The sequence below is a fragment of the Zeugodacus cucurbitae genome, chromosome 2, assembly GCF_028554725.1.
Source record: "Zeugodacus cucurbitae isolate PBARC_wt_2022May chromosome 2, idZeuCucr1.2, whole genome shotgun sequence".
Taxonomy (NCBI): Eukaryota; Metazoa; Arthropoda; class Insecta; order Diptera; family Tephritidae; genus Zeugodacus; species Zeugodacus cucurbitae.
The window spans coordinates 61,290,996-61,432,518 of NC_071667.1; the positions used below are offsets into that span (position 1 = coordinate 61,290,996).

General features: G+C 35.5%; 18 protein-coding genes across 22 annotated transcripts; 13 read left to right on the plus strand and 5 right to left on the minus strand.

Annotated features, from left to right (window-relative positions):
* The first annotated feature begins 8,238 nt into the window (after positions 1–8,238).
* Positions 8,239–17,861, plus strand: LOC105220536 (aminopeptidase N-like). Of its 2 annotated transcripts, none has more exons than XM_054225495.1 (6): positions 8,239–8,863; positions 8,938–9,093; positions 9,151–9,622; positions 9,691–9,929; positions 10,302–11,538; positions 17,619–17,861. In XM_054225495.1, the coding sequence occupies exons 1-6, from the start codon at positions 8,301–8,303 to the stop codon at positions 17,844–17,846; spliced, it is 2,895 nt and encodes a 964-aa protein (XP_054081470.1). In that variant the 5' UTR covers positions 8,239–8,300; the 3' UTR covers positions 17,847–17,861. The 2 variants fall into 2 exon arrangements, with proteins under 2 accessions (XP_054081470.1, XP_054081469.1); XM_054225494.1 differs by lacking the exon at positions 17,619–17,861 and adding an exon at positions 11,596–11,940 and having other exon boundaries at positions 8,244–8,863.
* Positions 14,163–15,566, plus strand: LOC128919773 (puromycin-sensitive aminopeptidase-like protein). The gene is made up of 3 exons (XM_054225498.1): positions 14,163–14,301; positions 14,361–14,478; positions 14,547–15,566. The coding sequence occupies exons 1-3, from the start codon at positions 14,276–14,278 to the stop codon at positions 14,787–14,789; spliced, it is 387 nt and encodes a 128-aa protein (XP_054081473.1). The 5' UTR covers positions 14,163–14,275; the 3' UTR covers positions 14,790–15,566.
* A 1,873-nt stretch (positions 17,862–19,734) lies between the features above and the next one.
* LOC105216781 (aminopeptidase N-like) lies at positions 19,735–24,304 on the plus strand. The gene is made up of 6 exons (XM_054225496.1): positions 19,735–20,333; positions 20,408–20,563; positions 20,629–21,100; positions 21,169–21,407; positions 22,643–23,879; positions 23,937–24,304. The coding sequence occupies exons 1-6, from the start codon at positions 19,774–19,776 to the stop codon at positions 24,162–24,164; spliced, it is 2,892 nt and encodes a 963-aa protein (XP_054081471.1). The 5' UTR covers positions 19,735–19,773; the 3' UTR covers positions 24,165–24,304.
* A 1,328-nt stretch (positions 24,305–25,632) lies between these two features.
* On the plus strand, positions 25,633–29,481 carry LOC105216757 (aminopeptidase N). The gene is made up of 6 exons (XM_029043181.2): positions 25,633–26,252; positions 26,327–26,482; positions 26,540–27,011; positions 27,080–27,318; positions 27,787–29,023; positions 29,111–29,481. Exons 1-6 carry the CDS (start codon positions 25,693–25,695, stop codon positions 29,336–29,338), a joined length of 2,892 nt encoding a protein of 963 aa, XP_028899014.2. The 5' UTR covers positions 25,633–25,692; the 3' UTR covers positions 29,339–29,481.
* A 9,374-nt stretch (positions 29,482–38,855) lies between these two features.
* On the plus strand, positions 38,856–61,515 carry LOC105216760 (uncharacterized). The gene is made up of 21 exons (XM_054231729.1): positions 38,856–39,015; positions 41,421–41,930; positions 41,991–42,149; positions 42,226–42,700; positions 42,773–43,014; positions 43,094–44,221; positions 44,285–44,575; positions 47,164–47,850; positions 47,920–48,078; positions 48,787–49,080; positions 49,143–49,329; positions 49,457–49,704; positions 51,576–52,697; positions 52,758–53,046; positions 56,199–56,698; positions 56,765–56,923; positions 56,999–57,289; positions 57,347–57,533; positions 57,614–57,861; positions 59,764–60,885; positions 60,957–61,515. The coding sequence occupies exons 2-21, from the start codon at positions 41,422–41,424 to the stop codon at positions 61,246–61,248; spliced, it is 8,589 nt and encodes a 2,862-aa protein (XP_054087704.1). The 5' UTR covers positions 38,856–39,015; position 41,421; the 3' UTR covers positions 61,249–61,515.
* Positions 61,516–63,242: 1,727 nt separating this feature from the next.
* LOC105216762 (uncharacterized protein DDB_G0271670) lies at positions 63,243–71,866 on the minus strand. The gene is made up of 6 exons (XM_054225497.1): positions 71,709–71,866; positions 71,410–71,530; positions 65,692–65,774; positions 64,113–64,261; positions 63,524–63,826; positions 63,243–63,453 (listed from the first exon to the last, which is right to left on the minus strand). Exons 2-6 carry the CDS (start codon positions 71,477–71,479, stop codon positions 63,333–63,335), a joined length of 726 nt encoding a protein of 241 aa, XP_054081472.1. The 5' UTR covers positions 71,480–71,530; positions 71,709–71,866; the 3' UTR covers positions 63,243–63,332.
* Positions 71,867–74,431: 2,565 nt separating this feature from the next.
* On the minus strand, positions 74,432–76,693 carry LOC105216763 (bursicon). Its single transcript, XM_054234820.1, has 3 exons — positions 76,396–76,693; positions 76,206–76,330; positions 74,432–74,860 (listed from the first exon to the last, which is right to left on the minus strand). The coding sequence occupies exons 1-3, from the start codon at positions 76,553–76,555 to the stop codon at positions 74,594–74,596; spliced, it is 552 nt and encodes a 183-aa protein (XP_054090795.1). The 5' UTR covers positions 76,556–76,693; the 3' UTR covers positions 74,432–74,593.
* Positions 76,694–79,921: 3,228 nt separating this feature from the next.
* On the plus strand, positions 79,922–89,907 carry LOC105216764 (zinc transporter ZIP13 homolog). The gene is made up of 7 exons (XM_054232257.1): positions 79,922–80,222; positions 80,303–80,540; positions 87,642–88,153; positions 88,218–88,325; positions 88,392–88,799; positions 88,870–89,025; positions 89,084–89,907. The coding sequence occupies exons 3-7, from the start codon at positions 87,931–87,933 to the stop codon at positions 89,260–89,262; spliced, it is 1,074 nt and encodes a 357-aa protein (XP_054088232.1). The 5' UTR covers positions 79,922–80,222; positions 80,303–80,540; positions 87,642–87,930; the 3' UTR covers positions 89,263–89,907.
* An 861-nt stretch (positions 89,908–90,768) lies between these two features.
* On the plus strand, positions 90,769–92,032 carry LOC105216775 (uncharacterized). 2 transcript variants are annotated; one of them, XM_011191422.3, is made up of 3 exons: positions 90,769–91,192; positions 91,278–91,515; positions 91,579–92,032. In XM_011191422.3, exons 1-3 carry the CDS (start codon positions 91,044–91,046, stop codon positions 91,879–91,881), a joined length of 690 nt encoding a protein of 229 aa, XP_011189724.2. In that variant the 5' UTR covers positions 90,769–91,043; the 3' UTR covers positions 91,882–92,032. The 2 variants fall into 2 exon arrangements, with proteins under 2 accessions (XP_011189724.2, XP_054088973.1); XM_054232998.1 differs by having other exon boundaries at positions 91,049–91,515.
* On the minus strand, positions 92,025–94,227 carry LOC105216773 (uncharacterized). The gene is made up of 5 exons (XM_011191420.3): positions 93,780–94,227; positions 93,210–93,719; positions 92,684–93,151; positions 92,434–92,622; positions 92,025–92,366 (listed from the first exon to the last, which is right to left on the minus strand). The coding sequence occupies exons 1-5, from the start codon at positions 94,059–94,061 to the stop codon at positions 92,055–92,057; spliced, it is 1,761 nt and encodes a 586-aa protein (XP_011189722.2). The 5' UTR covers positions 94,062–94,227; the 3' UTR covers positions 92,025–92,054.
* Positions 94,228–94,554: 327 nt separating this feature from the next.
* Positions 94,555–95,804, plus strand: LOC105216772 (uncharacterized). The gene is made up of 3 exons (XM_011191419.3): positions 94,555–94,976; positions 95,028–95,159; positions 95,220–95,804. Exons 1-3 carry the CDS (start codon positions 94,683–94,685, stop codon positions 95,415–95,417), a joined length of 624 nt encoding a protein of 207 aa, XP_011189721.1. The 5' UTR covers positions 94,555–94,682; the 3' UTR covers positions 95,418–95,804.
* Positions 95,805–95,920: 116 nt separating this feature from the next.
* On the plus strand, positions 95,921–97,201 carry LOC105216771 (uncharacterized). Its single transcript, XM_011191418.3, has 5 exons — positions 95,921–96,002; positions 96,064–96,239; positions 96,310–96,357; positions 96,424–96,564; positions 96,624–97,201. Exons 1-5 carry the CDS (start codon positions 95,990–95,992, stop codon positions 96,927–96,929), a joined length of 684 nt encoding a protein of 227 aa, XP_011189720.2. The 5' UTR covers positions 95,921–95,989; the 3' UTR covers positions 96,930–97,201.
* A 172-nt stretch (positions 97,202–97,373) lies between these two features.
* On the plus strand, positions 97,374–98,648 carry LOC105216770 (mitochondrial dicarboxylate carrier). The gene is made up of 4 exons (XM_011191417.3): positions 97,374–97,570; positions 97,627–97,864; positions 97,926–98,058; positions 98,137–98,648. The coding sequence occupies exons 1-4, from the start codon at positions 97,405–97,407 to the stop codon at positions 98,446–98,448; spliced, it is 849 nt and encodes a 282-aa protein (XP_011189719.2). The 5' UTR covers positions 97,374–97,404; the 3' UTR covers positions 98,449–98,648.
* Positions 98,649–98,781: 133 nt separating this feature from the next.
* LOC105216769 (uncharacterized) lies at positions 98,782–99,844 on the plus strand. Its single transcript, XM_054232400.1, has 4 exons — positions 98,782–98,909; positions 98,972–99,345; positions 99,432–99,643; positions 99,703–99,844. The coding sequence occupies exons 2-4, from the start codon at positions 99,003–99,005 to the stop codon at positions 99,730–99,732; spliced, it is 585 nt and encodes a 194-aa protein (XP_054088375.1). The 5' UTR covers positions 98,782–98,909; positions 98,972–99,002; the 3' UTR covers positions 99,733–99,844.
* On the minus strand, positions 99,729–101,671 carry LOC105216768 (uncharacterized). Of its 2 annotated transcripts, none has more exons than XM_029043186.2 (7): positions 101,344–101,671; positions 101,059–101,289; positions 100,834–100,965; positions 100,614–100,769; positions 100,235–100,546; positions 100,035–100,178; positions 99,729–99,979 (listed from the first exon to the last, which is right to left on the minus strand). In XM_029043186.2, the coding sequence occupies exons 1-7, from the start codon at positions 101,614–101,616 to the stop codon at positions 99,842–99,844; spliced, it is 1,386 nt and encodes a 461-aa protein (XP_028899019.2). In that variant the 5' UTR covers positions 101,617–101,671; the 3' UTR covers positions 99,729–99,841. The 2 variants fall into 2 exon arrangements, with proteins under 2 accessions (XP_028899019.2, XP_011189716.3); XM_011191414.3 differs by having other exon boundaries at positions 100,834–100,971; positions 101,344–101,667.
* Positions 101,672–102,032: 361 nt separating this feature from the next.
* LOC105216767 (ATPase H(+)-transporting accessory protein 2) lies at positions 102,033–103,679 on the plus strand. Its single transcript, XM_011191411.3, has 4 exons — positions 102,033–102,193; positions 102,387–102,736; positions 102,801–103,052; positions 103,117–103,679. The coding sequence occupies exons 1-4, from the start codon at positions 102,151–102,153 to the stop codon at positions 103,300–103,302; spliced, it is 831 nt and encodes a 276-aa protein (XP_011189713.2). The 5' UTR covers positions 102,033–102,150; the 3' UTR covers positions 103,303–103,679.
* A 697-nt stretch (positions 103,680–104,376) lies between these two features.
* On the plus strand, positions 104,377–108,061 carry Exosc10_0 (exosome component 10). Its single transcript, XM_011191410.3, has 8 exons — positions 104,377–104,619; positions 104,682–104,863; positions 104,945–105,325; positions 105,395–106,385; positions 106,470–106,703; positions 106,777–106,962; positions 107,041–107,607; positions 107,673–108,061. The coding sequence occupies exons 1-8, from the start codon at positions 104,497–104,499 to the stop codon at positions 107,745–107,747; spliced, it is 2,739 nt and encodes a 912-aa protein (XP_011189712.2). The 5' UTR covers positions 104,377–104,496; the 3' UTR covers positions 107,748–108,061.
* Positions 108,062–108,094: 33 nt separating this feature from the next.
* On the minus strand, positions 108,095–111,655 carry LOC105216765 (glycosaminoglycan xylosylkinase homolog). 2 transcript variants are annotated; one of them, XM_011191408.3, is made up of 6 exons: positions 111,372–111,655; positions 109,759–111,302; positions 109,311–109,650; positions 108,661–109,238; positions 108,372–108,572; positions 108,095–108,307 (listed from the first exon to the last, which is right to left on the minus strand). In XM_011191408.3, the coding sequence occupies exons 3-6, from the start codon at positions 109,596–109,598 to the stop codon at positions 108,100–108,102; spliced, it is 1,275 nt and encodes a 424-aa protein (XP_011189710.2). In that variant the 5' UTR covers positions 109,599–109,650; positions 109,759–111,302; positions 111,372–111,655; the 3' UTR covers positions 108,095–108,099. The 2 variants fall into 2 exon arrangements, with proteins under 2 accessions (XP_011189710.2, XP_054086790.1); XM_054230815.1 differs by having other exon boundaries at positions 111,357–111,655.
* Positions 111,656–141,523: the final 29,868 nt, after the last annotated feature.

Below are 141,523 nucleotides of genomic sequence, written 5' to 3' on the forward strand. Positions count from 1 at the left end.
GATTCTCTTTTCAAACTATACCTTTTTCAAAGAAACAGTAATTTTTGTAATAATGTTGCTAAAAATTTCAGAATTCTTCGTACGAATCTGAGCTCGATGGGCTTAGTAGACAAAACAAAATTATATGGTACTGTATTTTAAGAGATATTAAGGAACACAAAATGACTGGTAACTTGTTCAATGTTAACGACTTTAACAGAGTTAAAAGTGTTGAGAATGCCATTCTTTATTCAATCTCACGACGAATGAACCTTTGTTGAATACAATTCATGTCTCTAAAAATTGATTTTTGGCAATATCTTCAGTTTCCATGAAGAACTATGACTCACTTCCATTTATATTATTTACCGTTTCTGGTCAAATGCGATCTGGTGTTTACTTTGGCTAAATGTAATTGTGATCCTTCAATTCAAATTTGTGAACCGTGATAATCACCTTATTCATTTCCGACTAACTAACTAACTATGGACTATTACAACCGCTTGGCTTCAACTGAACGCATTTGAGTTTGGGAAAGAAAGTCGATCGGATTAATATTTTTTTAAGTACCGCCTAATATAATCTTTCGCTGAATTTATACCAGTTGCTTGTTTGATTTGTCCCACTCCAAAGATTGGCAAAACGGAAATTCCATATTTTCATTAACCCTCTCACGCCCGAATTAGAATGGGTGGAGTTAATTTTTTTTTTTTAGGCCAGATATATATTTATTAGTCTTAACTCAAATATGAAGTGATACAAATTTCAAGGGCTTTTGTATCCTGGTTCATTAGTTACAGGATGTTGCCTATATTATAAATAAAATAAACACTTTTCTCATGACTGAGATATTTTAAATAACTCTTTTACCTTTATTTATTTATATCGTTCACTTGGTTTTAAAATAAAACAATAATATAATAAGTCTACGTAATGGAAAAAACCGCTGGTCAAAAATATTTAAATAACGAGAAGTACAAGCCGGTAAGTAGGCATGAAAGGGTTAACAATGTTAACAAATATGAAAATATTAAATTACCTTCTAGTATCACCAGAAATCAGTGAAACAGGTTTCAAGTTCAAGGAACCATGATAAATAATAACGGTTACATAGCCACAAAGCAATACATGGATATTGGCCACTCTTAAAACTAAGTGGATGTGTTTAACAAAAACAGAAAATCAATATTTGATTCGAAAGAAAACTGCTTAGTAATGGCCACTATATATAGTCTCTCGCCCAATCAGAGGTCCCTGCGATACATTATCAACATATCAGAAAATTAAAATACTCGACATCTATAGCATATATTATCAAATTATGGTCATAAAGTGTACACATGCTCCAATTTACCGACATATTTTTCTACTGACACGAGAAGAAGTACCAACTCATCAGCAATATTTTAAAAGTTTACCACAACATATTCGTACCGAGCATTTCGTTAATTGAGCTGTGACCGTAAAGATCGCGAAATATATCGCAGCAAATTGCAAGTGGGTATTGTAGTCCTTGTGGCCGCATTGACCATTATCGAGCATTGTGAGGCGGGCACACACAATCTGCCGCCACTTGATAGTGTAAAACCTTCAGGACATTTTTTGGATGGTCGAATCTCTAGTAATAGCGCACCGAGAGCTGTGCTCGATTATCGGCTACCGAACGCCACCGAACCCGTGCACTACGATGTCGAATTGACGACAAGTGTACATAATGGCACGAAGAGTTTCCAAGGCATAGTTAATATCGTAATCAGTGTGGTAGAAGATACAAAGGCGATCGTTTTGCATAAACGACAAATAGGCATTCTCAAAGCGACGATTCCGATGATGCCAGTGCGGTTGTCCAAACTTTAACTGTTGCTTTTGAAGATGAATGTGAATTCTTGACTATGACGCCAGCCAGTCAAAATGTCGTATTCAACAAAGGCAGCAATTGGAATTTGACCATTAGCTATGCGGGTGAATTGCGTACGGACAATGCTGGATTCTATCTATCGACCTATACTGATCTCTTGGGAAAGGAGCGGTAAGTGAAATTTGGTTGCGTTGATTTACAATGAACTATGTCCTTTAATGCCTTGCGACGTCTAATATGCGCAGTTATTTGGCAACCACACAATTCGAGTCGACCGATGCACGTCACGCCTTCCCTTGCTACAATGAGCCAGCCAAGCGTGCCACTTTTAGCATCGTCCTTAATCACGATCCTTCTTTGAACGCCATATCCAACATGCCATTGGACGAAACCCTCAGCAAGTAAGTCGTTTTTTGGTCTCAAATTTTTCAGAAATATTAATACTTGTATTTAACAAGGCCTGGCTATTCCGTTTTCGAAAAAACTGTGATTATGCCGTCTTATTTGGTTGCGTTTATTGTGTCCGATTTTGAGTATACCGAAGGTGTCTTGAATGGACGTCCACAACGCATCTACACACGTCCCGGCACTGTGCAGGATCAAGAGTTCTCTTTAGTTTCCGGTTTACTGTTGTTACACCGACTTGAAGAATACTACAATGTGCGATTCACTCTACCGAAAATCTACCAGGTTGGTGTGCCCGATTTCGCAGCCGGTGCAATGGAAAACTGGGGTTTGGCTACATATCGTGAAGTCTATATGTTATACAATGCTAATTCTACGACGTATACACAGACGGGTATCGCTACGAACGTTGCACACGAATACACGAATTTAGTTTTAAATTCTGCAAGCGTGTTTCTTATTATTCGTGGTTTCTTATTTAGGCTTATCCCGAATGGGACGTATATCAAATGTTCCTTACTGACGACTATCAACGTGCACTCACTTTTGATGGCACTGGTCGAATGAATCCAATGACTCATTATGTACAAACTCCTGCGGAAATCTCACTCAAATTTGTTTTTTTTTTTATTTCTAAAATAAGGAAATAAATCTATGAAATCTAAGCCAATCTCAAAAAGAAGAACTAACAGATAGACAAAAAATTTTTTTATATAATGCATTTTATTTTTATCATCCAAAAACTGCTAATTGAGTCATCTCGGGATCGATATATTCATCCAATCATAAAAAATATTAATTTAAATAAAGCTTTACTTTTTACACTGTACAAAGCTTTAACAATATCTTATTTGTGATATAAACCCTTTTGGTGGACAAAACTACCTACACGTGTTGTTTATCTTACATTTCTAGGAAACATTGCGTATACGCAACGTTGGGAGTAACAATATTCAGTTGTTATTGTTACTCAGCATGCCATTCGTGTTAGAAATGTATTGTGAATAATGGGTTCTCGCTATTCAAGGAGTAGTTCTGTTTTGTTTTTATTGTTCAGTTGGTTCTAGAACGTTGAGCTAATAGCATAGATAACCACGATAAATACGAAAACTCTTCAGAAAAAAGAGAGAGGGTCATTTGATTTCAGCTTTGACCAAAAACATGAAGTACTATTAGTTCGATGGAATGACAATTCTGTGGTGAATGTGGCTACTAACAACGCAAAAATCGAACCATTGGTTACAGCAAAACGTTACGATAGAAAACTAAAAAAAAAATGGTGAATGTGCCTCAGCCCCAGGTTATAGCAGATTATAAAAAAAATATGAGAGGCGTCGATCTGCATAATAATGGAATTGCTAATTATAGGATTCGAGTAAGAGGGAAAAAGTGGTGGTGGCCACTATTCATCAAATTCATAGATAGTGTTTTAGTAAAATCGTGGAAGATTTACAATCTGTCAAATGAGCGATCTATGACTCAATTAGAATTTCAATCTTACGTTGCTGTTAGTTTGATGAAAACCGAAGAAGCCCAACTTACAGATAATTCTCACTTTTTGGGTAATTCAAATAGAAATTTAGGAAGACCATCCAAAAACGCATTACCTTCCAATATTCGCTTCGATAATATTAGTCATGTCACAGAGGAGCACGAAAATAAACGTCGAAGAAGATGTAGACAGTGTAGAAGTTCAACAATTTGTATGTGTACAAAATGTCAAATACATCTTCATGCTGATTGTTTTAAAATATTTCACTCACGCTAATCGCTATAATATTATCGTAAGTGAAATATTTTAAATGTATTTTTATGACTTGCTTGTATAATATAAGTTCAGTAATCCCAACGTCGCGTAGGCGCAACATTTCACGGAATGAAAAATAATTAATCAATATTTTTTTTTTAATGATTTTCTCTTATTTTTACCCTTGGGAGTTAATGGGTTAACTGAAAAGTAAGTATGAAATGTAAAATAGTTTGAAACAGCTTTCCTCCATACACAAAATCTTAGCATATAGCAAATAGAACGCACAACTGGTATAAATATATAGACTGGTATAATTGATAGCAGTAGGTTTTAAGACACTGCTTGGCAAAGAATTTGGACGGTCGTATTGTAGCTTTCACATCAAAAACTTTAATAAGAAAAAGTAAAGTAAAAGTTATTTATCACGTTGAATTTAAAAATTGAGAATTTCACGCCAAGTTTATGATTTTATGAGTTTATGAGTTAAATCTTTTAACCATTGAAAATTGGAATTAATTAATCTGAGCTACATAAGCAAAGTCCCAAAATTAATTTTAGGAAATAGCCTTAGTTTATGATAAAATCGGTTTAAGATTCCCTGAAGCTTTTTAAACGTTTCAATTTCTTTTGAACAGTCAATTTAGTGCCGCTGAAGAGGGACAACTTTTCGAAGCTCTCGCCATCGCAGCCGGTGCAAATAATGTACCACTTCCTGCCACTATGCAGAATATGTTCTCAAGTTGGTCTCGTCAATCCGGCTATCCTTTGTTGACCGTCAAACGTAATTACAACAGCAACTCCTTCACCGTTCAGCAGGAAGCTTTCTTCGACAATCCGAATAGCACATCCAGTAATACTTGGTACATTCCCTTGAATTATGCGCACAAAGCAAGTCCGGATCATCGCAACACCACCGCTTCACATTATTTATTGAATGTCAAAGAGATCGAAATCAAGGATAGCGCCTTGGCAGCCGACGACTGGTTGTTAATCAACAAACAATCCACCGGTTTTTATCGTGTTCATTATGATGAACAAAACTGGAAACTACTTACTGAAGCGCTAAGAACACAAACATACAAATTCCATCCACGTAATCGGGCACAATTGATTTTTGACGCCTACAAGTTCAGTTCGACTGGCCGTCTTAGCCAGAATATCTTCTTGGATCTACTGCAATACCTGCCGAATGAAGATCAATATGCGCCATGGACATCAGCCTACTCCGTGTTCCTTAATTTCGATAAATATCTGAATGGCGATAAAGATTATAAAAATTTCCAATTATTTATTGGTGAATTGGTCTCCAATATCTATAATAAATTGGGTGTCAATGACATTAGGGGCGAACAACATCTAAACAAATTGACGCGTAATATCGCCATTAATCTGGCATGTATGGCTGGCATTGAAAGCTGTCTTCAAGAGACCAACAACAAATTGAAAGCACTCATCGAGAATGGTGTACCAATTGAACCAAATCCACAACGTCAAATCTATTGTAATGGTCTAATGCAATCTCTCGATGCAGAATTCAATTTTGTCCATAACAAAATAATGACATCCGATCTTACGTCGCTCGTTTATATATGCATTGAGTTGCTCACAAACCGAGTCTCAATTTAAAAAACTCGTATACAGTTCCATTGATGAGTCCGCCGATTGTCTTGATCAGGATCGCACCTCTCTGCTTAGTACAGCATATTTGGGTAGCGGCGTTGGTCTTAATGTATGCATTGATTTTCTTACCGACAAATGGGAGCAATACAGCAATTTAACACCCGGTTTCGGTGGTGAGAATCCACTTAATGAAGCGATGGTGGGAATGGCCGCTTATGTGGTCAATAAGGAACAGGAAGCCAAAGTGAGTAATATACATTTTTTATAATTTTCAATAAATAAACCGTTTATCTGATTTTAGTATTTGGCGCTGATGGAACAGGTTAAGAGCAGCGATAAGGTACAAGCCGATTTGGAAACAGTTGCCAAGACGCGCATTCAGCAGTATTTTGACTGATTGAACAGCAATCGTGAACCGATCATGTCGTGGGTCAATGCACATGCTGTCAAAGCTGGTAGCGCGACTCTCAGCGCTTCATTGGCTACGCTATTCACAGCATTAACGGTTGTGTGGGCGCGTTATTTTTAAAACGTTAGTTTAATAAGTGCAAATAGGTACATTTGTACAGGAGTGGCAACACTTGAAGCAGAATTTGAATGATTTCAACTAGTTCGTCATTAAGATATTAAATAAATCTTATATTATCTACATATGTATATATACATACATATATGTGTAAAAGAAAGTCGTGTAAGTTGCACTAGTTAACAGGCTGAACCGATTTGGCCTATATTTGATTTAGAAGTAGCTTAGGACCGGGGGCAGGATATGGTATACTTTTTATTCCATTCCGGTGACGAGAACGGGAATAAACTGTGGTATAAAAAACGCAGCTGACATAAAAATGAAAATCAAACTGATGGCAAAACGAAAAATGTATCAGTCAAAACATTTCAATTTCATTTGATAAGAATGGAAAAACGAAACGCAACTGACAAAACTAATAATTAATATTGAATATTTGAATTTTTGAAATATACCTTTACCTGTCCTTTTGAAAAGATTTCTAAAAGATCTACACAATATCTGGAGACAAAAACTGCCTATAATCCTATAGCCTATAATCTATCAATTTACATGTAAATATTGGCTCCGAACAATAGATATTAGACGTACAGACGCTTAGACAAACATGCGGATTTCAACACCACTCGTCATCCTAATCATTTATATATACAGTAGAATCCCGATTATCCGGACTCATTCGTCTCGGCTCTAATTGTCAATTTAAAAATGACAATAAATTATTAAAATTAACTCTATCTAATTCCTCGATTAAACCGCATGACGATTTTAAAGAAATACCAGAAGCAATGAAAATTCTTAACATTGGTGAAGGGTACGATGAAGAAAATATTAGCTTGAAAATACTACGAAAAGATCAGAAGGTTTCAAGACCGTAGCACACTCTTGTAGGATCCGAGAGTTGGTCTAGTGGTTGATGCCCAGCGTATACTGCGTTTGTGGATGGAACACATCTCAAGCATGCTGAATGGCAGTGAAAGCACAACACAAGGAGATAGCGAGCCCGATACCCGATGACGATGGAACAGATGTTCCATTGCCCGACCATGAAGAAGTCCGAATAGCAATTAACCGCTTGAGGTCCAACAGACCGGCGATGGTCTTGTTGAGCATATTGTGTGACAGACTAAAGCCCATCGTCAACAAACTCATTAGACCTTATCAGTGCGGCTTTAAATGTGGAAAACCAACAACTGACCAGATATTCACCATGCGCCAAAACTTAGAAAAGACCGACATAGAAAACTTTTACGTCGATTTTAAAGCCGCTTTTGACAGCAAAAGGAGTTACCTCTATGCCGCTATGTCTGATATTGGTATACACGCAAAACTACTACGACTATGTAAATTGACGTTGAGCACAACCAAAAGCTCCGTTAGAATCGAGAAGGACCTCTCCGGATCCTTTTCGCGAGAAAGGTTTTGCGGACGAATTATTGTGTTTGAACATTGGCGACGGAGAATATCGCAGACGATAGAATCATGAGCTGTATGAGTTATACGACGACTTTGACATTGTTCGGCGAATAAAAAGCGACTATGCTGGCTAGGACATATTGTCCGAATGGACGAAAACACACCAGCTTAGAAAGTGTTTAATGCAGTAGTCGCTGGTGGCAATCGAGGAAGGGAAAGACCTTCAGGGAAAGCCAAACAGCCAAAAGAAAAGATATTTGTCACCCTTACAACTAAGTGGTGGTGTTTAACGAAATCGAAATCAATATTTATTTCATTCATATCAATAAAAAGTGCGTCATATACATAGATATAAATAGCAAGCAAAACGTACTAAAATATACTAAAACTTTACGCCTCTAAAGCGGCCAATCGAAAGGTAAAAAAGTACCGCCATATGCGCCTGTAGTGGTATATGGCTTTAAACTATTGTTTCCACATTATAGATTAATTTAAATGATATTAACATGTTACATGTACTGTCTCGCCCAATCAGAAGTCAATGCGATACATTATCAACTTTTCAGAATATTCAAAAAACAGATACCACAATATGCACTCACCTCAAACTCGACACCAATAGCATGTGTCATCAAACCGATGGCCATAAATTGAAGTAGCAACTCATTAGCAATCTTTTAAAAGTCCACAACACATATCCGTATCGAGCATTTCGTTAATTTAGCTGCGCCCATAAAGATCGCGAAATGTATCGCAGCAAACCGAAAGTGTATATTGTAGTCCTTGTGGCCACATTAGCCATAATCGGACACTGTGAGGCTGGCACACACAGTCTGCCGCCACTGGATAGTGTGAAGCCTTCAACGCATATTTTGGATGGCAGATCAGTCTATCTTAATAGTGTACCGAGGGCGGTGCTCGATTATCGACTACCGAATGCCACCGAACCCGTGCACTACGATGTCGAATTGACGACAAATGTACATAATGGCACGAAGAGTTTCCAAGGCACAGTTAACATCGTAATCAAAGTGGTGGAAGACACAAAGGCTATCGTTTTGCATAAACGACAAATAGACATTCTCAAAGCGACGATTCTAAATACCGATGTTGCCAGTGCTGTTGCGCAACCTTTAAATGTTGCTTTTGAAGATGCACGTGAATTCCTGACTCTGACGCCAGCCAATCAAAATGTCGTATTCAACAAAGGCAGCAATTGGAATTTAACCATTAGCTACGCGGGTGAATTGCGTACGGATAATGGTGGATTCTACCTATCGACCTATACTGATATCTTGGGCAAGGAACGGTAAGTGAAATGTTGTTTCGTTTCTTTAGTCTGAACTATATAATTTAATGCCTTGCGACGTCTAATATGCTCAGTTATTTGGCAACCACACAATTCGAGTCGACCGATGCACGTCACGCGTTCCCTTGCTACGATGAGCCAGCCAAACGTGCCACTTTCAGCATCGTCCTTAATCACGATCCTTCTTTGAACGCCATATCCAACATGCCATTGGACGAAACCCTCAGCAAGTAAGTCGTTTTTTGGTCTAAAATTTGTCAGATATATTAATACTTGTATTTAACAAGGCCTGGCTATTCCGTTTTCGAAAAAACTGTGATTATGCCGACATATTTGGTTGCGTTTATTGTTTCCGATCTTGAGTATACCGAAGGTGTCTTGAATGGGCGTCCTCAACGCATCTACACACGTCCCGGCACTGAACAAGATCAAGAGTTTGCTTTAGTTTCCGGTTTACTGTTGTTACATCGTCTTGAAGAATACTATAGAGTGAGATTCACACTACCGAAAATCTACCAAGTTGGTGTGCCCGATTTCGCAGCCGGTGCAATGGAAAACTGGGGTTTGGCTACATATCGTGAAGCCTATATGCTATACAATGCCAACTCTACAACGAATACACAGACAGGTATCGCAACGACTATTGCACACGAATACTGTCATCAATGGTTTGGCAATTTGGTAGCCGTCAAATGGTGGACATACCTTTGGCTAAAGGAAGGTTTTGCCACATTGTTCTCCTGGCAGGCTACAGATGAGGTAAGCTCGTATAATTTAGTTTTAAATTCGGCAAACGTGTTTCTTATTATTCTTGTTTTCTTATTTAGGCTTATCCCGAATGGGACGTATATCAAAAGTTCCTTACTGACGAGTACCATCGTGCACTCACTGCTGATGGTACCGGTCGATCGGATCCCATGACACATTATGTGCAAATACCAGCAGAAATTTCAAACCGTTACGATTCCATTTCATATTCGAAAGCTGGTTCCGTATTGTACATGTGGCAGAGCGCTTTAACTGACAAGGTCTTCCGCGACGGCTTGAATATCTATTTAACTGAAAAGTAAGTAAGAAGTGTAAAATAGTTTGAAACAGCTTTCTTGTGAACACAAAATATAGCAAATAGAGCATACAACTGGTATAAGTACATAGACTGGTATAATGGATAGTAGTAAGACTTTCATAAGCTATCTGCATCTTTGCAAAGAATTTAAAACTTTAACCGTGTTGTTGATTTCTCATCTAAAATTTTTAACAATGCAAGTAACCTCAGAAGATATTGATTTGTTTACGCCAAAAATGCTTAAATCTTAATATGTATTATTTAACTATTTTATTGTGCTGCGAGTTAAATTTTGGAAATGGATAGAGTTTATGCTAAATTCAATTTGAGATTTCCTGAATATTCAAAATCCCTTCAATTTCTTTTGAACAGTCAATTTAGTGCCGCTGAAGAGGGACAACTTTTCGAAGCTCTCTCCATCGCAGCCGGTGCAAATAATGTACCACTTCCTGCCACTATGCAGAATATGTTCTCAAGTTGGTCTCGTCAATCCGGCTATCCTTTGTTGACCGTCAAACGTAATTACAACAGCAACTCCTTCACCGTTCAGCAAGAAGCCTTCTTCGACAATGCGGGCAGCACATCGAGCAATACTTGGTACATTCCCTTGAATTATGCGCACAAAGCAAGTCCGGATCATCGCAACACCACCGCTTCACATTATTTATTGAATGTCAAAGAGATCGAAATCAAGGATAGCGCCTTGGCAGCCGACGACTGGTTGTTAATCAACAAACAATCCACCGGTTTTTATCGTGTCAATTATGATGAACAAAACTGGAAACTACTTACTGAAGCGCTAAGGACACAAACATACAAATTCCATCCACGTAATCGCGCACAGCTGATTTTTGACGCCTACAAGTTCAGCTCCACAGGACGCCTTAGCCAGGATATCTTATTAAATCTACTGCGATACCTACCGAATGAAGATCAATATGCGCCATGGTCATCGGCCTACGCTGTGTTCGAGGAGTTCGATACATATCTGAACGGCGATAAGGATTATAAAAATTTCCAACTATTTGTTGGAGAATTGGTCTCTAATATCTATAATAAATTGGGTGTCAATGACATTAGGGGCGAACAACATCTAAACAAATTGACGCGTAATATCGCCATTAATCTAGCCTGTATGGCTGGCATTGGGAGTTGTCTTCAAGAGACCAACAACAAATTGAAAGCACACATCGAGAATGGCGTACCAATCGAACCTAATCTACAAAATGACATATATTGCAACGGTCTAATGCAATCTGGAGATGCAGAATTCGATTTTGTCTATAATAAATTAAAGACATCCGATGATCAGATCGTACGTCTTACATTAGTGGCATTGTTGGGTTGCTCGCGAACCGAGTCTCAATTGAAAAAATACGTATACAGCTCTATTGATGAGTCCGCCGATTGGCGTCTACAGGAGCCCATCAGTCTACTCAATGCGGTATATTCGCGCAGCGGCGTTGGTTTTAATGTATGCATTGATTTCCTCAGCGAAAAATGGGAGGAATATAGTAATTTGACACCCGGTTTCGGTGGTGAGAATCCACTTAATGAAGCAATGGTGGGAATGGCCGCTTATGTGGTCAATAAGGAACAGGAAGCCAAAGTGAGTAATATACATTTTTTATAATTTTCAATAAATAAATCGTTTATCTGCTTTTAGTATTTGGCGCTGGTGGATCAGGTCAAGGGCAGCGATAAGGTACAAGCAAATTTGGAAACAGTCGCCAAGGCGCGCATTCAGCAGAATTTTGACTGGTTGAACAGCAATCGTGAGCCGATCATGTCGTGGGTCAATGCACATGCTGTCAAAGCTGGTAGCGCGTCTCTCAGCGCTTCATTGGCTACGCTATTCACAGCGTTAACGGTTGTGTGGGCGCGTTATTTTTAAAACATTAGTTTAATAGCTACAAATAGTTATATTATGCTTTCAATTAGTTCGTAAATATAATATTAAAAATGAAAATAAATGTTAGTACAAAAAGCTCTTTTTTGAGCTATAAGCATATATGTGTAGTTTTAATCACTACTACTACAGAAAGCAGTTCCTTATTGGTTGAAATCCCACAGTCACTTAATAGAGAAGGTACATTCTTCTATAATGGTGTACAGCTGCTGGCGTACGCCGATTATCAATGTCATTGAGTTTAACAGCCGCACAGTTAGTTCTTTCTCCAGACTAGATTAGAAAGCGAAGCGATTTGGTCTGGTAGTGAAAAATGACAAGATGAAATATATCCTGCCATCATTCGAGTATTGGCTCTCACGCCACTGTCATAACTTTCAAGTTGTAGATCATTTCGAACCCACTCTAACACCAATAACAATGTCAGCCTTGAAATCCAACCAATCTCTTGCCACTCACCGTTGAACTTAGTAGGTAGGTAGGTTGAAAAGCAAAGTCCTCTCTCGACAACACTGACATAGTTCAGCGAACAAAAAGTCTGCGGACTACGAGGTGCCGGATTAAGCCAGCGGGGGGCCTGTTAACGTTCGAGAGAGACATGTTAATGCGCAAGGCTTTCTTCTATGTTTGCGAAACACTATTCTAATGAATAATTTTTATAAAAGTGCCAGAAGCTCTTGTTTTTTTCCAATATCAATAACAGTAGCCACATCTGTTTTCAGCACTTCAGCGAACTGGACTAGTTCGTCGCCTAGGCTGTTTTCCAAATCATATTCGTAAGCACTGTCCATACTTGAGGCGTTTTCAAAAATCTGTTCTATTTGAAGGAATTTCAACTGTCGAAATACACCAAAACCACCAGTTATTCCATGATATGCTTCCATACGTGTAGTAGAAGCAGACAGTACGTTATCAATAATGACAATAAACACCTGAACTTCAAAACGTTGCCCAGGTGTTTGATTCCCAACAAAATCGTACAATGTAGTATAGCCGGTGAATAGGTCGTATGTTGTAATCCGCTTACTTGGTCTTGAAGTTTGTTGCTGATAATCTTCTTAACCGGTCAAATCTTTGGCTTTCGTCTCAATATCTGCAAATGTGGATCGGATTGCTTGGAATCAATCATGTGATGATTCATATTATTAAGAGATACAAATACTACTCAGTTTCATTGGATTCTACTCCAGATATATCGCATGTACACGTATTTCGAACGTAATGGGCTGCCTTATTTGTCATTCGGCTTGTGAGTTAATGGGTTAAGTTTTTATGATAAATTGATATTTTTACGGTCGGACAGAATGGACGAAAACACTCCAATTTTGAGAGTGTTCAATGCAGTACTCGCTGTTGGCAACCGAGAAAGGGAAAGACCTACAGTCTATTGGAAGGACCAGGTGAATAAGGACCCAGCATTAAATTCGCTTGTAGTATCACCAGAAATCAGTGAAACAAGATTAAAAGTTCAAGTTCAATGAATCATGGTAAATAATAACGGTTTCATAGCCACAAAGTAGTACGTAGACATTTGTCAACCTTACAGTAAGTGGAGATGTTAAACGAAATCGAAATCAATATTAATTTTATTCATATCAAAGAAAGATATAAATAACAAACAAACGTACTAAAATATACTAAACCATGACGCCTCTCAAGCGGCCACTCGAAAGGTAAAAAAGTACCGGCATATACGCCTGTAGTGATATATGGCTTTAAACTATTGTTTCTACATTATAGATTAATTTAAATGATATTAACATGTTACATGTACTGTCTCGCCCAATCAGAAGTCTATACGATACATTATCAACATATCAGAATATTCAAAAAACAGATACTACAATACGCACTCACCTCAAACTCGACACCAATGCCATGTGTCATCAAACCGATGGCCATAAATTGAAGTAGCAACTCATTAGCAATCTTTTAAAAGTCCACAACACATATCCGTATCGAGTATTTCGTTAATTGAGCTGCGCCCGTAAAGATCGCGAAATGTATCGCAGCAAACCGCATGTGTATATTGTAGTCCTTGTGGCCACATTAGCCATAATCGGACACTGTGAGGCTGGCACACACAGTCTGCCGCCACTGGATAGTGTGAATCCTTCAGCGCATTTTTTGGATGGTCGAGCGCAGTAATAGCGCACCGAGAGCTCGATTATCGCCTACCGAATGCCACCGAACCGGTGCACTACGATGTCGAATTGTCGACAATGTACATAATCGTATTCAACAAAGGCAATTGGAATTTGACCATTAGCTATGCGGGTGAATTGGTAAGTGAAATGTTGTTTCGCTTTATTAGTTTGAACTATGTCCTTTAATGTATTGCAACGTCTAAGATGCACAGTTACTTGGCAATCACATAATTCGAGTCGACGTCAGCATCGTACTTAATCACGAATCTTCTTTGAACGCCATATCCAACATGTCATTGGACGAAAAACTCAGCAAGTAAGTCGTTTTTTCCCGTCGCAGATTGTGTAGATATATTAATAGTTCTATTTAACAAGGCCTGGGAACTCCGTTTTCCAAAAAACTGTGATTATGCCGACATATTTGGTTGCGTTTACATACCTTTGGCTTAAAGAAGGTTTTGCCACAATGTTCGCCTGGCAGGCTACAGATGAGGTAAGCTCGTATAATTTAGTTATAAATTCGGCAAGCGTGTTTCTTATTATTCCTGATTTCTAATTTAGACTTATCCTGAATGGGACGCATATCAAATGTTCCTTACTGACGACTATCAACGTGCACTCAATTCTGATGGCACTGGTCGAATGAATCCAATGACTCATTATGTGCAAACTCCGGCGGAAATCTCACGCCGTTACGATTCCATTTCATATTCGAAAGCTGGTTCCGTATTGTACATGTGGCAGAGCGCTTTGACTGACAAGGTCTTCCGCCAAGGCTTGAATATATATTTAACTGAAAAGTAAGTAAGAAGTGTAAAATAGTTTAAAACAGCTTTCTTCCGAACACAAAATCTTTGCATGTAGCAAATCGAACACACAACTAGTATAAATACATAGACTGGTATACTCGATAGGAGTAGGTTATAAGACACTACCTCGCAAAGAATTTAACTGGTTGACCGTGTTTGTAGCTTTCACATCTAAAACTTTTGTGAATACAAGTAAACCCAAAAGTTATTGAAGGGAATAACCTTCAATTGAACAAGTAAGGAAAGGTTAAGTTCGGGTGCAACCGAACATTTTGTACTCTCGCAATGTGTTGATATAGTTTTATTAAGATAACTCACAATTCGACCCATATATTTGGTTAAAATGCACTTGAGTAAGGAAACCGTCAAGGCTTCGATTTCATTTTTACCACCAAGGTACACTATATCCAAGCCTATACACTCACCTAATTTGGCTAAGATATGTCACATTCAAATTCAAAAGTGAGTTATATGAGAAGTAGGCGTGGTTGTTAAACAATTTCGCCGATTTTACATCCGTGTTATCAGTAGTAATAGCCGATATACAGCGATGTTTTTTTAATTTGATACATCGCTGAATTTCGATGCATCGAATGTTGGTTGATATTTCCGTTGCATCGATGTTTTTATTCGATGCCTCAATATTTTTTTGTTGGGATTTGCCTCGATGGGAACTTTGCTTTAAAATGACAACTGTAAAGTACAAGCAATGCACTTCGAGAATGCTCCATCCAAGGATATGCAAAAAAATTTACTGAAAGAAATTTATAAAAGAATGAGTGCTGTAGAATGCCTGACCCAACTGTCCATAGCCAGCAGTTTAGATGCTAGATTTAAAAAATGCATTTTTCTGAAAGCTTTCCATATATGAATGCGGTTAAAATAATCAGAGAAAAGCGAAATCAGAGAAAGGGATGGACATGAACTCTTCCGATAGTTCTGAAAAGACGGAAAACTCATTTAGTATTTAGACTGACCATCATAACTTAGTCCATAAAATTGGAAAATAATTGGAAACAATTTGTTCGATATGTCAGACGAGCTATCCATATATTTGCGCAATCCACCGGAAATTTGGAAAGATTTACAAACAAAGGAATCAAATAAAACCTAATAAAACATCGATGTTTTTTAATGACCATCCCCAGTTATCAGAGTGTCAAGAAAATATTGTGTACCTAAGATTTGGTTTTCGATCCAAAAGTGGACGACGCCGCACCCATTTTCCACGTTTTCATCCATTTTTAGACTGTATAAGAAATTGGCTAAAAGAAAAGAGTCCAGAGAGTTTGGTTTATATAACTTCATTGGTTAGCGAGATATGAACAAAAAACCTATTTGGGGGCTATTTTGTGGAGGTGGCAATGGTCCGATTTCGCCAATTTTCAAAAGCATTCCACGGTCCCAAGGAGCATCTGTCCCAAGTTTCGTCGAGATATCATAAGTTTTACTCAAGTTATCTATTTCACGGACAGGCGGACGAACAGATAGACATCCGGATTTCAAATCTACTCGTCACCATGATAACTTTGATATATATAACCCTATATCTAACTCGTTTAGTTTTATGACATACACACAACGGTTGTGTAAACAAAACTATTATACTCTGTTAGAAACTGTTGCAACTTTTTGCGAGTGTATAAAAATTTAGAAGTTCACACCAAGAACGCTTAAATCTTTCAACCATTGAAAACTGGAATGTTCCTTAATCTGTGTTACGTAAATGAAGATCGCTCAAGTCGTGCATTATTAACTTTCTTATTGTGCTGCGAGTTAATTTTTGGAAATGGCTATAGTTTATGCTAAGCCCAGTTTGAGATTCCCTGAAGTTTTAAAAATAGTTAAATTTATATTTAACAGTCAATTTAGTGCCGCTGAAGAGGGACAACTTTTCGAAGCTCTCGCCATCGCAGCCGGTAAACATAACGTAGCACTTCCTGCCACTATGCAGAATATGTTCTCAAGTTGGTCTCGTCAATCCGGCTATCCTTTGTTGACCGTCAAACGTAATTACAACAGCAACTCCTTCACCGTTCAGCAGGAAGTCTTCTTCGACAATCCGAATAGCACATCAAGCAATACTTGGTACATTCCCTTGAACTATGCGCACAAAGCTAATCCGGATCATCGCAACACCACCGCTTCACATTATTTATTGAATGTCAAAGAGATCGAAATCAAGGATAGCGCCTTGGCAGCCGACGACTGGTTGTTAATCAACAAACAATCCACCGGTTTTTATCGTGTCAATTATGATGAACAAAACTGGAAACTACTTAGTGAAGCGCTAAGGACACAAACGTACAAATTCCATCCACGTAATCGCGCACAGCTGATTTTTGACGCCTACAAATTCAGTTCGACTGGCCGCCTTAGCCAGGATATCTTATTAAATCTACTTCGATACCAACCGAATGAAGATCAATATGCACCATGGTCATCAGTCTACTCTATATTCCTTAATTTCCATAGATATCTAAACGGCGATAAGGATTATAAAAATTTCCAATTTTTTGTTGGAGAATTGGTCTCCAATATCTATAATAAATTGGGTGTCAATGACATTAGGGGCGAACAACATCTAAACAAATTGACGCGTAATATCGCCATTAATCTAGCCTGTATGGCTGGCATTGAGAGTTGTCTTCAAGAGACCAACAACAAATTGAAAGCACTCATCGAGAATGGCTTACCAATCGAACCTAAACCAAAGTGAGTATAAATTTAGCCGACAAAATTTATGAGAATTGATACTAATGCATGAATTATATTATATTATATTAATAATTATTAATATTATTTAATGTTTATCTGCTTTTAGTATTTGGCGCTGGTGGATAAGGTTAAGGGCAGCGATAAGGTACAAGCCGATTTGGAAACAGTTGCCAAGGCACTCATTCAGCAGAATTTTGACTGGTTGAACAGCAATCGTGAACCGATCATGTCGTGGGTCAATGCACATGCTATCAAAGCTAGTAGCGCGACTGTCAGTGCATCATTGGCTACACTCTTCACAGCACTAACGGTTGTGTGGGCGTGTTATTTTTAAAACGTTTTCGATTCCTATTTCGCTATTTCTTTTTTTAAGAATATTCCTTGGCATGCGAAGATGGTTCTTACGCAGAAAAATGCCTGAAAAAGTCTAAAATTCAAACATTTCTGATATCCCATACAAACAATTATTAATCTGTAGATATGTATAAAAATGAACTGCTGTTCGTTGATTAGAAAGTTAGCAAATATGGAAAAATTGCGAGGAAGATAATAGTAAGAGAATTTTATTTGAGTTGACAACAAAAATATAAAAAAAAAAATAATAATAATATTTTGAAGTTTGTCATTGTTGCTTTGTTAAAATATGTTTGTCATTGTTCAATCGTATAAGATTGTGTCGAGAGCCCAAAATAAGAGCCCAATTTATTGATGTAATTTTATTAAGATAACACTCAAATTGACGCAGATATGCAAGTTGATAATTTGGGACGAACGCACAGTGGCACACAAGAAGTCTCTGGAGGCACTGCACAGAACTTTAAAAGATTTACGCGACACACAAAACATTTTTGGTGGAGCCATGATTCCGTTGGCTGGTGATTTACGGCTGCTATATATATTTCTGGCCTAGGCAACACTACATTGACATTTCCATTGGAAAGTTTGAAATTTTTTAGCATAACATCACTCAGAACGTTTTGTCATTTAATCGTGAATTGTTTTATTTACAGGGAATTAAAAAATGCATCTCGGCCATAAAATGGAATTAACTCGTGAACATTTTCGTGCGATCATTTTTCACAACTTTCGACGTGGATTATCGCGACAAGAGTGCATCGATGAACTAAAATCTTTGTATGGCTATGAAGCACCATCCTATAGCACTGTGAAACACTGGTACAACAAATTCAATCGTGGCCGACGCTCGCTCAAAGACGAATTCCGTGCAGGTCGTCCAAAAACAGCCGTTGTGCCAGAAAACATCGATGCCGTACGTGAACTGATAATTCAAGATCGTCATGTAACATACCTTCAGATAGAGGCATGCCTATGCATTTCTCCCACCAGCGATATTATTCTCCCATTCGATATTACATGAACACCTGGCCGTAAAAACGGTTTGTTCTCGTTGGATCCCGCACAATTTGACAATCGCTCAAAAAAAGGCTCAAAAAAGTGCTTCGAAAATTGGTTCAAGCGCATGCAAAAGTGTATAAATCTTGATGGAGAATATTTTGAAAAACAATAAAACCATTTTCGTTGATAAATATTCTTCCTATTTTCATTATTAGGCCAGAAATATATATAGCAGCCCTCGTATGTATATAGAGGAGTATAATATATATTACAAATGTAGATACTATATCTTTCCCTTGTATGTATATGTGTCTCATAAATCTTATTATTATATCTGACTAGTTTATAACAAATAAATAAACATTTCATTACACAATTGTAGTCCTAAGTACTCTTACAAATGTGAATGAACGTTTATTTGCATCAGTGCGACTGTCATATCAATAAAAACTATGTCATATAGATATATGTAAAAGACAAGCAAAACGTACTACAATATACTCAAGCGGCCACTCGAAATGCAAATAAGTATCGGCATATGCGCCTGTAGTGGTATTTGGCTTTAAACTATTGTTTCTACGCTATAGATTAATTTAAATGATATCAAAATGTTACATGTACTGTCTCGCCCAATCAGAAGTCCATTCAATGCATTATCAACACATCAGGAAATCAAAAATAAAATAACCCAAAATACGCACTCATTTCGTCAAACTCGACATCTATAGCATATATCATCACACCGATGGCCATAAATTGTCCACATGCGCCAATTTATCGACAAACATGAATTTTTCAAGTGACAAGATAAGAAGTTCCAACTCATTAGCAATCTTTTAAAAGTCTATCACACATATTCGTACCGATTATTTCGTTAATTGAGCTGCGCCCGTAAAGATCGCGAAATGTATCGCAGCAAACCGCAAATGTATATTGTAGTCCTTGTGGCCACATTAGCCATAATCGGACACTGTGAGGCGGGCACACATAGTCTGCCGCCACTGGATAGTGTGAATCCTTCAGCGCATTTCTTGGATGGCCGAATCTCTAGTAATGGCGCACCGAGAGCTGTGCTCGATTATCGGCTACCAAATGCCACCGAACCTGTGCACTACGATGTCGAATTGACGACAAGTGTACATAATGGCACGAAGAGTTTCCAAGGCACAGTTAACATCGTTATCAAAGTGGTGGAAGACACAAAGGCTATCGTTTTGCATAAACGACAAATAGACATTCTCAAAGCGACGATTCTAAATACCGATGTTGCCAGTGCGGTAGTCCAAACTTTAACTGTTGCTTTTGAAGATGAACGTGAATTCCTGACTCTGACCCCAGCCAGTCAAAATGTCGTATTCAACAAAGGCAGCAATTGGAATTTGACCATTAGCTATGCGGGTGAATTGCGTACGGATAATGGTGGATTCTACCTATCGACCTATACTGATCTCTTGGGAAAGGAGCGGTAAGTGAAATTTGGTTGCGTTGATTTACAATGAACTATGTCCTTTAATGCCTTGCGACGTCTAATATGCTCAGTTATTTGGCAACCACACAATTCGAGTCGACCGATGCACGTCACGCCTTCCCATGCTACGATGAGCCAGCCAAACGTGCCACTTTCAGCATCGTCCTTAATCACGATCCTTCTTATAACGCCATATCCAACATGCCATTGGACGAAACCCTCAGCAAGTAAGTCGTTTATTTTGTTTTTGGTCGCAGATTTTTCAGATATATTAATGCTTGTATTTAATAAGGCCTGGCTATTCCGTTTTCGAAAAAACTGTGATTATGCCGTCGTATTTGGTTGCGTTTATTGTGTCCGATTTTGAGTATACCGAAGGTGTCTTGAATGGACGTCCACAACGCATCTACACACGTCCCGACGCTGTCCAGGATCAAGAGTTCGCTTTAGTTTCCGGTTTATTGTTGTTACATCGCCTTGAGGAATACTACAATGTGCGATTCACTCTACCGAAAATCTACCAGGTTGGTGTGCCCGATTTTGCTGCTGGCGCTATGGAAAACTGGGGTTTGGCTACATATCGCGAAGCCTATATGCTATACAATGCCAATTCTACGACGAATACACAGACAGGTATCGCTACGACCGTTGCACACGAATACTGTCATCAATGGTTTGGCAATTTGGTAGCCATCAAGTGGTGGACATACCTTTGGCTTAAAGAAGGTTTCGCCACATTGTTCTCCTGGCAGGCTACAGATGAGGTAAGCTCGTATAATTTGGTTATAAATTCGGCAAGCTTGTTTCTTATTATTCTTGTTTTCTAATTTAGGCTTATCCCGAATGGGACGTATATCAAATGTTCCTTACTGACGACTATCAACGTGCACTCAATTCTGATGGCACTGGTCGATCGGATCCTATGACACATTATGTGCAAACACCAGCAGAAATTTCAAACCGTTACGATTCAATTTCATATTCGAAAGCTGGTTCCGTATTGTATATGTGGCAGAGCGCGTTGACTGACAAGGTCTTCCGCGACGGCTTGAATATCTATTTGACTGAAAAGTAAGTAAGAAGTGTAAAATAGTTTGAAACAGCTTTCCTCCGAACACAACATCTTAGCATATAGCAAATAAAGCACACAACTGGTATAATTACATAGACTGGTATAAGCTATAGCAGTGGGTTATAACACTTTACTGAGGTATTTACATATAATTTAACTGTCTAATTGTGCTTATTTAGATGTGAAAACTTTTGACAAGAAAACTAAATTCAGTAGTAATATATAACCTTCAATTCATCCCCAAGGACGCTTAAATCTTTTAACCATTGAAAACTGGAAATATCAATAATTTGAGCCAGTGGTGGATCCAGAAAAAATTTTTGGGGGAGGGGGTTTTACGAAAAGTTTTATTACACAACGTATTTTTAATACAGAAGTTCCCTCGCGAAAATTCAGTTATTATAGGACACGTTTTGTATTTTTTTAGTGTATTTTTCCCAAAGTACGAATTTGACGCTAAAAAAGCTCGAGAAATATTTTCTTTTTATGAAAGAGTGATCAACTGTTCACAACAAAACTTTTAGGCGAAGGTGAAAATGTGGAAACAGTGAACTTCAGGCAAGCATTTTCGAAATGCTCTCGAAGCTTTAGGTGCAGTGAACAAAACGTCTTTGGGAATATTTTCAAGATTTTACGCATATTGCCGTTATTGCCTGTTTCAATACGAGTAGCATCACCGGAAAGAAGTTTTTCAAGTTTAAAGAGAATTAAAACCTATTTACGAAATACGACAGGTCAAGATAGGCTTAATGATCTAGCATCAATGCATATTCATAGAGATATTCATCTGTCAGTTGATGAAATACTAGAAGAATTCTTTCAAAAACCAAGAGAAATATAACATGGAATGTGAGATCCCGTGTAATCCTCAATTAATCACCGAGCTTCAGCGATACTGCTTGTACAAATGTAGAAAAAGTTCGAATTATATGAATAACAACAAAAATCTTGTAACTTATTGTAATTGCTTATAATTTGATGTGATTTTTTTGATCACTAACCTCATTCCAAACCCATATCAACAAACATATATTTTTCTCTGAGTTTAGGGGGTGTTTGAACACCAAAAACTCCCTTCGTGGACCCGCCACTGATCTGAGCTGTATAAGTGAAGATCGTTTAAGACATACAAATATTATTATTATTGCGCTGCCAGTCACTTTTCAGAAATAGCTATAGTTTATGCTAAAATCAGTTTGAGAATTTTAAAAACATTTCAATTTCTTTTTAACAGCCAATTTAGTGCCGCTGAAGAGGGACAACTTTTCGAAGCTCTCGCCATCGCAGCCGGTGCAAATAATGTACCACTTCCTGCCACTATGCAGAATATGTTCTCAAGTTGGTCTCGTCAATCCGGCTATCCTTTGTTGACCGTCAAACGTAATTACAACAGCAACTCCTTCACCGTTCAGCAGGAAGCTTTCTTCGACAATCCGAATAGCACATCCAGTAATACTTGGTACATTCCCTTGAATTATGCGCACAAAGCAAGTCCGGATCATCGCAACACCACCGCTTCACATTATTTATTGAATGTCAAAGAGATCGAAATCAAGGATAACGCCTTGGCAGCCGACGACTGGTTGTTAATCAACAAACAATCCACCGGTTTTTATCGTGTCAATTATGATGAACAAAATTGGAAACTACTTACTGAAGCGCTAAGGACACAAACATACAAATTCCATCCACGTAATCGCGCACAACTGATTTTTGACGCCTACAAATTCAGTTCGACTGGCCGCCTTAGCCAGGATATCTTCTTGGATCTACTGCAATACCTGCCGAATGAAGATCAATATGCGCCATGGACGTCAGCCTACTCTGCGTTCCTTAATTACGATAGATATCTAAACGGCGATAAGGATTATAAAAATTTCCAATTCTTTGTTGGAGAATTGGTCTCAAATGTCTTTAATAAATTGGGTGTCAATGACATAAGTGGTGAACAACATCTAACCAAATTTACACGTAATATCGCCATTAATCTGGCATGTATGGCTGGCATTGAGAGTTGTCTTCAAGAGACCAACAACAAATTGAAAGCACTCATCGAGAATGGTGTACCAATCGAACCAAATCTACAACGTCAAATCTATTGTAATGGTCTAATGCAATCTGGCGATACTGAATTCGATTTTGTCTATAATCAATTAATGGCTTCCGATGATCAGGCCTTACGTCGTACGCTAGTCTCATCGTTGGGTTGCTCGCGAACCGAGTCTCAATTGAAAAAACTCGTATACAGCTCTATTGATGAGTCCGCCGATTGGCGTGTACAGGAGCGCATCACTCTGCTTAGTGCGGTATATTCGGGTAGCGGCGTTGGTCTTAACGTATGCATTGATTTCCTCAGCGAAAAATGGGAGGAATACAGCAATTTGACACCCGGTTTCGGTGGTGAGAATCCACTTAATGAAGCGATGGTGGGCATGGCCGCCTATGTGGTCAATAAGGAACAGGAAGCCAAAGTGAGTAATATACATTTTTTATAATTTTCAATAAATAAATCGCTTATCTGATTTTAGTATTTGGCGCTGGTGGATAAGGTTAAGGGCAGCGATAAGGTACAAGCCGATTTGGAAACAGTTGCCAAGGCACGCATTCAGCAGAATTTTGACTGGTTGAACAGCAATCGTGAACCGATCATGTTGTGGGTCAATGCAAATGCTATAAAAGCTGGCAGCGCGACACTCAGCGCTTCATTGGCTACACTCTTCACTGCCTTAATGGTTGTGTTGGCGCGTTATTTTTAAAATCTTAGTTTAATAAGTGCAAATAGGTACATTTGTACAGGATTGACAACACTTTAAGCAGAATTTTGATGATTTCAATTAGTTTATAAATATGATATTAAAAAATAAAAATAAAATCAAAAATAAACTTTTACACAAAATGCTCTTTTCAAGCTCTTTTAAGCCGTAAGTATATCAACACTTGTGTAGTCAGCACAACATTGGAGGGGCCACACGCTTAGCTATTGAATTGGCGTAGTAACTCCAAGTATAATTTGTGATCCTTAATGATTAACTTTATTGTTTTCCATTCTTTGCTTAGGAAAGTTCATTGAATAAAAACTCGCTTTCGCTGAATAACTCTACCAGTTTTTAAACACTGTAAACTGAGTTGTATTTAGAATAACTATATCGTATGTAGAAAGTGACTGCAATTCCCCACTTAAAAAAAAAATCAAAAATGGAATCAAAACAAATTTCCGCAGTTGAAACCGATAGCTACAAAAATAGTATACATGTTTGATATACTTTCCCTACGCATTTATACCTGTTGCTTCTTCGATTTGTCACACACCAAAGTTTAGCGAAACGAATACAGCTTATTTTAATTAATAACGCTAAAACTTTTGCAAATATTCATTAAATTACCTTCTAGTATTACCAGAAATTAGTGAAACAAGTTTCAAAGGTCAAGTTCAAGCAATCGTGATAAATAATAACGGCTTCATAGCCACAGAGAGGTACCCAGATATTTCTCAATCTTCAAACTAAGTGGAAGTGTTTAACAAAAACAAAAACAGTATTTGATTTGTAAGAAATTTGCTAGTCACGGGCGAAACGCAGCAGAGGAGATTGCGGAGGCTAAAAGTTGGCTAGTGTCTAATAGTCAAATACTATATACTTCATAGATTAATGCTGAATGTGTCTAATAAAAGTAGTAGTATTCTGACTAGTTTATAACAAATAAATAAACATTTCATTTCACAATTGTAGTCCTAAGTACTCTTACAAATGTGAATGAACGTTTATTTGCATTAGTGCGAGTGTAATAACAATTAAAAGTATACCATATAGATAAAGTGGCAAATGCAATAAAATACATTAAATTTTTACACCTCTCATAGTGCCACTCGATAGTGAGGAGGCACATGAGCCAAATAAGTAACGAAATATGCGCCTGTAGTGGTATATGGCTTTGAACTATTGTTAACAAATTGTTTCTACCTCACAGTTTAATTTAAATGAGTCTTTATTAGCAGTCTATATGGCTCGCCCAATCAGAAGTCCATCCAATGCATTATCAACACAACAATAAATCAAAAATAAAATTACCCAAAATACACACGCACTTTGTCAAACTCGACAACTATGGCATATATCATTAAACCGATGGTCATAAATTGTTCACAATTCCAAATATACCGACATTCTCGTATTAGTCTAACGGGAAGATAAGAAGTTCTAACCCATCAGCAGACTTTTAAAAGTCCACAACACATATCCGTATTGAGCATTTCGTTAATTGAGCTGTGACCGCAAAGATCGCGAAATGTATCGCAGCAAATCGAAAGTGTATATTGTAGTCCTTGTGGCCGCATTGGCCATTATCGGCCCTGGTGAAGCGGGCACACACAGTCTGCCGCCACTGGATAGTGTGAATCCTTCAGCGCATTTCTTGGATGGCCGAATCTCTAGTAATGGCGCACCGAGAGCTGTGCTCGATTATCGGCTACCAAACGCTACTGAACCCGTGCACTACGATGTCGAATTGACGACAAGTGTACATAATGGCACGAAGAGTTTCCAAGGCACAGTTAACATCGTTATCAAAGTGGTGGAAGACACAAAGGCTATCGTTTTGCATAAACGACAAATAGACATTCTCAAAGCGACTATTCTAAATACCGATGTTGCCAGTGCTGTTGCGCAACCTTTAAATGTTGCTTTTGAAGATGAACGTGAATTCCTGACTCTGACGCCAGCCAATCAAAATGTCGTATTCAACAAAGGCAGCAATTGGAATTTGACCATTAGCTATGCGGGAGAATTGCGTACGGATAATGGTGGATTCTACCTATCGACCTATACTGATATCTTGGGCAAGGAACGGTAAGTGAAATGTTGTTCCGCTTTATTAGTTTGAACTATATAATTTAATGCCTTGCGACGTCTAATATGCACAGCTATTTGGCAACCACACAATTCGAGTCGACCGATGCACGTCACGCGTTCCCTTGCTACGATGAGCCAGCCAAACGTGCCACTTTCAGCATCGTCCTTAATCATGATCCTTCTTATAATGCCATATCCAACATGCCATTGGACGAAAAACTCAGCAAGTAAGTCGTTTTTTGGTCTCAGATTTTGCAGATATATTAATACTTGTATTTAACAAGGCCTGGCTATTCCGTTTTCGAAAAAACTGTGATTATGCCGTCTTATTTGGTTGCGTTTATTGTGTCCGATTTTGAGTATACCGAAGGTGTCTTGAATGCGCGTCCCCAACGCATCTACACACGTCCCGGCACTGTGCAGGATCAAGAGTTCGCTTTAGTTTCCGGTTTATTGTTGTTACATCGCCTTGAGGAATACTACAATGTGCGTTTCACTCTACCGAAAATCTACCAGGTTGGTGTACCAGATTTTGCTGCTGGCGCTATGGAAAACTGGGGTTTGGCTACATATCGTGAAGCCTATATGCTATACAATGCCAATTCTACGACGAATACACAAACAAATATCGCTACGATTGTTGCACACGAATACTGTCATCAATGGTTTGGCAATTTGGTAGCCATCAAGTGGTGGACATACCTTTGGCTAAAAGAAGGTTTTGCCACATTGTTCTCCTGGCAGGCTACAGATGCGGTAAGCTCGTATAATTTAGTTTTATATTCGGCAAACGTGTTTCTTATTATTCCTGATTTCTTATTTAGGCTTATCCCGAATGGGACGTATATCAAATGTTCCTTACTGACGACTATCAACGTGCACTCACTGCTGATGGCACCGGTCAAATGAATCCAATGACTCATTATGTACAAACTCCTGCGGAAATCTCACGCCGTTACGATTCCATTTCATATTCGAAAGCTGGCTCCGTATTATACATGTGGCAGTGCGCGCTGCCTAATGAAGTCTTCCGCCAAGGCTTGAATCTCTATTTGACTTCAAAGTAAGTATGACTATACTATAATTATCTTCCGTATACCAAATCCCAGCATGTTGCACACATCTGGTATATATATATGTGTATATGGTATAATCGAGGATCTTGTTAATAGGTTCTTGATTGCGTATCTTGAACAAATAAACCGTGATAACCCTTCGAAAGACAAAGTCAGATTTCAGAACTTTCAGAGCCTGATGCGATTTGAGACTTGTAGCTTTTTTAGCGAGTCGATGAATATCATTATAAATAAAAGTAGTGTTATTATTATGTTCGATTTAAAATTCCCAACTAAAATCGCTTAAATCTTGAATGATCTATCCTCTGAGTTGTATAAGTGAACATCCCTCAACAGATATTTCTATTAAGTTTTTATTGTGATGCGGAATCATTTTTGGAAATAGCTATAGTTTATCCAAAATTCTGTTTGAGATTACCTGGATTTTAAAAAACCCTTCAATTTCTATTTAACAGCCAATTTAGTGCCGCTGAAGAGGGACAACTTTTCGAAGCCCTCGCCACCGCAGCCGGTGCAAATAATGTACCACTTCCTGCCACTATGCAGAATATGTTCTCAAGTTGGTCTCGTCAATCCGGCTATCCTTTGTTGACCATTAAACGTAATTACAACGGCAAATCGTTCACCGTACAGCAGGAAGCCTTCTTCGACAATGCAGGCAGCACATCGAGCAATACTTGGTACATTCCCTTGAATTATGCGCACAAAGCAAGTCCGGATCATCGCAACACCACCGCTTCACATTATTTATTGAATGTCAAAGAGATCGAAATCAAGGATAGCGCCTTGGCAGCTGACGACTGGTTGTTAATCAACAAACAATCCACCGGTTTTTATCGTGTCAATTATGATGAACAAAACTGGAAACTACTTACTGAAGCGCTAAGGACACAGACATACAAATTCCATCCACGTAATCGCGCACAACTGATTTTTGACGCCTACAAATTCAGTTCGACTGGCCGCCTTAGCCAGGATATCTTCTTGGATTTACTGCAATATCTACCGAATGAAGATCAATATGCGCCATGGACGTCAGCCTACTCCGTGTTCCTTAATTTCGATAAATATCTGAATGGCGATAAAGATTATAAAAATTTCCAATTATTTATTGGTGAATTGGTCTCCAATATCTATAATAAATTGGGTGTCAATGACGTAAGTGGTGAACAACATCTAACCAAATTTACACGTAATATCGCCATTAATCTGGCCTGTATGGCTGGCATTGAAAGCTGTCTTCAAGAGACCAACAACAAATTGAAAGCACTCATCGAGAATGGTGTACCAATTGAACCAAATCTACAACGTCAAATCTATTGTAATGGTCTAATGCAATCTGGCGATACTGAATTCGATTTTGTCTATAATGAATTAATGGCATCCGATGATCAGGCCTTACGTCGTACGCTTGTCTCATCGTTGGGTTGCTCGCGAACCGAGTCTCAATTGAAAAAATTCGTATACAGCTCTATTGATGAATCCGCCGAATGGCGTGTACAGGAGCGCATCACTCTGCTTAGTGCGGCATATTCAGGCAGCAGCGTTGGTCTTAATGTATGCATTGATTTCCTCAGCGAAAAATGGGAGGAATACAGCAATTTGACACCCGGTTTCGGTGGTGAGAATCCACTTAATGAAGCGATGGTGGGTATGGCCGCTTATGTGGTCAATAAGGAACAGGAAGCCAAAGTGAGTATAAATTTAGCCGACAAATTTTATGAAAATTGATACTAATGCATGAATTATTAATATTATATAATGTTTATCTGCTTTTAGTATTTAGCGCTGGTGGATCAAGTTAAGGGCAGCGATAAGGTACAAGCAAATTTGGAAACAGTCGCCAAGGCGCGCATTCAGCAGAATTTTGACTGGTTGAACAGCAATCGTGAACCGATCATGTCGTGGGTCAATGCAAATGCTGTCAAAGCTGGCAGCGCGACACTCAGCGCTTCATTGGCTACACTCTTCACAGCCTTAATGGTTGTGTTGGCGCGTTATTTTTAAAACGTTAGTTTAATAAGTGCAAATAGGTACATTTGTACATGATTGGCGACTCTTTAAGCAGAATTTGTATAATTTCAATTAGTTTGTAAATATATGATATTAAAAAAATAAAAATAAAATCAAATATAAACTTTTACACAAAATGCTCTTTTTTTATGTTCTAACTATGTGTGAGGTTGTTCCGATTATAGAAATCGGTTGGCTTTAGGTTTAAAGTTCATAAGAAAATAGGTCATGCGCTTCAAATTGAATCTGAAAGTTGTCATGGTGAAAGCTTTATACGAACGGTATACATTGTCAAAGTTCAAAATAGCTTCAAATCGATATTATATCGACTCTCGAACTGTCTGGTATCGACCGTAGTCAGCACTGATGCTTCATTGGACGCGCCACACGTTTAGTCGCATAAAACCACACGACACGCACAAAACTGTTAAACTAACGGTAACCATAAAATGCCCTATCAATCAATGACTACTTTTATTGACTTGGCAATTGAAACAAAATACAAAACCAAACACCAAAAACTTTAAATAAATTTATTGGCCAACCAAATGAAATTATAAAAAAGAATTTATTGTTTTACGACACCCAAAGAGCGCACACACGCTCGCAGAAACATAACGCGTATAATTGTGTTGCCATTTTTCCAACCAGTTTACCGTTAAGCTGTAACTGGTAATGCTAGCCACACTATAAGCACACGCTTGGTAATAAATATTGAACTGTTATCGACACCATTCGTAATATCTTGGACCCCTATCTACAAAACTTTATTGCAAATCTTATATTGAACTCGTGATAATTGTAAATTCATATGTACGCACGTAATCGATATTTCGTTTAATTTTTATTAACGCTAACTATTCATGTGGTTCCTTTTTTAACGATTTATGAAGGTTAAGACTTACTTTCCGCTAATATTTTTAGCACTCGGACCGTTTGATTAGTCGGTGTACGAGGTTTGTTGATTCCTGGAGATCTGTCTGTTCATCCTTCAAACGGTGTGTCCGACTGACGAGGATTGACGATCGGGAAATTTTTGCTTTATAATTGGTGTGATTGGCTGGGCATTATCTATTATAAGTTACTTCCTTACGTGCAAACTCTTAATTCGGTTCAACAAATTGACCGTCTGAAGGAACCAATCGCCAAGAAGTGCACAGCTTTAACCAATAAAAGAGGAATTGGACTGAGTAGGCAATTGAAAAGTAAAGTCCTCTCTCGACGAACCAAAATCAAACTCTATAAGTCGCTCATTATTCCCGTCCTGATCTATGGCGCTGAAGCGTGGACGATGACAACATCCGATGAGACGACTCTTGGGGTTTTCGAGAGAAAGGTTTTGCGGAAGATTTATGGTCCTCTAAACATTGGCAACGGCGAATACCGCAGACGATGGAACGATGAGCTGTACGATTTATACGACGACATTGACATAGTTCAGCGAATAAAAAGACAGCGGCTACGCTGGCTAGGTCATGTTGTACGGATGGAAGAAAACACTCCAGCTCTGAAAGTATTCGATGCAGTACCCGCTGGAGGAAGCCGCGGAAGAGGACGACCTCCACTCCGGTGGAAAGACCAAGTGCAAAGTGACCTGGCTTCACTTGGTGTTTCCAGTTGGCGCCAAAAAGCAAAAAGGAGGAATGAGTGGCGCGCTCTGGTGGATTCGGCTATAATCGCTTAAAGCGGTTCCTACGCCAAATATATATATATATATATAATCGATAGTAAATCTTCAGAGGCCTTGGGGGCATGGTTTAAAATTTTTCATGCGTGCACCTCATAGTCCAGACCGGGCACCAAGTGATTGATTTATTCCTGTCTATGCCGAATGATTTTGCTAGTGAGAAATTCGCCTCAAGAGAAACTTATGAAATTCGATGGTCTCAGTTTTTAGTCAAATCTATCTATCTATTTAAATCTCTCTAGCATACATTTTTGGCTCAATATGTAAATGATTTTCATGCGTTTACACAGCTCGAATCTGGCTATACTCTACATCTTTGAAAGGTCTTCATTAACGCCAAAATTCGCGCTATTTTTAAGTTTTCTTTCTTTAAAGCAAATCCGTTAGAAATTAATGGTGTTTTGGGGGATGGTACTCGTATCACTTCGAAATGCGGAGGAAGACCTGTGATGACGAATACCGATCAAATCATGGAAAAAATTGAGTTAGACCGGCATGTGGCATCTCGTGACATCGCCCAGGAGATGGGAGTTAGTCACCAAACCATTTTAAACCATCTGCAGAAGGCTGAATACACAAAAAAGGTTGATGTTTGGGTGCCGCATGATTTGACGTCAAAAAACCTTCGGGACTGAATCAACGCCTGCGATATGCTGCTGAAACGGAACGAACTCGACCAATTTTTGAAGCAGATGGTAACTGGCGACGAAAAATGGATCACTTACAACAATATCAAGCGAAAACGGTCGTGGTCGAAGGCCGGTGAATCGTCCCAAACAGTGGCCAAGACGGGATTGACGGCCAGGAAAGTTTTGCTGTATGTTTGGTGTAATTGGAAAGGAATCATTCACTATGAAATGCTCCCATATGGCCAGACGCTTAATTCTACCATCTACTGCGAACAACTGCACCACTTGAAACAGGTGATCGACCAGAAGCGTCCAGAATTGGCCAACAGGAAGGGTGTGGTGTTCCACCAGGACAACGCCAGACCGCACACTTCGTTGATGATTCGTCAGAAGCTACGAAGCCACCATATAGCCCGGACATAGCGCCAAGTGTTTACCACCTGTTCCTGTCCATGGCGAACGCTCTTGGTGTTGTAAAGTTGAACTCAAAAGAGGCTTGTGAAAAGTGGCTGTCCGAGTTCTTCGCAAATAAGGAGGGAGTCTTCTACGAGGGAGGTATTATGAAGTTGCCGACTAAATGGAAACAGATTATCGAAAGAAACGGCTCATATTTGAACTAAATACGATCACTATAACACTTTTTATAAAGCATTGAATAAAGAGCAAACAAGCGGAAGAGAGATAAATGCCAACCATTAAAGTGTAAAGTAAATAAATACAACTATATTAACTTATTTTAGTTGGTAGCTCCAACACTTAAAAGAATAAACGACTATTTATGATCATATTAAATCTAAATTTATTCACTAAATAAATTTACTCAAGGGCTAATAAAGTAAATTGTTTACTAAATACGCAAGAAAGTATTATTAATTTAATTACTGCTAACAAATGATTACAGAGCATTATTTTACTGCTTACCAACAAATTACCAACAAATATACATAATTATTCAATTTATACCTACCTATCTACACTGATTTATCTTTATTTAGTTAGCAAAAGTAGCTTGGAATCAATTGTATGTAAACATGGTGAATATCCAGTATTGTGCAGCAGAAGCCGGTCTACGATTTTTTAATTAAATTTGTTGATATAAGAATCAGTATTTATTATATAAATATGTTTAATAAATGCCTTCGATTTGCCATTCTCGGCACATTATCGGGCTTAACGCTCTTAATACAATGTTTTTATGTGAGAGCATTCACAAAGATATCAAACAAAAGAGCAAGTGATGGGATAAGTATGTCTCTTAGCGACCCTAATGCACATATCTACATTCAGACAACTATCACCTATTTTATGTGCAACAACAATTTTTTATTTTTATTTTTTATTATGCAATTTTCCCATCCTACAAATTCCTCCGTTATTTCGTTCAACCTGTTTGTCAATCGTGCTTACGAATATCGAGCGTAAAGGAACGAGTGAATTACTACTCGTCTTCAACGCAAGAATTGATCCTGTTAATCACGCCGTTTTCTTCTAATTCTTAATTTACAACTTGAGCACGATCGCCCTATTTTGTCGGAATACTTATAATAACATTGTGTATTTATATGTTCTGTTTCTACTTGTAAGCTGAGTGTAAAGTCAGTGTTTTAAATATTTTTCAAGTTCCCACTATTGGGCACTGTTTGTAAAGCGTGTTCCAGATGTAAATGTTAATTAATAAATTGTTGTTGCCTAGTACGAGTGGATATTGTGACAAGTGTGAAGAAGTACATACATGACAAGAATTGAGTAGATTGCAAAACCTGAGTAAGTAAGTTTGAGTAAAAAACAAGAAAAAGCGTTAACTTCGGCTATACCAAAGCTAATATACCCTTCACTGGTGCATTTCTTTTAGTAACTATGTGTTTAAGCAAATCTAAAGACGTAAGAAAAAGTAAGTAAAAAAAAGAAAACATTTATCTAATTCTTTTTAGTCGGGTTGCTTGCTAGAAACATTAAGGTTATATAGTTAACCGATTTGAACAATTTCTTCGGAGATTATATTATTACCTTAAGGGGCACACCTAGTGTGAAATTTCAAAAAAATCTATTTTTTTAGTTCATATTTCGGTAGACACCTTTAAAAATAACATATTAAAATTTCAAATCGATATCTCAAATAGTTTTAGAGTTATAGCAATTTAAAGAGCAGCCGCTCGGTAACAGTGAATACGATCATTTTATGTTTAAACGCGTTTTTCTCGAAGCATCACTTTCCGAATTTGCTGCAGTGATTACTCAAAATCAAATGATCCGATCACTATCGAGTTGTTTTTAAATGTTCTTTATATAGTTCTCCGTACAATGATCTATCGATTTTTGATCTGATCAAAAAATCGAATTTTGGCAGGGCAAAAACTACTAAAAATTTTCCATACAAGCCCTTGATTCCGATCGTTCAGTTTGTATGGCAGCTATATGATATAGTGGTCCGATATCGGCAGTTCCGACAAATGAACAGCTTCTTGAAAAGAAAATAACATCTGCAAAATTTCAAAACGATATCTTAAAAACTGAAGGACTAGTTCGTATATATACAGACGGTCAGACGGACATGGCTAAATCGACTCAGTTCAACATACTGATCATGTATTTATATACTTTAGAGCCTCCGACGCTTCCTTCTGGGTGTTACAAACTTCATGACAAACTTAATATACCCTGTTCTGGGTATAAATATCATTATTTTACCTTGTGTCCTTACAGGTTTATAGATTTTTAACGATCTCTCTGTCATAAGTACTACCACAATGGGCCCATCTTAAATCACTACTTATTTCCACTAAAAATATAATTTTAGCAAAAATGTGAAGCGATTTGGACACTTTAATATAACCCAGAAACATGTATTTTGAATTCTTCAAATTCATTTCGAAGCCTTTGTCAAACGTTTCTTAGATCCGATTCCGAAAGCTTCATCCCAAAGAAATATGATCCTATAAACTTTTGTAATTTAGTAGACCATAACTGTAAAAGCACCCAACAAGCGCTATATAAGATACCAACATCATAATTAAATACTAAAAGTATAAGTCTAATAACTCAGAAAATTTAAATTTAGTTCATATATCATACCAGATTTTTTCAGATTTCTTCGGGGTTTTTCGACAGTAGTGATTTCATAACAAAATGAAATTCATTTCACCTTTGACCATAAACAAATATCATCGTTTCATCGACATAGTATGGAAGTGTTTCCGGAAAAATCCCCGACCAACTCGTTCATAAATTAGAATTTGTTTTCAACTTCAATAAAAAACCAGTAATCGGTAAAATAAAGGAATGGCATTAGTACCAATAAATTTATTGGATTTAACTTATTCGTATTAGATTAGATACCGTCATAATATGGCGACTAATAGAAGTATGTCAATGTTATGTTATCAACCAGTGTGAGTCACCTAACTAACTGAAATTCGTTCCAAAAACTCACTTTAGCAACCAGACTAACACTAAGTAAAATTAAACACGTACAATACCTCGAGAATAACTCCATGGATCTTAAACAAAATTAGTTTGTCTAACACTTTTTGTAAGAATAAGAAATGCGGGTCATACACCAATTCGATAACTCTTTGACTCTTCGAATTTACATTCAGATCATCCTAAGCGCAATAATCGATATATTTGTATGAAAATATTTAAAAGAAAAAACAGAAACATAATATTAACCTCTAAGGACCGACCACTATCAGAGGAAAAGTTTTTTCAAAACTGAAGTATTTAGCCGATTATACCACGGCTGGAAATCGCACTTACAAGCAACCGAGTGGTACTCACGTATTCAACGCACTTAGGTAACTATAGTTAGCTAATAGCTAGATAATAAATAATACAAATAAAATAGTGATATTTAAAAGAATCGAAAATATCCCGAAAAATCACGGTATTGAAAACAATATTCAATTATATTATCTGCCTTATCTAGTGTTTCTCTGTTTCACCTATTGATATCACAATCTTTGTACAAATCAATGTACAATCGAGTGGAATCGGAAAACGTTTCACCGTCCACACATTTTAATTAATAAATTTGTTTATGGTTTTGTGATTATAAATTCTTAAAATTTAATATAGAGTTTAATCGCAGATATGACATGGCAACAAGGTTACGAGTACTTGGTATAAATTTTAAAGGCAAGGCTTCATATAATTTGAAGAAATACATATGTACATTAATAGACCTCTTAGTAATTTAACAATTTGATTTGAAAGAATGTGTTCTTGCGTTCTTGAAATAAATCGAAGTCTAATTTGTTTATTATACTCTCGCAAAGAGAGTAAAATCTAAAGCTAATCGACTTAGATATGGTGTTATATATACCAAAATGATCAAGGTGGCGAGTACTTTTGAAATCCGGATCTCTGTCTACCCGTCCGTTTGTGTAAGCGATAACTTAAGTAAAAATTGAGATATCTTGATGCCCGTAGGCACCATAAAATTTGGTAGGTAGGATCGCATTAAGAAAGCTCATATTTGGATGAAATGTTTTTAGGAAAATGGGCGTGGCCCGCATTGTACATATCTTGTAAACTACACGCCTACCTCCCACACAAAGATTATGTTGAAAACGACTAAAAATTCAGTTAGGAAAAACACCAGAAACCTTAAATTTCATGGTAAAGATGGTACTCGTATCGTGGTAAAGAAGGGTTACACTCAAAGTAGTATACAAAATGTAAAATGGGCATGGCTCGACCCATTTATTGGTCATTAGTTTGTTGACACTCTGATGTTGTATGTATGTATGTGATTAGCGTTGCAACCGTTTAGCCGGTTATAGCCGAATCAACGATAGTGCGCCACTTCTCTCTTTCCTTCGCGGTTCGGCGCCAGTTGGAGATTCCAAGTCTAACCAGGTCGCTCTCCACCTGGCCCTCCAACGGAGTGGAGGCCTTCCCCTTCCTCGGCTTCCTCCGGCGGGTACTGCATCGAACACTTTCAGAGCTGGAGTGTTTTCGTCCATTCGGACAACATGACCTAGCCAGCGTAGCCGCTGTCTTTTTATTCGCTGAACTATGGCAATGTTGTCGTATAGCTCGAACAGCTCATCGTTCCATCGTCTGCGGTATTCGCCGTTGCCAATGTTCTGAGGACCATAAATCTTCCGGAAAACCTTTCTCTCGAAAACTCCTAATGTCGTCTCATCTGATGTTGACATCGTCCAAGCTTCTGCACCATAAAGCAGGACGGGAATGATAAGCGACTTGTAGAGTTTGATTTTGGTTCGTCGAGAGAGGACTTTACTGTTCAATTGCCTACTCAGTCTAAAGTTGCACCTGTTGGCAAGAGTGATTTTGCGCTGGATTTCGAGGCTGACATTGTTGGTTTTGTTGATACTGGTCCCCAGGTATACGAAATTATCTACAACTTCGAAGTTATGACTGTCAACAGTGACGTGGGAGCCTAGACACTCTGATGTTACCGATGTAGAATGGGCAAAATCGATACACAACCACGCCTACTTCATATGTACCACAATTGTGAAGTCCAACTGATTCGTACACTTTACAATATATAAGTCAAGCACCAGTAGAGATATCGGAACGAAACTTTGCACAAATACTTTATTTATAGTGTGACATAGCCCGTATAAAAATCTCAGAAATCGGACAACAACTTCTCTAGGCCCACGACATCGAAAATAAAGTCCTCGAAAATTTATATTTCTTATTGAAAATATATGTAGATCTTTCAGATATTCCAAAGAAATTCAAAGGAGGTGTGTTCATTTGAACAGTGTACGTCTGTGCCAAAAATGAACAAAATCATATACCTCGTATTCGGATTTTAAAACTTCCTGCGGACTTTATACTGTATATATCGCTTAGTATATGAGATATCTTAGCAAAAAAAAAGTAAACGTAAAATCTTGAATATAATACCGCTTGGTTGCAAAAATGGTTGTAATCGGTTCAGCATATACCATTATATAAATAATGATTTCCGCTTTTCTCGAGTATTTTATGCCGAATATGTGAATCGAATTATGAGTTATCTTAAAATGATAAAATAAATAAATGGCGAGAGTATAAAATGTTCGCTTGCACCCGAACTTAGTCTTTCGTTATATGTTTTTTTTTTTAATAATTTCTTTTAAATAGGAAGCGGTGTTATGAGGTCCTATAGACTTAACTACACTTGATGTTACATAGACAATTTTCTGAGATCTGTACCTCGTCTATTTCGTCCAGCTTAAGCAGCTCGCTCCACTTACTACTATTACTTTAACCCCATTTCCCTTGCTTTTCCGGCATAATAGATTACAGAATTATAATATTTTTTTGATTTTCGAATAGAAGAAATTTTTGATTTTTTTGAAGAAGTTTTTGTGTGTGTGACAATTGTCCGATTTCATTATTCAAGATCTGGTTAAATGATTGAAACTAGCTCTAAATTTCAATTTTGCATTGCTTTTATTCACCATTCGAATTTCCTATATACCTTGGGTGCATTACTGTGAGCGACGATCACACTGATATAGGAATATATAATCTCAAATCGTTAGCGAATATTTAAATATATTACCATACAACCGTTATGTGAAACAAAAACTGTTATACACGTGTGCAATATATTGTGAGAGTGCAAACAGACGAAAGAAGAGAGCCCAGACGAAGCTATTGCTGCTATTGCTAGATAACACTAGATAATAGAAGCTGCAGACTGCAGCAAGTACTTGGACGAAACAGATAATATAGTACGCATACTAATGAATTACATATATAAATATAGTGATTACTGCTAACCTAATTGATTGCAGGAGTACTACGATAAAGAATGCAAACAATTTACTTTTGTGCTGCTATATGGAGATCGGCGTCAGATCAAACCTATGGCGATTTGACAAAACAGTTAAAATAATTTTGTAGGCATTTTGAAACATTGCAAATTAGTAAAAATGCAGAAAATATGAAATAACGAAAGTGCAATAAATAGAATAATGAAATATTTCTGTGGAAAACGAAACTCTCGCCTATTATGAGTTCACGTTTGCATATGTTTTTGTATGTACTTATATGTCTGTATGTAATTATGACTATTGCCACACATACTTGTGTATTTTTGCAAGTAATCAATTGTGCATTGCACATGTGTGTGTGTGTGTGTGCGCGCTATCGAGTGGCTATAATTGCTCTTAATATTGTAATATAAAATATCTACAAACTCTTGTCAGCAATAGAGATAATTATCCTTATCATTGGTAATAAAGTTTGTTTAAAGCGGTAGATAAGCCAACGACGACGTTGCTTAACTATAAAGGTCTATGTATCAACAGTTAGACATTAGTTTAAGACATTTAACCACCACAAATTGCTGTTCGCAGCCAAAACGGTGGAAATACAAATCGCTTAAGGTTAGCAAAGGATTGCCAATTTATGTATTTATATCAAATTTTACATATATGTACATATAATAATATTGCGTGCGGACTTTGAGTTGTGAAATAGTGCTTGGGTTCTTTAGAAAAAAAGGATATTAATAACCAAAATAAGTAATTACCAAATCACAAATTAATAAACAACAACGGAAATAAACTATAGTGCAAATCTGAAGTGCAGTGAGACAATTTTTTTTTTCATTTTTGGCAAGTGGGCGTGACATAAATGCAGCTATAAAACTATATTGAAGTAACGAATTTTTCGAATTTTTTTTTTTTTTTCAATTTTAAAAAATAATTATATAAATTTTAAAACAATTTAATTATTCGAAAAAAAAATTTTTTTTTCAAAACTAAATAGCGTCAGTGAAATATTTTGTTCACTCAAATTATTTTTTATTTTTTGCTGCGATTTCTGTTAAAAAGAAATAAGAGTTATAATTTACTTAACTAAAAAAAAAAATAGAAAACAAAATAATTGAAATGTGGGTCACTAGTCACACATGAAGCGTGTTTAAATACTTAAATATTGCTGAAAAAATTAATTTTCAGTTTTTGTTAAGGCAGTAGTCTGCTTTACAGGCTTCAAAAAACCGATTTTTTTTGTTTTGTTTTAAATCTCTTCCAAAACTATCCAAGAATATGTCCTTAAAATTCCAGAAGCCAATTCGACGTATTTTCGAAGCTAGAGCAGTTTTAGTGGCCGAGCGTCGAGCAGGTGCGAATGCTCAGGCAGACTTTAAAGCGCGTTTTCTCGAGTTTTCATTTTCACAAGTGTTAGAAAACGGTGCCGGCGATAGCAAAAAGAATATATGTATGTCCGATCGAAAAAAAGCAAAGTGATCTAGCTTCAGTATTAAATTATCTGCTATTTGAACTAAAAAAGTTGGACAAAAGTATTATTTAAACTACTTGTTTTGCAACTTAAAGTCAATTTTTTTTCTTAAAAAGGTGAATTTTTTTTTCAAACTTCGAAAAAATTTGGAATTTTATAACTTCTTCGGTATTTTTTTAGTTCATAAAGAAAAGAAACTTATAAAAATTAAAAAAAAAAATTTGGTTCGACTGTTTCAGATGCATTGCACGACCTCCATCACCGGCACCGATTTACAAGTGCAGACTGTAGGCGCTCCAGAAAAATACTTACAACTTTGAAAAAATTGCAATATTTTTTAATAATAAATATTGTTTTTTAAGCCTTAAATATAGTACACTATCGTCTTAAAATTCCGTTTACCGCAAACATTTCCTTCTCTTTCAAAAAAAAATGCTAAAAAAAACGCTTTTTTTCGGCTTCTAAAGCAGACTACTGCCTTAAATCAGATATATAATTTTATTGTTAATTTAATACACTAAACCTCTATATTTCACAACTAATATTTTTTTTTCTAATTATCTAAATATTTTTTTATTTTTATTTTGAGTCCAGCTAGAAAACTCTGAAACAAAAACCGTTAAAAACCGGTTTTGATTTCACTCAATACTTCATTGCTTTCAGTTTGATAACATTTTTGTGCAAAATAGCGATATATTAGTACTATTAGTAATAGTCTAATAAAAATTTGCTATTTTTTATAACTAGCGGTTTTTACAACTTACGTGCGTACGCTTTGAAAGATTAGTTCGTTGAAAATCGAGTAACAATAAAACTCTTTCATTTTGTTATTACTCATTCTGTACACTTCCTTTTTTTGGGGTGCGGCTTATCAACTCACGTAACATTTAATAACACCCTAATTTTATTACCCAGCACACCATTTATAGAAGTAATTTTGTGGTATTGTATGTATTATGAATGCAATAATATTTTTTTAAATGTTTTTGAAACCAAAAATGGCAGTCAAAAGCGCTGAAAAAGCTTTTTAAAAAGCTTTATATGGTTAGCGTTTATTTTATTTAATTTCGTCTTAGTTGTGTTCAAAAATATATATATTTTTTTTTAATTAGACTAACTTCTGCAATAACAACAATAAATTATATAAATATCAAATATAAATAAATAAATATGGAGCAAAGTGCTTACAAATATATTAGTTATCTTCCTTGGAAATCATGAAACAATTCTAGAAAATTTATAGTTTTTAACTCTTGATATTGATTATGAGTAATCAAAATTTTTTTTGACAAATTTAGTACTTAATTTATGGATGCTTTGATAAGAGACGTAATAAATACGTGTGGACTTTTTATGTACTAGACCTTAAACTCACGCGCGTTATATAACCTGATTATAACCAGGAGGACCAAAGTTAATAAGTTAGGATTTAGAAAAAAATTTAAATGAATTTAATATTTTTTAATTTTAATCATTGTCTTTTGGTGATTTCAAAATAATATAATTTAATAACAGCACATTTCCATTTCATTTGTAATAATTACAGTATGTCCAAACTGTACCTCGCTACCTTGTTGGTGGCATTTTTGTGCGTCACAGCTTTTGCTGCACCACTCGACGAGCAAGATGTGGTAACCGGTAGAGCGAATGCGCCGGATGGTAATGACTATCGTCTGCCCCTGGAAATAACTCCATCGCACTACAACCTCAAGCTGACGCCGTATCTACAGGAAAGTGATGGCAATAAGCGATTCACCTTCGATGGTGAAGTTACCATACAAATCAATTCGACCATCAATACGAAAACATTGGTTTTGCATTCGAAAAACTTGAAATATAAGACTAAAGAATTATGGGCTGCAGACGCACCCAACACTAAAATTCCTTTGGGCGAGGGCACATTAAATGCGGTCACCGATAAAATCCAATACAATTTATCTGTAGAATTGGTAGCGAGAAAAACCTATTTCTTGCATTTCGTCTACAATGGCACCATGGATGATGATATGCATGGTTTCTACCGTAGCTCCTATGTGGATTCCAATAATAATACAAAGTAAGTACAACACTCGGATGGTGCTCTACATATACTACTAATATACAAATTACTTTACAGATGGATTGGTTCGACGCAATTCCAAACGAATCATGCACGTCGCGCCTTCCCCTCATTCGACGAACCAAAATTCAAGGCTACCTACAATGTGACAATTAGACGCCCCAAAGTATTCAACTCCTTTGGCAACACACGCATTTTGCGCACCGTCACCGATGGGTGAGTTCATCTGCCGAATAATTCTCAATTTTTTCTAATGCAGATCTTTAAATACAATTGAATTTAATATTTTCAGCGATTATGAGGAAGATGTCTACGTGCAAACTCCACGCATGTCCAGTTATCTGCTCGCTTTCATTGTGTCCGAGTTTACGCAACGCAATAACGATAAATTCGGTGTAATTGCACGCAAAGAGTACTACGATCAAACCGAATATAGTTTCAATGTGGGACAAGAAATTTTGGCCGCACTTGATAATTACTTTGGCATTAAGTATTACGAAATGGGTAATGATAAAATGCATATGGCGGCTATACCCGACTTCTCTGCCGGTGCCATGGAGAACTGGGGTCTCTTAACCTACAGAGAACGTGCCTTGCTGTACGATAAGAGTTCGACTACCTTGAGTGCCAAGCAATCGATTGCCGGCGTGGTGGCACACGAACAGACCCATATGTGGTTCGGTGATTATGTCACATGCGATTGGTGGAGTTACACATGGTTGAATGAGGGCTTCGCACGCTACTTCCAATACTTCGGTACCGCTATGGTACGTATTACATGTTGTCGAACGCTTGTGAACTCGGTGTCATTGTGTTAACCGTCTCACTTTCACAAACAGGTCGAGAAAACCATGGGGCTGGACCAACAATTTGTTGTCGATCAAGTGCAAACCGTGATGGGTATGGACTCTACCAATAGCACGAATCCGATGAGTGATGAAAATACAAACACCCCAAGTGATTTGTCGCGCATGTTCAACAGTATTTCTTACAACAAGGGTGGCAGTTTTATACGCATGGTCCGACATGCAATGGGCGAGGAAAACTTTAGGAAATCACTAAATGCTTACCTAAACAAACAGTATGTATAGCAATTAGATATTTATATTAATTTATGAATTGACAATTTTCATTTGATACATTTTTCTTACTCTCACCAGCAAATACACCAACACCATTCCAGTCAATCTTCTAACCGTCTGGCAAGAATATTGGCCAGCTGAGACCAAGAGTTATGCCGAAAACGTATTCAAGAGTTTCACAAACCAAGTCGGTTATCCACTCATCACTGTCACGCTATCCGCAGACAAGAAGAGTTTCTCCGTCAAACAAGAGCGTTTCCTGCTTAAGGATCAAAATATCGCCGACACTAAATTACTCTACACTGTGCCAATCTCATATACAACTAGCGAACAGAAAAATTTCGAAGATACTACACCTAAATTTTATCTGGATGCAACAGCATCGCCAGTCACATTTAACTTACAGAACAGCATTGATTGGCTCATTCTAAATTTACAAGAGTCTGGCTATTATCGTGTCAACTACGATGCCAATACTTGGGATGCCATACATAAGGCATTGCACTCTGCCAACTGGGGTAGCATCCATGAACTTAATCGTGCTCAAATAGTCGACGATTTGCTCAATATTGCACGTTCTGGTATCTTGTCATACGACAAAGCTTTGGAAGTGCTCGAGTATTTGGAGAGCGAAACGAACTACCTTCCTTGGACGTCAGCCTTCAATGGTTTCTCCTACATCAATATACGTCTTGGTAGCGATAATAAACAATTTGCCGAATACATACTCGAACTAACGAATAGGGTGTACAGAAAACTTGGCTTTGTCGAAGCCGACTCGGACAGTGCTTTGGATATCTATAATCGTGCAAAGGTACTGTCGTGGTCCTGCAAATTCGGCAATACCGAGTGTATCAGTAAATCAAAAGAATATTTTGCCAAAATTAATACCACTCCTGTACCAGTTAATATCCGTTCGGCGGTGTACTGTAACGCTATGCGTTATGGCAATGAAAACGATTACGATACATTGTTCAACAAATTTTTGACAAGTAACTCGGCGACTGAACAAACCCTGATACTGAATACATTGGGTTGTGTCAGAGACGAAAAACTGGTTGAAAAATATTTCAATGCTATTGTGGGTGAACAAGTACGCCGTCAGGATAAGTCGAGCGCACTCAGCGGTCTTTACAGTGAAAATAATGAGAATATCGATCCAGTCTTCAAATTGGTCACGGAGAACGTTGAGGCACTGAAAGAGTCGTAAGTACTTTCAACCCTTCGATGTGGTTCTATAATAAATCATTATTTTATTTCTTTATGCAGTTTGGGCAGCTACGCTTCTGTTGCCACCGTAATCTCCAATATTGCCGCACGTTTCACCACCGAAGAACAACAAAAGAGTCTGAAGGCGTTCAACGAGAAGAACAAGGATACATTTGGCAGTGCCCACTCCACACTTGTGGCAGCTGAGAAGACAGTCGCAGAGAATTTAGCTTGGGCCTCGAACAGATTAGGACAATTTAAGACCTATTTAGATAAGCGTAACGGTGCTGCAACCAACACAATTGCCATTCTAACAATGCTTGTATGCGCTCTCGTCGGTCGCTTCCTGCAGTAAGTTCTGTTGCTGCTGACATATCCAACGGCATGTCTTAGTATTATTGGAACGTAAATATGTACATACACGTAATTATGTACAGTAGATCTAAAATTAGATTAAATCCAGATGAAGATACGTTCTTTTTTCGTTTGTTTGTAAATACATTTGTGTATATATAAGTATGTAGTGAAATATGAAGTGTAAATGACAGTTCTATCTGATTAAAACGAATAAATTCTTTACCACAATCTAAAAGAGCCTAATACTCTCCTGTATCTACTTAATTTAGCTAGTACCGTAATAAACACATCCTATATTTCAAGACTTCTCCTATCCGACGAATATATTGTTTATCTATATTTCTGTCCCATATAACATATTTATTGTTCCTTGAGAGAGAACACTGCTTCTCAGGTAAGAGTTGTCGTTGAATACTGCTATGGTACCTATGCTAAGTCTAAAGTGGAGTTATACTTATAGTCACGAACTTTTCGAATAGCGCTCTCACTGTCCATGCCGAAGTCAGACTGGCACTGTCAGTTCAGTACATGGATAGACGGTGAATGGACAAGTCGTTGCTCCATTGATTTAGGTTGATAAATTGGCTTAGAGAAAAGTAAGAAAAGCAAAAAAAAACAGAAATAGGCTGGACATCAAAAATAGTTAGACGTTGACTAACCGTACTGATCTAAAAATTTGACTTTCTCTAAATTCTTTTGGTGGGGTTATTTGAAAAGAAAACGGATTTAAGCCAGTAATCTACGGACCATTTGCAAGTTCAAGGCAAATAAACGGCGAGAAATCAACGGTGCTCTTTTAGATTATTCATAATTCCGAAGTGGTTTTGAAAGACTTTCTTTCCTTATAAGTTAATTGTGTCAATCAAGGATATGAACTTTTACTTTGTACTCTAGCTTAAGGCAGTAGTCTGCTTTACAGGCTTCAAAAAATCAAGTTTTTTGTTTTGTTTTAAATCTCTTCCAAAACTATTCAAGAATATGTCTTTAAAATTCCAGAAGCCAATTCGACATATTTTCGAAGCTAGAGCAGTTTTAGTGGCCGAGCGTCGAGCAGGTGCGAATGCGAATCCGAAAACTTTAAAGCGCGTTTTCTCGAGTTTTCATTTTCACAAGTGTTAGAAAACGGTGCCGGCGATAGCAAAAAACCAAAGTGATCTAGCTTCAGTATTAAATTATCTTCTATTTGAACTAAAAAAGTTGGACAAAAGTATTATTTAAACTACTTGTTTGCAACTTAAAGTCAATTTTTTTCTTAAAAAAGTGAATTTTTTTTCAAACTTCGAAAAAATTTGGAATTTTATAACTTCTTCGGTATTTTTTTGAGTTCATAAAGAAAATAAACTTATAAAAATTAAAAAAAAAAATTGGTTCGACTGTTTCAGATGCATCGCACGACCTCCATCACCGGCACCGATTTACAAGTGCAGACTCCAGGCGCTCCAGAAAAATACTTACAACTTTGAAAAAATTTCAATATGTTTTAATAATAAATATTGTTTTTTAAGCCTTAAATATAGTACACTATCGTCTTAAAATTCCATTTACCGCAATCATTTCCTTCCCTTTCAAAAAAAAAAAAAATTGCTAAAAAACACTTTTTTCGGCTTCTAAAGCAGACTACTGCCTTAAGAACTGTGACTTACTGACAGTTAGAGGCTCTTTACATTCGGTGAATATTAATCGGATGTACATTATCTATTTAAGAGTTAGAATGTACTATGAATGTACTATATGTGTATGACATATATTGGAAAAAGGCTCTAGTGCTTTTATATATTTTTAAATACTTGTTTGCGGTCACGCTTAGTAAATTCCCCTCTTCCAAACAAATTTACTACATTAGTATCTATATATGTGTATGTATGCAAGATTATTGAATATATTAGAATTTGGTCTGCTTATCACATGCGATCGACAACAATATAATTTGTTCATATCTACATTTGCTATTTATTGCCGAAAATATCATAAAAATCGTACGAAAATATTTTTACTATAAATAATGCAAAATGGAGCAATAAAAAGGCACCGCAAGCATACAACTGACACAAATGTAATGATTGCAATGACATTAGAGAACAGAGGCGTAATCAGGGCTGTGATATTGGAGGGGATTAAAAGAAACAAACAAAATATTAGGTCTTCAAATTTGCTTCCGCTGTTTTCCAATAGATGTCTCTAGGGTCAAGCACTCGACCAGTGCTAAATCGATTAAATAGTTTTATATCGATCTTGGACATTTGTGTCAACATTAACTCAACAAAATATTTGTAGAGATCTGTTTGCATCCCAAACTTATTCTCAACTGTCAAAATGTCACTTTTTGAGCCGAATTCTCGACATTTAAACGGAATACGCATGCTGCCAGAAAGATGGTCAAAAGTAGTAGCTATCGACGGTCAATATTTTGAATAACATTTACAACATATTTTGTTTTTGTATCATGAGTATAAAATCAATAATAAAAGTAGTGTTTCCATTTTTATGGACACCACTGTTTAAGGCAAATAAACATGCATACATTTGTATATTTTTGTTGATTGTTGTTTATCTGTACTAAACAGCTATAGCCAGCCATAAACAAGTGTTGGATTATATGAAAACTTGCAGAACGCATTCAACACTCTGAGCGAACAGTTTGGCGTGAAGAGGATTTTTCACAGAATTTTTCATTGTTTTTGTTTTATCTTTTATTTTTATTTTCGTCTAATTCAAATTGTATTAAAGTCGATCATTTGGACCGTAAAAACAGTGCCTGTGTGTGTGTCTTCAATGAATTTATCAATAACAACGCTGCTGCTGCTGCTATTGGGATGCGGCGCTGTCATTTGTGACGTCACTACGTATGACGAAGCCTCAGAGCCAACGTATCGCCTAAGCGCGCATATAGTGCCCGTAGCTTATGATATTTGGCTAAAACCATATCTATTGGCCACCGATGGAGCGCGCCGATTCACTTTTGATGGTAAAGTTAATATAACATTGCATTCCACCAGCACTGGTGTGCGCGCAATCACTTTACATAAGAATCTCATCGAGATAACTGGTGTTTGGCTTTACGACAACAACAATGCCGCTAAACTCATACAGTCATTTAGCAATGATGAATTGACCTACGATCAGACAACACAGCAGTTGACAGTGTTCTTGAAAGATCAGCTAACGTTGAATAACAACTACACGCTGCACTTCGTGTATACAGGGCAAATACGTGATGGCTTGCAGGGATTTTTTCGCGCAAATTACACTGACGGTGCGGGGAAGGAAAAGTGCGTGCAAATTTATACGAGTATAGATTTTACGATTTTGAAAACATACTTTGTTGCATAAAATTACAGATGGATCGGTGTAACACAATCTCAGCGAATCGATGCGCGCTCCATATTTCCTTGTTTCGACGAGCCCGCCCTTAAAGCCACATTCCGCTTGGAAATGAGTCGACCAGCTGAGTACAATACAGTATTCAATACGGAACTGTTAGAGAGTGTACCAGATGGGTGAGTATTTTTGAGGATATGTGATTAGTAGAACATAGAATATAGAGTGTAGAATATAGAATATAGAGTGTAGAATATAGTATATAGAATATAGAATATAGAATATAGAATATGGAATAATGAATAAAGAATATAGAATCTAGAATCTAGAATCTAGAATCTAGAATATAAAATATAAAATATAAAATATATAGTCTATAGTATATAGTATATAGTATATAGTAATTGTAATTGTTTTATACACTTTTTTATTTCATTTAATTACATATATATATATATATTAATGTAACATAATTTCACATTCAATTATTAACATACATACTTTTTCATTCTATAGTATATAGCATATAGTATAGAATATAGAATATAGAGTGTAGAATATAGAATATGAAATATAGAATATAGAATATGGAATATAGAATATAGAATATAGAATATAGAATATAGAATATAGAATATCGAATATAGAATATAGAGTGTAGAATATAGAATATAGAGTATAGAATATAGAATATGAAATATAGAATAATGAATAAAGAATATAGAATATAGAATCTAGAATATAAAATATAAAAAATATATAGTATATAGTATAGGATTTTGATATCGATCATCTTCATATATTCGAAACTGCCCGCGAAACTAGAATTTCGCGCTAACTATTGCTAATTTCGAAATAATAATCGAACCATTTATTCTAAATTCCAGTGCTGACCGCTATTTAGATCGCTTCGCTGCGACGCCACCAATGTCCACATATTTATTTGCATTCATCATTTCCGAATTCGAGAAATATGGAAGTGATGATCTTAAAATAGTTACGCGCGCAGAATACCAAAATAATACACATTTTGCTTATGAAGTGGCGGAGCGAGCTATCAAGGCTTACGACGAATACACCCAACAGCCATACAAGCAGTTGGGACTGCCTCTAATGCAAATGGCTGGATCACCGAGATTTCCACATAACGGAATGGAAAATTGGGGTTTAATTATTTATAGGTAATTGAATTGAATAGGCAAATGTCTAAAAGTATTTAATATTTTCCATATTAACACTAAAGTGACGATGTGCTGGTTAACGTACCGGGTTACACCGATGGCTGGTCGAATACCGAGTACACACTCACCATAATCGTGCATGAGACAGCGCACATGTGGTTTGGCAATAGTGTCACATTCGATTGGTGGAGTTATTTCTGGTTAAATGAGGCATTCGCGCGCTACTATCAGTACTTCATGGCGCACAAGGTAGGCATCATAAATGCTACATTATTGTAGTGATAATTTTATATTTTATGATCTTTGATAAATATTTGTGACTCCCCATGAATACGCACATATATACTTACATATATGTAATTTTATAATCCGTTAGCTATATCCGGCATATCAGTTAGACCAACAATTTGTTGTGAATCAAGTGCATTTGATATTCGGCACGGACGCCACAAGCGGCACTCAACCGATGACCAGTCCAGCGGCAAGCATAAATACGCCAGGTGAAATCGGTTACAAGTTTAGCAGTATCGCTTATGCAAAAGGCGCCTCTATTCTGCGTATGATAGCGAATCTTATGGGTGTGAATAATTTCGATGACGCCATTCGCGATTATCTAAAAGAAAAGTAAGTATGCGGAAGATTCATTATGGTTTGGTAAACATTTTAGGCTTTATGGCAGAAGAAACTTCGATTTTCGCACATCACTTGTTTCATTCCTAAGCAAATCGAGTAGAGAATCTAAACTCAATCAAAATATCTTCAAGCTTTATTAATTACAGATCTTTCAATAATATCATATAATCAGTCTCAATTTTCTTGAATTCTAAATCTATATTGCGATCGTTAACTATATTTTCTCAACCAAAAAAATTTCTTCCGATATTGCCCAAATTTCAACGCCGCTAGGAATTAATATCTAGTCTATATTCTCCATTAATTAACTAGATTAGATTAGATTAGATTTATTAGAGGATCGCACTGCGACCAACCGTCTATTGTGCCCTCTGTTATTTATCACAGAATACCGTCCAGTCCTGTAGCTCTAAGAAAACTTAGTAACGCTGCAGGGCTGGTGGTCGCGATACTTTCCCTTTGGGGATATAGAGACCCCATTTCCTTCCTCCTTAATCCCGCAATCGCGTGACATTCCAAGAGTAGATGCTCAGGTGTTTCCGCTTTCAAATCACAGGGTCTGCACAGGTCCGTAGAGCTGATACCGAGTTTGATCAGATGACACCTTAGTCTACAGTGGCCACTAGTTGTCTCATTTTGTTTCTTGGGAGCGTAATAAGTTGCTTGAATCTTTTGCGGTTGTACCCCCTAGGAACAGTTTCGAGTGGTGAAGTCCCTGTACCGCATCCAGTAGCGATTCCTACTTTCTAATTCGCCTTCGAGTAGTCCATTTCTCAGAGCTTGCAGAACAATGGCAATGAAGGGCTCTGGCCCCACCGGTCTGGTAGCCGCGGCTTTCCTAGCTAGCTGGTCTGCGAGTTCGTTGCCTTGTATACCTCTGTGTCCCGGTACCCAGATCAGTGTTAGTTTGTTGTTGCTGCACACTCTATTGAGTTTTCCCATGCAGTCTAGGACCAACCACGAGTTTATTTCGAAGGATGATAGTGCCTGGAGAGCCGCCTGGCTATCACTGATGATGGCAATTCGTTCGCCGTAATAGTTCCTGTCTGATATTATTTCAGCGCATTTGCTAATAGCATAGACCTCAGCCTGAAAGATACTGGGAAAGTATCCCATGGGCATTGACAGATTTATACGTGGTCCCGCGAGCCCGGCACCTATACCATCTGTGGTCTTAGATCCATCAGTGTACCATTGCTGGGTGCTTTTGCTAATGACTTCCTTAAGGGAGGAGTCCTCCCAATCTCTTAACTAATTAACTATGAAAGTTGGAGTGTCATATATTTTTTCGTAATCTAACTGATATGAGCTTTTAAGCATTAATTCGATTTTACAATGAAATTACAACTTGTTTCCGGTTTTATTTCCGGTTTAGTTTTTATAGTACAAATACGCTCAGATTTGGATAGTTAAGATGAACTATTCTAATAAAAAGTTTAATTGATTACTATATTGTCAATTCTCAGTTCAAATTTCACGATACGACTGTTTTCTAAAACCATGGAGAGCCGTTAAAAGCACAGTATTTAGAAAATGCGTTTCAAAAGAGTCGAGTATTCTACGAAGTGTTCCGAACTATTTGTCTTCTTACATCTGTAACTTAACTTTTCAAAAATTGAAGAATCTCACATCTTATATATTCTAGAAACTTCGTCATGTACATTTAAGGAACGAAATTTATCAGATATATATATATATGCAACAAAGAAACATATTCTACGTTAATAGCTACTTGACCACACAGCTGTTTATTCAAAACCACAGTATATGTTAGTCTAACTCATATTTTATTCGATTTAGAAAGGACTCACTTATTTTTTTTATATTTTTCTATTTGACTGCAATACCATTATTCTTAACAGTCATCTGAAGAGCACCATACCAGAAGATCTCTTTCAACATTTGAAGCGCTACTGGCCTACGCAGCCGCAAGTTGACTTGGAACAGTTCTTCACTGATTGGACCGAACAAGTCGGTTATCCGGTGCTATTTGTCAACACCAGTGCTAATGGTGAAATCAAGCTTACACAGAAGCGTTTTTTGCTGGATCGCAGTGATGATAGCAATGACATACTCACATATACTATACCAATTACCTACACTACGAATGCCGAAGCCGATTTCGATAATCTCACAGCACGTTTCTATATGCCGAAGGACGGTGACATGACTTTCGTTGTCGAGAAACCCTACAAATGGATACTCTTCAATCTACAACAGTCCAATTATTATCGTGTGTTCTACGACAAAACCATATTGTTGCAGCTTAAAAACGCGCTGTCAACCACAAACCACAGCGGCATACCGCCGACAAATCGTGCACAACTCGTCGATGATTTGTTCAATTTTGCACGCGTCGGTTGGTTGGACTACGCCGAGGTATTTGAGTTTATGGAATATCTAGCGTATGAAACCGAATATCTGCCCTGGTATGCGATGTTTACGAACTTGCAGCGCGTGGCACAACGTTTGACATTACAACAACAGAACGCGTTCGTGAGATACTTAGTAGAAATTATGTCGAGAATATACAAATATTTGGGTTTTGAACGGAGTAATGAAACAGTGCTCGACATCTACAATCGCAATAAGGTCATCAGCTGGGCGTGCAAATATCATATGTTCGGTTGTGGTCGTGAAGCGCAGCACTTTTTCGATGCCTCTAATGCTACTGGTGTGAGGCCAACACCAGATTTTCGTGAAACCCTCTATTGTAGTGCGGTACGTGATGGTATAACTGCCTATTATTATCAGCTTGAACACTGGTTCGAAAAGGAGCAATTGGTTAGTGAAAAACAGAAACTCGTACGTGCAATGGGCTGCACGCGATTTTTTTATGAATATCATTTTGCCCGCATACTGATCGGTGCGATACCAAGTGAATATGCCACAATGGCTATAACGGCAATGTATGCGCAGAATCCCGAAAATGTAGAGGCTGTCTTCAATTTAATCACCCGTTCTATCGAAAGATTGGTAGATAGGTATTTATTACTGTTACTTATCATAAACTCTCACGTGGTTAACATCTCATTTTGTTTTAGAATTGGTGGCTGGTCGAGCGCTGCTAATCTAATTAAGGACATCGCCAACTACTTAACCACGCCAGAGCAGAAACAGTTGCTGGATGATTTCGTAGCGGAGAAGGGTTCACTTTTCGGCTCTTCAATTGCGACGCTGCACGTCGCTGTTTCCAATGTCGAATCGAATTTGGAGTGGGCGAATACACGCTTGCCTCGGCTGATGCAATACTTAGAAAGTCGTAATGCCGCTGGATTAAATGGCATAACTGCGCTGTTGTTGTTATTCGTAAGTCTGGTGCAAAGGCTTCTCTAAACTTTTTAGCTCTTAAATTTACGAAGTTTATTAAGTAATCTAGCAAAATTTTGTATTAAATTTATTACTTTTGAGATTGTGTTGTTTAATAAAGAAGTGTCGATTCAAGAGTGTGTATTGTTTATATACGTTGATCTCTTTCCTCAAAAGGATTATATTCGTACTAAAATCCAATGAGGGCATACAAGTACCCGGTAGAGTCATTAGTACAAAAGGCACGTTTCTGTCAACTATAACCCAATCTCGTACATCCTTTTGATGACACCCATTTAACACTCACCCATGACACCCATTTCCTTCATGATGCTATATTATTATTCCACATGATTCTTCGCAAGCATTGGAGGTCTCGCTCTTCCTCTGCTGCCTCTAGATGTAATCCAATTTCATATTCCCTAAACTTTATAAAGTTTCGCAGAAAGTTAATACCCGACTGAGGAGATATATTGTCTGATTCCCGCTATTGAAAAATATGGTGTGGTCTCTTACATTAGAATACGTACATTTGGCGTTAACTTACTAAACGTCTTCTATACTAAACTTAAAATCACAGATTAACTTTATGCATAATACATCGGTTGAAAGATAACACAGTAAAATTGATTGGCAATGCTTCGCTTAGCATACCGTTATTCGGAAAAAAATTATGAAACCCCATATATATATATTTGGCGTAGAAACCGCTTAAGCGTTTATAGCCGAATCCACCAGAGCGCGCCACTCGTTCCTCCTTTTAGCTTTTTGGCGCCAACTGGAAACACCAAGTGAAGCCAGGTCACTTTGCACTTGGTCTTTCCACCGGAGTGGAGGTCGTCCTCTTCCGCGGCTTCCTCCAGCGGGTACTGCATCGAACACTTTCAGAGCTGGTGTGTTTTCATCCATTCGTACAACATGACCTAGCCAGCGTAGCCGCTGTCTTTTTATTCGCTGAATTATGTCAATGTCGTCGTATAAATCGTACAGCTCATCGTTCCATCGTCTGCGGTATTCGCCGTTGCCAATGTTCAGAGGACCATAAATCTTTCTCTCGAAAACTCCTAGTACCGTCTCATGGGATGTTGACATCGTCGACGCTTCTGCATCATAAAAAAGACGGGAATGATGAGAGACTTGTAGAGTTTGGTTTTGGTACGTCGAGAGAAGACTTTATTTTTCAATTGCCTACTCAGTCCAAAGTAGCACCTGTTGGCAAGAGTTATTCTGCGCTGGATTTCGAGGCTGACATTGTTCGTGTTGTTGATGCTGGTTCCCAGGTATACGAAATTATCTACGACCTCGAAGTTTTGACTGTCAACAGTGACTTGGGAGCCAAGACGCGAGTGCGCTGACTGTTTATTTGATGACAGGAGATATTTCGTCTTGTCCTCATTCACCACCAGACCCATACGCTTCGCTTATTTATCTAGTCTGGAAAAAGCAGAACAAACGGCGCGGTTGTTGCTTCCGATGATATCAATCCTGACGGAGCTTTTTGTGTTGCTCAACGTCAGTTTACATAGCCGTATTAGTTTTGCAGGGATACCAAATTCAGACATCGCGACATAAAGGCAGCTCCTTTTCGCGCTATCGAAGGTAGCTTTAAAATCGATGAAAAGATGGTGAGTATCGATTCTTCTCTCTCGGGTCTTTCCCATATATCAAATATATTGATGTCTATCGATTCGCTGGATCTCAAGATCGATATTTCAGACATTAAGCAAGATATCTTTATTAATTTAACTGTCTATAGAATAAACTAAACTAATACCTACAAATAAGGAAGGAATAAACATTTTGTACTCACTAAGTTTGGCTAAAATATCTATTATCATATAATATAAGATATTATATTATATTAACCGATATATACGGTATATAGGAGCTATTGGAAGTTATAACCCGATTTCACCCATTTTAGGCAAGAAGACACATTATTAGAAGAAATTTACCTTAAAATACCTGAGATAATACCTACCTATACTTTCGGTAAAGCAATTATTAGAAGTACTGTGGACCTCATGGCCGATTTCGACAGGTGTGCCTCAGATTCAGAGCGGGTAAAAACGACACCATGGATAAGCCAGCCGGCGGAAGACCTGTGACGACGAATGCCGTTCAAATCATGGAAAACATTGATTTAGACCGGCACGTGGCATCTCGTGACATCGCCCAGGAGATAGGAGTTAGGCACCAAATCATTTTAAACCATCAGCAGAAGGCTGGATACACAAAAAAGTGTGATATTTGGGTGCCGCATGATTTGACGCAAAAAAACCTTCTGAACCGAATCAACGCATGCTGCTGAAACGAAACGAACTCGACCCATTTTTGAAGCGGATGGTGACTTGCGACGAAAAATCGATCACATACGATAATATCAAGCGAAAACGATAGTGGTGGAAGGCTGGTGGATCGTCCCAAATAGTGGCCAAGCCGGGATTTACGGCCAGAAAGGTTTTGCTGTGTGTTTGGTGGGATTGGAAGGGAATCATCCACTATGAGCTGCTCCCATATGACCTGACGCTTAATTCTACCAACTACTGCCAACAACTGGACCGCTTGAAGCAGGCGATCGATCAGAAGCGACCAGAATTGGTCAACTCATAGGACATTGTTCTTGTGTTCCACCAGGACAACGCCAGACGTTGATGTCTCGTCAGAAGCTACGGAAGCTCGGATGGAAGGTTTTACCGCATTCACCATTTAGCCTGGTAAACTCGGGAAAAAAGTGTAAAAATTGACACAATTGGTTGAAAATTTTGACTTCACTTTAAACGAAAAATGTGTTAAAATACACTTTTTTATAGAAAAAAATTGTAGACACCATCTATAACAGAATAATACAGGCCCCTATAATTCTGACGATATGTGAGAGTAAACAATGTACGGTTGCGCTCGAACTTAGCCACTCCTTATTTGTTTTGGTCTTCTTTGTGTAAGGTTTATGTACAAAAATAGATATTTACTTTTCTATTGTTGTTGTTTATCGGTATATAAATAAACAGTAAAACGCATGTAAATAAAATAATAGGAATGAGGTAACATAACGCATTTAACAATTTCCATGTGCAGAATTGACGATATAGATTTTCTGCCAAGGAGTTGTGTTTCTTGTTGTTTATTTAAAAACTTTTTATTTTCAACTTATAGTAATTAATTTATTTTAAACTTTGACTTTAAATGTTTTTGAAATGAAATATGTGCTACCGCTGGTTTTGGTGCTAAGCGCCCTATTTTCGATCAACGCTTACAAAGGCGAACCATCCTACCGACTGAGCACACTTGTGCGTCCCTTTTCCTATACAGTTGTATTGAAGCCATACCTCTTGGCGTCAGATGGACCACACCGTTTCACCTTTGATGGCAAAGTTTTCATAATGATAAAAGTGCACGGCCCTAACGTCAGTGAGATTACATTGAATGCACACATGATCAAAGTCACAGGCGCTTGGCTAACTGACAACGAAATCAATGTTGGAAAGCTAATACAATCGTTTACTACCGACGAATTGAACTTCGATGAAACTGCACAGAAATTAACGCTGAATTTGAAAGATCAGCTGCGGCTAAACGGATTCTATCTACTACAATTCCAATACACCGGTCAAATACGTGATGATGAAAAGGGATTCTTTCGCGTCAATTACACGGACAGCGCCGGCAATGAAAAGTTTGTGTTATACAAAATGTTATTTTTTTACTTGAAATATTATAAATTGAATGCATTTCTTTGCAGATGGATGGGCCTGACACAGTCGCAAAGCATACATGCGCGTAGCATATTCCCTTGCTTTGATGAGCCCACCTTTAGAGCGCACATCAGCTTGGAAATTAGTCGACCAGCCAATTACAGCACATTTTTCAATACTGCAATACTGCATACTCTGCCAGATGGGTGTGTTGATACTAACTTGGCACTTGGCACATATAATAATGAAACTTTTTAAAAATTTATTTTTGTTATTTCCAGCGAAGATCGATTTTTTGATCGTTTTGTCTCATCACCAGCCATGCCCACTTATTTGTTTGCATTTATTCTCGCTGAGTTTGTTGCTCATGGCAATGATACTTACAGAATCATAACACGTCCTGAGCATGAGAACAAAACCGACTTTGCCTATAAGGTGGGGGAACGTGCTACCAAAGCGTATGAAGATTACTTTCAAATACCTTATAACCAAGCAATAACTACTATGCAAATGGCAGAATCGCCGAAATTTCCATTTCACGGTATGGAGAATTGGGGCTTGATTATTTACAGGTATTCACTTCAGGTTGTTCGTGCTTGAGTGCATAACAAAATATAATATAATTTCAGAGATGATATGATCGTGCACGAACCGGGTTATACGGACGACTGGTCCAATAAACAGTTAACTCTCTCGATAATAATGCATGAAATTGCGCACATGTGGTTCGGCAATAGTGTCACAATGAGCTGGTGGAACCATTTCTGGTTGAATGAGGGATTCGCACGCTACTTTCAGTACATTATGACGCACAAGGTAGTACAGATCCACAGCGACGATTTCAATTACTCCAAAAAGCGCCAATTATCTTGTAATATTTTAATAATAATTTTTAGCTCTACCATGAATATAACTTACTTGAACAATTTGTGGTGAATGAAGTACATGTGGCATTTAGTTTAGACGCCTCGAGCAGCACTCAACCGTTGACTAGTCCGGAGGAGGAAATACAGGCACCATCAGAAATTGGTTATAAATTTAGTGCTATCACCTATGCAAAGGGTGCTTGTATAATACGTATGATGGCCAATCTGATGACTCAGCCGAACTTTGACAGAGCCATAAGAGGTTACCTCAAAGAATTGTAAGTATTTATTTGTAAGAAGTCAGAAGACACTATAAGTACAGGAGAACAGTTGTTATAATTCAGAAACTCTTTGTATAAAATATTCGCCCACTTGAATAGGGATGATTTTGACATTCAGTACAGGTGATTTTCGTTCATAATATGGATCTTCTTTTAATCTTTCGAATAAACTGAATTCAAACAAGTAAGGAAAGGCTAAGTTCGGGTGCAACCGAACATTTTATACTCTCGCAATTTATTGAAGAAATTTTATTAAGATAACATACAAATTTACCCATAAATTAGGCATAAAGTTCAAAGAATAACGAAAATCATCATACGAAGTTTATGAAGGCTGAGGTAATTCCTGAACCGATTTCATTCATTTTCACCAGCAAGGTACACTATATCCAAGACTATACGCCCACTTAATTTTGCTAAGATATTTCACATATTAACCAATACATATATGCGGAATAAAGCCCACCGTATTTTTGAAAAACCTATAACCTATATAGGAGCTAGGAGATGATATTTTTGAAAAACCTTTAATTAGGTATATGGGAGCTAAGATATTTATGACCCGATTTTAATAATTTTTGGAACAGAGACACACTATTACAAGAAACAATTTCCTCTGAATTACATTAAATTATCTGAGAGATTTACCCATATTTTCGGTTAAAATTTAGCTTTAGGCGATGAGTTCAACATGTTCGATATCCGGGGTCTTGAAAAGTTATAGTCCGTTTTCGACAATTTTTTCAAAAGTGAAGTCAGAGATGATATGCACTATTTGTGTAAAGTTTTATTTCGCTATCTTCATTGGTTCCTTATGTATATCTTATAAAGTGAAGGAATCAGATGAAATTCAAAATTGAGTTATATGGGAAGTAGGCGTAGTTGTGAACCGATTTCGCCCATTTTTTATCAGTGTTATCAGGGTGTCAAGAAAATATTATATACCGAAATTCATTGAAATCTGTCGAGTAGTTCTTGAGATATGGTTTTTGACCCATAAATTGGCGATGCCACTCCCATTTTCCAAAAAAACATCTGAGTGCAGCTTCTTTCTGCTATTTTTTCTGTAAAATTTAGTATTTCTGACGTGTTTCGTTAGTAAGATAACTCACTTTTAGTAATTTTCAACCTAACCTTTGTATGGGAGGTGGGCGTGGTTATTATCCGATTTCAACTATTTTCATGATGTTTGATGGGGTTTGTAAGAAAACCGACTGCAGAAAGTTTGGTTTATATAGCTTTATTGGTTTGCGAGTTATATAAAAATAACCAATTTGTTGGCGGGGCCACGCCCACTTCCCCAAAAAAATTACATCCAAATATGCCCCTTCCTAGTGCGATCCTTTATTCCAAATTCTAGTTTTGTCACTTCATTTATGGCTTAGTTATGCCACTTCATAAGTTTTTGGTTTTCGCCATTTTGTGGTCCGATTTCGCCCATTTTCGAAAGCAACCCTCTCACGGTCCCAAGGAATATTTGTGGCAAGTTTCGTCAAGATATCTTTTTTTTTACTCAAGTTACAGCTTGCACAGACGGACAGACATCCGGATTTCAAATCTACTCGTCACCCTGATCACTTTGGTATATATGACTCTATATCTAACTCTTTTAGTCAACCGTTATGTGAACAATACTATAATACTCTCTTAGCAACTTTGTTGCGAGAGTATAAATATAATGTATTCTAGAAAATTGCACGTTCTGCAACATCTGTTAGAACAAAACTAATCAATATTGATATTATACAAAACTCATTAACCCGCTCTTACGACAGTCGCAGCAACCAGAATAGACCCGACATATCAACTCGGCAGCATTCTTCGACACTATTTGGGGAATATTTTATGTGACTGTAACAACAACCCACTTCAATTGTAATATCTCATTTTCATCCACAGTTTATATAAAAGCGCCACGCCAGCAGATTGGTTTAAACACATTGAACTCAATTGGCCTACAACGACACCTATAGATTTGAAGCAATTCTTTTACGACTGGACCGAACAGGTTGGTTACCCGGTGCTCTTAGTAAACGCCAGTGCCAAAAATCTCGTTACACTAACGCAAAAACGTTTCCTGTACGATTCCGGCGATGGTAGTAACAGCTCGCTCACTTATGTCATACCTATTACGTATGCTACGGACTTGGAACCGGATTTCTATAATAATTTTCCACGCTTTTACTTCTCGAAAGTGCAAAATATGACAATTAACTTTGACAAACCCTTCAAGTGGATCGTCTTCAATCTGCTACAATCCAATTACTATCGCGTCTTCTACGATCGGACCACATTGTTTAATATTAAAGCGGCGCTAATGGAACCGCGCCACAGCGAAATACCGCCTTCAAATCGCGCACAATTAATCGATGATTTATTCAATTTTGCACGCGTCGCCATGTTGGACTATGAGACGGTATTTCAATTTTTAGAGTATTTAGCGCATGAAACAGACTACTTGCCATGGCTTGCAATGTTCACGAATTTACCGCGCGTGACAGAACGTTTAAACGCGCCGCAACAAAAGGATTTTGCCAGTTTTCTAAATGACACTATGGTTAAGGTCTACACACACCTGGGCTTTACGCTGCCTAATCTCACCGTTATCGACACTTACAATCGCATTAATGTCATTAGCTGGGCATGTAAATATCATCTATTCGATTGTGATAAGCAAGCGCAGCAGCTGTTTAATAACTTCAAGAGGTCTGGCGTGAAACCGACACCAGATTTTCGCGAAACATTCTATTGCAGTGCGGCGAGAGAAGGTACCTTTGCCTTTTATCAAACGCTGAAAAACTGGTTCGACGATGAGAAATTGGTTAGTGAGAGGAAGAAACTGGTGCGCGCCATGGGTTGTACGGGGCACTTGTATGAATATCATTATGACAAGATTATCAGTGGTTATATACCGCGGGAGTACGCTATTGAGGCCATTACTTCAATGTATAAGCAGAATCCGGAGAACGTGCAAGCCATATTGGTTATGCTCACTGACTCCATCGAAAGACTAGCCGAGAGGTATGTTGCTTTTAATGTAAAGAGAATTTTAAAAATTCCATTTTATCTTATATTTGCTTAAAATCTTGTAGAGTTGGCGGCTGGTCGCTTGCTGCGGATGTGATCAGTGACATTGCAAATTACCTCACCACACATGAGCAGAAGAAATTATTGGAAGATTTTGTTAAGGAAAAAGGCTTACTCTTTGACAGCGCCATACCAAAGCTACATCACGCCATCTATGTGGTGGAGTCCAACTTGAAGTGGGCGGAAACGCGTTTACCGAGACTTGTCAAGTACTTGAAGAAATCGCAGGCGGCGTCTATAAGCTGCTTACCTGCCGCGTTGTTTATCTCCATAAATCTAATCCATATTTATTTTTAAGCGTGTTTTTGATTTATTTATTTTTTTTTTGTTGTGATTTTTGTGTTTTTAGTTTAAAATTATATTATTTTACTTATCGATTTGAGTCTTGAGCATTTTAACCGATACATTTACACATTTAACTTAGACTTAGCCTTATATTTAAGCCGAACTAATACATTTGACATTCGGTTCCTTGGTTGGCTTTCATAAAGCCAGCAATTTGGATATAATAAAGATTGACTTTGCAGCTATATTTTATAATGAAACATCGCTGACCTTTAAAAATATTGTTGTTTTATTCAATTAAACCGAAGTTTCAAAGGCGTTGTCGTTCCAGTAATAAAAAATGCTTCTCTAAAAGACTCTACTTTATCTAGGGAGTAACTACATTTTCATAAACTCGGGTTTATATAATAGTTATCCAAACTCGAGTTCGCTAATTAAATCACACAAGTTTCTTGGGGACCATTTATTTTGGAGGTTTTGTTTTCACTTTAAGGGGTTGCATGGACTTTGTCACGTAAAAAATGGTCTATTTTCAATATTTTTTTTTCTATGTAAATAATTATTTATTTAAGTCAAACTTTTTTCTGTCTTATAGATATATATTTAAAGAATAATTTCTGAAAGTTTAAAAAAAAAAAACTAAAACTCCTCCATAGTGACGTCATTTCCAGTGGCCCCTCGGAAAAAAGATGCGACCGCGTTGTCAGCATAACTCCAGACGGGATCATCCAAAATGAAACAACGAAACTAAGTATTTTAGGTAAGACCATAAACTTGTGCTTGAACGAAGGAAAGACAAAAAAGTAAAAATTGGAATTTCGGCAGATATATTTTTCCAAAAAAAAATTTGGTCAAATTTGCTTGACATTTTTTTTTTTTAAATAATTGTAATTGAAAAAAATCCTTCGTTCAAGCACGAGTTAATTGTATCCCCAACACCTGTGAAAAATTTCATCAAGATCGGTTGAGTAGTTTTCCAGAAAATTTGACAACCGACTTTGAAAGCACGGTTTCGAGAAAAACGCGTTTAAGGGGCTATACTAGTGTGACATTTTCAAAAAATTGATTTTTTTATTTTTTTTTTTTTCTTATTCGATAGTTTATACTTTCAAAAATATCCTGTGAAAGCGGTAAGGTAGCGTTCTAAAGAGCGACCACCCGTAGGTATAAGTAGCTATAGCGGAAAGCGTTTTTCTCGAAACGACAAATCAAATCAATCAAAATTGCTGACATCATAACTCAACGATACATTGACCGATCGACAAATCAAATTTAAACCGAGTATTCTTGAATATATTTACTATACAATGACCTACGATCTTTTTGATTGGTTGAAGAAACGATTTTTTTTTTTCAAAACTACGCCATTTTGTAAATTTTTTATATTTTTTAAAAATCGTTGGTTATTATATAGTAAATATTTTTAACTTCAATATCCTTTTTAAATTTTCTTGTTTCAGCAACTCATTCGGCCGGAATCATGTTAGCAGTTAGGGAACTTTTTTTTTGGCACCTCCGAAGATAACATAACTCAGTTATTTTTCAATATTTTTGTAGCTGAAAATATACTTTATTATGTGCAAAAAACTTCGAAACCATCGATCGAATATTTTCTTTTAACGAAAATCGCCTAATTTTTCATGGGTTAGTTACACTGGTATACCCCCTTAAAGTTTTGAGTGTAATACCTGACTTGGAGCGCACACCTTCCAAAGGCTGTATCTCCGCAACTGTTATTCGGATCGACTTGAAAATTTAGTATAATATTCTTGAGATGTTGTAGAAATTAGTAAGCCAAAAAACAAAAAATCGATTTTTTGAACCCACGAAACCCATGTAACCACCCCTTAAACACGAATTTCATGGCAAAGCACTGCTTGAAACGACGAGAGACGGCTTCTTATTATTTATTTACGTTTTATAAAGTAAACAGCAAACAAAAACCGGTTTTGATCATATACTTGCCGTTTCTTACACAGCCATAGAAATTGTTTACGACAATCAAATATTTTAGAATTAATCTATTTTATTGCGAAAATAAAATTTATATGAATAATAAAAAAATACTACATTAAAAAAAATCGAATTACAATAAATTAATGTTTTGTGGTGGTTGTCTTGGAATGTACAACACCCTTCTCGTCAATGTAACCGGTGGTGGATACGGTTTTGCTGACTGTTTGTGGTATGTCATCACCACCGAAACGATTTTGGAAACTATTGAAAAGAAAATACATTTTTCATAATTATATTGACCTAAGTATTCAAAAGACCGGGCAGTACATACTTGGTATGGGCATTGGGATTGGTCGATGTTACAGACTGTTCGGTTTTAAAGACGACCTTGCCGTCATTGCCGGAGTGCAAGGATGACGAGGCGGAGGCTCCTGAATACTGAGGTACCGGGTGGTAAGCATTGTCATTATATGAGTTGGTGCCATAGTTGTTGCTATTGGTACCGTACTGACCGGCACCACTATGATAGTTGCTATCGTATGCACCGCTGTTGCTGTTGGGATAGTTACCGCCAAAGCCGGAACCGTGGGAAGACGTTGATGAGCTGCCGTCATCACCAAAACGGCTTACAACGCTGTTTACGGGAGTAGTTGGTGTGAAAAATCAAATAGTAATTGTCATTGAATGTGGAAAAAGGTTTCGAATGAGTTTTATATTTCTTAAATACTAGCGAAATGAAAAGGTTTCGTTTTTAAATGAGAGAGAATGAGTGAAATAGAATTTCTTAGAGAGACAGCTGTCAAGTGTTTGACATTTATAATCAATACACTTTGACAAGTGAACAATTTACAGCGAAATAATGTTAAAAAATCATGTAGTCTTAAGTCGAATATGTTACTTAATACCTCAACTTCACTTACCTAAAGCTTCCCTGTGGACCGTGTGAGGATGTACTCGTAGTGCCGAAGACTATCGGGCGTCCATCACCAGATGACGAGTATGAAGACGACGAAGATGATGATGAGGAACTGACAACTTGACGACGCAAGCGGTTCAGATACTGAGCAGTCTGTGGAGAAGAATACAAAAAATTTAATATTATAGAATAATTAATGAAATTTTTAATGGAATAACGAAGAATCGTTAATGTTATTATAAGAATAAAATGGATACATGATAAAAAGTGAGATATAGAAATATAAAATGATATCGCACTAAATTTAACCAAGAAATTGTGGAAAATAATAGTTTCGGACGTCCAGATTACAACAGTATGTTGTTCAAGAATGCAGACTTCTTCGAAGAGGTGACTATTCAGTACGCGAGTAGAGCCACAAAACTGGTATTGTTCACCGTATAGTAATACCTGGAAACAGTAAATCCGATAATCTTGCAACAACGATTCATCAGACTTGGCACTAAAGACAGAGTTACTCACGAGCTGGAGGAGCGCTAATCCAAAACTAGCATTTGTGCAAGACTAGATCTTTCTTGCACTGCATTAGAACGTAGCAGATCCTACTAAATGCGCTAGAAAGCTTAATATTGTAATAATTATAAGGCGTTTAACCGGATCCTGTGCATTAAGCATATGTACATTGAGGCTATAACAATTTTAACAACAATAACAATGTCAGCCTTGAAATCCAATGCAGAATCACTCTTGCCAACAGGTGCTACTATGGACTTAGTAGTCAATTGAACAGTAAAGTCCTCTCTCGATGAACAAAAACTAAACTCTACATGTCCCTCATCATTCCCGTCCTACTTTATGGTACAGAGGCGTGGACGGTGTCAACATCCGATGAGACGGCACTAGGAGTTTTCGAGAGAAAGGTTTTGCGGGAGATTTATGCACCCTTAAACATTGGCAACGGCGAATACCGCAGGCTATGGAATGATGAGCTGTATGTGTTGTTCGACGACATGGACGTAGTCCAGCGAATAAAAAGACAGCGGCTACTTTGGCTGGGTCATGTTGTTCGAATGGACGAAAGTGCTCCAGCTCTGAAAGTTTTCGATGCAGTACCCGCTAGTGGAGGCCTAGGAAGAGGGAGGCCTCCACTCCGATGAAAGGACCAGGCGGAGAAGGACCTGACTACACTTGGTATTACCAATTGGCGCCAAACTACCAAAAGGAGAGATGCGTGGCGCGCTGTTGTGGACTCGGCTATAACCGGGTAAGCGGTGTCTACGCCAGTCAAGAAGAAGAAAAGATGGCGAGGAGAAAAACTTTGGTACTTTTTGCTAGGTTTTTCCAGCTTTCGCTAAATTGAGATTAAAATGCCTTCGATGTCATAAGATTATGTGTTGAGATCGACATTAACCTCAAAATATTCGAGATAAACTCAAAGCGCTTCTTCAATATACTTGTACATATCTAAGCTTATGTATGAGCCTTTTTAGATAAATAAGTATGCTACGTCGCGTTTATCAACCCAAAACTTAAGCTAACCGCACTTAATATAGAGTGTTTCTTAGGTGTCATTTCGTACTTACATGTGGGCTCACAGGATGTGGCTGAGTTTGGTGACCCTCGGAGTCGAGCGTGTAAAACGCTTTCGGTATGAAGAAACCAGCATCTGTAAAGCAAGGAAAGGCAACAAATATTATTTTAAATTTATAAAATGTTACATATAAAAATAAATATTTATAAGCTCGGCAAAGGTTATACAACAAAGCTCATAATGTCATAATAAGCGACTGCGACGTCGTGACGTCAAATAATATTTTAATTATAAATGTTACTTTTTAATATGGATTTATATGCTTTCCACTCGCTTTGTTTTTATTTGCCATATTTTCAGTATTTTTAATGCGGGCGCTGGCCAAGTCCACTACCGGCTAAACAGCTTTCGTAGTCTAGAAAGCCGCAAACGTTTCAAATTTCATTTAATTGTATGTGTTTATTGTTGTTGTTGCTTTTTTCTATTTGCAGTTAAGCTGCTTTGGTTTTGATTACAATATTTTTGTGTTTTTTATTTTTATTTTATTTTCGCTATTGTTAATTAATTCTATTTTATTTAGCAACAAACACATACAACCAAATACAATAAAGTCAAAGTCAGGGCTTTAAACTGCAAATTAGCGAGAAAAAAGCAAAATGTGAAAAACACCGTAATTTAGTTTCGCCGAAATGAGCACTTTGAACGCTTTAGTGGCGAAAGTAGCCCATCGCAAAACGATCTACTCTACTATTCTGTTTTTTTTTGTTTTGCTTTTAAAGTGATTTTCAAACTTTCTAAGCTCTCGAAATTTGATCTCGACTTTGTTGTCTGGCGATTGACATCGCAACGCACAAAGATTCATGGCATAATGAAAGCTTAAAGCATTCCTTTCATTACCTTCTCGCTTGTTATACCCTGAACAGGGTATATTAAGTTTGTCACGAAGTTTGTAACACCCAGAAGGAAGCGTCGGAGGTCATATAAAGTATATATGTATATAAATGATCAGTATGTTGAACTGAGTTGATTTAGCCATGTCCGTCTGTCTGTCTGTATATATACGAACTAGTCCTTCAGTTTCTAAGATATCGTTTTGAAATTTTGCAGATTTTATTTTCTCTTCAAGAAGCTGCTCATTTGTCGGAACTGCCGATATCGGACCACTATATCATATAGCTGCCATACAAACTGAACGATCGGAATCAAGGGCTTGTATGGAAAATTTTCGCATTTGACGTGGTATCTTCACGAAATTTTACATGGATTACTGCTTAAGGTAATAATATAATCTCCAAAGAAATTGTTCAGATCGGTTAATTATATAACCTTAATGTTTCTAGCAAACAACCCGGCTAAAAAGAATTAGTAAAATGTTTTCTTTTTTTTTTACTTACTTTTTCTTAAGACTTTAGATTTGCTTAAACACATAGTTACTAAAAGAAATGCACCTGTGAAGGGTATATTACCTTCGGTACAGCCGAAGTTAACGTTTTTTCTTGTTTTTGTTTTATTTTTTTTGCATATGTTTTTAAGAATCTTACGGCTTTATTTGCACTTATAAACAACGGTACATATATACAAACAGGTACTTAAATGAGGCTGCGCATACAAGCACCGCATTTTATGATTGCTTTTAGTGCTCCCATTACTCTAATGATTTGAGTACGCTTTTACAGCTTTGATTCTGAGGAATGATAGTAAGTATACTCAGTTAGTATTTCACTTGAACGTCATTATTATATTCTGCTTTGCAGTGGTTTTCTGTAAACGCAAATTCCTTGAAATTTTCAATTTTACTTTGAATCATTATTAATGTTTTCTAAACAAACTATGAGTGGATTTTCAAGTTTGAAATAAAGCTGAAATGATTGCAATTAACGATTAGCTCGTGAACTACGAGTTGATTACATGCAACTATTGCTATGTGTATACATTAGGATGGGTGAGAAGAAAAAAAAATAGTCTCTATTTTTTACTTTGTGAAATTGTCTTTATAGGCCTAACCATAAATATTAGTACTAATGAAAAATTTATAGATATAAGCCATCATATGTTATACGAGTATATACATACGTATATAGATATGTATTATTTTTAAATGTTGAGTGATGTTGGAGACACCACGCACGAAAAGCAACTAATTTCTGCGGCACAAAGTTAGCTTTTAGCAAATTTTTCAAAAGCAATTTTTTACAAAATTTCGCCTCACCCTAATGTACAAATGTATGTACACACTCTTTTTGTATATACATACATATGTATATATTTAGTACTCTGTAACTGTTGGTGAATCACTCACAGTTATTATTGTTTTTCATAAATGTATTGTATTTCAAAGCCGAGTTAAAACTATGTAATTAAAGAGATAAAGATGAAAAGAAAAGATGATTCAGAAAAAATTAGTTTATTTAAAACTTTATGATTTTACGATACTTTATGACAACTTGTGAGTACCCCAATTATGCTGGGTAAATATATCAACTCAACAGTCTCAACTGAAACTTCTTCAAAATACCCGAAATCATTGATTAGGCAAATCTACCGTTACATACTGAATTTAGAATAAATAAAACATGTAATAAAGATTCTTATTAATTTTTGAATTCTAAAAAGACATCCCAATAACTCTTTAATTGTTTAAATTGACATGAATATGTGGATAAATAGTTATCACCACTTAAGCTAATCTTAGAGATATATATAATACTCTTCTAGTAAAGAAACACCAACAAATTTAACAAAATCAGCTTCCAATTATCGCAGAAATATAATACATTTAAGTCCCAAGCTTTAAATCGTTGTTAAAATTCAATATGACGAAAACCGAAAACCTATAAAGTGCTAAGCTATAAAGTAAAATTAGGGACAAATGATCGTCCTAGTAAGGATGATAAGGACCATATTTGGATGTAATTTTTTTGAAAAGTGTGAGTGGCCTCAACCACAAATAAGTTTTTTGTATATATCTCGCAAACCACTAAAGGTAAACTCTCTGCAGCTACCCTCAAGTACCCCATTACACACCATAAAAAAAGGTTAAATATAGGTTAACAGGTTATGTTGAAAATTACTTAAAAGAAAAGGAAATTGAAGGCGCCCACTCTTGGTTGTAAACAATAGCTCAGGAACTACAATTGCAATGAAATTTAGTGCATAATATTTTATTGATATCCTAATGGCACGGTTGAAAAATGGGCGAAATTGGTTCGCAACCACGCCTACTTTCCATACAACTTGGTTTTGAATTCCATCTGGTTCCTTCAATTTATAATACAGTGGAACTTCCATAACTCAAACTTCTATTACTCGATGATCTCCATAACTCGTACTCGAAGTCTCTCTAACTTGAAGTTTTTTTTTGTAGATTATGGTGATTCGAGTTAGAGAAGTTCCACTGTATATACATAAATCAGAAACCAATGAAGATAGCGGAATAAAGCTTTACACAAATACTGTATTTGAGGTGTGTCATTTAAATCGGACTATAACTTTTCAAGGTCCCGGATGTCGAACATGAAGAACTCAGTGTCAAAGGAATCTTTTTCCTCAAATAGTGTGTCTCTGTACCAAAAATAATTAAAATCGGGTCTTAACTTCCCTTAGCTTCCATATAACTAATTATCAGTTTTTCAAAAATACAATGGGCTTTATTCCGCATACATCGTTTAATATTTGAGATATCTCAGCCAAATTATGTGAGCATATAGTCTTGGATATAATGTATGTTGGTGATGAAAATGAGTGAAATCGGTTCAGAAATTACCTCAGCCCTCACAACCCTATTTATCATAAATTTCGGTATTCTATTGAACTTTATACCGAATATATGGGTCAAATTGTGTAAGTTATCTTAATAAAATTACATCAATAAATTGCGAGAGTATAAAATGTTCGGTTACACCCGAACTTAGTCTTTAAAGTATTTTTAAAGTAATAAAACAAACTGAGACTGAGTCTCATATAAAATACGCCTACTTATCCGAAATATTTATATTTTTGTAGACATGTACTCCCGAAATATCATCAAATAACGGTATCTACAACAATCTAAGCAAGCATTTAAGGCAGTAGTCTGCTTTACAGGCTTCAAAAAACCGAAGAATATGTCTTTAAAATTCCAGAGGCCAATTCGACATATTTTCGAACCTAGAGCAGTTTTAGTGGCCGAGCTTCGAGCAGGTGCGAATGCTCAGGCAGACCCGACCGAAAACTTTAAAGCGCGTTTTCTCGAGTTTTCATTTTCACAAGTGTTAGAAAACGGTGCCGGCGATAGCAAAAAGAATATATGTCCGATCGAAAAAAAAACCAAAGTGATCTAGCTTCAGTATTAAATTATCTTCTATTTGAATTAAAAAAGTTGGACAAAAGTATTATTTAAAATACTTGTTTTGCAACTTAAGTCCATTTTTTTTCTTCAAAAAGTGAATTTTTTTTTCAAACTTCGAAAAAAATTGGAATTTTATAACTTCTTCGGTATTTTTTTAGTTCATAAAGAAAAGAAACTTATGAAAATTAAAAAAAAAAATTGGTTCGACTTTTTGAGATGCATCTCACGACCTCCATCACCGGCACCGATTTACAAGTGCAGACTCCAGGCGCTCCAGAAAAATACTTACAACTTTGAAAAAATTTCAATATTTTTTAATAATAAATATTGTTTTTTAAGCCTTAAATATAGTACACTATCGTCTTAAAATTCCGTTTACCGCAATCATTTCCTTCCCTTTCAAAAAAAAAATGCTAAAAACGCTTTTTTCGGCTTCTAAAGCTGACTACTGCCTTAAATAAGTAAGCCTCAGCAAGTTCAAAGCCAAATGATTTACCTTCAAGTAAGCAGTAGCGAGTCATGGGTTTTACCGATTTTACAATGAACACAATTATGAAGCGGAGACATTTGAAAATTTTTTTACCGCAGAAAAGCTTACAATTGTTGTTATTATTATTACAATGATTTGTCAGCATCATGCATTATCAAGATCATGATAATATTGTTGATTGAAAATTTGAAGTGAACAAGGTTTTTCTGTAAATTAGAGGCAGCTACAATACCAAATGCTATATACTATATGTATGTATATACATAGATATATTCAAATAATATTTCATATTTTGTGAGAGGTAAATAAAAACTCATTAAAATTTTAATAGACAAGCATAATGAATAATGATAATAATAATAATAATAAATTAAAAATAAAAAAATAAATTAATAGTAAAATTTAAACGATTAGCAATTAATGAAATTTTCTTGAAAAAAAATAAAATTTTATTAATAATTTCAAATTTGTATTTATCGAAAAACCATAATTTTTATTTTAATTAACGGTTTTATTATTAATTGTGATTGAGAACATCTTCACAACAACAACCAACAAGTTTCAATAAATAAACCACGGAAACAATGTGTGATTAATAATCAATAAATCTTAATTATCTAAACACGCCAATGTTAATTTGCCAAGTGTTAGTTAATACACTTGAACTTGCTCTGAGCTTACTTTGAACTTGCTGAGCGCTACATGAGCTACACAAACGCCTAAGCTTTAAGAACTGCCTTGAACGCAGGTAAATCCCAAAAATGATGATGATGTAATAGAGATGCGATTGTTGGAAGAAAATAATTTAAGAATTGAAAATTTTTAAATTTAAAAGCCAGCAAGCAGAATTTCTTTAGTAGCGAATTATGCGGAAATTCACTCACACACATGCACACTTTGTAATGACTTTTAAGAATAAATTCTCGCCAGCGATGCTGCGGCAAATTACTCACCGGCTTCAGCTGATGCGGTGGCAAATACTGACGCCACCACGATAATTGCGCATCCAACAAACAATTTCATATTTTCGGTTTTTCCCACTTCGATTCAACAATAAATGTATATATGTAGTAGCTACGGAAAAATAAACGAAAACATGCATTAGATTGGCATTTGGCAATGATGCTCGTCTTCTATTTATTTATTTAATTAAATATGTAATTTTTGAATTTTCAATAATTTCGAACAAGCAACACTCTGAAATTTACAATCAACAACTGCTAAAGAAAAACGAAAGATTCAAGCTACGAACTTGCTAATTATCACAGCACACAGTATATGTGACGGCACACACGGCAGAAGAACGACTAAACTGCCAACACCGTGTTCGAAGTGATTTTATACGCGTTTCATTGTGCTGATGTGTCTGTCCGGCCGCCGATTTGAGTTGAGATGTTTTGCGGCAAAGCGACAAACGATTCTTGAACCACGATCAGCACGAGTGCCGCGCACAGTGGAGCCGAGTTGAGGCGGTGCCAAACAAAACAAAAGACACAAAGACATTTGCATATACATATATCTAGAAATATATATATATATAGATATTCGCAAGTGATGATCCGGCAAATTTCGTGTAAGCCTGTGTGTGTTGTTGTTGTTTTTGTATGGGAGAAATGGCGTTCAAGTGGCAGTTTTTGTGCGGCGAAAGCAGCGCTCTTCAAGTGCAAAATTCTCAGTGCGTTGTAAGTATACATGTATTCCCCAACCACACTTTTTCACAAAAACAAAAAAAATAAATAAATTTCCGCAAGTGGTTGTTGTTGCTGCTCGTTCTTCAGTGTAGAGTTTTTGTTTATTTGTTTTGTTTGACTATTTGTTAGCACGTAAACACCCAGCAGTTTTTTTGTTAGCCTTTGGCTACCGAACGTTTTATTGGTTTATTAATTTATGAAAATTAAAATTTTTTTTTCGGTTTTTGCCGTCGAAATCCCCGAATTTCTGGTTTTATAGAGACAACACGAGTTTTAGTTTGTACATGATGCTTAAGTTTTGTTTATATTCAAATCTTGTTGTGACTCAAAACAAGTATGCGGTATTAATGAAGACTGTTTTGTAGAATTTGGCGAAATTTCCAATATCGTTGGGATGAAATATTAAAATTAATAATACACAACAAGCATTTATTGCTATATTTTTATTAAGATAACACACAATTTGACCCATATATTCGGTATAAAGTCCAATAGAAAAACGAAAATCATCATATATGGTATATGGGCTGAGGTAATTCCTGGAGATGGCGAACCCGATTCCCCAATCGACGATGATGGAACAGATGTTCTATTGCCCGACTGTGAAGAAATTAGAATAGCAATTACTCGCTTGAATAACAACAAGGCGGCGGGGGCCGATGGATTGCCGGTCGAGCTCTTCAAATACGGCGGCGAAGAGCTGATAAGGTGCATGCATCAGCTTCTTTGCGGAATATGGTCGGAAGAAAGCATACCTGACCATCTGCTCCAACTACCATGGGCTAAACCTGCTTAACATCGCTTATGTGTGAAAGACTAAAGCCCACCGTCAACAAACTGATTGGACCTTATCAGTGGGGCTTTAGACCTGGAAAATCAACAACTGACCAGATATTCACCATGCGCCAAATCTTGGAGAAGACCCGTGAAAAGAGGATCGACACACACCATTTATTTGTCGACTTTAAAGCTGCTTTCGACAGCACGAAAAGGAGTTGCCTTTATGCCGCGATGTCTGAATTTGGTATCCCCGCAAAACCAATACGGCTGTGTAAGCTGACGTTGAGCAACACCAAAAGCTCCGTCAGGATCGGGAAGGTCCTCTCCGAGCCGTTGATACCAAACGAGGTTTCAGACAAGGTGACTCGCTATCGTGTGACTTCTTTAACTTGATGCTGGAAAAAATAGTACGAGCCGCAGAGCTAAACAGAGAAGGTACAATTTTCACAGAGAGTGTACAGCTACTGGCGTCCGTCGTTGATATCCATATCATTGGAAATAACACCCGCGCCGTTAGTTCTGCTTTTTCCCGCATGGATAAGGATGCGAAGCGAATGGGTCTGGTGATGAACGAGGACAAGACGAAATATCCCCTGTCATCAAACAAACAGTCGGCGCATTCGCGTCTGGGCTCCCACGTCACTGTTGACAGTCATAACTTTGAAGTTGTAGATAATTTCGAATACCTAGACACGAGCATCAACACCTATAATAATGTCAGCCTTGAAATCCAACGCAGAATCACTCTTGCCAACAGGTGCTACTATGGACTGAGTAGGCAACTGAAAAGTAAAGTCCTCTCTCGACGAACAAAAACTAAACTCTACAAGTCCCTCATCATTCCCGTCCTACTTTATGGTGCAGAAGCGTGGATGGTGTCAACATCCGAGGAAACGGCACTAGGAGTTTTCGAGAGAAAGGTTTTGCGGGAGATTTATGGTCCCTTAAACATTGGCAACGGCGAATACCGCAGACGATGGAATGATGAGCTGTATGTGTTATTCGACGACATAGACATAGTCCAGCGAATAAAAAGACAGCGGCTACGGTCGCTAGGTAATGTTGTTCGAATGGACGAAAGTGCCCCAGCTCTGAAAGTTTCCGATGCAGTACCCGCTGGTGGAAGCCGAGGGAGAGGGAGACCTCCACTCCGATGGAAGGACCAGGTGGAGAGGGACCTGGTTTCGCTTGTTATAACCAATTGGCGCCAAACTGCCAAAAGGAGAGATGCGTGGTGCGATGTTGTGGACTCGGCTATAACCGTGTAAGCGGTGTCTACGCCAGTCAAGAAAAAGTTTTGTAGAATTTGGCGAAATTTCCAATATTGTTGGGATGAAATATAAAAAACACACAAAAAGCATTGAAATAATAAAATAAATAATAAAGAAATTAATTAATTAAATTTTAAGTCGTTTTAGACAAAAACACTTTGACAGTAGACATAATCCGTTGAATACAACGTATTAACAATACACATACATATATACGCATTTATGCGGCGACTGCTTTCCGCTATATAAATATATTATTTTTTGCTTTATTTCTTTTTCTTTTTTTTAATGCGTTTACATTAATTACACTTTACACTTTCATTCCCAATTTTGGCTAAACAGAAAATGTATATGAAGTAGTAAAAGTTAAATTATATAGTAATCATGAAGTTGACCTACTGCAATGCAATACGACGGAAGTGATTATTTAATGGACCCTCATCGGAATAGCCGGCTATCTCCTGTGGCACAATGCCGGACTCCTCGATGGAGGTGCATGGACGACACATGCATTCCAGTGGTGCTTTCGTTAGTACTTTCTTGAATTTGCGTTCGCCGTGCTTGGCTTTGGGGCAAAAGAGCGAAACGGCAGCTTCACGTTCGCCCGACTCTTGACAACACATGCATGAACGTTCCATTTGCCAAATTTTACTACCGGACACCTAAATGAAAATGCAATTAACATAAAATGAATTTTTTACACAGAAGGTGAGAACGTGAAAAGTCCATGGGAAAAAAGCTAGTAATCATCAATAGGCATTACAAGATTAGATGGACATTTTGAGTTCCTATAAGACCGAATCAATCGCTATTTATCAATATACTTTACGCCGACTTAGGTTAGGTTCGGTTATTGGACTGATCCAATAGATTCCACTTAGACAGCTAAAATACTTTGTGATGCCGCAAACTCTTAAATATGGAAATCCATAGATTTTGAGGCGTCGAAAAAGCGTTTGTTGGTTCGCCGAAACTGTTGAAAAATTTCTAGCAAAAGCTGGCCCATGAAGGAGGAAGTGTCTAGATGTTTCACTCTCGTCTTCCTCCATACACCATCGGCAAATTGCATCCTGAAGGATGTTCAGCCTCACGACATGTGAACCCATTGGACAGTGTCCAGTAAGGACCACTTCCATTGCAGCGAGTTGAACTTTTTTAAAGCAAGTAGTTCAAGGACCTCCTATGATCCGCCCTGTCAAAAAGTATCTCGCAGTCACCCAGGTGCTGGTCCTCAGACACCGCCTACCGAGCTCATGTGAGGTCTACTGATCCAGTGCCAGAACGCATAAGGACAATGGAGCACCATCTAGTTCTAAATCTGATGAGATTTTGTCTGAAGCGTCCCTACGTGCGAACTCATCAGCTCTGCAGTTACCAACGACACCGACTCAACTAAATAGGTTTTAATGAATTCAAAGAGCGGTTGGATGTTGTATACGAATGACCGGTTTGGTTTATAGAGGTTGTGCCTGCTATATTGGGCAGGCCGCTGATTGAAGATGCGCAAAATATATCAGACATTAGGAATCTCAAAAGGACATGTGAATCGAATAGTTATTGTCATGTTAGGATCAGCAAATTCACTAGTATACACCAGAAACCAAGGGCTGTCACAACAGTGGATCTCGCTCGGCGAAACTGCGTTGAAGAGTGCGAAAGGTGATAAAAAAGCACACTACATACGAGTATATAATTACAAAACTTTTACAGGACTTTACTATTATGAGGCATGTTCGACCACAAATTGCAGAAGAAATATCCTATTTGGCGAAGATCGCTATTGCTTTGTAGAGACCCTGAGACGTATTTTTCATGCGTGGAGAATCAGTTAAGAAATATCTAACAGGCTTCAGCAATCTACATGTCCGATGGATATCACAATATTATGTAAATAAAGTGTTTATTAGGTTCTTTATTAGCCTAACCAAACATATGAGAAGATCTTTTATAGCAGAAAAACGAAGGAAGTCTTTGTATATAACATAAAATATTAAACAAAATACTTACTTGTATATAGCTAGCGCAACGCCCCACACAGGCAAACGAAGGTATTGGCTTGGGTACACAACCGGGATATTGGAGTACGTGTATAACCGGGGTCACTTGGCAATCGTCGCCAATGTGGGAGATGTCTGAAGGAAACAATAAGAACAGTGGACTCATTTTTTAAGTATCTAATTGGACATTTCGAACTTACCGTTATCACCCGATATAACGGCTTCCTCAGCTTGGACAGCACTCATTCTTAAGAAAATGGAATAAATGCAATATAAGAGCAACAAAGCAGCAAAACGGTGATTAGACGCCGATTTGACTCTTGACGACGTATGGTTGCCATGCCTGAACTTGCGTAACATTTTCACACCTTTAATACCGACTAATATATACTCCACTGTCAAAACGTCTAACACTTATTCTTTTCACCACTCACGTTGAGTTTTGGGCGAATAAAGGTTTGTTGCACGTGCTACGCGACATTTTATACCCGATTATAAGAAATCAACGCAAAGGACAAACAAATATCCTGCCACTTGTACCTATATGCATTTGTATATGTATGTACTTAATGGCATCTACTCTTGTCAAAATGTTGGAAAATTGTTTTCTAATAGCCGCAATTTACTGTACGCTCTGAAATGTAACTGGCCGTTTACGGTAATCGAGCACCTCGGGTAGCTCAATATTCGCCGAACGCATGACATGATTCAGCTCAATGATTTGTGTTTCATAATTGTGTACACAGGAATTGCATTAGCCGCTGAATCTGTGTGTAGATTATGTGGCTACCACATGCAGTGCGAATAAAACAAACTACTTTACACACATACATACATATATAGTTATTAGTATATAAGGGAGTAAAAGTGTTCTTATCCTGAAATTATTGTAACAGACACATACATATGTCTATTAGAGTAATGAGTATAATGACTTTATCCTCAGTAATGTAGTGTTGTTTCTTCCTTCCTGGTGTATTTACAAATGTAAACTTCGAATATTTTTCAACTAACCAAGGTCATGTTGAGATTATCACTTCGTATGTAATATATGTACAAAGGGGTTTTCAATTTGGCCGAATGGCGAGACAGCGGTTAGCGAAATTTCGGCCAGCAAAAACCAGCAGCTCTCGTGCGATCAGCTCTCTTCTGCTAGTTTCTGCTAATTTTTTGAGTTCAGAAAAGCTTTTCTAGCAGAAAGTTGACTAACTAGCACCAACTAGCACTTCGGGAGCACTCTTAATATCTAGTGGTTTAACGATATATCGAATCTAAAATAATATAGTTGCGTTTAAATAATAATAAATGCTTGTCAAAATGTCTATAATCCGATACAAAGGGTTTTTTTTTATAGATCACCTGTAGATCACCTGGATGTGTTAAAGTGTAAAGGCCGGAAAGTCAAGAAGAACATATTGAGATGTTTCTCGATGCTTTTGAGTCTTCTTTCAAGCAGCTACTACAACTGACGTCTGACAAGATGATTGGATACGGGTCCAGTGTCAAGGAGTACTAAAAAAGTAATATTTTTCCTCGAGAACCCTAGTACTTCTGGATCTATATATACAAAGAGTCACAATGAATTTAATTAACTCAAAGTTTATATATTTTAGACATCAAACCTATTCTAGAAGCCGCGTAAAATACTTCTTATAGGATTTTAGGTGTACAAATATTCATCGAAACCCTTAAAGTCAACAAAAGCTAGATAGTACCTATGTACGTAGGCAAATCAGTCATTCCTAATTTAGCAAACGAAATCCTTTAAATATTGCAAACAACGCCTGAAACTCTTTGTTTTCTAAATTAGAATAAATGGACCACAGCCCACCGTTCTTGAAAAGCCTCTTCCTTCTTCTCTTGTAATCATATATAACACAAGTATACACGGTTTTGGATCTGGGCAACCAAAAGTGGTTTCTATGACAATTGATGACACTGAATCCGAATCTTCATTTCGTTTTTTAAGATTGATTCTAGTTTTTGAAATAATCAAGAATTTAATTTTTTATGATTTTTGGCAAATAATATTCATTTTATTAACTTAAAAGTAACATATCAGAAATGAAGATTGGTGGAACTTTGCCTTTTGTATTGTTTAGTATCTGTTTCACATATTAGAGTCCAACAGTAGTCGCTCATCATGCCTTCATCCCAAAATCCTTGGTATCTTCTTTCAATGTTGTCTAGATCTTGGTTTAGCCGCTCTCCTTGTTCGTCGCTCGCATCACCCAAGTTTTCGGGAAAAAAATCGAGATGGGAATGTAGAAAATGGATCTTTAGAGACATTCTAGCTCCAATCTTTCGATAATTTTGCAACATATCGCCAATAATTTCCTTAAAATTAGGGGATTTGTGATTACCAAGAAAGTGGTGAACGATATTTTGAAATGATGCCCATGCGGCTGCTTCATCGGGCGATACACATTTTGTAAATTTTTTATCAGCCAATAATTTTCTAATATCAGGTCTGACAAATATTCCTTCTTGGATTTTTGCATATGACAATTTAGGACACAACTTAACTAAATACTGAAAAGCCGGTCCTTCACGGTTAATTGCTTTGATGAAGTTCTTTATAAGGCCTAGTTTAATGTGAAGAGGTGGCAGGAAAATGTCTTGTGGATTTACAAGTGGTTCAGCGGAGACGTTTTGATGTCCAGGCTTATCAAGCAGTGCCTGTAAGATTGGGAGAATTTTCCTCAATCGGTATTTAATTACTGTTCTAGGAAACTGTGCTTGTAACAGCACAATGGTGCTATCATGCGAGAACTCGGAAACTAGAATCAATCTTAAAAAACTAAATGCATATTCGAATTCAGCATATCAAATATAGTTAAGAATCGTTCTTATCTGCTCAGATCCAAAAGTTGACCTGAATTTGTAAACGTATGTAATTAAATGGAAATTTTCTTTATATGTTTGGCATTTGACCCCTCCTAAGGGATATAATTAATTAAAAGAAGCAGAAAGTTGGATAGGTTAAGTCGGCTCTCGAAGAAATTCATCAGTAAAATATAATATTGACTTTAAAGCTGTACTAAACCTCTAAGTTTCACGATTAGACCACATCAAGCAAACCAAACCAATCCTTCAGTAAGATCGAAGCAAATATATATAGTAGAAATTCTCTAAATCACCATACGGCACAAAAACACGTGAAGTTAGAGAGTTTTCAAGTTATAGAACTCTCATTAAAACATAATCTTTTAAAAAACCTGCTTGAGTTATGGATGAAATTTTAGATGAAATTTTAGATGAAATTTGATTTCTAAACACTATTGCCAATGCAAAAGTTCGAGTTATGGAGATTTTCGAGTTATGGAAGTTCCACTGTACATATATACAAGCTCTTGGTCATAGGACATTTTGACTTGACTTTCAGAGTACTTCATATGTATAATCTGCTAATGAGAACAAGACAACATTCTTATAAAATTAATCCTTAAATATTGTTGCCAGTTATAAAGTAAAGACTATTTATGAGTGTATCATATTAATATCAAAAATATAAGTCTTTTCACAAAAACATCTAATTTGAGTTATTTCATTGCTATAAAACCAGATTTCTCCCTTATGCACCTCTTCAATTCCTCAATTTGTTGTTGAATAATTATTTTAATTTTTAGATTGGGTGGCAACATTTGTGCACACTGCTCTTTTTAAATCAGCTGATTATCGCAATTCTCCATGTTTATGCGCCTGACCACATGCTAACTGATAAAAGCAGCCATATTGTGTATTGTTTATTCGCACGGCACAAGTAGAATTCCTATAGCAAAACAACAAAGACAACTTGCATTCGAATGACAGCTGTGAATAGAGAAAAACGTCAACAAAAGTGAAAAATAAAGACGAATTTCATCAAATCAACTTGCGATACGAACAGCTACATTTGTGCATTCGCGCTATTTTATCCGCATTAAATTGTAGATGGAGTATCAAATTCACATAAAAAAGAGAACAAGTTTGAAAACAAAGCAACTAAAATTCAAGTATTATTGAAGCACATATTGGAAATTGAAAAGTAATTAATTTGTTTGCGACACACATTTGTATTGAGTAGCCTACGTTATATTATTATTATTATTGTATTTCGCCAATTAGCTGTGAAATTTTATTGTGCTGCGTGTGTAGTGTTGAAGCTGTGGAGCCACTCAGTTTCAGTGGAGGCTAGTGGATCGTTGCTAAATACTCATTTATACATATTTCTTTTGTGTACGCTTCGGGCGCATATGTATATACTCGTATATGCCAACAAACAACGTCACATAAATTGACAATATTTTGTTTACAAATACGTTTATTTCTCGAAAGACGCAAAATACAGTCAACTGCAAATCAGGTACGTAAATATCTACTTCAAGCTCATATCTATAGCATATATACTACGTATTTATTTGGTTATACTTTATAAGTACATATATGTATACCTACATATTTACTTTCAATATATGTTTATTTATGTGTTTACATGTGCGCAATTGCATATACAATATGTACATATGTACAATTGGCTCGTATTGCACTTGCACCGCTGGTTCAAATGTGACTGATTCAATAATTCAATATGTATTTTCTTAAAAAAAAAATAAAGCGAAAACATGCGACTTAGAAAGTCTTTCAATTCTTTGTTAAATTTCACAAAAGAAATGCCAATATAATTTTAAAATACTTAAACATCCTACAAGATATTAATTTGCCAAATAAACTTTGTGCTGCAAATCGCTGACTTCGTTTGAAAAATACCTCCTTGAAAATGAAAAAAAAATTAATTGAAATGACAGAACTTAAAAAATTTTAACATTTAATCTTAGCGATTTTTTAGCTTACCGAAAGTGAGGCTGCTTTAAATTATTGATAAGTACATTGTATCTGTGTAGATATGTCTATCCGTTAATACCCTAATTCATCAACTATGTATGTGCAAATTGATGTAGTTTACAACGACTTGAAGACTCGAAAACGTCATCGATAAGGCATAAGTACCTACATACACATATATTTGTATTGAAGTAAGAGGGCGGCGCGATAAATATTTAATATATAATAGAAAACAACAACAAATTTAAAAATATGTTAATTAATTTTCAATATATTTATCCTAGCGATGGTACAACTACTTTAGGCATTTGAAAAATATGTGATCTTCAAAGTGAGCCTTCGTTGCGCCAATAACCTCCTCATTCAAATCAAATTATTCAATTTCGCAACAAAAAAAGAAATAAATTGTTGAGAAATGTATACGCGTGCCTTTTGACAAAATATTGACTAACTATGAAATAATTTAATTCGCTTCAAGTGGGCAACTTTTCGCAGAACTGAACTCTTCAGTAAAATTTATACATAAAAACGTGGGAATTCATATAATTGTTGTTGAAATGAATAATAAGATGAGTTATGTACTTCCAGAAACCGTATTTCGAGTACCTGTGCTTGCTTGGAGACCGAAATTTCAAAAGTACTTGCCAATGAATGGTTGGTTACGAATTACTACTACACTTACTCGTTAATTTCAATCGCATAACATTGATAGCTTCACGCTCAGTTCAAATAAATTTCGCCATGATAATGACGAAGTGATCGACCATTTCCTGGGCTTCTATATCATGTCATAAGCAGACGTGAGTTGTACATATAATATACATCGTTTTATCCTATGTATCCATGATGTCATTTTAACTTGTGTAATTCTGTAATATCGCGTTAGTGCGACAGAAATTAAAAAAAAAAATTAATTAAAAACAGTGAACAAGTGAAACGACACGTCAACGTAAAATCTATAATTGCCATTTAAAAATCGAGCATCGAGCAAAGTGGTATTGTAAAAATTTTATAGAAAAATTAGAATTTATTTTAGTAAGTAATACTTAGTTATACATTTATTAGTTCTTAAAAGAAACCTAATCTAATGCTGTAGAGTAACTTTAAATTTTTTTTAATTTACTACGTTGTGATTATAACTTTTTAAGTGATCCTTACTGTTAATTACGGATCATTTGAAAAATGGCTTGAGCTAATTCTTTGTACGGTTCAAAACCTCGCTAATTTTTTGTATCTATGTATATAAATGTGTGCCTCTAAATATATATTTTTATTTGTAATTAAATATATTTTTCTCAGTGTTCGCTAAAAACGTGCTTAGAGCATTATAATCATGTCTAAACGATACAAGCCGAGTTTTTTCTTTGTTTTTTTATTTTTATTTTCTCTTGATAAGACGACCGGCTGATGGTGCTACTAAGAGAGAGAGAGCGAGTCTGCCAATGAATTAGTACGTTGATGCTTCGTATAGTTTGTACATAAGTATATATCTTATAGTATATATATAGTCATGTACGAGACTTTAATTTGCCAAACTAATTCGCTGACAATACAATAATAATTCATTTCAACAAGAATATAAGCGTCATTTGATTGATATTGTAATTGCAAAAAAAAAACGTGAAAAGCAGAATAAGATCAGTCAACCAACCAGTAAACTACAACAATAAACACATTTGCTTGCTAAAATATATGAGCACATTTCTCAAGAGAGTTTTTAAATCCCATTGTTGTCGTGGGCATATTGACTATTTTTAATTTTTGTGTTTATTAAGCGTATGTGAGATATGTGGCTTGCGAAATCTTCCAATAAGTGCTACTAAACGTGTAATGTCAACAGTCAGTCGTCGTTGGTACTTGCGCGGAAGCTAATATATTTTAGCAAATCTCCAGTTCTAGAAAAAAAATTTGTTTCTTTATTAGCAAGTGAGATGGTTAGTACAAAGTATGCGGTGTTTTAAATATATGTACATACATATAAAAGATGAATGATAGCAATAACAAACGCTCTCATCTATATATGCATATACGTACATACATAAGTATATATACTGTCTATAGAAACGCGTCAATATCATTTCCTTGTTTGCTATTTAATAACAACAAATTATACAAAATGAAATGTTGATGGCTTTGTTTTTGTTTTTTTTCTCATTTTATTTATTCAACTGTTTTGTTTGGAGTTCGCTGCTTGAAAGTAGTTTAGCTCACAAAATTCAGCTTTAGTATCAAGTGAAACGAGAATTCGTAGAGCTGAAAATTTACAGAATTTAATTCAAATAATTATACAGCCGCCAATGTTCGATTGTGTTTTAATATTCCATGTTTTGCTGTCAGTTTAAGTGTTAGTTGTGGCTGGAATAATGTGCAGCGCGCAAGTATAATAGTGCTATGTTAAGAGCATACGTCTCATATTATGCTTAGTGCTTTGAAAATTATTAATAACAAATGATTTGAGACTCGAGAAAATTTTTGTGCGAATTATATTTACATACATACTTAGTAATGCATAGTGCTTGATATAAAGAGTGTGGTGTAATTTGAATATATGTGTGTATGTATATGAGTGCATATAATAATAATATAAACAAAAAAACATGAGAATTCGCATTAGTGGTGTTGAAATAAATTATAAGAGTTACTTTCGAAAATATTTTTTAAAGAACCGGTGCTTACATGAAACTGAAATTTGAAAAGATTTCGAAATTTATATTATTTATAAAAAAATATGTTTTGAGCGTTACTTTACATACAGCTTGAAAACTTCTACAACAAATCTGTTTAAGGCAGTAGTCTGCTTTACAGGCTTCGAAAAATCGATTTTTTGGTTTGTTTTAAATCTCTTCCAAAACTATCCAAGAATATGTCTTTAAAATTCCAGAGATCAATTCGACATATTTTCGAAGCTAGAGCAGTTTTAGTGGCCGGGCGTCTAGCAGGTGTGAATGCTCACCGAAAACTTTATAAAAGTGTTAGAAAACGGTGCCGGCGATAGCAAAAAGAATATATGTATGTCCGATCGAAAAAACCAAAGTGATCTAGCTTCAGTATTAAATTATCTGCTATTTGAACTAAAAAAGTTGGACAAAAGTATTATTTAAATTACTTATTTTGCAACTTAAAGTCAATTTTTTTTCTTAAAAAAGTGAATTTTTTTTTCAAACTTCGAAAAAATTTGGGATTTTATAACTTCTTCGGTATTTGTTTAGTTCATAAAGAAAAAAAACTTATACAAATTAAGGCACCGATTTACAGTGCAGACTCCAGGCGCTCCAGAAAAATACTTACAACTTTGAAAAAATTTCAATATTTTTTAATAATAAATACTGTTAAGCCTTAAGTACCATATTTAAGGCTATCGTCTTAAAATTCCATTTACCGCAATCATTTCCTTCCCTTTCAAAAGAAATTGCTAAAAGAACGCTTTTTTCGGCTTCTAAAGCAGACTACTTAAAAAATTATTACAGAAACGTTCTATACTATTTCTATAACACAAATACATGTTTTTATATGTTTCGAACTATCAAAAAGGAAAGAAAAAAGAGTTTTCGGTTTCCAAAATTGAAATCTTCCCAGTTTCAACAGCTCACTAAATTCATATCCAATACAGAACATAAATATAAATATAAAAGCTGTAGAAGGTCACAGTTGTTGTTATTCAAATTTCCTACTGTGTAGTTAATAATTTTCAATTTTTTTTTATACTTTTCAAAACAACGGTTATTGAACCCTATCGGTTTTTATGCGCACACGCTTGCTGGGCAGCTGCGGGAATTTACATAAATCAAACAAGAAATTATCTAAAGCTTTTTTCCCTACATTTTAGCATACAATTTATCTACATACATATGTAGTCATGTTGCTATAATCAAAGAGCGCTATATGTATGTAATTTTTTCCATGGTAGCATCACCGGTCTTGCTGATAAGCGTGACACGTCAACGCTGGCAAACAACGCCTTGGACGCCTTTGTTTAGACCAAAGTAATGCGCTGCTATAAATTTGTCGAGTACGCAGATTTGTATAAAGACCATGACTGATTTGTTATTTTCGTTCAACAATGCTTGATATTGCTATCTTAAGAGTTTATAGCTTTTAGCAGCGTTTTTTTTTTGGCTGCTTCAACACTTCAACTATTAAGTGAAAATGCAATATTAATGCTATGACTGCTATTGGCAGCAGTTTAGTAGCATTATGCAGATTTTTGCTTACAATCATTATAAAGTAATAAAGCCTCTTCATACAACTTATTTGCAATACTATTTATTATATTATTGAGTTTTTTTTAAAGAGTATGCCTTCAGCCATTTATACTAGGTACTTAGTAACATTTATTTTTAATACTCAATGATATGACAGTGTTAAAAAAAATCTAATGTTTCCCATTTTTATTACTTATTGCTGTCTGTCCGCACATTATGTACATACATACATACTATATTTATACCGCTAGGCTTGCCTTTATCTAATCAAAGCATTTGGTAGCACACATTTTCTAATTACTCTTTGATTAGTTCTTCAATATATGCGCTGTCTTGAGAAAACAAATACATACATACATATATGTATGTTTGTATATTTCACTTTTTTTGTTTTAGTTGTAAGCTAAGTGAGCTAAGCTTAGGCATTTCACTCAGGTGTCAGTCGTCTATGTTGTTGTAGTCACAGAAAGCTGTCAGTCAGTACTACTGATTTGGTCGCTTGTCAAAGAAATATATGTTTCATTCGTCTAATATGAATAAATTTAATTTAGTCAAATTTAACACTTTCAAGTGTCCACAATAAAATTTGTTTTTCGACAAACCTACAGTGAGTTGCCGAGGTGAGTCCGTAGCTCATTAAGATTAAAATCAGATTACGGTCGGCCTGTGATTTGTTTGAGTTATTAAAAATTTTAAAAATTACCGTTATTGCAACGAGATACCTTGGAAGAGGAGCGCTGTTAGCAATCTACATAAACATGTTGTTCGAAATGCTACTACCCAAGCCCTCTGTATTTGCTTCGGTAGTAGTATTTTCGAATTACGAAAATTGGAGTAAAAAACCAAATTGAATGAGTTATTTTTTATATATTTTGATTTTTATCAAAAAAGAAATTGTAAAATTTTTTAAGTATTTTAGCTTTGGATTTTAAAGTTTTTTTTGGAAATTTTTTAATTTTTGTTTCTAATTTACAAACCCTTTATGAAAGGCTTATATTTTTTTAAATAATAACTCAGCTTATTTTAGCGTAATAGAGTTATATATATATTTCTTCGACAAATGACAATCATACATATAGACGGTGCAATAACCTAAAGTCATAAAACATATTTCCATTCACAAAGAACAAGAAATGTCTTGAACTCAACTCAATCAATATTATATACATATTTACATTATCACTTTCACGCTGAGATGTATTTAAGTCAATAAAAAAGTGTAATTTACGCCTATATAAACACCATACACGCTGGTTCTCCTTGATTAACGCAATGGAACTATTTGTAATGAGTCTGAAGGAGAACTTCATTTAAAAACGCACTTATATACGTACTTATGTAGGTGATAATGCAGCACGCATTTGCATTTAATTATGCATCGACATATGTACAAACATATATATTTAATCACTTCTATTTATAAAATAATTTATATTGATAGCAGTGCACATACATATATCCACCAACCAATGTGTAGAAAATGCCACCGTTTAACATAATCTTGTGAAATATTTACATAAGGTATAATAAATCTCTAACGACGGTGCGTAACTAAAGACTATCTGAATTGCATTCCGGTGTTCAATTTAATTTCTAAAAAATAAATATAAATTTTGAAATATCTTAGAATAATATAATATAAACGAAATATTTTTTTGACGAAAATATTATTTTAACCGCTCACAAATGTGTGAATAACTTCTCTAAGCCACGCTTGCCGGTAATTTTAAATAATTTTAAATTGTAATTTCAAAATTACACACTTGAGTCCAGCAGCGTACAGCTTCAATTAATTTTTATGTACATTTGTATCGATCAAGATGCACGACAAAGAAATTAAAGCTTCGAAAATAATCTGATTGTCTTTATTTTCATCGGCTGTTGAAAACATTATATATAACTTGTTTTATTCCTCTAAGTTTTATTGTTTTAAATAATTGTACTATCCTACGCTTTCACAAGTTGTCAACTGGTTTTAAAGCGTTCATATACAAATATTCATTGTCAATGTCAATCTTATCGCAACATAGTCCACAACAAGAATTGGACTCCAACCAAAAGGATTTACTTGTCATTTTGGTAATTCTCTTCAATCATATGTATATATACGCTCGATCAATAGAAATATGTTGCCATGCTACTCTTCTTTTATTCTATTATAAATTTAACTAAATCATAAATTAATTGATAGAGTTAATAAATTCAGTTGATAGAGCGAGAGCTTCTTACAAACATCTACATACATTGCTTTTCATATTAAGTTTTTATTTAATATTAAAAAAAAATAAAAAAAACATTTGGATATATTTTGGTTTTTCATGTTGACAGCAAACATGAGAATTTGAAAATTTATTATTTTTTATTTTAAAAAAATATTTTTTATAAACATACATATTTAATTAATTAATTTTTTATTGCAGATTTTGAAAGTGTGCATGAAATTTGTTCCAGTGTGCAAATAGACAAAATCTCACATTGAAATCCTGCGAAATTCCAAAATCAATAGCGACACCATTGAATACGGCATGATAAAGGAATAATAAAAATACGCCTGTCAAATACGAAGGACTGACAAGTTAAAATATTAGCTGTTTAGTAAAACTTGAATGTGATAATTGTTTCTTAGAAATATTGAAACCAAACTACATACAAACTACAACAAACATATCATCTCATATAAATATAAGTAAGCGTGTATTCCAGTCCAAAATGAATAGCACCGGCAGTTTTTTCGACGAACAACTTGTACATATTTACACACATTTGGTACATAATTATGTGCCCGATTTCCTGCTTACAATGAGCCAGCATTTTGTCTATACGCCATGGGTGTTCTCACTACTCGGGTCGATGGTAATCGGGCTAGCCGGTATACTACCGTTGATCATAATACCCACTGATGAAAAACTTAAGGAGGGCGGTTTCAAAGATCGTAAGTTAATATAAACTATATTTAACAGTTATTTTTTAAAATAACCAATTTTCTTTACTCATAGCTGGCGAATCTAAATTTCTCAAAGTGCTTTTAAGTTTCGCGGTCGGCGGTCTATTGGGTGACGTTTTCCTACATTTACTGCCCGAAGCTTGGGAAGGTGAAAAAAATAGTAAGTCGCCAAAATTTTCATTTGTTTCACAACAATCGAATATTAACGATTTCATTTAAATTTCAGCGCCCTCTGAACATCCTTCCTTGCGCTCTGGTCTTTGGGTGCTCTCCGGCATACTCATATTCACCATTGTGGAGAAAATATTCTCTGGTTACACCAATGCCGATGAAGAGAATCCGCAACCGAAATGTGTGGAGATCGCCAATTGTTTACTGCGCAAAACGGGCGGAAAAATTCCCGATGATCATAACAACTCGGAAGGTTGTGCCGGCGCATGTGACATTGAAGATGTGCCGAATGGTTGCTTTTTACGTGAACGTGAGCAAAAACAAAAGGAGCAGCCAAAAAAAGTCGCAGGCTATTTAAATTTAATGGCCAATTCCATTGATAATTTCACACATGGTTTGGCTGTGGCGGGTTCATTTTTGGTTTCCTTCCGACACGGTGTGTTGGCAACGTTCGCAATTTTATGTAAGTCAAGAGTATTTTCATTTCATTATAATAAAATATATAAAAATAAAATATTTTCTATTTCATGTAGTGCACGAGATACCCCACGAGGTTGGAGACTTCGCCATACTTTTGCGTTCTGGTTTTAGTCGGTGGGATGCTGCCCGCGCTCAGCTTTTAACCGCTGGTGCCGGTCTGTTGGGCGCACTGGTTGCGATTGGTGGTTCGGGCGTCACATCGGCAATGGGTAAATTTGCATGCGATTTTACATTTTCGCTTCACCATTACATAATGTCAACTTTCAGAGGCGCGTACGTCCTGGATTATGCCTTTCACGGCCGGGGGATTTCTACATATAGCATTGGTGACAGTATTACCCGATCTCTTGAAGGAAGAAGAGAAAGTTGAGTCCATAAAGCAATTACTGGCGTTGATATTTGGTATTCTACTTATGGCTTTGATGACTGCATTTTTCGAGGCGTGAGCATTGTAATTAAAAAAAATTGCCCTTGTGTGTGCATAATTTTTATAAGCCAAAAATGCTGGAGCTGTACATTCGCATAATACCAAGCAAAAAGTACAAAACAAAAAGCATATTATTTGGCATTATGTGAAATATTCGTTTGAAAGTAGTGGTAGTGCACATAAGCAACCAAGTGGAGAACTTTAAATTTAGTTGGAATATGTTTTGAATTATTGCAACGACACGGACACAAAATCACTATGTACCGAAATGGTATTAAAAGTTATACAAAAATTGTTAATATATTTTCTTCATATTTAATATTTTTTATAATTCGCCAAATTCATACTTTTAGTTATATTATTGTAACTCTCATTTTATAACTACTATTTTGGCAGGAACCTGTATCTATGTAATTATGTTTTTACTTTCCTGAATTTAATTTGCATAAATTTACTGTATAAAAATTTAGTTAGTAGCGACAGTAAGAGTTAGTGGAATGAAATTTAAATTGTAATGAAAGAATATCGATATCCAGTTCATATGTGATATTGATGCTGATAAAATTCTTTAAGAAAATGCCATTAGTTATAAAAGACTTGAGATATTACGTTTGAAAGATGACTTGCTTGTCGAGTTCTGTAAATACATACATACATAATATAATATATATGAAAATAAAGTAAAAATAAAGTTGTTTTCTTATTAGTGCTTTACAACACGATGCCACACCAATGTTTATCGTATCTTCCACCCTGAAGACGCATATATTTTTCTCAAAAAATCAGCCTTACAACCTGTACGATCTATAAACCGGCCATTGATGGTATTACTCTCAGTGAAATAATGAACTCCTTCTGTGCTGAGCGTCTACACAACACAATTCTCTACATAATACTAAACACCTCTTCCCTATGACAACTTCTAGAACAGTAACCATGGTCTGAACTCCTTATAGTCGGGACTATGTACCCAAAATTGAGATATTATATATTTAATGCCAGGGTCTGGCCTCCTAATAGGCGGGTCTATGTAACCAAATTTGAAATATATCTACTGCCACTAAAACAACATCACTCATAAGTCTATAATAGCAGTTACAACAATGAATACCGTTAATAAGTAAATTTTCGGATAACTATAGGCTTGTTAGTTCAAAGCATTGGGTTCCACTGTGGCATTGGTATATAATTAGTGTTATTAATTTTAATCCCATTCATATTAGCTTAAGGCCCATATGCCATAGCTTCTATTTAATATATTGTTCTGTAATTTAGTTATAATTTCAATATTCTTGTAAATAAATAAATAAATAAATTTTAATCTTAGACAGCTCTCGAAATAATAACTATAACACAGTGCACGAAATCAAACAAACTTTTAATTTTCTTAATTATAAGAAATGAATTCTACTGCACAGCGACATAAGTGTATATTATAAATGGCATACCATATATTTTACGAAAATATTTTGAGTGGATTTTTGTAATTTTGCGATGTAGGCAACCCATACACTTCATTTGACATTCCACTGGTTATTTGATTTTATTTGTACATAATTTCCAAAGTTCGTGTGTAATATCGTCTATTAAAAATTGCAAAGACAGTGAAAAATAACTTTAAATTACCTAAAAGCAAGATGCCGAAAGACAGAATCACAATCATTGAGCGCATTAATAACACGTTATGAAATTGGCCCTTAAAATCTCAAGTCCAATTGGTAATTGAGATCAAATAATTTGTGAAGAAATTCTTGTTCTAGCGCTACTTCGGTGCGTTGTCTGCAGTCTGCGGCGACTGCAATGAGCATTGCAATGGGTCGCATAAGGAATAAAAAAATTTGGCTCTATTTCGATAGAATATCCGATTATGCAGCACGTTGTAAGAATTGTAAACTTAATCTATCTTGCAAACATACTTCAGCCAATTTGGTGCGTCACCTGTATTACAAGTAGGTCGTTTTCAATTAATTTATTGCTCAAATACTTCACCCAACGTTGGTGGCCACATTTGCCCACAATCTTATTAATTCACAGACACCATGTTGATGCGAGCTACTATGGTGCAGAACAAACTGGATTTCTTAAGCATAAACGTGGTAGAATAAATCAAAGATCTGGTGTTGTGAACGATGTTTCACCTCCATATCTAACGCCGGTTGTCACTACAAATGAGACATTCGATCCTCTTGAAGAGATAAAACAAGAAGTTGTACCCTTGAAACTTGTGCGTTGCTCTAGATCTGATGAAGAAGCAGATGGTGATGAGGACGCGGTATGACATAAATACGACAGATTCTAATTAATAATAATTATTATGTTTATTAATTTCTTACAGCATTCGGCACATGAATATCAAAGACCAGTTGACTCTTTATCTTCACCTTCACAACATACACCATCTACAGAAGGGTCCAATGAAGATATAAGCTGTGCTTATGCCATCGACACACATCATGCTAATGATGAAGAGTCAATGAGCAAGCCGCTATTTTTGGACAACCCACATTTTAAGGAAAAACTGCAGGCAGAAACACGCTATTATAATGAGATGGCTGAATTAGCACGTGCAAAAAGAATTATGATCGAGTTGCAAAGTAAGAAGCTGATGTTAGAAATGGAAACAATGCGTTCCAGCTGACTAGGCCTAGCAATTCCATTATATACTGCTTAACATTGATGTTATATAAAAATTAATGTTTGACATTTACATGTATTTCCCCCCTTTAATATAGCCATTCTGCAACTATTAAACTTTAATGATATTGAAACAAATATCATGTATTTTTTAATTTTTTTTTCTTTTTATTCTGGCTAAATGCCAGAGGTCGACGTCTGTACATTTGGCATATCAATATTCACATGGTATCCCGTATCATTTGAATTCACATTGAGTAGACGATCTAACTCAAGTCGTGCTTTCTTAGCCTGTAGTGCTGTAAAATATTTTTGCATACGATAATAGCCTGCTTTTTCTTTAAAGTATTCAGTTTCCATACGTAAACGCTCTTCATTTAATTTACGTAATCTACTATTATCAGTTGACGCTCTAAATGGACGATCCGGTGAAGCGTCACGACTGGAGGCGGCAGATAAGGGTCGTGCCATGGGAAAATTATGCATCATCTATAAAAAAAGCATATGTATGTTTAATTAAATGCACACTTTTTAATAAGATATACATGATGCGTACATTCGGATCGAAGGGATCTTCATCACATAAAATTTGACCAGCTTGATCTTCCTCTATTATATCATCGAATGTTGTGTGGTCCTTTTTGATATTACCATCATTGTACTCTATTGTAAGCTCCTCATTTACACCACGCCAATTATCCTCTTCATGGTCGTAATCGTAGTCATCTGTTTCTTCACAAGTATCCTAGTGAAATTGTATTTTACAACTACTCCGTAAAGTCTTTAATTCCAAAAAAAAAACTTACTTCTAATCCATAATTTCGTCTTCTTCTTCTCACGCGTTTAACTGGCGGACTGGAAGTTATTGCATGTGTTGTGGTAAGGTGTGTTCGTATATCTTTGAAGTCCTTTTCGTCAAAGACACTCTTGCACATCGTACATTTGATTTTACCATTATCTGTGTGCTCACAATGTTCCCATATAAAATTGTCATCAATGTCTTCAGGGTCTTGTAATAATTCACCGAACACACGCGGTTGTGTCACCACCCCATGCATGCGATGCAGATGTCGTTGTAAATTACTCGTCCCTTGAAAGGATAGATTCTTTTTACAGAAACTACAACGCACCACATCCGGGCCAAGTCGTGTGCAATATTTCCAAACAATGCTTGTTGCCGACGAGGTCTTTCTGCGTCGATGCATTGCCTCATCTTGGTCATCTTTTAAATCAATCATTACGTTGTCTTCGTCGGCGATATTATTTAATCTTGACTATTTAAATGTTTTTTGTTTGTTAATGTTTAATTAAAATAAAGCAATTCGAACTCACTACTTCACTCTCCACACGTCCGACGATATTGTGTCTTCGTTGTAAATGTGTTATTACATTCGCTGTGCCATGAAAACTCATCACTTTTTTACAAAGTTTGCAGCGGATTGTGTGTCTTGAAAGTTTCTCGCAATAATTCCATACATAACTGCTACCTTTTCGTTCTTTTCGCATTCGCCTACCTTCAGAATTGTTGTCTTCTTTCACTTTAAGCAGTTCATCATCGCAACTGTTCATTGTAGAGTCCAGTTGATTGGATGAAATAACTGCCACGAATTCTTCGGACTCATCCATATTTTTTGATCCTCTCAACTCTCTACTGGTAATTACGTCCGAGTGTTTACGTCTTAAATGTTTTGTTATATTTGCAGTATTTCCGCCGCCAAAATATAATAGCTTATCGCACAAGTGACAACGTGCGTATCGACAATCTTCTTTGGTACAATACTTCCATATAAAACTACTGCTTGGACGACCTACTGCACTGATAGGTATACCTTCTTGGTTATCCTGTAAGAGAACTTGTGGTTAAGAGAAACTCTTATGTTTTGCAATAATGAGACTTTTTACTCCTATATCGGTGCTCCTGCTTATATCGTGTGCTGCAAACAAATGTCGTGCCAAGTTACTGGTTTGATTGCTAACACTGCTTCCACAAATTAAGCACTCTAGTGAACCGTTGCTGTTGTTCTCTAATTGACGGAAGTATTTCCATACAAAGCTGGACTTGCGTTTCTTACAATTTCCAGCATTCACATAATCTTCTGTTGACTCTGGTTCAATGTGCTCTCCATGAATAGATATAGTTGTAAGTTGTTCTATGTTCGTTTCTTCAGCAGAATCAATTTCCATTTGTTTGATTTCCAAAGCTTACGCTTCTTCGAGTAAATTAATGTTTTATTTTAGTTTTTTTTAATCATGTAAGCCAATCAATTGAAAATTATGTTAACAAATCGTCAATATATACAAACTTGATTTTGACATTTAAACAATTATTATCGATATCTGACATCAGAAGTACGCACACCAATATGTACACATATTTGTATCTGCCTAGACGCAGACTCCAAAAATTTAGATTTATATGTGTATTGAAATGCATTAATATGCTTTTTTATACATAAATGTTATATTAACAACAGTCATAAAATATATTGATATGAATCACATTAATTATTTAATAATTTTTCGTAGAACCTATTTATTTAAAGCCTTTTGAAATTGGTACTTGGCTTCGAAATTGTCTAAAACGATTAAAATTGTTTAAAGGCTTAAAAACGCAACCCTGCAAACTGTTTCAAAAAGGTGAATAGTATTTCACCAAATTTTTTGACATTTCGTATTACATACAAACAAACGTATTGTGTTTTTTAAAAATTAACAGCTGTGCAAAGATTTTTGTTTATCCATTCTTTAGATTGCAAGGAGTTAATATTATTTATACAAAACAAAACAGTTTTACATTTATGAGTCATGTCTACGGTGAGTGCCGATTATGACGATCAACAAACCGATATAAGTTTAGGAGTGCGCAAGAAAGTTAGCATTGTCTGGCGTTACTTCGAAAAGTTGGATCGGTTGCGAGTTCGCTGCAGACTCTGTCGTCATGAGCAAAACTACCAAGGCACAACAGGAAATATTTTGCGGCATTTGAAAAATAAACATAATATTGATGCAACGCTAAAAGGGCAACAAGCAAATCCTAACTTGGTTAGTAAATACGTAAATGAAATTGATGAAAAGTCAAATGTACGGACCGCGGATGAGGTAGGCGTTAAATGATATAATTGTTGTATGTAACTAATGTTAAGTTATCAGGATTGCAGTGAAAATGAGTTTCTTAAAATAGAACCTGCAGATGTGAGTTCCCCCAGTCGCAGAGTAAGTGATATGAGGAGTAAAGGAACACTTAGTCAAGAAGTATTGGATCCATATACGGACAATGCGTTGGTAAGCAAATTTTTTTGATTACAATTGAAGAGTATAGTATTTATTTCATTATTGTTTTAGTTTCATAACTATGTTGATGAGCCTCCGAGCAAGAGCAATGTTTCAAACATGGAGGGAACAACAAAATATTCCGTTGAAGAAGAGCGCATAATGGCAGAAATAGAATATTTCCGTGAAAAGGCTGGATACTATAGGATGCAAAAGAATCTCGTAGCACTACAAGCAAAAAAGATTAAATATGAGCTTAAACAATTATAACAATTTCGGACCTTAACGTTTAGGGAATTGATCCACCTTTGACCGCACAATCGTATTATCATATCTTATTTTTTCCCCTTTTTCAATGAATTAGTTGTAAGTTTGTTCGTAAAACTATGTTTTTTGTTTCTGCTTTTGTATTTGTGCCTGAATGCATTATATATTTTTATATGAAATAAATTATATATTATCTATAAAAAGATAATAAAGTCGCTTATACAAACGGATTTTATAGTTATTAAAACTCGGTTTTCGATAGTTAATAATTCGTTAATATAATATTGTCGGCTAGACGAATAAGAATAAGCATTGTTTAGAAAGGTATATTGCGCACTATTTTTGTATAGAATTTTTTTGAAAATAAAGTAAAAATAATTTTTGATGAAATTTTTTTTTGTTTTTATTTTAACTTAAAGGTATATTTTACATAATAATACACCAGTTTGTTTCGCGCTGTGTAAGTTTCAAACTGAAATATGTTTAATATGCAACACCCTGTGTCCATTTAGAAACCAGAGATGTTTAGGTAAATAATTATTTACATTTACAATTTTTTGTTGTGAAGAATTTTAATGTGGAACATGGGTAAACAAGTGCTTATTTCTTTATTAAAAGTGTAATAAAGTCTCACAGTTTTTTATCTTAGAAACAACCCAAGATGTGAAATATATTCCACATAAATCAAAGTCTGAGGATAAAAGTTCAGTGTGGTATTATTTTTTGGTTTCTGCTTGCGGAGGGCCGACAGCACAGTGCAAAAGCTGCAATAAAGTATTAAAGACGTGTTTTGGATCAACTAAAGGACTTTTAACACATCTAAAAGTATTTATATTATTATAAAATATAAACATTATGATTCTTTGAATTCTAACATATAATTCTTAATATTTAGTATCACAAAATCGAGTTGGAAAGAAAGCCCGACAGACAGCCGCAAAAGGTAAATAATAACTACTAAGCGCTTGTCGATTTACTTGATAATTTCAACATGTATGTATTATTTCAGAAATCAGCAAAAATCGCGCCACTAAAACCAAAGTTGGAAATAATTAATGGAAAGGTATCTCCGCCAAGTCCAGCACGCAGTAATAATTCCTCAATGGCTTTCGACGGTGACATAAGTAATTTATACGAACGACAAATAGAGGTATGCTTGCTTATGCTTGTTCCACATATCGCGTTGTTATAATGCATATTTATTTACAGTTTGTCGATGGGTATTTAATAGACAATCCTTTTGCGCATGAAGATATTGATCACAATTTTGAGCAAAAGCCGCCGAAAATGGCGAAACGTGAAGACTCATATCAAAGAAACCGAAATTTAGAAGATCTAAGAACCCGCGTGGAAATTCAATGTATGCGTGCAAAAACCGCGTATTTCAAAAAACAAATGGAGAATCTTGATATCGAACGATCCGTCATGTTATTAAAAGCGAAAAAGCTAGAGCTAGAAGTAGAAAAATTACGAAAAGACGCGCAAGAAAGTTCATTGCGAATTGAGCAAAAATGATTACGAACCGTTAGGATGTTTATTTTATATATTACCAAAATTATATTTCACACACTAGTACCAACTAACTTAAATGTAAATTTATAAATTAAGTACAAAATTGGCAATTAAATAGTTTTTCAACCATCACACACTTCTCAACTAATTAATTAATTATTGATCACTTTGAAGTTGTTTAAGTTGAGGATGAGACTTAAAAGCAAATATTTAAATAGCACATTTTTAAGTAAAATGTCAACTTAACATTTAGGTTTATAATTTAAATAAAACAAAAACTTATTTAACAACTACAGTTATCTTTTGATTTATATTGCATAATTATATTTTTGATTTACTTTACTTTGGGTATTTTTGAAGCAGTTGATAGCATGAAATTTGAATACAGAGTTTGACTGGTGGAATTTTTTGAGCGGAAATATTCAAAATATTCCTATAGGTATGTACATAGATATAAATAAATATTTAAGTGACATAAATGCGTGGCAATGAGGATATTGAAGCTTATTGGTATGCTGGTGCGATTGCCAATACGACTGCACAAGTCATAACGCATCCAATTGATTTGGTACGATTGTTGGTTCAGTCGAATACTAAAAAAATATCTTCACGTGAGATTGTTAAAAAAATCTTGGAAAAACGAGGTCAATAAGCTTTAATCACTGAGCTCGTACACTAATATTTGTTTCGTAAATTGCAGGAATTTTAGGTTTCACATTTAGCTTACGGAGCGCCACTCAAAGACAAATTATCTATTCAGTAATGCGTTTCGGTTTCTATGAAATGGGCAAGCGCACAGAAAACACGGAAAATTTCAGACTTAAAGCGACAATAGCTGCTGAGAGTGGATTGGTGGCGGGTTTTCTATGTACACCTTTCGAGAAAATGAATGTGCGCATGTGTACAGATATGATAAAACCGCCACATAAATCCCGAAAGTATGTACTCGTATGTATGTATCAAAAAATAGATTAATAATTTTGGTTTATTCATCTGCAGCTACACATCGGTTTTTAATGGCGTCATAAGTATGTATCAAAAAGGAGGATTGAATGAAGTGTACAGGTGTGCCTTTATCTCTTCAATCCGCGGTATGTTTATGTCAGTGGGACAGTTGGCGGTTTATGATGAGGTTGTTAGAAATGAATTACCTTACGTATGAGACAAACACTAATTATAAATTTTAATCTTCAAACATTTTGCTGCAAAGTTCAGAGAATTGTTCTTTAAGACGGATCGATTCAAAGAAGATTGGCATTCATGCTTCTTCGCTTCGTTGATAGCCGGTGGTGTTACCACCATAATAATAACACCTGTCGAAGTGGTGAAACTGATATTTATGGATGCGCATAAACATAAATATCGCAGTAGTTTGGATGTGATGCGTTCGCTTGTACAAGTCTATGGTTACAAGGGATTTTATCGTGGAATATTCGTTTCATTTCTGCGCATTGTGCCTTCAACTTTGCTCACTTTTCTACTCTACGAGTGGATATGTACGGAGTTCAATTTAAGCGATTGATTACTAAGCTGATCTTAAATTAAAGTTAAATTAATTGTACAAATATTAAAACTATGTATGTACATTTGTGTGTATATGTAAAATGTGTCGCTTTTTATAAGCAAAACAAATAACAGTGTTTTAACAGAATACTATATCCGCTCGTTTTTGCTTTGAGGATAAATAACACAAACGGGAGTATACATAAAAGGGGAAAGCCTTGACTAATAAAGTGTGGAATTTACTCACAGAAACCATGCGTTATTTCAGGATACTATTATATATTTAAATGTTCGAAAGCACAAACCAAATCGAAAATTATGAATTCAAATAGATATAAAGCACAAAAAATAAATATCATGTATCCTTATTTAGAATACACTTCGTCGATTAAACGATAGTCTGCAGTCCGGAAGCGCAACTGTGAGCTATCCTAGCTAAGAGTGTCAAACGAAATTTTCTGTTATTTCTGAATATTTGAAGTAATATTTTTAAAAATAAAATCTATTAAACCCCGCACTTATTTTACATAACTACACCTAAGATATTTTCTAAGCAACAATAAGTACAACGTAATGGCTCATAATACGGATAGCACCAATGACTTGGATAAATTCCAAGCAGAGGACAATGACGATTGCTCACCCAAAATGCCAACATCAAATCCGTTGCCCTACGACAAGTCACAATCACTGGTAGATATTGCGAATAATACGTTTAAAGAGCTATGTCGTACACTAGAGAATGAGCAATCCAAATTAATGGAATTGGAAGAGCGACGCAAAAAACTCCAAGAAGAAATGCAACGCCTTAAGCAAGAAATTGAAGAAGAGAAACACACATATCGCCTGAATCTGGTGGAATCTTTAACAGAGAATGCGGAAGCAATGAGCGCAAAGGGTATGGAAACGGATGATGGTAAGTATAGACAAAAGCACAAAAAATAAAATAAAACAAAAAAGCAAAAAACAAAAACAAAGTTGTGATCACCTTTAATAAAATAGATTCAGGTCCCGAAATACCAAACAAGTTATACACCTGTTATGAAGCCGATGAAACCGCTAATGCCATAGGAACATCACCTACTAGCTACTCAGCGGATGAAGACGATAGCAAACATCCCAATGATATTGCACGTATTATACAGAAAAAACTTCAACGCGTAGTCGCAGAGTGCGTTATTGAACAACGCAACTATGATGATCCAGCGCTTGAGGTATGACTATTTTTTGAAGGAATATTGATACATTTTCCTTATTTTGGTTCATTTTTTAGACGGAAGTTTTGGATAAAAACTCTACTTGAAGTCAGTGCATTTTTATTTACGTAAACTTGTATTTTTATAAACCATAAACAATTGTTGAAGAATTATCTATTTTATTTCTTAAAACATTTACAATAAACTTAAATACAACTATTTAATTTGTACAAATATGTTGTGATGCAACAGCTTCGCAAGTGCGTTGTTAAATTTAGTGAAATCTTCACTTTCATGCGTGTATGGGGAATGCTGAAGCTGGTGTTTGAAAGTCTCCAAAATGCTGCTAACAATCTAAATAAAAGATTTATTTACTTGCACTCATTTGCAAATATCAATTTACGTTTACCTGAATAATTTCAAGATCCATCTTTTGCGTGATTATAACTTCCATCAACACAGACGTAAACTTTTCGAGAAATGCTATTAAATGTGGACTGATTATTTGTAATTCAATTGGCAGAATGCAAACCAAGTAACATTTGTGCATTGCCTATAAAATATTAGTTTAAAAAAATATTTCCTTTTCTATTTAATCTATGTACGAACCAGTAGAAATTTCTGTGACATTTCCTTATTCTGCATTAGTTTATATGACTCCACGTTAAACATGGTCAAAATGCTTTTAGCCCATCGAAAATTTGTGTAGGAATTATTGCTTGCACAAACATTCCGACATTGTTCTAACAAAGAAGAGCCATTAATGCCTGCTTCGCAACAACTTACGATTTCTTGTTGATTTATAGCGAAATATGCGCCCATCTTAGCGACCTGTTGCAAATTGCATAGTGATATATCATTATTGGGAGCCATTGTTACATTTTTAATAGCTTTTTCCATTAGGTCATCAAGTTGGCACCACTAGAGCGAAAAGAATTGTTCTCAATTCGAATTAAATTTTTAAATGGCAAAATTATGAATACATTACATTAAAACTGCTCAACTCTTTGTGGAAGTTTAAACATTTATGTAAACATTCCCAAATGTCTGTTGCTTCCTCTACAGAGTCAATAAAATCGAGATCTTTTACAGCTGAGTCGTAAATAACACTGTGTATATTTTGCTCCTGAATATATGTGAAATTCTGTCGAAAAATTTATGAAATCATTTAAATTTTGCAGGAGTTTATTTGTTTCGTGTTTACTTACACCACTTTTCAATATAAGTGCAAATATTACTATTCCAATTCGTTTACAGGTGGGTTCGTGGCTTTCGCGTACAGTTAGACCCACGGATAAGCAGAAATTAACCCATCGTTTTGGAAGCGTTCCACTGGAATACTGCAACTAAGTAAAACAATTTTCTATTTCGTTCTAGATATCTATCACACAATTTTGATTTAACTGTGTGTAACTACAAAGTCTCTTTGTTACCTCTAAATACCTCACGAATCCATGCAAGGATCCCAACTGTTTTTTCCACACATCCTTTATAAGCTTGTTTTGATAATATTCAAACACAATTTGTTCCACATCTGCGATATTTATGGGAGCATGTTCTTGTAGGATATTGTGAGCATTTCTTTGTATGTTTTCATTCGATAATCGGTAAACTGTTGGCACCGCATTTATCTCAGACAATAAGATGATCACATTCGCAAATAACTTCAAATATGTTGTATTAATATTGAACATGTTTATTAAGTTTAAAGCTCATACCTCATAAGATTCTTGAACTTCTCTACTAAAAATCCAATGCCGGTTTTGTTGCAACAGGTCATAAAGAACTGGTAGTTGTATTTCCAAAGCTTGTCTATATGAGCCAAAATGTTCGCTATTTAGCGGCACATTATCCAAATCCTCCTTTAAAGCCGGAAGAAAGCATGATGAAACTAGTTCTTGCAAGTATTTTAAATTTTCGGCGGTACAAGACATTTTAGTTTCACACAATACACTGTTCAATTTTATATATGTGTTTTTGTTTACTATCATCTGATCTAAGGCTATGTATGCACTGCGACTTTTTATATCATAACATTCACATCGAGTAAGACTAGCAATTTTTTTCACACCAAAATTGTTTTGAAAACAGTACACTGTATTTACTTATGACTCTTCTTGTAATTTTGGAATATTTCCAATTTATTTTTATATAGAATCATAGAATATTCACGTTCTTTAAAAATTGCAGGTGAAGTACGTTAACGAAAAAAATAATTTTCATACACCTTTAACAAATGTTCTAAATGTGCTATATAATCTCAAATATTATATTATCATGTAAAATTGTTTTTTGGATTTTTTGTGTAAGTTTTATTATTTTAAAAATGAATTAAGTAAAAATATTTGAAACTGACTTCCGAATATCTCCTATCTATCACAATTGCCAACCAAAATTAATTAACACTTTCCACATCTGAAAAGAAATCCACACTTTGACTTGTGACATTGTTGTTGTTGTATTTCAGCCGTCCGTTGTAGTTGTCATATGATCAATTTTCATTGAGGGCCAGGAATAAAGAAAATATGTTGCGAATTTGTGCATTGCTAACGTTCTGCATTTTAGCAGGTGAGTAATCAAGAAATCTATTTTAGAAAGTGCACAGTGCCAGTATTTGTAATGAAGTTAAAAGAATTTGCAATCGGGTACACAAAACATGAAAATTTCGAATGGGTGTAGTGTACATGCTATTGATTTTATGTGCACTTCGCTCACAACCCTTGTGGAAAAATAATATTAATATAACACTATTCTTTCTTAGTTAATGCCGATGGCACCTTTTGGGCGATAAGAGCACGAGATGATCTCTTTAAACCCGTACCAAATGTTCTGCCAGGCGAACAGGTGGGCGATGTTATCAAGGCAATCAGAGGTTTGGCTGTATCAGACACCGCCGATTTTCCTGGTCTTGTGATTAATGATCCCTTCGGACTACCAAACAAAGTAATCGTTGTAGATGTGGTCGGCTTGAATGAACTTCCCCTGGGCGAGGAGAACGTAAGTTATAAGATTGAAGGCAAATCTGTATCAGCCTCATTAGAAGACCTGAAACTAAGTTCAACAGAAGATCCCTCAGATTGTGACATTAACATTGCAAGTTCCCAGGAGAATGTAAGTACATTGTGATTAAAACTCAATTGATTAGAAAATATACTTTATATATAAATTGCTTCAGGAATTGAGCAACTGCCTTTTGAAATCCGATAAGGAATTCGTTTACGCAAAAATCGATCTATCCAAATTGGAAAATGAGGCTGAGAAATCGAAAGCAGTTTCGGCGTTGACCAACGAACTTATTAGTGTAGAGCGAAAACTGAAAGGCGATTCCTCGTTACAATCAGTGTTGGCTGTAATTGTTAGTCATGAAGATGACAAAGATAGTAACTTGTCGCGTAAACGACGTGATACTCTACCTGGATCCAAAACTGTAAGTTTATATAATGTGTTAAAAAAAAAAACAAGACCTAAATTGAGCATTTAACTATAAACAGAACGCTTACAACCTTGCTGCCTACTACGATCAAAACTACCCAGTAATTTTCAACATTATTCTATGGTTCATGGTTGCTTTGGGTCTTTCGTTGTTGGCCGTTTGCTACGCCATTGCCGATATGGATCCCGGCAGAGACTCGATTATTTACAGAATGACTTCAACAAGAATGAAGAAAGATAATTAAATAATTATTTCTCTATAGCTAATATTGTTATTATACTCTAAATTCATTCTGAATATTTCAAAGCCAACGCCGAATCAGCAGAGTATATAAGAAATAATTGTAAACGTTAAAAATAGTAGTATTATAATATTTTGAAGGTTATTTTAAAGAAATAGCGGTTCCATAGATTGGCTTTATTTGGAACATTTAATTATTTAAACATTCTTTTTGAACAATTCTTGTTTTTCTGCCTACCTCCAAGTAATACAAGTGTGTGTGTGTGTTGTTTACTTATTGAAAGTCCATCAGTAAGATTTAATTCAACGAGGTAGTGCATGTATTATATTTCCCACAAATAAATGTTTAGCGGTGGTTATTAAATAAGCACTTAAAAAGAAGTTCTTTTTGTTTTAATCCTGATTTTATTGGTATTTGATAGATATTTTGTAATTTTTATTGTGGCACATAATAAACATAAAGGCGAGTAGGATCACACAACCCTTTAAAAAGCAAAATTACTTTCAAATGAGCAGAAAGAAAACTGAGTCATCCATCAGCATTGATAAGCTTATAAAGAAAACCACGAATACTTTGATTATCACAGCTCATTACTTTATAAGTGAATTGATATATTTATTTGAAATATTATTTTAAAAATATTAGTTGATTAGTGCTGATATAACGGATGGAAGAAAGAAGCACAATCTTTGAGTATTACTACTTTCTCCAAAATGAGGTTTTATATAAAACAATAACGAGCCCATGACCAACATTTGAGTACAAATATGTATATACATACATATATATGCATATGTTTTGTATGCGTACTATGTTGTAATGGATTTTCTAATCAGGATTTTACAATAAAAATAAATCGCTAGCATTTATATTTCAATATTAATTTAAATTGCGGTTTGTGTGAAAAGATAAATATGCTAATTCTATTTGAATATATTGTAAATAATTTATTACGATAGAATAGAATAGAATTTTTAAAATATCTATTTACATGCGCTCTGACTGTATTTCAAAGTAAATTTTTCCTACAGACATCATCGCTGTCAAATAATGCAACCCTGTAAATATTCCATTTGTTTTTGTGCACAATTGTCAAAAAATAAACGTGTATTATTTTTTAGGAAACAAGTGCGGGTTTTTATTGGTCCTGATTGTATGGAATTTCATCATTATAGTTTAATAAATTAACTTATTCAAATGACGCCCACAACAGCAATTAAAGATGAAACAGAAAAATCAAATTGCGCTTCTCCACAAAAGAAGAAGCAACCAAGTGCCACAGCAATTGGCGCTTTCGCATCAATCGAAGAATTCACAAAGGTTTGTATATTAATTGATGATTATAATAAGAAACATATTAAAACTGAAAATTTTAACAAAAGAATGGTTTAGCCGAAATTGTGGAAGCAACCAAAGCCGTAAATTCTTTTCCACAAGGAGCCGCACGTGATTTATATTGTGCCTACCCAACATTTGGTAAAATTGTCGATGAACAGTCGCACCGCATATTTGGACTGGTATCAAAAGTCTTAAAGTGGCAAAATGTTAAGGGTAACATACAACGGTGAGTACCAGTGATATTTTATAAAAGTTTTGTACTGAAATAATTGATTACGTACATAAAATTTATAAAAAAAATATCTAGCCGTCAGCAAGATGAACAGTTCGAAATGCTGCTGGAGTGTAATGATACTATAATGGAACGTTTGAACTCAAATTTGGATGAACTCGCTGGCATAAAGAAAAATCCGCAAACCATTGTAGTTGAGTCGCACTTAAATATTGCCAACAATACACCCAAATCTGGCTCGGGAGCAGGTAGTTGGAATTTGAAGAAAAATGAACAGTCACCATTAGCTGCACGTTTAATTACTGCAAAGAATATTGCACGACCACAAATGAAATTTAAAGTTCCAGTCGATAATAGTGCATTGACACCGTTTGTGCCAAGAATAAAAGATAAACCAAATTCATTGAAACCGTTAGCCGTGTTACCCGAATATGATGAAAGTGGTAATATTTCCAGGTATTTATTAGTCAAATCTTCATGAAATTGAGTTATATGTTATTTAATTTTATGATTTCTTAATTACAGTTATTTACATCCATATGAATTCGAATTGATGAAATGGGAAATACCCACCGGGCAACTATCACGCGTCACGCCAAAGGAACCTAAAAAATTAGGTGATACAGAGCTACTCTATATAGACACTGTGCCAAAATTGAATGCTGCCGTGGAAGAGCTGCGTAAGCACAGTGAAATTGCAATTGATGTGGAACACCATTCTTATCGCACATTTCTGGGCTTCACCTGTCTCGTACAAGTTTCTACACGCAACAAAGACTATCTATTCGACGCTTTAGAATTGCGTGATGATATGCACGTACTAAATACGGTATTCACCAACCCGAAAATTGTTAAAATATTTCACGGCGCTGATATGGATATTGAGTGGCTACAACGTGATCTTTCCTTGTATATCGTTAATATGTTTGACACACATCAAGCAGCTAAGGCTTTGAATTATGCGAGATTATCCTTGTCATATTTACTGAAACACTACTGTGACCTCGATGTCGATAAAACCTTCCAATTGGCTGACTGGCGCATACGTCCATTACCAAATGAGTTGGTATCATACGCGCGCCAAGATACACATTATCTTTTATATATATACGATCGCTTAATAAATGATTTGCTTGACGCCGGCAATCAACAGTCTAACTTGTTGCGTAACATCTATCAACGCAGTACTGAGATTTGTAAAAAACGTTATGTCAAACCACATGTAACGGCGGAATCACATATGGATCTTTTTCGTAAGTCGAAACGTGTCTTCGACAATCGACAACTGTATGCAATGCGTGAGGTTTTCCATTGGCGCGACACCATTGCGCGCCAGGAAGATGAAAGCTACGGATATGTCTTACCCAATCACATGCTATTGCAAATTTCCGAAAGTTTGCCACGTGAAATGCAAGGCATACTTGCCTGCTGCAATCCTATACCGCCATTAGTGCGACAAAACCTGCACATATTACATCAAATTGTGCTGCGTGCACGCGAACAGCCATTGGTGAAGGTGAATACAGGAATATGAATTTTTATTGAATTTTCAACTTTTTTTCAAATAATTTTTATTCACACATACCAATTTCAATTTCAGCCTGTACTGGAGACGGAAACCATACATCGTGTTGTCAGCAATAACACTAAGGACTATAATAGCAAGTTATATTGTCCGCATGATCTCTCGCACAGTGAGGAGTTCCGCGATGATCTGCCCACGCTACTTAACTTCCACAAAAACCCCCTACAGCCCTCACCAAGCAAGGCTAATGTAAAGTTGGCGAAACCGGTATTGAGCATTTTTGAAACGCCAGAGCCATCAGAGGACGATGTAAGCATATCGATAACTGTTTTAATGAAGTACCGTTAATTTTTTTATAAATATTTTTTAATATTTTTATTAGGATGATGAGCAGAGAAAGCAAAAACAGTTACATAGCAACATAAAATTCGTCAGTCCATATCAACGTTATCTGGCGATGCTGCCTTTGGTGGAAAAAGAAAAGGCCGAAGAAGCAGCACGCATCGAAGCTGAAAACAAGAAACGTCAACTATGTCCTGCTGTCAAACCAATGCCTGCCCAAACAGCGGTAAAATACATATTTAAATTTTTTTTTTTTAATTTCTATATAAGTGTTTTTGTTTTTGTATTCTTGATTTTCATACAGACGGATTCAAAAATGGAGCCCTCCGATGACGCTGAGTACAGCATGCCGATAAAAGAAATACTCAAACGCACACACGAAGAAGCAATCGCGAAAAAGCGACAGTCAAAGGAGTCTGAGGAACCTAAAGCGAAGCGTTTCAAAACCGATACACCAATTGATGATAAACTGAAGTTTGTTAATTTACCGCCAACTAAAACGGAATTGCGTTTAGCCAAAAAGCAACGAACGCAAGAGCCACAAACGGACGCCGAAACTACCGTCAACGACAAATCTAACAACTCAGTGCACACAATTAGTGATGACTCGGATAGTGGACCAGAAGAGGCCCCGTCCACGTCGCAAGCTCATACGTCACAATTAAACGCCAATCAACAGCAAAGACAAGGCCGAAGTGGCAAACAGAAGTTTAAAAATAAAAATATAAAAAATCGTCAAAATCGTAATCAATCATCTAACAATCCTATTAATGTTAAAAATTTCGACTACAAAAATGTGGACTTTCGAAAATTCCAAGGTGGCGCACAACGCGCTAAGGGCATGGAGTTGAAGCCACAATTTCACGGAAAAGTATGTTTTGTAAAATGATTGCAGGCGCTAAGGAGTTATTCACTAACTGTGCTTTCTATTTTCAGAGCAATTCAAATAAGGCCAACAACAAGAAGTTTAATAAGTTATTTACATTCAGCAATGTGAAAGGTAAAAAATAGTAACACGATTTTTATTAGGACTATATAGCAATTTGCTTGATCAACTACATTAGCAGTTTTGGACTTAAAGTAACACGAAATTCATTTTTTTTTAATTTAATAAATTGCATTATCTTCAACAAACATACATATGTATGTAAATTACATGTAGTTGTAGATGTTACCTTTTTACAAAATTACCCAAGAGTGCAGTGTGAAAATACTTTGCGTTGAAGTTTTCTATCTTCTTAAATTTAAATATGTACATTACTAAACTACATACTACTAGGTAATAAAATAAGGTTTTGAATAAACATTTACATACAAACAACTTATTTCAAATTGTTAATTAATTTCATATACATTTGTATAGTTAAAGCTGCTTAAACATTTTATCACCCTCTCTGTCCATACAATACTCGACAACTGCATAGACAACTAACAGCCTACGTTCTACGCCTCTTTTGTGCTTATCTGTGATCAAAGGAAATAGCGCATCGTGCTTGGAAAGACGATCAATGAGTTCGGTGAGTACACCACCAGAGAAAACTTGCAGACGATCCCATGTTGTTTTGCGTATTCTATGGAAAATCACACAAATTTCAAAGTTTACATAAATCGGTATTTTTACTCAAATTCACTCACAGGCAACACTGATATAGTGGCGCCAATATGTCCAGATGATCCTTGTTGGGATTTCCAAATGCTTTACCGTTGTCTATGAGCACCAGCCGTTCCTCACGTGTCTCATAGTGATGCCGATCCCCATTTTGTATGAGATAATCAAATATAGCGGCATCAATGAGATCCAATAAACGCATTGTTTCCATTTTATCTTTAAGTGGCCTATAAGGGGACGATGATAATGGAAATGTATATATAGACACAATATTTATACAATTTTAAACTTATTCCGCATTCTACTTTTGCTCACTTGCAATAGTTCATGTCATCCTCCCAGGGCGCACGTTTATCCTCTTTATATGTACGCTGCCAAGGCGAACGCCGCTTTGCCAAGGAACCCGGTACAATGTATATAAGTACACCCTCTATATTATTCTGCTCATCACCACACACAGTTTCCTCCTCGTTGCAGTAATGACATCGGCCGAATAGGCAATATTGTTCGGTACCATTCTCCGTTTCTGTGATTGTCATTGAATTCTTTAGCTCGCTATCACCTCTGTCATAAATGTCTGTCTTCAAATTCACCACACGACCCACAACGATAGGTGTCCACCTCAAATCGAGTACGGCGCCCAAATAAAACGCGTATACTTCCGCAGTGTGTCGATCTTTGCCTGCATAAACGGTACCCTCGATAACCGCTTCACGCTCATACCATTGTGGTTTGAAGATCACTTTTTGTTTATTCGCCAAACGGACGAGCAATTTCAGTTGCGTACCTTTTGCCAAATTTGTGACTTTGGTTATTGGTTCTAGGCGCAATGTTTGCAAAAGTTGAGCCATGGAGGTGTCGTAAATTGGATAGATTTCATTTTCTTGCGGCCACTTGAGTTGTAAAATGGTATGATAATATTAAATATGGACTAACAAAGAAGGTTTTGGGTTTGTAATATTTACCCAGTTGGCAATATCCCAAAGGACGGTTGCATTTTCATAGGGCGCAGGTTTATAGTTTTTCAACAATTTATTACGGTACATAAAAAGTCGCGGATTACGATTTAAATACACCGGATGTAGTTCACGAATTTTCTGGCGTATCATATTCTCCAAAGCACGAGTGCTGCTTACATGTGGCGCTTCTTCTATGTTCAGATAATACATAAAATACAAATTGGCGCCAGCTACTACGCACACGAGTATCACAAGAGCAACAATTATGCCAATAGTGCGCTTATTTGCAGCCATTGTCACACTGATTATGCTATATTACGGTTAAATGTGCCTACTTACGTTTGAACTGTATTTTGAGGAAATAAAATGTAATGTTAGTTAATAGTTCGTTATTCATATGCACGGTTATTAATGATCATGTTCATCCATTTATTAGATCTGTGCAGTCACTCACCTATCAACAAAATCTATTGCACTCTCGGTAACCTTCGCGGTGAGAGAAATCTATACATTTATATGTGTGTATATGAGTGTATATGTGAACTAGGCGGCAAATTTCAAATATACTTTTTTTAATTTGACCAACAAATCACAAATGACTGCAGAATGCTTTGTGTTGTCACTGGCGTTTCGCTATAGAATCGCGTTTTTATTATTATTTTTGTATTTTAATTTTTGTTGATATATTCTACGCGTCGTCACCACAGACAGCGTCATTACATGCAAAAATTGCCGGCAGCTGCTGTTGTTTGTGCTCTAACGTCGCCTTTTTGTTGTTGACAAACTCATCAAAGTATGGCTAATAGCAAACAGCAACACCAAAGATTGTATCAGAAATTTCTTTTTTAATTATGGCCCTTAAAATTTTCGCACACTTTTCCGTACTTTTGTTTGTTCGTCTCGTTTATTTGTTGGCTTGCGTATGTGCAGTTGAATTGTTAAACGTTTGAAATAATTTATTTATAATTCAAACTTAAATTTGGCGATGTGTGCCTGTAGTTGTTGTTCCTATTGTTTGTTTAATAATTTAGAATATACATATGCACTTAATTATAAAATACACGTGGCATAGTGTCTGGCGAATAGTTTTATATTAATTAATAGTTGAATTTTTCTGCCGTGTGCTTATCAGTAGTTTGTATTTTAAGTATTTAAAATTATCATTTAAATTTAATTTGTTGATTCCAAAAAAAAAAAAAAAAAAAATAGCTCCAATTAATAGCAATGGACAGCCTTGTGTTTATTTAGACATTTACCACATTTTATTAACACGCTCGTTTCCTCTATTCATTAAATCACTTCATTAAATTGTTATATAAATTTAGCAGCAGGAATGTAGCCAGAGCGGATCAAACTATTATATAACAACGATGTTTTTATATTAGTTTATATATGGTAACACATACATTCCAATTTGTAGATTATTAGTGTATTTTTAACAATGATTGTACGAATTTTTCCACGCAAAATATCACTCCAAATTGATCTAGTATATTCAAAAGAACTTTGCTTGCACAATAAATCTTTCTGTTTGGTTTCCTTATATTTAAATATGCTACATGTTTTGCGTATCGTTGAGAACGTCTAAATGCGTTAACGTGTGGCAAACTTATGTGCCTTGGTTTGCTCTATTCGCCGCGTATGTCTGCCGTTGGGCTTTGGGCTAATTTGCCATTGTCTACGCCGACGTTTTCGTTTTGTTTTGATTTTGAAATAACTCATTAATTATGGCACTTGACTTCAATTAAATTAAATTCTATTGTAACGAAATTTGGTGAATGTCCGCTTGGTTGCTGGCACGACAAAGAATAATGCGTATGCAACAGCTGCTGCAGCACACCTTTGACTAATGCAATGACAATTTGTAATTGGCAAACATAGTAGGGAACATACTGCCGGGTGTAATGTCGTCGCTCATGGTCAACAATCTACACGACGTCTAGTGTTTGTACGGCCCCTTTCGCCACTGGTATACACCATCCTTCGCCTGACTTTGTTCTAGAATATGACAATAAAATTTACAAAATTATAGGTATTCAGAGTTTTGTTTACATTTGCTCTTATTACGTCTATAACACCTGTCTCGAGCTATTTTAGGCAGTGGCGAAAGTACTATGACGTTGACGAGTCTACAAGTGATGCGAGGCGGTAACGATTTGTAGCGACCTGTGCGCGCTAAAATATTTACTCTTACAAGATTGCGCTCTCAATTATTCAGTTGATATGCAGCTTATTATGTTCTTATGAGAACAATTTGTTTACATATTATTTCTTACAACTGTTGTGTACCTCATTAAAACGTGCCAATATGCCGAAAATAGCATATAAACTTTTGCAACAAATCAGCTGTTTATTGTTTTGATTGTGCGCATACTTTAATGCTGCCATATTTGCATTCATTTAAACAAATGGTAAAATAATTTGTTGGGAAATAAGTTTCTTTCGCGAATATTCCTTCGATTGTAAAAAGTTGTTGAACATTGGTATATTTATTAATTTGTTTTTGCATTTGTTTAATTGTTTATATTATAGTTTATAGCTAAATAAATGTTTCCATATATTCAATTTGCTTATATTAATCATTTCCTCTTTTTTTCAAATTTCTTACTTGTATAACATTCATTTATAATATCAACACTTGAATATTTTTAGGTTCGATGATAATTTTTTAGATACGATCGCATAATAATTAAGTAAAAAGTTTTTATTAAATATTTAAAGAATTTTTGGCATCAAAAATTTTAATGAAAATGATTGAAACTCTTTATAACCAATAGCACATGGCATTACCATTTGGTTCCGAAGTCAGTAACAAGATATTGTTAAATAATGATCAAATATTATATATATTATATAATTAAAGACTTGGAGCTTTCATTTCGCCATGCATTGTGAACAAAATAAAATAGTTTCTAAAACAATCCCAAAATACGACTCATTGACGTAGATACTTAATGCGTAAATTAAATATTTATCAAATAGTTTCTAAAACCCTTAAGGATTTATTTATATGGACACGCAAACATTTGCATGCTGAAATGTGACCTATGTGCCCTATGTGAACTTCAATTTTGTGAAGCACAAGCTTGGGTAAGTACACTGTTGAATGCTATATTAGCAGCATAAAATATAATTGATGGATCTGAGTTCAATTACTTTGAATCATTCGAAACGCGATAAATTGCTGCCAATATTGGAATTATTAGAAAATTACATATGTACAGACTTACATATGTATGTATGTAGGTACTTTCGGTTTCATATAAGTTGTAAATCGGAAAATTGTATATTATGCTTTTAGTTTAACACTACACTTATTGGAATATCGTTATAAATACTAACACCCTTTGTGCCACCACACACGAAGTCCCTCAGTGCTGAAGAAGTGGTTATGTACATAGATAAGTATGCGTTAAATCGTAAATTTAGAATGTGAAGCCACATTATGTAATCATGAATATATATATATATATAAAGCATTGTAAGCAGATTACGTGTCTGCGTGTCTGTAGTTAATAATTTCTTGATTAGATTTTTAAAGTACCTAACTCGCACTATTGCTTGACTCTTGTATGTCACACGAATACTAGTACACGCGAGCACATGTAAGTACATACATATGTATACTTTTGTTTGAACAAAAGTTTATATTTGCAAATATATTTTGAGTTCAACACGAATGCCTTTGCAATCTCTTTTCTGCTTTTCACCAATATCTAATATTAAATAATAAAGGCAATAAAGGGCCGTAACGGTAGAGACAATTTCAGTTCTCCAGTCTTATATAGATTTCTAATAAGATTCCAATTAAATTTGAAAATCAAAACTAACTTCTTACTTATTTACATATATTTTTGAATATTACATTTATCTAGTCAGTATTATACATATATGTTTTTACTGACCAGTCTTTAATTGAAGTGGACTCTAGAATTCTCTGGAATTTTCAATATAAAATTATAAAAAAAAGTTTTATTTGAAACATCGTTTGGTGGGATATAAAGGATATAGGGTAAAGACAGTTCTACATATAATGCATATGACTAGAATTAGTATTTTATACTTTTTTTAAACCAGTTAATTACGATAAAACACAGAGACTTGTTAAAATAATTAAAATTACATATATTAAATACGACATAATTAAAATACTCCGGCGATATTCGTAAGGTACTTGCAATTGCATATTTGACCCTTCAATGCATTTATAAACAGAAATTGGACGATTGATCAGCTCATGGCAAGCGTAGTAGTTTCTCAATTAATGTCACACATATTTTGAAGAAATAGCTTTGCTAGCGTTTTAAATTAAATTACACATTTGGTCCATTTGGTTCCATAATCACATACGAATATTTGGTCCAGCAAGCAAACACATACATACATACTTATGTGTAAAAAAAGATGGCCTATCGCAAGTACATATTCACATATTCACATATGCATATACATATATATAGCCAGATCCCTTTTCAAATTACTGCGTTAAATATTAGAAAGGTTTTGAGAAGACTCACCTTGCTAGGATATTGAGATTCATATCGTTTTCCAGTAAAAAGATATTCCACAAATGGTTCAGTAAGCTAATACATTTTTCACATGAATGAACTGGCGCAGCACTTTTTAATTGCACATATACACTACACAACCCTTTTCTGCAACTTATTTAATAAAACACTATAAAGGGATATGGATTTTCACTGGAAGCCATCACTGCTTCAATATATGCCACTAAACACTTCATTTCTAATGATATTTAATGAAAAAATCACAATTTTCAAAAAATTTGCACAAACGCGTCGGAAATTTATGCGCGAGAATTGAAATGGCGGCGGAAACTGAGCAAAGCATAGTGTCATTAAACACTTGACACTTTGCAAGCTACGGTATTCACTATATGAAGTATCACAAAAGTGGTAAAAGCTTATACAAAATAACCACGTTTGAATAATTTTAATTTTTATTGTTAAGCATAATTTTAATAATATTTAGTTGAAGTATAAAATTATAAACAATATAAAAATAAGTAAGAGTATAGCAACATTTTTCATTATATTAATGATATTCAAATGATATTTCTCCACAAACTTAGAATTGTGAAGTTGCTTTAGAATTTTGAAACAACTGATTGACTGTTATAAGAAGTTTTTTTTAAACCCACAATTGCTTAGGCACACAGCAGTACGGTGCCCAGCGATCACCAGCCGAAATTAAACAAAACCGTTTCATTATACTGATGCTGTTGTCATGTTAGGAATTTGTACTCTTGTTCCTTTATGTGTACTTAATTTATTTCTTATTTTCGTATTGTATCGACTTTTACCGTTTTCTTTTTATTAATCGTCTTAGTATTGTACCAATTTATTAAAAATATTTTAGTGTTTGCAGAATGGTACACAAAGTGACTACCGTTAACCAGCATTTTTTAAGTTTTTAATAAAGTCGACAGATGGCACAAAATACCGGACAAGCGGATAAAGTGTATTACAATAACCGGTGTTGCCAGATCAATTTCAAATTTAGCTAATAACAAGAAAGTCATTAGTAAAACATGAAATTAAACTGCGCTAATTTATTGAATGGATTGAGAACATACACATATAGAAAATATAGTTTGAAATATAGTTTACTTTATCTTATAAATTTACTTACTGTACTTTAATTTATCTTATAAATTTATTAAATGACTAATAGCATTTATTATAATATATTTAATCATTTATTTTGTCTGTGTTGAATAAATTCTAAACTTACCCTATTTATTTATTAACCTAATTATTCTTTTAATTATCTACTCATTTATTATTAACATCTTATTGATAGTGCATATAATTAGTTTATGCAACATGCTGGCAACTTTGTTTCCGTTCCGCTTTGTTCAGCTTCCGCCGCCATTTCAAACGTCGCGCATTTCTATTCGTGTTGAGTGTGAAAAATTCGTAGAAATTTTGCTTTTTGCAATGAATATCAAATATTTTAAGTATTTCATCTAAATTAATGTGTATTGAATCCATTTAGTTGTTAATAAATGAGATATTTCTTCAATTAGTGAATTTTATGAGATAATATGAAGAAGAAGCTTACTGGACTGAGTGTGCTGTTCGGCTGCACTGAGAAGAGGTTGCTTGAATTCATTAAATATGTACATATATGCTGCAGCACGACTGAAATGTATTCACTTCAATGGAATCAGCATCAATTCAAAATTTCAAAGGTAAAACTTAATATTTTTTAACATTTTATTGCAATTTATGTACCACAGACATACATACTTACCTACAATTGTCTTTTTTCGGCAGACAGCAGCATATCTAGCTTTTATATTTCTGCAAGCACTAGCAGATATCAATGGCAAATATCATTTACTTATGATTGATCTCTCGCAAGGTAAGTTTCTTTTTTAGAATTATATACATATATGTCGAATATAGGGACGACCGTTTAAAGTCACTTGGCTTGGATTGGTAACAGCTGAAGTAGTCGGGCCATTTGATTCGAATTTAATAACTTAGTGGTGAAAAGGATTTTTGGCCAAAATGTATATACATAATTTTTTTTAATATTGAATTTTGCACGTTATAGAGTAGAGCAATTGTAGAGTACCTGTTTATTTCAAGAAAATGTGTTTTAAATCCATATAATTTTCTATTATTATATGTTAAAAATGCTTCATTGAACAAAGTTCCATATAAAAACTTTGCCACGTATATTTGTCGAGAGGTAAAAGGAAATATATCTATATAATACATAAATATACATAACATATGATTCTCAGGACGGAAAATATCCATGTAAGACAAAGAATAAGAATTATTAATGGATATTGACTTGTTCGATTTTATATATGTGTGTATATCAGACGTTGCATCTCAAATTTGTGTTTGACCGAATTTTTCATTTCATTCGCGCCATAAATAATAATAATAAGTTAATTAAATTCTTTTACATAAATACCTGTGTACTTACATGTATTTCATTTACTCAAACATTTATTGTACACCTAATTGTAAATAAATTGAAAGCGTTCGGTATTACAACCCGCATTAAATTTTATTACTCCGAAAGTAATTGACTGCAACACTAAATCTATACATATTTCCTCATGTATTGGAATGTTAAACGTCAGGCTTACTTCGTTGGCCATTAAAATTAATCCAATTAGTGAGTGTGCGCGCGACATTTAAATCCGCAATGATCCCGGCCATGTGGCAGAAAATGCTGCTGTACTCATACAGATTGTGTGGTTATCAACCGCTATACGACCACAAAGTCAGTGAGCTGGCACATTATACAAGCCAATAAACATACATATACATATATACACATATTTTACTACTGAGCTATACTACTACTATATTCTCTGATTAATATTTGCAGGTTATATAATATATATATAAGTTTGTTAGTTATGAGTATTTCTATTATAAAAAGCTTTAAAGAGAGATGAGTAATTTTGCTAATAATTATACCCTGAACAGACAGAGTATATTAAGTTCGTCACGATGTTTGTAACACCCAGAAGGAAGCGTCGGAGACCCTATAAAGTATATATATAAATGATCAGTATGTTGAGCTGAGTCGATTTAGCCGTGTCCGTCTGTCTGTCCGTCTGTATATATACGAACTAGACCTTCAGTTTTTAAGATATGGTTTTGAAATTTTGCAGATGTTATTTTTCAAGAAGCTGCTCATTTGTCAGAACTGCCGATATCGGATCACTATATCATATAGCTGCCATACAAACTGAACGATCGGAAAGGGCTTGTATGGAAAACTTCCGCATTTTACTACATAGCTTCACGAAATTTGGTGTGAGTTATTGTTCATAGAAATAATTTAATCTCCGAAAAAATTGTTTAGATCGGTTCACTATAGCATATAGCTGCTATCCAAACCAAACGATCGGAATCAATGGCTTGTATGGAAAATTTTCGCATTTGACGTGGTATCTTCACGAAATTTGGTGTGAGTTATTGTTCATAGAAATAATTTAATTTTCGAAAAAATTGTTCAGATCGGTTCACTATATCATATAGCTGCTATACAAACCAAACGATCGGAATCAAGGGCTTGTATGGAAAATTTCCGCATTTGACGTGGTATCTTCACGAAATTTGGTGTGAGTTATTGTTCATAGAAATAATTTAATTTTCGAAAAAATTGTTCAGATCGGTTCACTATATCATATAGCTGCTATACAAACCAAACGATCGGAATCAAGGGCTTGTATGGAAAATTTCCGCATTTGACGTGGTATCTTCACGAAATTTTACATGGATTACTGCTTAAGATAATAATATAATCTCCGAAGAAATTGTTCAGATCGGTTAACTATATAACCTTAATGTTTCTAGCAAACAACCCGGCTAAAAAGAATTAGTAAAATGTTTTCTTTTTTTTTCTTACTTTTTCTTACGTCTTTAGATTTGCTTAAACACATAGTTACTAAAAGAAATGCACCTGTGAAGGGTATATGAGCTTCGGTACAGCCGAAGTTAACATTTTTTCTTGTTTTTTATATTTTTAATGTATTTAGTAAATACATTAAATAGAGATAACAAAGAGTATGAAAACATGGATATGAAGCCTTTCAGTATTATGAAAAATTAATAAACAGACTAACCTACTCACAAAATTTTGGATATAACTTTTACAATACTATTTGTTAGTGAACTAATTTGTATGATAAATAATTAGAAAAAGTCTTTGAACCGATATTTTGAAATGTTGCTTAAGTTCAATATGTCCGAAGTGAAGAAAAACAGATATTTACTTAAACAGCAACTAGTGATTATATCTAAAGGAAGATTGCTAGCTTTCATTTAGGCATCACCAATTTGCAAGTGTATGTATGAAATCCGCAATTCACATATACAAAAGCATTTTGGCACGTGCGCCTCACTAAAGCCAAATGTGGTACTTTTTTATTGCTTTTTAATCACTGTTAATTGCTGCTGCTCAGTTTACTGCCGGGCGCCACAAATACCCCACGAGCTACATAAGTGGCTGAAATGGCTGACGCGTGGAACAAGTATTTCGATGTTCGCTTTTTTATTGTTGTTAATAAGTTAATAAGTTCGAGTGGTTAATTTGCTAAATGTTTGTCTACAATACATCTGCCTTACTTCGATTTCATTTAAATGTGAGCTGAAAGCTTTTGATTATGTGCCATAACGATGAGTAACAATCGCGTATGTGCAACTTGAATGTGTTTGTGCGGCGAGAGCAGCGTAAAAAAAGCGGTGAAACCCTACACAGTTGTTTGGTTATCCCTGTCGGAAGTGATTAATTAATAATTGACTCGTGGCGGTTATGTGTGCTTGTAGTATAACTGTTGCTGTAATAATGAAAATAAAATGGGTCATAGCAAATAAATGTGAGTGATTCGTATGATATCTGCACTCGTGCATATTTATATATATATCAACAGTGAATATTTGGTGTTGTCTGTGGGCTGTGGAAATATTATTTTGAACAGACACAATGCTGACCGAGTGATTTCCTTTCAAGTTTGAGAGGTGAGGTTTTTAACTTATATCTCCACTATGTCGAGCCACTCTTACTCGCATTTAAATGAAATAAATTTGTACCAAAATTTATTTAAATCATCTTCATATGTATTACATAAATGTCCTACTCTTTACCAAAATGTTTGAAACGGGCTAATTATCTTTATACGTGAAAGGCGAAAATTCCCATTGAAAGCTCTTTAATGTATTGCGTGCTGCGTGCTAATTTGCCACTAGTTATTTATATAAACTGCATTAGTAACACATTTAATATATGAGTACATTAACATTTAAAAATATGCAGACACGCTATTGGGTTGCCAAGGCGTATGAGTTACGTCAAAGTGAAATCATCTGAGTATATAATTGTATTAAAAATTAATATTAAATTAACAAAAATTTTTTTACAGAAAAGTAAGTATTTAACACAGTTGTTGACAATGTGAACAAATAATTTGGTAGCGCTATAGATCTATCAGTTCGTAGCTTGCGTGAAAGGAAGATAGATAGGTCTACAACTTTGCTTCCGCCGTTTTCCAATAGATATCTCTAGGGTCAAGCACTGGTCGATTAAATCGATTAAATCGTTTTATATCGATCTTGGACATTTCTGTCAACTTTAACCCAACAAAATATTTGTAGAGATCTGTTTGCATCCCAAACTTATTCTCAACTGAAAATGTCGCTTTTTGACCCTAATTCTCGACATTTGCGGGAAATTTTGCTTTTCTTTTTTAATTCCAAGAAAAGTGCGGCTGAGGCTCATCGACATTTGTAACCGTTTTTATACAAAAAAAAAACTTAAATTTACAAAAAAAAAACTTATATTTAATTTGATAATATAATTTTTCGAGTGAGAAATATTTCAAAATTCATTTCTGTAGAGTTATATACTGCAACTTATATTTTTACTACTTTTTACGCCTTCTACTGCTTAAAAGTTTCACCTCAACACTATGTATGTCATTAAGAGCATTTTAAATGCTAAATGCATGCAAATACGTCATGAGCTGTATACAAAAACAAATTAAAGATAAACTCATCTAAGAAATATCATTCATAGCAACAACAAATGAAACTAGCGTGTAGCGGCAAAAGCAAAATTATAAACAAACACCCACATGCAACTAAATGTTAGAGTAAAAGCTTACAACCACGAGGCGACTACGAATGAGCCCACACGGCACGCTGAGCTTTTACGTTTCGTTTTTTGTTGTATGAGTGCAATTGTAATACTAAAGAGTTTGCCACTTAAGAGACTACAATTGCAATTGTTTAAAGAGCTAGCTTTTTGAGTGTTGCCAAATTTTTTCACTACTAAATCAACTAAATTTAAGACTTTTTTCACTTAGGACAACCTCACCGTACGTATCCGAAAGCATTCGATGATCCTCAGCCGCACTTTTCTTGGAATTAAAAAAGAAAAGCAAAATTTCCCGCAAATGTCGAGAATTCGGCTCAAAAAGTGACATTTTTAGTTGAGAATAAGTTTGGGATGCAAACAGATCTCTACAAATATTTTGTTGGGTTAATGTTGACACAAATGTCCAAGATCGATATAAAACGATTTAATCGATTTAATCGATTTAATCGACCAGTGCTTGACCCTAATAGTTTTTTCGGGAACTCTATTATTCTGAATGGTCCACATACCTAAGAATTGGTCCCACGTTGCATGTATTGTAGCAGAAGCCTACTGATTATCATTTTCATTTGGACAGTTCTGAATTTTATTCATAAGTTATACTGAGAATATGTTCGCCTTTCCTTGTATTATTTGAAATTGATATCTCAGACTCCGCGCTTCCGTTGCATACATTAGGCTTTAATTTGTTTTTAATATTCCAAAGTTGTGTAGAAAGCTATAAAATCACTATATATCAGTGAACTATACTTTTAAATACTAAAATCATCATATGAACCATTAAAAATAGGTTATAAAACAATTTTTTTATAAAAGCATTCCCTTTCGTAATCCAAAAAAAAAAAACTAAAATTAAACGGTAAAAGCGAAGAAAATTCCTCCAATTTGGGTAAAAAATATCAAAAGTTAATGGAAATATTTGACTTTTACAAAAACTCACTTCCACTCTCTCTGTCTCTCTCTCTTTTGCCACCTTCTCTTACTATAACGGAATCAATAATATTTTCTCTTTAAACAAAACTCAAATATGTAATACTGCTCTTGGCCGACTTTGACTTTGTATACAAATCTATGGTTGTGTCTTTGTGTTTGTGAAGCAACAGTTTCCTGCAACTTGATGAATACACATCGACCTACTGGGCTGCCGTAGAGCTAAGGGTGGGTGATTATGTCCCCTACTCCGTGTTGTTAGTAGTGTTCACATTTTTAATGCAGATTATACTCTGCTTCTATACAATTTTGTCTTGCATTGTATATAGTATAGTATTAGTTGTTGTTCTTAGCTTTTTTTGGAGTTTACGCCAGAGACTCTGTCAAGCCTATACTATCGAACAAAAATATTATATTAAATAAATAATTGAAAGTGGAGTGGTAAAAAAGTTGACCCATTCCATAAGCACCTTGTACAGGGCTCGAGCCATCGTGGGTGCTCTTCCTGTGACGTTGAAATTGGTGCTAAATCAAAATTAACACAAAAAGAGCGTTTACCCGACAAAAGAGAGCAACAATTGTGTGCATTTCTAAGGGTTTCTGCGGGTGTGTGTGTGTTTGTGTGCATGTTACAGTTAGTGTAGTGGCAGTCATCCAGGCGATAGCAATTGAAGATTTAGTAGGACACTCGGCGCTTCAAGTATGGTGTGTTCACTAGCGGAATTTCTACTTGACGCGAAAAATTCAGTGCCTGGATGGTTTGTTATTTAGTCAGGAACGCGGCGTTGTTGTGCGAGCAGGTGTGCGGAACGCGTAAAAAATAAATCCATAAGTGTATACTCTATGTATATGAGCGCGTATATATACATATGTACATAACTACTTACAGAGTGCAATGTGAATATTTAAAGTGTCATTTAAGTAAAACGTGCGTGCATTTGTGTGAAATACAATTTTTTTCTGACTTACTAGTGAGGTAATATGTTTAAAAATTTATAAGTAGTTGGTTGAGAATTTTATGAGTTGACTACAAACTAAAAGTGAGCAAAAAAAAAGAAAAAAATTGGGAAAAAGTTGGAAAAATATATATTATACAAAATACAAAAATAATAACATAAAGAATTGTAAAAAAAAAAAATTAAAAATATAAACAAAGGAAAAATGCGATATTTAATTAATTTAGGGTGCTTATTGTGTGTAAAGTGAAGTAAATAATTCATAGTGTAGTTGCATTTAATCAGTGAGTAACTTTTTTTTTTAATATTTATATATTTATTGTGAGAAAAATTATTAAAATAATTAAATGCACTGTTTATTAACCAAACCGTATGTGTAAGTGTAATAATAATAAAAATACACTCTTAATAGCGCACATGTTTTTTTAAGTCTTTAAGGATTGATTTGACTATAACTTTTTTTTTTTAATTGACTTAAATTAAGGCAGTAGTCTGCTTTAAAAGCCGAAAAAAGCGTTTTTTTAGCAATTTTTTTTTGAAAGGGAAGGAAGACGATAGTGTACTATATTTAAGGCTTAAAAAACAATATTTATTATTAAAAAATATTGAAATTTTTTCAAAGTTGTAAGTATTTTTCTGGAGCGCGATGCATAGTCGTGCGATGCATCTGAAACAGTCGGACCAAACTTTTTTTTAATTTTTATAAGTTTCTTTTCTTTATGATCTAAAAAAATACCGAAAAAGTTATAAAATTCCAAATTTTTTCGAAGTTTGAAAAAAATTCACTTTTTTAAGAAAAAAATAGACGTTAAGTTGCAAAACAAGTAGTTTTAATAATACTTTTGTCCAACTTTTTTAGTTCAAATAGAAGATAATTTAATACTGAAGCTGGATCACTTTGGTTTTTTTCGATCGGACATATATTCTTTTTGCTATCGCCGGCACCGTTTTCTAACACTTGTGAAAATGAAAACTCGAGAAAACGCGCTTTAAAGTCTGCCTGAGCATTCGCACCTGCTCGACGCTCGGCCACTAAAACTGCTCTAGCTTCGAAAATATGTCGAATTGGCCTTTGGAGTTTTAAAGACATATTCTTGGATAGTTTTGCAAGAGATTTAAAACAAAACAAAAAAATCGATTTTTTGAAGCCTGTAAAGCAGACTACTGCCTTAAATATTGATTGGACTATAAATATATTTTTATACTCTCGCAACAAAGTTGCTACGAGAGTATTAAAGTTTTGTCCACATAACGGTTGGTTGTAAGTTCTAAAACTAAACGAGTTAGATATAGGGTTATATATACCAAAGTGATCAGGGTGAAGAGTGGAGTTCAAATCCGAATGTCTGTCTGTCCGTCCGCCCGTCCGTCCGTCTGTGCAAGCTGTAACTTGAGTAAAAATTAAGATATCTTGATGAAACTTGGCACACTTATTTCTTGGCACCATAGGAAGGTTGCTTTCGAAAATGAGCAAAATCGGAACCACAAAATGGCGAAAACCGAAAACACATAAAATTTGGTATGAAGGATCACACTATGAAGGGGCATATTTGGATGTAATTTTTTTGGGGAAGTGGGCGTGGCCCCGCCCCCTACTAAGTTTTTTGTACATATCTTGCAAACCAATAGAGCTATATAAACCAAACTTTCTGCAGTCGGTTTTTTTAGCCACTTCCTAATACAGTCCAAAAATGAAAGAAATCGGATCATAACCACGCCCACCTCCCATACAAAAGTTAGGTTGAAAATTACTAAAAGTGGGTTAACTCACTAACGAAAAACGTCAGAAACACTAAATATCACATAAGAAATGGCAGATGGAAGCTGCACTCAGATTTTTTTACAAAATGGAAAATGGGCGTGGTGTCGCTCACTTATGGGTCAAAAACCATACCTCAGGAACTACTCGACCGATTTCAATGAAACTTGGTTTATAATAGTTTCATTACATCCCAATGATATGTTGTGAAAATAGGCCAAATCGCTTCACAAACACGCCTACTTCCTATATACCAGAACTTTGAAGACGATCTGAATCGTTTACTTTACAATATACAAAGTATGCACTAGTGAAGATATCGGTGCAGAGCTTTGCACAAATACTATGTTTATAGTGTGGCAGCCCCATTCTAAAAATCGCCGAAATCGGATCATAGGGTTTTAAGGCCCCATATATCGAACACGAGGGCCTCGGTGCTTCTAACCTAATATTATGGTTTCCAACTTTCAATGGACTTTATACAATATATATGACGAATATGTGGGTCAAATTGTATACTATATAATATAAATAAACTTAAATAAATAAATTGCGAGAGTATAAAAGTTCGGTTATACCTGAACTTAGCCCTTCCTTACTTGTTTTAATTGACTTTAATTAAATAATTAAATTTTAATTGTTAAAAAAAAATTACAAGAAACTTTCACAAACTGAAAACCTGCCAAAATATAACCAAAAAAAAATATGTTTTATTGAAATTAATTAAATTATTAATATTAATTCAATGATATTCCAAATAAATGCTCCTTCTTGAATGGCTTTAAAATTTTTTTTTTGAAATAAATTTTTTTCTCGTGTTTTATGATACCGAAATAAGCCCAAAATATCAGCAGCACAACGCAGCACAAATATTGAGAGCTAAGGTTCTTAAAAAAATTGGTATTACATAAAAAATATATTAAATATACAACTTTATGAATACTTTGATTTAGAAGTAGTGGAGAAGCAAAATATTTTTTTTTCAAATAATATAATTAAATGAAAGGCAGTAAATTTATGTAATGTTAGTAACTACAATTATGGAATATGTTTTCGAAAACAATTTGAAATCAGCTATTTGTGAATATGTATTAGGTCTACAACTTTGCTTCCGCCGTTTTTTTTTTTTTTGTAAATTTAAGTTTTTTTTGTATAAAAACGGTTACAAATGTCGATGAGCCTCAGTCGCACTTTTCTTGGAATTAAAAAAGAAAAGCAAAATTTCCCACAAATGTCGAGAATTCGGCTAAAAAAGTGACATTTTCGGTTGAGAATATGTTTAGAATGCAAACAGATCTCTACAAATAATTTGTTGGGTTAATGTTGACACAAATGTCCAAGATCGATATAAAACGATTTAATCGACCAGTGCTTGACCCTAGAGACATCTATTGGAAAACGGGGGAAGCAAAGTTGTAGTTTTTCACTATAAAAAATTGACATGTTTCAAAAAATTAAATATTTTTTTTTAAATTTTATTTTTTTTAAGTTTTTTTTTTATAAAATAATCCTGAGGATACTGCTAAATACTCAGCGCCTTCTCCATATACAAGCTTGGTTACAAATATAGACCACCCTATTGTGTGCACTAACTGTTTTATTATGCACGAATAACTGTGAGCAATAACTGCACACACAAACGCGGCAAAAAACATATAAAAGACAAAGTTTTCAGTCAGACAATCGGGTGAGTCCGTGCTTTGTCTACCTCATGCATGCCACCCTCTGGCACACCTGCATGGTTGCCTTGGTTGCTGCCTTTACTTATTGTAATATGTAGTCGTAGACGCTAAAGGTTTTTATTGTTGTTGTTGTTGCGACTGTTGCGCCGCTGTTGCTGAGCATGCTGCCAATACATATGAGCAGCATATATATGTAAATGTAACTGTTGCTTCGAGCTGTTTTGGTTTGTACATCACCAAGCTTCAAGAACGGACGGCATATACATTTTTATACGCGAATTCCCAGCACACACACATCCACTGTTTTTTTTATTAACCTGCTAAATCTCCTAAAAGTAGGCTATATGCCAAACACAATTCATGCCTATATTGTACACACACACAACTGATTTGTTTTATTTGATACATTTTTGCTTTGTCTTTGGTGCTGTGTACGCTTCACATCCTCATATGTCTGTATGTATGTTATTATTCTTATTGTATATTCGATCTGCCTTTTTATTGTTATTATTTCACTTGGAGTTGTACAAATGAAAGTTACACGCTTGTGAGCCTTACACACACTGTCGCAGTACATATATGTATGTATATGTTTTTTATTGTAAGGTTTAATATGTGTGCACAGCTAACATCGTGTATTCCCTTGACGCTCCGTCGCCGCAACACGTTTTGCTTCATTTGTCTTTTGACTGGCTTGTTGGTGCTAGAAAATGCCGACAAAGGGCACCGTAAAGAGTAATGGACGTTTAGGAAAATTGTTGCTTATGCTTTATCTGGGTTGCCAGCCGTCGCACAATTGAATACCCAATGGATTTGATAAGAGTGCAAAGTGTTTGCTGGTGAAATTAGTATTTGCGCTCGAAGAAAGCTACAATTTGTAGGTTAGATTGGGTTAAAAATAATATGAAACATTTTTTAAATGGTTACCTGGACTCATCAAGTAAACTGAACATCTTTCGAATGCTAAAATAAACCACAATAAACTTACTATAGCATTGGCTTCCAAAGGTTCATTGTGTGTATATAATTGGCGTAGGCACCTCTTAAGCGATTACAGTCAAATTAATAATAGCGCGCCATTGGTCTCTTTTTCTCGCAATTTGACGCCAATTGAAAACACCAAGTGAAACCAGGTCCCACCTGGTCTAACGCAGTTCGCGAAGATCGGGGCCAGCCAGCTGCATGATACCTTGGCCGCTCGCTGTAGCTGCGCAGGTATAATGCCATTTAGTCCGGGGGACTTGAAAGGTTTAGGAGTTTAACGACCAGGTTAGGTGGCGATCATCCAGACGGCTTTCGAAGGCGCTTTCACCCCCTTGAAGCTCTCCGAGGGAAGCTCTTTCCGCTAATTGGTTTTTTGGGAAATGAGCATCCAAAAGTAGTTTTAGTGACTCCTCACTGCTCGAGGTCCATTCACCAGCACCGTTCCTCAAGTAACCCACGGATATTGGGCTCTTGGACAGAATACGCCTAAATCTCGAGGACTCCTGGCAGCCCTCCACGCTTTCGCAGTAGGCTCTCCAAGAAGACCGTTTGGCCTTCTTTATTTCGGACTTAAAAATGGCAAGTACGACCTTATACAAAGCCGAGTCGTCAACTAGACCACTTTTACGGGCTTTATTGAAGAACCTTCGACTAGAAGATCTGAGCTCCGAAAGTTCCGACGTCCACCAAAGAGGTTTCCCTGTGTCTTTCTGAGATCTCAGCGGACAGGAACTTTCAAGGGCCAACCTGCATCCAGAGCTGAAAACTTCGAAACATTCATCAATCGCGTTGGCCGAGAGAACTGAGTCTCGTGGGGGCGCGGCCGGAAGAGTTGAACGAAGCTTCCTGCAATATAGAACCCAATTTGTGTTCCTAAAGTTCCAAAAAGGTTTGCGTACTGGACAAGCTCTGTCCAGGTTGAAACTGATATACCTATGGTCCGAGAAGGAGTGATCATTGATAACCTTCCACTCCGAGATCAAAGGTACGAAGTCTCTAGATACCAAGGTAAGGTCGAGGACTTCCTCCATACCCGCAGTCACGAACGTAGGGGAGTTCCCCCTATAGCATATAATGCTACTCTATGAGGTCGTCCTGTTCCCACAACAGTCGGTTCTACGTAACTGGAACGGTTCCGAATTTTTAGACGACCAAGAGCTGTTAATTCGGTAGCATTCCACAAAATAATTTTGGGAATGTTTTTTGCCGATATTGCAATAACGAGAACAAGAGGTAGTCCTTTACTTTATTCTGTGAAAAATTTGAGGAGCTTTCTCAGTTAACATCAAACTTTTAGTGTTAAAAAAGTTTTGAAAATTTATTTTGAAGAAATTCTAAGAGAAAAATAATGAAATTTGAAAATTTAAAAAATAAACAAATTCAATGACAATGGCAACCCTACTTCTCTCGCTCGAATTTTAACACAAATTGTAATTCACTCTCACAGCATCACAGAACGCAAAGTTCCACTCTTTACAACAGTTATTCTCTTAAATCCTGTTTTGCTACTCATTTCAACAGACCGCTACTTTCCTATTTCTACTACTTTTTAGTAGACTCTCAACATGAATTTCGAGCATTTTTTCACCATTAACTGTACTGGCAAACAATGCACGTTTTTGTGGTAAACTTTAAACTTGTGGAGCACACTTTTATACGAATATTGCTGCCGTTTTTAGGGTGCCCCCGGTTTGCTTGAGTACGAAAAAGAGCAACAGGCATTGGCGGCAAACCAAATCGGCATGTTTGTATGTGCTTACGAATGTGTAAGGCAAACAAACAGACGAACAGTAACGACGAGATCGGCAAGGTCCTTGCTCCGCTAAGCGCATTCGTGCCAAGCATAACGGAATCAACGGTCAAAGCGGCAGGTTCGTTTGCGCGCATTCAACGCGAAATTCTAGTGAAATAAAGAACTTTCGTCGCACCGAGCGTGTATTTGTGTGTTCGGCGCTTAAACGCAGCTGCCGTGGACAGACGTGCGTATATTTGCCATAATTTTGTTTGTTATTTTTGCTTTTGGGCGCAAATAATTGTTGTGTTGTTTTTCCAACTTTTCGCTTAGCGAAATTTGCGGAACGTGAAGTGAACCTGTGTGTAGTGCAGTGACAGTGGCAATCGGTGGTGTTTCACGGCTGTTCAAATGGAAATGTGTGAATAAGTAAGTGATGGCTGAACACAAAGCAGCGGAAGTTGTGTACTAAGCAGCGTTGAATGAGGTAGGCTGGCACTTGTATTTGTACTTAGGGAATCCATGTGTTTGTAGCGCTATGCTGAGACAGTGTGTTGTACGCAAAACCGAGCTGTAGCTGCTCATAAATAATCAAGCGCAACGAAGCGTTATCATTAACAACTAAATGAAAAACACATGGCTTGGCGTTGGCTATAAAAAGCACATAGCAATATTTATACCTGCCAAACACTTGTGAACACCAAACGGCATTATAATGAACAGCAACAGCAACAACAAAGTGTAACGAAAAACTTTTAATTTCTGCTATATTTTCATGCGAAAAGTTATTTCGCAAAAAAAAAAAAAGTTACAATAGTTTGTTAAAGTCGACTGCGCCACCCACAAGTTCTGGTGTTCTATTAGCGCTCGGTGTGTTTTTTGTTACTCTCATTAACTGCAACGAGTTTTATGTGTTCTACGTAGATATTTTATGTGTTTGAGTGTGGAATGCGTTGAAAAGGCTTAATGGCGCACTCGGCGGGTTGCAAATGGTCAATTGTTGCACACTTTTTTGTTGTTCCACACTTTTTGTTGCATACTTTTGTGCGCCATCATCATTCGCCATTGTTTTGCCATTCTTGTTATTTTTATGTAAATGTAAATGGGTCGCTGCCATTTAAGACCCCATAGTATGCCACTTGAATATAAAAATATGGGAATTTCGATTTTTTTTCCGCGTTGCATAAACCATTTGCACTTAAAAGCGTTCGTTTAACGATCCCATATAAATTATGCAGAAAATTGCTAATTAAAGTTTTGTTGCGTAAAAATTAAAATCAAAATATAGAAGGTCAGCAGTGCTAAAACAGTGAAAAAGTGGTGGTAGTTAATAAAAAAATGTATAATATTTCAGAATAAAGAAAAGATTTAAAAGAAGATTGAAACTCTCATCCCAATTGTTGAAAATTTTGTTTAAAAATGGAAATGGAAAGTTTTTGAATTAAAAAAGTAATATCTCGAATTAAAGTACACTTTTGTGAAGATATTAAAATCTATTTATTAGGTCCACAATTTTGCTTCCACCGTTTTCCAATAGATGTCTCTAGGGTCAAGCATTGGTCGATTAAATCGTTTTATATCGATCTTAGACATTTGTGTCAACATTAACACAACAAAATATTTGTAGAGATCTGTTTGCATCCCAAACTTATTCTCAACTGTCAAAAGGTCACTTTTTGAGCCGAATTCTCGACATTTTCGGGAAATTGTGTTTTTCTTTTTTAATTCCAAGAAAAGTGCGGCTGAGGCTTATTTTATTTTTATAATCAGTAATCTAATGTTCCTTTCTAGAGCGATGTCACTTTTAAACAAATAACAACTTTGTCAAATTTTTTCTTATATTAGTATAAACGGACACATTTTCATAAAAACAAATTATTATTGGAATGACATTCGATTTGACTATTTTATTTTTTTTTTTTTTGCCTTTTAGAGGTATTACATTTTTTATGAGCAGTCGGTTAAAAAGCCCTTTCACAACCGTGTTATGTTTTTAGGAACTCATTATGCATAGCTAAGTACTAATGAAGGAACTAAAAATTTCTGTAATTTTCCATCAGATCTGAAGAAATTATTTAATAAAAAAAAAAAATTATTTTCCACAATTAGTTCAAGAAGAGCTTCTCTTGAAAAACATATGTATGTATGTGCAAATATGGCATTTAATCAGACCTTATGTGGTGTGTTCAAAAAATAACGGTAATTATAGAATTTCAAATTTCACGGGTTGTTTATATTATATTGATACACATGCACCAGAAGCACGGTGTATTCATTGCTTACTTTGTCTGTAACAGTTGCTAAGGTTCGAAGTGTTTTTATAAGCTTGGCGATTTTCGTTTCTTAAAAGCTCACACTTCGTTGCTTATTCGTGAATTCTTGGCCAAAAACATTAAAAATGCAACGACTGCGACTTTCTATATTATTTCCAAAAATAAAGAGAATTTTAAAGGGCCATCGGTTTACAAGCATACGAGAAATCGCTGAAAGAGTCAAAGCCTATCCCGAAAATCAGGTTTGAGAAATGTTTCGACGATTGGAAAAAGCGCTGGCATAAGTGCATGATATCGAATGGGGACTATTTTAAAGGCTACAACATTAAAGTAGACGAATGAATAAATATTTTTATCAAACACCAAAAACTTCCGTTATTTTTGAACATACCTCGTTTGTAAATAAAAAATAATGAAAAACTTAAAACCCAAAGTGTAAACTTTTTAAAGTTTTTTATATAAATAAAAGAAGTCTGGAATAAATAATAATAGAAGTGCTTTGCTCAACTTTATTTATTTACATTCTTTCTAAATCAACAGTAAGAACAGTTTTTCGAATTTTCTGTAGTTAATATTAGATCATTCGACTAAGATTATTATTATTTGCAACCAACTCTCTTTTATACTCTCGCAATTTATTTAGAGATTTACCTATATTTTCGGTGAAAAATTACCCTTAGGCACCAAGTTCTTCATGTTTGATATCAGTCATGGTCCGATTTTGACAATTTTTCCACAAGTGATGTCACAGCTCAAATACAGTATTTGTGTAAAGTTTTATTTCGCTATCTTTATCGGTTCCTTATGTATACATTATAAAGTGAAAGAATCAGAAGGATTCAAAATTGAGTTATATGGGAAGTAGGCGTAGTTGTGAACCGATTTCGCCCATATTCCACCAGTGTCATTAGGGTGTCAAGAAAATATTATATACCAAGTTTCATTGAAATCTGTCGAGTAGTTCTTGAGATATGGTTTTTGACCCATAAGTGGCCGACGCCACGCCTATTTCTCATTTTTTAAAAAATCTGAGTGCAGCTCCCTTCTGCTATTTCTTATGTAAAATTTGGCGTTTCTAACGTTTCTCGTTAGTGATTTTCAACCAAACCTTTGTATGGGAGGTGGACGTAGTTATTATTCGATTTCAACTATTCGACTATCATGGTGTGTGGTGGGGTACGTATGTATTTGGTTTGCGAGATATATACAAAAAACCTATTTGGGGACGGTGCCACTTCCCCAAAAAATTACATCCAAATATGGCCCTTACTAGGACGATCCTTTGTACCAAATTTTACTTTATAACTTCATTTATGACTTAGTTATGACACTTTATGACACTTTATGTGGACGTGGCAGTGGGGCGATTTTGCCCAAAGCAATTTTTTCGAAAGCAACACAAGGAACATGTGTTCCAAGTTTCGTTAAGATATCTCAATTTTTACTCAAGTTAACGGATAACTTGCACGGACGGACCGACAGACAGACTTTTTTTGGATATTGATTCGTTTCGTCACCCTGATCATTTTGATATACAGTAGAATTCATTTATAACGACGTCGCTTATAACGACTAACCTTTTTTAGCGTCGATATTATTTACTCAAGTTTGGTTTAATAGTTAGATTCTGAGAAAATGTAACCGTTTAGTGCGACTCCGGTTTGAACGACAAACCGTTTATACCAACACTTTTTACGATAATTCGTCCGTTTAAAACGACGCGCTTCACCGTTCAATTCTCCTTATTGGCGCGCGTAAATCACAGTTAGTGTTTGTCACTTGTTATGACAAGTTCAAAAAATAAAATAAAATGAGTTCTTTGAAGAGAAAGTGTTTTTCAATTGAAGAAAAGAGTGCAATATTACACAGATTAGAAGCTGGTGAATCAAACGCGACCCTCGCAAAGGAATTTGGCGTATCTCATTCTACAATATCAACAATAAAGAAGAATAAATACAAGATCGAGCCGCTATTTAATGCCAATGTTTTGAAAAGCAAACGTGTAAGAACTTCTACTCATAAGCAATTGGATAAGGCATTGTTACAGTGGTTTAAGCATCTCAACGTCCCAGATGTTTTAAAAATGTACGGTATTTGCCAGTGGATTATGAGAGCAATCGAAAAGCCTGGACAACTGGTGACATTTTTACCAAATGGGCACGCGCATGGGATCGTGAACTTATGAAAAAGAATAAGAAAATCCTGCTGTTAGTTGACAACTGTCCTGCACATCCCCATATTGCAGACTTGAAAAGCATAACTCTAGTATTTCTGCCTCCAAACACGACAGTGTTGCAATCCATGGATCAAGGGATCATTCGAGCTTTGAAAGCACATTTTCGTAAAAACCTTATTTTAAAAATGATCCAGTTTCTAGATGGCGGATGCAGTAGTGTTGAGTGCACGAAGATCACTGACGCTATTCTAATGATTCAAGATGCCTGGACTCAAATCAAGCAAGGAACAATTTTTAACTGTTACAAACATGCTGGTTTTGTCCGAAGCAATGTAGAATGTACCATAACTTCAGAAGGCTATTGATAAGCATCAGTTACCCATAACAAACGAGGTCTTTGAACAATACGCGCGTGTCGATCATGCTGTCGCCACTTGTGAAGAGCCGTCTGATGAAAACATTGTGGATAATATCATTGCCGACGATGCGAATAGCAAAGATAGCGACGGTGATGATGACGAACCAGAGTTTTATCCAACCTTGAGTGTACGCTTTTTGTATTTGTTCAGACTAACTTCGATGATGACCATATGAAAACAATGATGTCACGAATTCACAATGCTATCCGAAGTTCTTACTACCGAACAAAAGTCTGTCAAAAACAAACCCAAATAACAGATTTCCTACGTTAGTGACAGTATTACAGTACATTACGTACCTATGTTTGTAATTTGGTATATACTACTTATTTGTGTATATAAGAATAATTAAAATAAACATATGTAACTGATTCCTACAACATGTTTTATTTACTTAATAGGAAAATCAAACTTTCGCACTTATAATACATAATTACATACATATGTAAATATCCGTTTTATACGTCATCCGGTTAGTACGACATAATACCGCCGGTCCCTTGAAGGTCGTTATATCCGGATTCTACTGTATATAACACTATATCTAATTCGTTTAGTTTTACGACTTAGAAACAACCGTTATGTGAACAAAACTATATTACTCTCTTAGTATAAAAATATTTCTTCTGAATTTCCATAGAAAATATGAAAGATTTAAAAATATTTTCGAATACATTAAGTACAGTCTCTGAATTCCTCATTTTCTTTATATGAGTTTTAGTGTGATTAACAATTTTTAGATGACCATTAAGTTATTCTGTTTCCCAAAAGGCTGAACCGCTGAAAGGTGCATTCATTAATAAATGTTATCATTGTTTACAACAAAATATACAATGTTATTACATAATATTAACATTATTGCAATAAAACTTCTTTAAAAATTCAAAAACCGCTATCATTTTTGTCCCCGAATTCAAAACAGAAATATTTTAACGATTTCGATTTACAGAACATGTTTACAAAACGGTTTGTTTATTTTCGAAAAATGAAAAACGGAAAAATGTTCAGAACATGTTTTGCGATTTAAAACGGAAAATCAAAAAATTTTGGCCGAAAACGATTTACAGAATATACCTGTATATACAGCTTTTATAAATTACATTAAAATCTAACGAGCGGTTTTCGAGTTACAGTTGTCACCAGTTCAAATAACATAGTTTTGAGAAAAACGCATTAAAGTTTCAAAAAAAATTTGTTAATTAATTTTATTGCCTATTAGTGTTGCTTACGGCGGCATTACAAACTTCCACAAGAGCTTATTTGATATAACTCATTCGATTCTTGGATGATGGCAACTTCTTCGGATTAAATTAATTAAATATACGCAATCAAACAATTTGAAACTTCAGTGCATATCAAATTGTCTCTAAATAATGCAGAAAACACATAAATACATATGTTCGTATAATACATGAGAATTTTATTTATATGAATTTTAAATACACGTAATTTTCAAGGGAATACAGGTGGTATGATGAATTCTAGTGCATTGTATCAAATTATGAGAATTTATTATTTTAGAATACATATATATACATGTATGTATGTCGGTATAGCTAAAGTGTACCAAATTGTGTTGTACGGTATGTAACAAACCTCAGTTTACATTTATGGGCAACACTTTTCATATTTTGCTTCATGAAGTGAGTGAGGTCTCTTGGCTAAATTCAATACTGTGCGCCACCCCTTCAAACAGCGTAAATACTCACACTTTCCAAATTGTTGTAGTCCATCGAAAGTTAACCACAATTTTGAAATTGTAAATGTGTAGAAATACAAAGCTAAGTGCTTTGTGCAATAACCATAATGAAATTACAATTTGTGCATTTAAGCGGAATTATTTAATTTCCTGTTAAAGCGCTGAATGCTTTCGCGCAAAGCAAACAATATAACAATAAATAAGGAATGAAATATGCTTACTTAAGGTATGAGTAAATACAGTCTGGTTTAAAACTAAAGAACAACTCGATGAAGTGTGCTTTAAGCGATTCAAAGAGGTTTCTAATACTATGTGCCTCTTTAGATTGAATATATCTAATGAGAGGTCTATATTGAAAATAATTGTTTTTTTTGAAAATAACACTAATGTCTTTTTGTTGCTTTACTTTCGATCAAGCCTGTATCCTTCGTATGCCCATTAAACTTAGCTTCAATGTATTATCTCCTTTTTTGTTTACTTCCGTATAATCGTAGCGCAATTGTAATTCGTTTACTGACCTTTTTGATGCGGGTGAATTTCTATTGGGTAGACTTGATTTGGATTATTCCAAGAAGCGCTGACCCTTTATGAATATTGTAAATCAAAATTATATTTATTTTACGGTTATTACATGCTACACAACTTATTATTGCATCAATAATGGATTGAAATTATTTGTAGGAGACAGAGGGTTGTACTGACAATCGCGTTAGCTTTTATGCTGTTTCCACTCCATTTCAACATTATATTATCCTAACATATTATTATTACAAATTACTATTGTGTTTGTAATTTTCATTAATTTATATAGAGCTTGCGATCTTCGCATATTCAGCAATAATTTAAGCAACTTTTCATATCAAAATCTGTCTTAAAAATTAAATGAGTTTAAAAGTTTTCCAACAGCAAAGTGTGGATTCTCGCTAAAAGCTTTCCGTCCAAATGAAATACACATGTCTGTAGAGTACTGGCAACAAAGTTGCAGATTTACGCAGAAGCTGCTTGAGTATTTCTTAATTAAAGTTTTCACTTTTACTACGAAATACGAAAACATTTCGAGTTTTACGAGATTCTGAGAGCACTTATTGAGGTTAATAATATGGAAGTTATACCAAGAAGTGTACATAAAATGCATTTAACTGAAAGTATATCTCATGATGTGTAGTAAACTGATGAAGCACGATGGCACGTGTTGACATTGGTTAATTGATTAATAAATATACAAGTAAATAAAGTTTACTGTTAATTTTATTTCTGAATTCATTGGAAATTTTGAAATTTTTGGATTTTATATTTGAAATGAACATGCTATATCCTGGGAGTGGAGATGTGCTAGAAAGGGTACGCATCGATGCCGATGTTTTGGAATAGACATGTTACGAACATTTCATTCAAATTCATCAAGTAGCTTGTGAGATATGAAATTTTGCCCAGAAGTGGCTGTAACGCGCTTGTCTTCTAATTTGATTCATTTCGAGGTTCCCTACTTTTTTAAAAAAATTAAAATTTTAATGGAGAATGCTTATTATCATTCGAAAGAACATTTTTCTCAAAATTTGTCTCAGATGGTCCATCCGTTGAGTCCAATTTTCGATGACTCGGTCGAGCATTTCGACTGGTAACTGACATATGACACGCGTGATGTTTTTCTCCAAGGCCTGAATCGAAGCGGTATTGCCCGCATAGACTTTAGACTTTATATATCACCACAGCAAAAAAGTCTAACGGTGTAATATCACACGATCTTTGTGGCCAATCGACCGGTCCAAAACGTGAATGACCTACTCACCGATGTATTCTCTCAAGAAATCCACTGAATGATGCGTTGTCTGAGAAGTGGCGACGTGTTGTTGAAACCAAATGCCGACGAGATCACGAGCTTCAATTTCCGGCATCAAATAGTCGGTTATCATGGCGCATTAACCCTCACCATTGACGGCATCATTTCTGAAGATGATTACACCCGCCCACAAACCACACCAAACCATTGTTTTTTCTGTATGAAATGTCAGCTCTTGAATCTCTTCAGCTTGCTTTTCGTTCCAAATGCGGAAATTTTGCTTGTTTATATACTCATTGAGTCAGAGATGGGTGTCATCGCTGAACAGAATTTGGCTCGAAAACTTTGAATCAACTGGGAAGCCCATAGAGCGAAGCGACATTGCCTGGGAAGGACGAGCGGCTTCAGTTCTTGCACAAACAGTATTTTATATATACTTTCTATTTATGATTTCGACGTAAAATGCGCCAAGTCGTTTCATAAGTCAGTCCGAGTTACTGCGAACGTCGCCGAATCGACGGTCTTCGTGTATACTCTCAGCTACGGCTGCTATATTTTCTTTGACGTGGTGACGTGGTCTATTCGGTCGAATATTATGCAATAATGAATGCTGGGTCTCAAGATAGGTAGTACGGGTGAGTACGCTCAGTAGGCCGATTATGTTGACCATAAGTTGAGCGAAGTGGGCGAAACACATTCTTTACAGAACGTGAAAATTCGTAATTCAACAACTTGTGAACGTTGTTCAGGCGAAGTCTTTCCATGATGAAATGCCAAACAATACTGAACAAAAATAACATGACAGCTTGACACGACTCACGCATGATCTGTAAAAAATAGTAATTGAAAAAGTACCTCTGCTTGGATCACTCGCTATATCGAAAGTGTTTTTTGAGGTCCTTGAGGTACCTTCCTAGCGTGACAGTTAATTTAATAAATAATTTATTACATTAGTTTGCGTGCCGAATGTATTATTGGTTCATACTTTTCGATTGAAGTTAAGATAAAACCAAAGTTGGTCTTCAATTACAGTTATCCACATATTATTTATTTTCTGTGTTTTCTTAAAATAAAATTTAAAAAATTCCAATGAGATTTCAAACAGACACCCTTTACCAATATAACCCGAGAATTTTTTAAATCGTTTTTTCTTATATAAATATTGATTCACTCACTAAAATATATCGTTTCGCTTGCCCCCATGTTGCATGCATTCAAATGTATTCCCAATTGTATGAAATGATTGGGGAATTTGTGGCGCTGTTCATATGTATATATGTATGTGTGCGAATTATATATACATATGTAGTGTATTTTACTAAATTGTAAAATATGCATATTGGCATATACAAATATTACGCATGAATTACTTAATATTCGTGAACTCCAGCAAAGTCATGAATATTTCAGATGATTATAAATTTATGCGTTTGTATGCGTTGTAATAATAACGGAATAATTTATTGAAAATGTTAATCCGCTTATGTATTTGGTTAAAATTGGAAAAAAAATATAGGAAACAGGTGTTAATAGTAATTAGACTATAGACCAAAACACCTGCAGGGATGGATAAGTTCATTACAATTTCGCGCAAAAATAATAAAATATTGAGAAAGAATAATCATGAATTCATAGAGGTCTAGTATTTTTATTGTGGTTGAAATTGATATTTGAAGCTTTCATATTACGCATGCTAACATATTTAGCATTTTAAACATATTTTGACAACAGCGCCACCTATGAAATGAACATAGTAACAAGACTTATGCTGGAAGGAAATATAGACCATATCACTTGAATAGTCTTCACCATCGACAAGGCAAATACTGCGTTCATTACATCTCCTTAAGCATAATAATTAAGTTGTCATTCACCTTGTCCAGACGATTGACTAAACCGTTGAAGAGCGTATTGAAGTGCAAAATCGCTTAAGCACACACAACCAAATAAAAGTTATAATTCCAGCTATTTCGGTATATTCACAAGTTTATTCAGTTGGGTGTTGACTGGGTGTTCACAGTAAAGTTATTTATATACAAATATGTATATGTGCCAATTGTGCAACACAAGTGGTTTATTGATTTTCCTGCGAATTAGCTAGTGACTACTGCTCATGAAAGGACGAAACCATTGAGCTGCGCACACTGCCTGTGCCTGTGCAGTCAAGTCTGTCTGGAAATTTGTGCGAGTTTGGCGAATTGCCAAAAATATGGCAGACAACCGACACTAATACACTAACAATAAATGCACTAAAAATAACCACCTGATGAATATGCGGAGTGCCTATACCGTTATGCATGTAAATATGTTTGTGGTTTGTGGAAGCTGCTCGTAATAGTATTTGTGCACGTAGTGGTGAAAATACAGGCTTAAATTTGTATTGTTTTAGTGAAGCTCTTGACAGACAGATTTAAGTGCTTACAGTTGTCGACAGACATTCATATTTTTGTTGTTTTATGTATTAAAGATATAGAGGCATTAAATCTTAAGGCGGATAATGTGTGATATTGGGAATTGGGACTGGTAATTTTATTTCGTTGCTCAAGAAGCGGGATAAACAGAGTATTCCATTATCCGGATATGCAAAACCTGTATATTTTCATATCCGAAAATCATATTTGTACAATTTTGGTTTATTTCAATATGTGAATATTGTATAGGATGCAACAGGATAACAAATAACCCTTATCCGGGTTTTGTCCGTACTAAAGGATAATATGTAGAGATAGCCGAATAACCCCATATACATAGATTTCCAGCGATAATGGAAATATAATAGAATGGAATGGGAATATAATCATTTTTCATACATTTTAAGCTAATAGCTGTAAGGTTGGTCGAAAAATTTGATATACCATTGAATTAAGAGGGAGATGTAGTTTATATTCGTATTTCGGATTTTTTGGTAACTAGACCCTGAAATTAATAATTTTTTAATAAGACTTTTTTCGAATTTCGAAGGCGAATAATTCGATATTGAAGGTTAATTCCGAAAAACGTAGAATATACTAATTTTTTTACTTATAACTCAATCTCCCGTCCAATACCCAGAAATAGTGTTTTGAATACCAAACCGAAATTAAATTAGATTAGATTACAGACTGAGGATTGCACTGTGACCCAAGGTATATTGTGCCCTCTCCAATTATCACATCACCATCTAACCCCGTCACGTTAAGAAACCTCTTGGGGATACAGAGCACCAATTATCTGACTTTTTCTTCGCAATCGTCGGACAGTCAAGGAGTAAGTGCTCAGGTGTCTCCGCTACTAGATCACAGAATCGGCAATGATCCGACGAGCAGATTTCCAGTTTGTGCAGGTCGCACCTTAGTCTGCAGTGGCCAGTGTAGAGTGCCCCTAGTTGTCTCAGCTTGTTTCTAGGACACCGGCCCTACCGGCCTGATATCCCCGGCCTTTTTCGCCTTGGTCCTCATGTTCATTACCTTGTTGGCATAGACCTCAGATTGGAAAATGCTGCGGAATTGTCCTATGGATACAGACAACTTGAGGCGTGGCCCCGTTAACCCGGCGCCTATGCCATCTGCTGTCTTAGATTCGTCCGTGTAGGAACCGAAATGCTTTGTTCAATTAAATTTTGTTATAAACTATGATAAATAATCTACAAAAATATGTTTTTAGCAAGCATAGTTATTCGTATAAATGTATAGAAGAGTATTTTGCGATTATCCGTTTTATCCGGATTTTATCCGTACTAAAGGATATAATGGAGATATTTAAGAAAAGCAGAAATATTAATAAATTTTAAGTAATCGAGTTAAATGTTTAGAAATATTATAAAATCTTTTGATTTATCATAACATTATTTTATTTCAAAGCATATTTTAATAAAATAAACAACATTTTAATCGTTTTTTTATGCCTATGTAGCAATACGCTCAATTAATTGAGCTGCCTTGCAAAATTATTGTAAAAATTTTACGAAAATTGTACGACAAGCATTAAAATATCCTTTGGGTGATTTCTTCACACACAATCCTACATAGCTGAAGTTGTATGTGTGGCCGCTCCAATCGCCTTAATTTCATGTACAAACACAAATTTGCGCATTAAGCAGTTGTGTGCTCGTTTGATCGTAATTGAAATAATACAATAACAATAAAAAATACAGGAATTCAATACAAATTCAAAACGTAAACTTGCTTAAATGCGAATTTCAAATACAATACTCGACTCTTGCGACAGCAGCAAGTTTAACAAACACGCACACCATTGCAACCACTGCTAAGCTGTTGTCGTTTATGATTTTGTATTATTCCACATCGCAATAGCATTTATTTGATTTAAAAAATGCTGATATGGTAGATCACAATTTCAAGTCTTTCTTAGACTTTTTGTTTTTGTTTTTAAATCCTCAAAAATATTTTATTTGCTGCTGCAAAGTGTTGACACGCTATACAAGTACATGCATTTCGGTAGTCAAATTGTCGCTAGTTGCTGCAGAAACACCCGGATAATCTCTAAAAGCTCAAGACTAACACTTGTATAAATGGGTTCTGGATAAACTCTGGTTATTCCTGCACCTTTCTCGACGCCGGAAAAATCGACCAACACCCTTCATACGCTAACAATCTTATCATATAATTTAAATCTGCTGTAATATACAGTCCTTCCTCAACATACTATTTTATTACAAACATATTTTTTTGGAAAACATTCAATCGGGGCACAATATTGTAGGCAATTCAAATTCATATCTGCCACTTTATCATTCATAATGGTATCGTATGAAGCTTTTTCGTGGGAATATGAAATTCATAATTCGAAAATATTTGAGAATTCTCTCAGTGCAAGTCACATGATCAGCTTTAGCTTGAAATGGTAATTTTTATCATAAATATTTCTGAAGTGACAGTGACTATATTTTTACATTTTATACAGTTAGAAAGATCTATTGGTCCCTAGAGATATGTTCTTAAGTGGTTAAATGGTTTCAAAGGCTAAAAACAAGGGTATTTTTACAATTTTTTTTTAAATATATACAATCATATATTTCATTTAAACAAATCAGCGTATCAAAGATACGTATTTAAAAAGTATTTTGTGAAATTTTTATTTAACAATGCCGAAAACTCAGTCGTTGGCACCTCATCTCTCATGACGTGTCCAAAAAAAAGGTCTTGCTGTGGACATCATAACTCATAATTGGTTCATC

Bases quoted from the DNA above. Each gene is read 5' to 3' on its own strand.
- LOC105220536 (XM_054225495.1), top strand. From the start codon at position 8,301: ATGTATCGCAGCAAACCGAAAGTGTATATTGTAGTCCTTGTGGCCACA. The intron at 8,864-8,937 runs GTAAGTGAAATG...TAATATGCTCAG, and splicing joins GATATCTTGGGCAAGGAACG to TTATTTGGCAACCACACAAT. The intron at 9,094-9,150 runs GTAAGTCGTTTT...GTATTTAACAAG, and splicing joins TTGGACGAAACCCTCAGCAA to GCCTGGCTATTCCGTTTTCG.
- LOC128919773 (XM_054225498.1), top strand. From the start codon at position 14,276: ATGTCATTGGACGAAAAACTCAGCAA. The intron at 14,302-14,360 runs GTAAGTCGTTTT...CTATTTAACAAG, and splicing joins TTGGACGAAAAACTCAGCAA to GCCTGGGAACTCCGTTTTCC. The intron at 14,479-14,546 runs GTAAGCTCGTAT...TTTCTAATTTAG, and splicing joins CCTGGCAGGCTACAGATGAG to ACTTATCCTGAATGGGACGC.
- LOC105216781 (XM_054225496.1), top strand. From the start codon at position 19,774: ATGTATCGCAGCAAACCGCAAATGTATATTGTAGTCCTTGTGGCCACA. The intron at 20,564-20,628 runs GTAAGTCGTTTA...GTATTTAATAAG, and splicing joins TTGGACGAAACCCTCAGCAA to GCCTGGCTATTCCGTTTTCG. The intron at 23,880-23,936 runs GTGAGTAATATA...ATCTGATTTTAG, and splicing joins ATAAGGAACAGGAAGCCAAA to TATTTGGCGCTGGTGGATAA.
- LOC105216757 (XM_029043181.2), top strand. From the start codon at position 25,693: ATGTATCGCAGCAAATCGAAAGTGTATATTGTAGTCCTTGTGGCCGCA. The intron at 26,253-26,326 runs GTAAGTGAAATG...TAATATGCACAG, and splicing joins GATATCTTGGGCAAGGAACG to CTATTTGGCAACCACACAAT. The intron at 27,319-27,786 runs GTAAGTATGACT...TCTATTTAACAG, and splicing joins AATCTCTATTTGACTTCAAA to CCAATTTAGTGCCGCTGAAG.
- LOC105216760 (XM_054231729.1), top strand. From the start codon at position 41,422: ATGTCCAAACTGTACCTCGCTACCTTGTTGGTGGCATTTTTGTGCGTC. The intron at 42,701-42,772 runs GTACGTATTACA...TTTCACAAACAG, and splicing joins AATACTTCGGTACCGCTATG to GTCGAGAAAACCATGGGGCT. The intron at 44,576-47,163 runs GTAAGTTCTGTT...CCAGCCATAAAC, and splicing joins CTCGTCGGTCGCTTCCTGCA to AAGTGTTGGATTATATGAAA.
- LOC105216762 (XM_054225497.1), bottom strand. From the start codon at position 71,479: ATGAAATTGTTTGTTGGATGCGCAATTATCGTGGTGGCGTCAGTATTT. The intron at 63,827-64,112 runs GTAAGTGAAGTT...TCCCGTAAACAG, and splicing joins GGTCCACAGGGAAGCTTTAG to CGTTGTAAGCCGTTTTGGTG. The intron at 63,454-63,523 runs GTATGTACTGCC...TCTTTTCAATAG, and splicing joins AATCCCAATGCCCATACCAA to TTTCCAAAATCGTTTCGGTG.
- LOC105216763 (XM_054234820.1), bottom strand. From the start codon at position 76,555: ATGTTACGCAAGTTCAGGCATGGCAACCATACGTCGTCAAGAGTCAAA. The intron at 76,331-76,395 runs GTAAGTTCGAAA...TGTTTCCTTCAG, and splicing joins CGTTATATCGGGTGATAACG to ACATCTCCCACATTGGCGAC. The intron at 74,861-76,205 runs GTAAGTATTTTG...ATTTTCATTTAG, and splicing joins GTTGCGCTAGCTATATACAA to GTGTCCGGTAGTAAAATTTG.
- LOC105216764 (XM_054232257.1), top strand. From the start codon at position 87,931: ATGAATAGCACCGGCAGTTTTTTCGACGAACAACTTGTACATATTTAC. The intron at 88,800-88,869 runs GTAAGTCAAGAG...TATTTCATGTAG, and splicing joins GGCAACGTTCGCAATTTTAT to TGCACGAGATACCCCACGAG. The intron at 89,026-89,083 runs GTAAATTTGCAT...GTCAACTTTCAG, and splicing joins GGGCGTCACATCGGCAATGG to AGGCGCGTACGTCCTGGATT.
- LOC105216775 (XM_054232998.1), top strand. From the start codon at position 91,111: ATGCAGCACGTTGTAAGAATTGTAAACTTAATCTATCTTGCAAACATA. The intron at 91,516-91,578 runs GTATGACATAAA...AATTTCTTACAG, and splicing joins CAGATGGTGATGAGGACGCG to CATTCGGCACATGAATATCA.
- LOC105216773 (XM_011191420.3), bottom strand. From the start codon at position 94,061: ATGGAAATTGATTCTGCTGAAGAAACGAACATAGAACAACTTACAACT. The intron at 93,152-93,209 runs GTGAGTTCGAAT...ACATTTAAATAG, and splicing joins GACGTGTGGAGAGTGAAGTA to TCAAGATTAAATAATATCGC. The intron at 92,623-92,683 runs GTAAGTTTTTTT...CAATTTCACTAG, and splicing joins GACGAAATTATGGATTAGAA to GATACTTGTGAAGAAACAGA.
- LOC105216772 (XM_011191419.3), top strand. From the start codon at position 94,683: ATGTCTACGGTGAGTGCCGATTATGACGATCAACAAACCGATATAAGT. The intron at 94,977-95,027 runs GTAGGCGTTAAA...TTAAGTTATCAG, and splicing joins ATGTACGGACCGCGGATGAG to GATTGCAGTGAAAATGAGTT. The intron at 95,160-95,219 runs GTAAGCAAATTT...TTATTGTTTTAG, and splicing joins CATATACGGACAATGCGTTG to TTTCATAACTATGTTGATGA.
- LOC105216771 (XM_011191418.3), top strand. The intron at 96,240-96,309 runs GTATTTATATTA...CTTAATATTTAG, and splicing joins GACTTTTAACACATCTAAAA to TATCACAAAATCGAGTTGGA. The intron at 96,565-96,623 runs GTATGCTTGCTT...ATTTATTTACAG, and splicing joins TATACGAACGACAAATAGAG to TTTGTCGATGGGTATTTAAT.
- LOC105216770 (XM_011191417.3), top strand. From the start codon at position 97,405: ATGCGTGGCAATGAGGATATTGAAGCTTATTGGTATGCTGGTGCGATT. The intron at 97,865-97,925 runs GTATGTACTCGT...ATTCATCTGCAG, and splicing joins CCGCCACATAAATCCCGAAA to CTACACATCGGTTTTTAATG. The intron at 98,059-98,136 runs GTTGTTAGAAAT...TTTGCTGCAAAG, and splicing joins AGTTGGCGGTTTATGATGAG to TTCAGAGAATTGTTCTTTAA.
- LOC105216769 (XM_054232400.1), top strand. From the start codon at position 99,003: ATGGCTCATAATACGGATAGCACCAATGACTTGGATAAATTCCAAGCA. The intron at 99,346-99,431 runs GTAAGTATAGAC...TTAATAAAATAG, and splicing joins GGGTATGGAAACGGATGATG to ATTCAGGTCCCGAAATACCA. The intron at 99,644-99,702 runs GTATGACTATTT...TTCATTTTTTAG, and splicing joins ATGATGATCCAGCGCTTGAG to ACGGAAGTTTTGGATAAAAA.
- LOC105216768 (XM_011191414.3), bottom strand. From the start codon at position 101,616: ATGATAGTAAACAAAAACACATATATAAAATTGAACAGTGTATTGTGT. The intron at 100,972-101,058 runs GTAACAAAGAGA...TGTTTTACTTAG, and splicing joins GATTCGTGAGGTATTTAGAG to TTGCAGTATTCCAGTGGAAC. The intron at 100,547-100,613 runs GTAATGTATTCA...TTTTCGCTCTAG, and splicing joins AAGAGTTGAGCAGTTTTAAT to TGGTGCCAACTTGATGACCT.
- LOC105216767 (XM_011191411.3), top strand. From the start codon at position 102,151: ATGTTGCGAATTTGTGCATTGCTAACGTTCTGCATTTTAGCAG. The intron at 102,194-102,386 runs GTGAGTAATCAA...ATTCTTTCTTAG, and splicing joins AACGTTCTGCATTTTAGCAG to TTAATGCCGATGGCACCTTT. The intron at 102,737-102,800 runs GTAAGTACATTG...AAATTGCTTCAG, and splicing joins TTGCAAGTTCCCAGGAGAAT to GAATTGAGCAACTGCCTTTT.
- Exosc10_0 (XM_011191410.3), top strand. From the start codon at position 104,497: ATGACGCCCACAACAGCAATTAAAGATGAAACAGAAAAATCAAATTGC. The intron at 104,620-104,681 runs GTTTGTATATTA...TTTTAACAAAAG, and splicing joins CAATCGAAGAATTCACAAAG to AATGGTTTAGCCGAAATTGT. The intron at 105,326-105,394 runs GTATTTATTAGT...TCTTAATTACAG, and splicing joins GAAAGTGGTAATATTTCCAG to TTATTTACATCCATATGAAT.
- LOC105216765 (XM_011191408.3), bottom strand. From the start codon at position 109,598: ATGGCTGCAAATAAGCGCACTATTGGCATAATTGTTGCTCTTGTGATA. The intron at 108,573-108,660 runs GTGAGCAAAAGT...GTCCCCTTATAG, and splicing joins GATGACATGAACTATTGCAA to GCCACTTAAAGATAAAATGG. The intron at 108,308-108,371 runs GTGAGTGAATTT...GATTTTCCATAG, and splicing joins CCACTATATCAGTGTTGCCT to AATACGCAAAACAACATGGG.